At 38.0% G+C, this 103,517-nt stretch overlaps 3 protein-coding genes and 1 non-coding gene across 4 annotated transcripts; 2 read left to right on the top strand and 2 right to left on the bottom strand.

The window, feature by feature from the left end:
* Window positions 1-13,827: 13,827 nt before the first annotated feature.
* ripor3 (RIPOR family member 3) lies at window positions 13,828-66,112 on the top strand. Its single transcript, XM_055221944.1, has 25 exons — window positions 13,828-13,971; window positions 34,469-34,567; window positions 40,068-40,220; window positions 41,056-41,134; window positions 41,222-41,245; window positions 41,334-41,387; window positions 42,099-42,248; window positions 47,802-47,865; window positions 47,966-48,009; window positions 48,812-48,937; window positions 49,566-49,711; window positions 53,237-53,363; window positions 54,006-54,166; window positions 54,713-54,934; window positions 55,960-56,032; window positions 56,416-56,655; window positions 57,953-58,101; window positions 58,480-58,639; window positions 59,399-59,528; window positions 60,399-60,566; window positions 61,415-61,579; window positions 62,283-62,485; window positions 64,057-64,140; window positions 64,443-64,533; window positions 64,619-66,112. Exons 2-25 carry the CDS (start codon window positions 34,470-34,472, stop codon window positions 64,717-64,719), a joined length of 3,012 nt encoding a protein of 1,003 aa, XP_055077919.1. The 5' UTR covers window positions 13,828-13,971; window position 34,469; the 3' UTR covers window positions 64,720-66,112.
* Window positions 66,113-68,826: 2,714 nt separating this feature from the next.
* Window positions 68,827-71,403, bottom strand: blcap (bladder cancer associated protein). The gene has a single exon (XM_055221704.1). It carries the CDS (start codon window positions 71,326-71,328, stop codon window positions 71,065-71,067), a length of 264 nt encoding a protein of 87 aa, XP_055077679.1. The 5' UTR covers window positions 71,329-71,403; the 3' UTR covers window positions 68,827-71,064.
* A 5,772-nt stretch (window positions 71,404-77,175) lies between these two features.
* On the bottom strand, window positions 77,176-101,935 carry podxl2 (podocalyxin-like 2). Its single transcript, XM_055221770.1, has 14 exons — window positions 101,663-101,935; window positions 87,674-88,008; window positions 86,945-87,108; window positions 86,691-86,866; window positions 85,177-85,283; window positions 83,383-83,578; window positions 82,887-83,066; window positions 82,187-82,392; window positions 81,556-81,630; window positions 80,232-80,388; window positions 80,099-80,160; window positions 79,319-79,495; window positions 78,800-79,000; window positions 77,176-77,594 (listed from the first exon to the last, which is right to left on the bottom strand). Exons 1-14 carry the CDS (start codon window positions 101,712-101,714, stop codon window positions 77,535-77,537), a joined length of 2,148 nt encoding a protein of 715 aa, XP_055077745.1. The 5' UTR covers window positions 101,715-101,935; the 3' UTR covers window positions 77,176-77,534.
* trnal-uaa (transfer RNA leucine (anticodon UAA)) lies at window positions 81,067-81,149 on the top strand. Its single transcript has one exon. It is a non-coding gene; the product is annotated as a tRNA-Leu (tRNA).
* Window positions 101,936-103,517: the final 1,582 nt, after the last annotated feature.

A 103,517-nucleotide genomic window follows, 5' to 3' on the forward strand; every position in this document is an offset into this window, starting at 1 on the left:
TCAACTGTATCCACCAAACCACAGCCCAGCTTTTGACACAGAGCAGAGCCAAAGTTCACGTCCAGATCCCAGTTTACAGTCACTTTTCTCCACTGGTTCTGCAGCCTCAGCTCCATGTAACCATAACAGTTGAGACCGTTTAGCCACAACATCACATCATCTGAACAGTGAACACAAACAAAATATACAACAAATAGAAATTATAAAACAAACAGAATTAAACTGTTTACTGAAAACAAACAAATGAAGAATATAAATACATTGTAGAAGTGCCTAACTCAAACATAGAATGAGGTTTGGCAAACTCAGACTTGGGCAAAAATGACACATAATAAAGCAGAAATAAAATGAAAATCATTACTTGGAATCAAATGTTCACTTGTCTTACCCATACATGGCTATATTCCATTAAAACATCTTTACTTTGTGCAGCACAAAGCAGGCTAGAGAAAATCATTATTTCTCACTTTCAAACATTATTCATTGACTCCACACTTGGTGGTGGTAAGCTGCTATTGTAGTCACAACAGCTGCCCTGGAGTAGATTGACAGAAGGCTCCCAATCTATGCCACAGGCCCCTTCAATCATACATCACTCATAACACTCATTCTGGGTAAGGTATGTGAAGTGTGTTGCCTTAGGACACAACAACAGTCTCCATTAGCGACTGCTGCCCCACTTCTTAGTTTCCAAGATATGACAGGTTTTGGGATTGACATGATGTTCTGTCAGCAATGTCTGAGTTCTCGGCTGTCAGGCTTCAACCCATACAGCATGACGCATTGCAAACAGAGGTGCTCCTTGGTCATCTATCATTTAGAACTTTGAGTGTTTTTGCCCACCCAGCAAGATGAATTCTTGCAATTTGTGTGAGTTCACAGACTCTTGAGAATCTGTCTTATTCAGCTCCAGAAGAAGCATTTGCATATGATAGGTCCTGACCAATCACAGGTCAGCATCGTGGCACCAAACTAATCAAAACAAACATTGTGATGCCGACAGAATGTACTTCAGCCATTTTAGTGGAAATACAGACTAGTTTGTCAAAAACATGCAGACGGAAGCACTTTATGTGTATTTAAGTAGTTTAACTTCATCATGACGTATTTGTTTTAACAGTCCTATGTATGTATGTATGTATGTATGTATGTATGTATGTATGTATGTATGTATGTATGTATGTATGTATGTATGTATGTATGTATGTATGTATGTACGTACGTACGTACCCATCCACGTACGTACCCATCCATTCAGGCTATTAGAGCCAGAGCTTCTTTTACACAGCTGCCACTTCCTGAATAGTGTTGTTCCAATACCTTTTGATCTAATCTGATACCAATACTTAGCCTCAGGGTATTTGCAGATCTGATAACAGTCTGATGCCACATAGTGTGAAGAAGTAGACTAAGGCTATTACATTTTGTTACAGTACAAGAGCAAAAAATAACTAGCAAAAGACTCTCTCTAAAGAAGATCTACAAGAATAAAAGAGATTTTGAGGGCTATTAGAGTCAAACACATAATGGTCTTAATGATGAGTTGTGCTGATTTACTTTTTTACTTCACGACTTTCTAAAAAATATTTGACCAGGAAGTTGATAGTCAAAGCAACCCCGAAATATGTGTGACAAAGCATCTGGGGACTGTTTACAATATGTACACAAAGGGTCTACATCAAGGTACAACTAGCTTGATTTGAGTTATGTATAACCTTAAATTGTATTAGACCTTAGACGTCTAGCACAAACGGAAGCTGTGTGTGCAGACAAGGGCTTGTTCCCATTGTTCCTCTCAGATAACAGTGCCAAGTTTTTCCTCCCAGGCTTTCCCCAAGTATTGCAAAGTATCATGGCCATTAAGACGAGATAGCAATCGATGTTTGTGCTGGAACCCTTGGGCAATTTACATAGTTATGTTTAACATGGTCTCGGGCTTGCAAATATTTGAAAAAAGTGAGTAAATTTAAATTTTCTTTGAGCAGTTCAACTGTAGGAAATAAGATATCAATGAAAATGTCCATACAATTACAAAGGCCTTGTCTATACCAGTCGGCAAAGGTGCCATTTCCGAGGGTTGCAAAGATGTTATTTTTTTTGCAACTCCAGCAGGGGATTGGAATGTAGACCCAAATGCCATACAATTTGTGAATGAGAGACTACAAAATCATTTGTGCCTCCATGTGATACTGAAGTAATATCTGCAAAAACAAATGTTCTATGAGAAGAAGGGCCACAGCAATGTTGTTCCATCTCCATCCAGCACGGAAAATACTTTTGAATCCAATATATTTTTAGGTTGCAGGCCCAATAATACAATTGCAATTTAGGCAACCTCATTTAAAATTGGTGTCCACCACCTCCAGACCTGCCATACAATTTTTGTGCACCATTCGCTAATGTCAGTTTGAATAAATCCCACATAACACTTTGTTTTTGGTCGTACCAGATATACTCACCAAAATTCAATTCATGGACACAGATCATATATTCCTTTCATTTTACAAAAGTTGATTTATGGACTCCATGGCCCTATCTGAATTGGTTAAAATGCACCTAGGAATGCGACTTTCCTTCTTACTGATGTGCGTCATCGTCAGCCATGACAAGCACCATCCTAATCTATCAGAATTTATCAATGAAGTTAGGAAGCAGTAAGGAAAGGAGTCATTATGATTTATTTCATAGGTCATTTAGCATAGGAACCTTGGGAGGCATCTGAGGTATCCCATAATTGACTGCGCAGATCAAACCCACAGTTTCCAAATACTAATTTACAAGTATACACTGCAGCAGATTATTCATTAAATTCTTCTGCATTAATAAATGTATCTTTTTCAACCTATTAAGCATAACTACTGTAGAGCCACATCAGCCCGGTTGATATTATGTGTTTAATGCAGCTTTGTGCATATTTGTTTGCTTTTTACAGAAACAAAACTTAAAACCACATGGCTAATTTGCATAACCTCTTCACTGGCAGAACAGAACTCCTTGTGCCGCTGCTGTGGGTCTAAAGGACAGTCTCAGTGGAATATATTTGCTCTTTCTGTGACAGAGGAATGTGCTGCTGATGGTGAGTCTGTTCTGTGCTTCTATCATGTTGGAGGTGGTTCATGTGTAAACTTAGATCATAAATGAGGTTTAGTACATCTCTTTAGTCAGCAGCAGTTATTTCACGCATGTACAGTCATTGAGTTATGTACTGTTGTGATTAAAACATTGAAGATAGAAAGGTTTAAATAATTCTCATAAGACCCATGCAGTGGTGGAAGATGGTGGTCTTGTTGTCATCCTGCTGTTCCCACTGCTGTTTAGGAAGATTCAGATCCACCAAAAGCAGCTCCTTCTCCTTATTCCTCCTTTTTGTTGACCTCATGGCGTAATCCATTTTCTTCCGCTTATCCGGGGCCGGGTTGCGGGGGCAGCAGTCCAAGCAGAGGGTCTTAGACTTCCCAGGCCGGCCGAGAGACATAGTCCCTCCAGAGTTTCCTCGGTCTGGGAGTGGAGGGAGTTCCTTCCATGTGACTGAGCTCCTCACCCTATGTCATTGCAGGGCTTAACCTTGACTTTACCTAACCTGGACCAGGGCTTTAAGGTGCTTTCACACTTGCAACTTTTGGTCCTGACTTTCCTGTTTGGTTTGATCCAAAGTCCAGGTGTTAATGCTCCTGTGGACGGTGTCTGGACCAAATAGCTGATCCTTTGGTCCAGGAAAAAGTTGCAGTTTCAGTCTGGACTAAGGTCTGGTCCTTTGCAGTGTGAACAAAGTACATAAAGTGGTCAAAAATGTGATGTAAGGCGACAGGACACATGAATAACAGTGCATGGCTGCTACATGGAGCAAGAAGAGGAGAGAGACGTGGCTTGAAAGAATGAAAGGACGCGGCTGTGAACAAGTGTTTCTCGTACTGGAGATACGCAGGTAGAACACATGAATACGCATTATATGAACACATGAAGCATGATAAGAAGGCTGGTTTAAGGCTTAAGAGCTGGTTTAGGAAATATAGCCCCTTCTTAAATGATTGAATTAAACATATGTTCTAAACCAGGACATATTATCGGAATATCCCAAGTCTTGGCAAGGCTACACAACACCAACCATCTCCTTTCTAATCCAAACTTCTACTTTTTTATGCAGTGAGTAGATATGTACCTTTTTGAGGGTTCTGTATGATCTGAGCCCAAGTCCCTGAAAACACACACACACACACCTCCACACACATCCCACACACACACACACACCCACACACATACACACACACACACACACATTTTAGATCAGTCTCAGTTATTTTAGACCAGTGATTGTGGTCAGCATGAACATGACCCTGCAGGACAAACCTGGTCATAAGGAATTTTATGTTTTCTTCCCACCACTTTTTTCCCACACTTTTCTAACACACTGTTTTGGAATTTTGACCATATGTGCAAACTGATACTGTATACATGGACAGTATTGACAAAATAGAATACCTTGATTTCGATAACTCAATTTTGCATTTCATTGATGTGTTAAAATGTGCTTTTAAATGTCCTGCACAATGGAATGGAATGACAAATAGGGTTGTTTCGATATGATACTGGTGTCAGGAAAAGCTCTGATATTGCACATTTTTCAGGTATTCACATCATCGAGTACTCAGACCAAATCATCAAAAGGATACCACTCTTGTACCAGGTCAAATACAGACTGTGGAGCCTCTGCAGACAATCAAAACATAGTGATAATGACAGAAAAAGGTATTTGGGTCATTCTCAAAACTGACTTATGACATGTTACCATCATTTTACATTGATGAAGTAGATGGTTGTTGTTGTTTTTTTTAAATAGACATTCATATATGTAGCCAGATCTTTGGACATGTTTTGAAATTAATATTATATTTTAAATTTTTTTGCCTTTTTAAACATTTTAGGTCTAAATTCTCATTACTGCAATGCATCCAGTTACATTTAGGTAAGATGTTTTTATAAAATCTATATTTAAAGTCTAGATTTTATGCAAAAAAGTGGGGTAATATAGTTCTATGCACAGTAGAATGCACAAATAGAAGAGATTTGGTTTCCATTCCATGTCCCTTCACAGGATTCTAATTATGAAATGAGTAATTAACAATAATATATAATAACAGTTAAAACCATAAAAATGCTAATACATAACTAAAGTATAAATATATATTTTTAAGTATAATACAATTGAATAAAATAAAATAGTTTTACCAGAGCACCAGAACAACAGGACAAACACCAGACCTCCAGAATCCATGTGTAGAACAGAAATAAACCAAGACTAAACCAGAACTGAACCAGGTCTAAACTAGGACTGAGCAAGGACTGAACAAGGGCATAGTTATGTGGTTCTCTTATCTGATGTTACTTCCTGTGTGACTTTCAAATATTATCTTTTAAACACTTCTGAAGTGTCAATCAGATTATGAAAACATACATATTTCTACTGCTATGTAGTGATGATGCTTAAAAATACTTAATATTTTGTCCATGAATAGCATTTTTTATTTCATGTTTTTTTGTTATTTTACTGTTTAGTGCATTTGATTGTGTAAATAGATTTGTAGGCCAAACAAAAAGCTCAAATTTTGACTTTTGCAGAGCCACCCAAATATATACAATATTTTCCGCCAAAGCTACCATCTGTAAGTTTATTTGATTTTTTTTTTACCAATAGATGGCAGATGTGAAATATGTTCCCCCTTCCCTCTAATGGCCTTTGTTCAGACCATAGACTGTATATATAAATGGACATAGCTACCCTGCTAGCCGCTGCTTTCCAAAAAGGAAATGAGCATGGGCGCGCTTCCAACTCCGTGGACTCTGGCTCCAATTTACTTTACATTGAAAAATTGTCACCCCTCTCTCTGTAACTGCTGCAGTGAGCCTCCTCATTTTGGTCTTAAAATGTTTGCATGAACCCCCTCTACATGATCCAAGTGTTTTTTTGTTTCGTTTTGGGGTTTTTTTTACGCTAATTTGTTAATAAATCGAGATATGAACATTGATAACGGACAAATCAGACGCCTTCTTTCCCTGAAGTTGCACCCACTAGCGTTAGCAACAGGTTTGATTGACAGCATTGCTAAGTGTCCGCGCCCCGTTAAACCAAGAGTCTGGCTCCGGATTGGCTCTTTTGTTGCTATGATACTTGCTGTTGGAACTCAGCTCCCAATTTACCCCCTGTGTAACTTCTAGCCTCGATGAGCTTCATTTCACTGAAGCCAAACACTATTGGTGACGTCACACTTACTTAGTCCACTTCTTTGTACAGTGGTTCAGACTCACTGCTACTCTCTGGTTTTCTTCTGTCAGGCTGACGCTGGCACACTATCAGACAGCAGTAACGCATTATCTAGTGATGAATACAACAGGGCCTTTGAGAAATTTTCCAAAGAAATACATTCATTCTTGCTTGTTTTGATTTCGTGCTATCATGCCTCATTATTCCATGCATTCTGAGAAAGGTCAGTGTTCTTTCCTCCAGTCACAAACATAAGCATCTCTAGGGTCTGACATCTGCTTTTATTTGTCACTTGTAGTTCCTACTATCATGGTTAAGATGATTGGGTTTAGTTTAGGAACATGCTAGGTTATGGTTAAAGTTAAAGGATTTGGTTTAGGAACATGTTAGGTTATGATTTAAGTTAGGATTTGGGTTAGGATGTGAATGGTTATGGTTAAGGTTAGGATTTGGGTTTGGTTTATAAACATTCTATCTTATGATTTTCTTTCTGTCTGGAGAGCATTGGGGTCTCTTTTTCATGGGCACCCTATTTAAAATACAATACAAGCAGAACAACAAACAGAACATACAAGTATACAAGTCCATATAAAACACTAAAAACAGGTGCAGGTGTGAGTATAAAAGTTTGTTACCAGATTATTAAATTGCAATTGTGTCAGGTTAAGATTAGGTTTAAGAACATGCTCTACGACACCCATTCCTCCTGTCCTAGATCATTAATTACCTCATGGATCATTACCATTTCTAATACTGTGACCAGCAGCATGGGGGCACCACAGGGTACTGTTCTCGTGCCCCTCCTCTTCACCTGTTACATTGCAGACTTTAGGCACAGCATACAGGGCCCTTATGAGAGACTTTGTCACCTGGAGTCACCTGAGCCAACTGCAGCTGAACATCTCCAAGACAAAGAAGACAATCCTGGACTTTAGGAATTTCCACCCATCCCCTCAGCCTGTTACCATCAGCGATGAGGAGACAGATGTGGTGGCCTCCTACAAATATCCATATCCATATATACCATATCTTGGCATGCAGAGCAGACTGTATTTCCTGAGAAGACTAGCTTCATTTAAAATCTGCAAAAAGATGCTCCAGCTGACTCAGTGGTGCTTTCTTCTATCTGGTACTGTGCTGGGGAGGAAACATACGAAAGAGGTACGCTCAGAGACTGGACAAACTAATAAATGCCTCCTCTGTGATGGGGGCTGATCTGTGGTGTCTGTGATGGAGAGGAGGACATTGGTGAAGCTACTCTATGTCCTGAACGACAGCAGTCACCCTCTGCATGAGCTGATGCTGAGGCAGAGGAGCTGCTTCACTGAAACTTTGCTCTCACTCCCCTGCTCAGGAAGTCTTTTTTAACCAGAGCTATTTGACTTTATAAAGCATCCATGTACGGGAGGAGTGATCGGGACAGAAGTAATTTATTTATTGTATTGTATTTGTATTTATCATTGCACTGCCTTATTTATGTTTTCTGTGTATGACTATTTTTAATTTCAATTTTAAAACTGTCTGTTGAAATGTCTGATGTATTGCAGCTGGAAATTCCCTCTATCTGTCTATATGAAGGTTTAGGAGCATAGGTTACGGTGAGGAAACGGGTTAGGTCCAGTCTGTGGCTTAGTATCTGCAGCCAGACGCTCTAGTGCATAGGTGTCAAACTCTGGCCCGCAAGGCAATTTCAAATTAATATTAGAGCTGGCCCACCGGCATTATACGGTGGCAGGGCTGTAACACCGCATTCACCGCTTATATTACAAATCCCATAATGCTCTGCTGTTGTTTTGGCGCATCAGTTAGGACAGAGGCAGACTAACCTCCAAATGGAGCTGATTGAACTCCAGTGTGATGAAACGCTGAAGTCAAAATTTGATGCTGTTGGGGACGCACAGTTTCCACAGTTCATCCCTGACACGATGCCTCAGCTCCGCACCGAAGTTGCTCAATTGCTCTCCATGTTTGGTAGCACTTACCTATGTGAGCAACTTTTCTCCTCAATGAAGATGACGAAAACGTCTCACAGGAGATGTTTAACTGACGAACACCTTTGTTCAATAATGAAGGTTTCTTCAGCTCAAACCCTGAGCCCCGACATTGATGAATTGGCATCCAAGAAAAGATGCCAGGTATCTGGCTTGGGCGCATCAGAGTAGATCAGTGTGTCACAAAATGAGCAGTAAATACATTTTCTATGCACTTTTTCTTGCTACTCCAAGGCCTGAATGGTTTATTTATTCATAGTTGTTATGTTATTTTATTTTGAAATTTATTAGCCTGTGTAAGAAGCTAATTTTCACATTTAACTCAGAAGGCTGCAAACAAAAAGGATTCAATTTTTATTTAAATCTTATTTAATATGCCATTGATATGTTTTATTATTAGGCCCGAGCCTGGGACTACGTCCCGGCGAGGGACTCATTAAAACCGCGTCCGGAGCATGGAAAATGGCAAAAATCAAGTAGTAAACACGCCCCGACATGGCAGTGAGTGGTGTCAAAAATTAAAACTCGCTGAGCTCTAATTGTCACAAAAGACCCCGAGAAAAAATATCGAAACCCGACTCGGTAGCGCCACCTGAAACTTTGATTTTCATGGGGCCAATGGGAGCCCGACTCGGAAAAAAAGTCAACATAAAAATCTGGAACTCACATAAAAAAATAGTACGTGTTGGGACATGACAAAAATGATATTATGGCCCCGCCCTAAAATGTACAGGAAGTCGGCCATATTGGATCAAACCCGGGAACGACAAAAGTGCACACCCTCACATTCAGGACATTTCCTCGCACAGTTTTCATCACAAACACTTCAAATTTGGCCAAATCCCACTAAACCCATGTGTGATTAAAGATGATCAATTACATTTTGATTATGACTTTGGGTGTGGTCAGGGTGAATTTTCAACAAAATTGCAAATTTTGGAATATTTCAAAAAAAAAAATTCTCTTTCACACATTTTTTGTTGGGAAAACACTAATACAGCGTTTATGCACATTTGTGAGCTGAACGCAATGATATGCAAATCAAGGCACTCTCTCACAAAATGACTCTCTAGCGCCCTCTTCAAATTTCATTTTCAAAAATTCGTAGAAGACAATCGATTTGTCGTGGACGTGTGAAAAAATTCACAGGGGCCTTATTTGTGAAGGGGCACAATGTGAGAAAGTCACATGACTGTAGCTGTTATGGTTTAGGAGAAAAATAATGGGTGGAAAATGCGTTTCCATTATTATTATTATTTTGGTGGCCGCTTTGAAGCCATTTTTGACCCCCTGAATGTTAACGAAAAGTAAATTTTATTGGACCCAAAATTCAAGATGGGTGAAAAATTTTGTTTTTTGAAATTCCTACTGAAAAATATTGAAAAATGACTCGGTAGCGCCCCCTAACAACCCCAATTCATTTTTTTGTACAAAGTTTCTCTTAGACAATTGAAATTTGGCACATATATCCTTCTTCACATGCTGATCAAAAAAGCCAATGAGAACATACCTCTATTTGCAACCATGTTACCGTGGCAACATAATAAATGTGATCATTGAAATGAATGGGGTTCAGAGTACTGGACTTTGTTGTAGACTAAATAGATGCTCTACACTCATCAAACTATGGCCTAAAATTCAAGATTGGCAAAAAATGTTGTATTTTGATGTTCAAAAAAAGTTTTAATTATTATTATTATTACTACTATTATTAGTAGTAGTATTATTAGCAACTCGATTTTGCATGCCTGCACTTTAAAGTTATATAAGCCTTGCTTGTTCAATATTCATTGTTAAATCAAAACTTGTTTGGTTCCATATTAAAAGGTTCATTTGTTCAATCTTGGCCCGCGGCTTTGTTCAATTTAAAATTTTGGCCCACTGTGTATTTGAGTTTGACACCCCTGCTCTAGTGCATTTTGGACACTTTGTGATGTTTACTTTCCCAAAGGCAGTTCCATCCATCAGGACCTGGTGCATGTGCTCCGCTGGGGCCCGAAGCCTCCGTGATGGGGTAAACTTGATACTTGCTCTGCGCAATGGGGGGATGGGGCATACATGTTTAAAGAGCAGAAGAAAGGGGAATCAAAACATTGGCAGAGGACCTACAGGGAACTTTAAGGCTACAGTCGTATGGAGAGAAGAGTGTTTTCAAAATCAGAGTGTTCTTAGAGTTTTTGAAGAAGTAGGATTTGGTTAGGATTTGGGTTAGGTTTCGAAAGATGGGGACTTTAATGCTACATTTGTTTGGAGCGAAGAGTGTTTTGAGAATGAGAAAGACTTTTTAGAATTTTTTAAGAAGTAAACACAGCATGGATGCCATCTAAAACCTCTTCAGGCATGCCTTTGAGGAGGGAACAGCATTAGAACATGGTAGAAAGCTCCAAAAAGTCGATTTTGCATAATACACCCTCTTTAAAGTTTGGATTTGCTAGTAGGAACTTCAAGAGCTTGAAGATGTAAAGAGAGTGAGAATCTAAATTTGCTGAGAATGGAGTAAAGGAACAAATAGAATACACTTGGCAGCAACAAAAACATTTAATCAAGTTTTTCTCAGTAATTTTGAACTTTGAACTCTCAATATAGGCATTTTTTGCAATAATTTTATAGAAATGTATTACTTTTCCCTCTGTGGTTAACTCCAAATAGTAGTAGACATTCAAAGAAGTGGTCCAAGAAAAGTATGAGTAAAAATCTATTTTGGTAATTGTAAGTGTAAGTTATTAAAATTTAAATTGAACTATGTAACGTTTTTGGTTGAGGGTTTTGCACCTGCTTGTCTTCATGAAGATGTTATTGCCTTGCCTGGAATGTTCCACAGTAAGGCATCAAACTTGTCTATCTCCATGGAGACAAGTAGGTGATGCTACAGGCCAGATGTGTAGTGAGGCTGTTAGAATGTATGTTTTTAAGGTATGAATAAAAATACAAAGATCATTAAATAAATGCAAAGTCATAGTATATCCATGGAGACAAGTAGATGGCAAAGGCCCCACCTGAAAAAGTTGCATAATGTATCTTTAAATGAATTTGTGAAATGTTTAACTATTCAACTATTGTAAAGTGTCTTTGAGTTACCTATTATAATTATTATTTAAAGGTCATATATTACGCAAAACTGACTCTTGTGAGCTTTAAGCCATGTTGTAATGTTGTTACATCATCAAAAACATACCTGAAGTTGTGTTAATCCTACATTATTAGTCTGTTTGTATCTCTGAAGCTCAAAATACTCTGTTCCACCTTGTGATGTCATGGAGTTTTCTAGTTAACAGCTACTTTTTTTTTTTACCTTTTATTCAGTAGAAATGTGCAACTCCGGGGGTTAAATTATCAAAATGATTTTAGTGAAGGTGTGTGGAGTTTAAAAACACAATTGAGCACTTCTGAAACACCACATGACATCACAAGGTGGAACAGAGTGTTTTCAGTTTAAGAGAGGAACTTAGCCTAAATACACAGGGTTTGTGTGTTAAACATGTGAGAATGAAACAAAACACAACTCCAGGTATGTTTGTGATGAGGAAACAACATTATAACATGGATCAGAAAATAGCACAATATGGGCCCTTTAAATAGGTTTGAGAGGTTGTGGGTGTGGTGATATTTGTTGCAGTGAAAAGAGAGAATTTGTTCAAAGAGTGCATTTTAAACATGTACAAAATGTCTCTCCTTAGCTCAGTGGTGCCTAAGTGATGCGCACATGCTTTCCAAACAGTGGATTTTAATCACTTCAGACCGCAAGTGACAGTCTAACCAGTTTTCTGTGGTTTTGACTTCACCAGGAAAGCCTCATGATAATTCTGATGATATCTCTCATTATAACCAATTAGTACAAACCAGATATGTCGTGTTTGACCATAGAGATATTTGCACTTCTCAGTATATTGGCTATCGACCTTAAATTTCTTGGAGAAGCCGATATTTTGTTTGAGTCAACGAGATGCCAAAAGAATATGCATAACACTTTCTTTGAACACTTTATTATGAAGAAAACACAGCCCAAAATGTGACTTGACAGCTCTCATATCCACTTAGTAAAACCATAGACTGTACAAAGAAGTGGACTAAGGCAGTGTGATGTCATCCATAGTGTTCGGCTCCAGTCAAATGAAGCTCATCGAGACGAGCAGTTTTAGGGGCAAATTTGGAGCTGAGTTCCATATTTGGAACTCCAATCACAAGTATCATAGCAACCAAAGAGCCAATCTGGAGCAAGGCTGTTGAAGGTAATTCCTCTTCCCGTCCCCACCACTAGTTTAGCAGGAAGTGGGAACTTAGCTGTCAATAAAACCTGATGCTAAGGCTAGAGGGAACTACCTTGATTTGTTGGTTATTAGTGTTCATATCTTAATGGATTAATGGACATGAGAAAAAGAGAAATAAAAATACCAGGATCATGTAGAGCGGGTTCATATGGACATTTTAAGACCAAAATGATGAGGGTCACTGCAGCGGTTACAGAGAAAGAGGCGATGTTTTTCAATGTGAATTGGAGCCAGAGTTGATGGAGATGGAAACACATTAGCTATGTCCAAAAACAATCAGAATCGGCATCAATCATGAAAAAACCTGGTGAAACTCTTGAATAGTAGTAGTACTTTTCCAAAATCACTTTGACTTGTAATTCAACGTAAATATAATGACACAAAATTTTCATAATGCAACTTTGAGTAACTTGGTCTCGGGACTCGAACAATGAGGACTGTTTGAAGTATTTTAGTCATAGCATAGAATTTTTTTGTTATACCATAGAATATTCTTGTTTTGTTTTTGTTTCTTTTTAAAAGCAAACCTATTATAAAAAATATACTTTTCAGAGCTTTTAACCATGTTGTAGTTATTTCCCTTTCTCCTAGCCTCCCGAAGTTATATTTGGAGTGATTTGTGCCCCCGATACACACCCACTGCTCTATACTTACTTTGTTCTCCAATTTTATTTTCTTAATTGGTGATACATGTAGGATTCAGCACCGTTGTGTAATCATTTTGGTACAAATGAAAAAAAAAATTGCAACTTGTTAGCGTGATGTGCTGCTATCCATAGGAGGGGTCGACAGCTACATGGCTCTTTGTTGTGATGACGTTTACGGTGACATCAGCTCCCATTGGGCACCGAGTTTTCTAACGTGAAAGTCAGCTGGCTTATTTCTTTTATCAAGTCATTTTAGGTTCAAAATGTACAAATTATGTACAAAATGATCCACAGGTGTCATAGATTAACTATACACACAAGTGCAATGTATCTTCTTCAATGTTTGTCACCACTGTTCTGTTTTTTGTTTTGTTTTTTCTTGCAAATCTTCCATTTTTTACTTACTTATTGTTTTGATTGTCCTAAAAGCATCTTTGGACAAGTGTTTAAAATTAGAATTACAACTCTAACCCTTTAAATTGCGAAAGATGTAGATAAAGTCGAAGCACATGGGGGAGAGTAAAGAGAGGTGGAGAGTTGGTGCAAATTAAAACGTGGGCGGGCACAACTGGAGGAGGCGGAGTCGCTGGACAGCTGGAGGTGGGGTTACTGCACAGCTGAAGGAGCAGGCTGAGTAGAGCTGGATTTGTTATCAAGAAAGAACAGGAGCCACACAGTACAGAGCCAGGGTCCCAGGACAAATACTATGTAGCAGCAGTAGTAGTAGCAGTAGTTATAGTAATTTTAGTTGGTAGTATTGGACAAAGTGGATTGACAGTTGGATTACTGTTTCTTATTCCTGTCAGGTAAGTCTACTGTGTTGTTTAGATATATTTTTGTGATGCTTATAGATATTTGTTTGGTTAATTAACAAGAAATTACTATTTTTGTTCTCTGCTTTGCTTCTGTTTTTGATAATGGTCAAAAATGATAGATTTCTTTTGAAAATACCATCTACTGATTGACTATAAATACAAATTGATGCCAGCAGTGGATATTGTAATTATGGCCCTTTCATTTATTATTAAAGCCACTGTTTGTAACTGTTTAATCAAAAAACTGACCTTCATTTTGGTTGAGTTTTTTGCACTGAAAAATGTATTAAAACATGTGTCCTTACTGTGAATGGGCTTGCATCTCCACAAACCTGACTCTTATTTATTCTGGATGGGGACCTACTCCTGTTTGTTTCCATGGAAATGCTGTTCCTTTGGGTATAATATCACGTAACAATATGGTATTATTAAACTTATTAATCTCCAGAAAGTTACACACAGTATCTCTAAAAATTTATTCAATTTATTTTTGTAAAGCCTAAAATCACAAAAGCAGTTTCCTCATAGGACATAACAGGATCATTTATTTAACCAACAGAAAATTGGAAAATCCAACAGGGAAACAGACTTTGGTTAATAACAAACTAACCAGCCTAGATTAACCAACATCCATACAAAACAAACAAATGGATAACTGTCCTTAGACCCTCCTTCTTGGAAAGAAAAAAAAAAAACCCTCGGTATCAATTAATAATACACACAATATACTTTAACAAACATACACATACACCCTTTTTACTTTACTTTAAACTATACTTTTTTATTTGTATTCACTTTTATTTTTATTATTACTTTTTTTTTTTTTTTTTACAATTTTCAGACCAAAATTGAAATGTTTTACAAATATCATGCCTTCAACACAATGACTGACCTCCTGTAAATTATTACATCAGGATTTAAACCAAAACATGTCAAATATCTCTGCACCGTGTTTTACTTCTGCCATGGGAATGAAAATAGTTGATGTGAAGCAGTGGAGCTGATGGTTGCCATGGAAACTGGTGTAAACATCTGGGTCTTGTGAAGCTGCTGGAGGCGCGTTAGCTCTGTGGACATAGAGTTGCTGTTTCTCTGTCTCCAGGATGGGGCATTGTTTGACATAGGGGGCTGAGTATTGTTTTACAAATGTGGTTTAAAAAGTGCTATTTGGAAATCTGTCCTGGATGGTAACAGGACACATGTCTTTATTGTGAGCTGCCAGAGTAGTTTTATTTTTCCAAGTCAGGTTTCCAGTGTTTTAAAGTATAGTGACCTCTCCTGCTTATGGTTTTAACATAACCACCACAAAAATGTAGTATTAATATTAACATAAACAATACAGGTTTTAATCTGTGCCATTTAATACAAAAGAATTATCACACTGGGTCATGTAGAGGGAAAATATCCATACAGGGATAATAGTTTAAAGGTGCACTATGCAACTTTTCTGATGAAGGGTCCATCATCTACATGTTCCCTTAAAAATGTTATTGCTTTGCCTGGCATATTCTACAGTATGGCATTAAATATTTATACAATCATGGAAACAAGCAAGTAACACTGCCAGGCCAAGTTACAGGTCAGATCAGTGGAAAGGCGACCCTGCTCACAGTGAAATTGCATGTTTTCTGTGGTACTTTTGAGCAATATTAACACCTATAATTGAATAAATGCAACTTATATGTGTTTAATGCCATACTACAGAACATTTAGGGTAAAGCAATATAATCTCCACGAAGACAAACAGGATGGACCCTCTACCAGAAAAGTTGCACAATGCACCTTTAACCTAATATCAGGCTGTTTCTATGTAAAAAGAAGAACTCAAATCTATTAATCTGAGGTAGAAACTGTGATGGAGGTGTCTCAAATCTCAAAGATCCCAATGAAGCATCAGGAGAAGCTGATTCGTACTCAGACACCTGCTGCATATAACAACGCAGTCCAATTTACACTAGGAGCAGACTAGGAGAGGCTTTCAACTGCATGGGGTAAGAAACAGCTAGGAAAATATCAGGCATGTGTTTGGACGTTTGCTCATGCATTTTAGATCAGCAGCGATAATACTAACTGAAATAAACAAATCTGATTGGACAGTTCTGTCTGATTGAACTGAGATGCAGAGGAAGAAGTGGTGACTGTAAATCCTATACATTTTTTGAATAAAGAAATATAATGTACCTTTTATGTTGGTTCTGTTTTTTTCTATTTGTATTTTAAGTTGTGATAGTGAGGTTTGTTTGTTTTTTTAAATGTGGTGAACCAAATATGTATTTCTACCTCGCTAGGCTATAAAGACAATTGTATTCTCATCAGTGTTCGGAGCTGTGGCTGTTATACCTAAACAATGTACTTCTATCTCAAGGGCTCAAAAAATAGTTTAGAAAGCCAAAATAATGTTAAAAAGTACATGTTTGTGGTCAGAAATACCCCAATGGATTAGATATTGTTTACGTTTTCGAATGAATGAGGAAACCGGAGCAGTAATAAGAAGAACATGCAAACTCCATACAAAACGGTCCATGGAGAGTTTGGCTTTGATTTCAGAAAGTAAATTTCCTTGCTCAAGAAGACAATAGCAACGAGAGAGGTGGGAATTGAACTGACAACCATTTGGCTAGTGAGCAAAACCCAACCTCACTACATTGAGTAATCCTGACCGCAACAACTGTGAGAAATTATTTGCAATTAGCTTTATCCACAATCTTCAAATTCTTGAAATAGATACTATTGTGTTGCAACATCTGCAAGCCTTCATCAATTCCATCATATACATGTGGTCAGTGGTGGATGAAGTACTCAATTTTGTTATTTGTTATTTGTAAAGTACAGAAAGAGGTGCAAAAATTACTTAAGTAAAACTATCACACAAAATAACTATTAAAGTACCTGTTTAAAATGTACTTCAAGAGTGAAAATTAAAAGCATTTTACACAGATTTTGATAACCCTTAAAGTGTTAAGTTCTGATATTTATACAAAATTCTGCAGATTTTTGTAATTTTTTATGAATTTTATGCACTTTTGTGTTTGTTCAAAGCCAGTACTTGAACTAATAAAACCTTTAGACAGGACGTTACCATGAATATGCTAAAAATGACCCCTTAAATAAGTCCAAAATAAGTGGAGTAGAAAGTACAGATACCACCTCTCAAATCAAGTGAAGTAAAAGTAAAAAGTTTCCATCATAAAATGTACGATGCTGAACAAGTGCAGTACGTTTAATTTTGTACTCCGTTACTTCCCCCACTGCATTTAGTTTCTCTCCTCTGTCCTGTCTTCTCTTGGATGGAAGTAGGTTTACGTTTGAGATCCAGATGTTTTCCCATGATCCCCTCTGCGCATTCAACTCAAACCGAGGAGCAGCCAGTAAAAACACTTCCGTAACGAACCAGGTCAAACGCGCTGTTCCGAATGTACGTGATCCGCTTCAAATGACCACATTACTGATGAGAGCGGTTATGATGGGAAATGATTGGTTCTATCCTGGGATCAGTGTCTGGGAATAATTACAATTAGCTCAAGTATCATATGTCGACGTTTGAAATACAAATATTGTATTTGGTTTAGACAGTGATTTATGGTAGAAAACCAATTCTTTTCATGTAATAAAGTCAAATCTGTCTTGCCCCAGAACAATAGAAACAGCATGCTCACAACGGATCATATCGAAAGGTCTTGTAGGCTACTTTGTTAAAACTACAACTACTTTGTTAAATACTTGAGACAAACTGAGCATCTTTCCCAAGAACACAACAAAAGTATTTTCCAGAGGGAGCAGGAATTGTCGACTTTAGGAGAATTTCTGGCAATTAGCATCTGTCAGTGTTGACAATATTAGCCTAAAAATGTTGTCTGACAAATCCAGAGTGACATCTCTCAGTATTTTTGATACAGATGGATGTCTGTGTAATCCCTCAGTCGTTCAGGTATAGACGTCTTCACTCCTACAACTTTTCGTCCAATTGACAGATTTGAAGTTTTCTTTTACTATACAGATGGATATCCATCTGGTCGCCATGCCGTCCGCCTCATCTCAAGCCAGAACCAAACATGTTCGTCCAATCAGATTTGTTTATTTCAGTGATGAATGTGAAACAAAGGAGCTCATTGGTCACTGATCATTTTGAATAAACTGACATTTCTCTCACCTCAGATTAACAGAATTTTGTGCTTCGCTCATTGATTCTGCAGAAGTCTGTATTTTTCAGTCCCCTGCGATTTTTTTTCCCCTTTCTTTTTTACTCATAAGCAGCCATATTTATTTTGACAATCCCAGGCAACCAAAAATGCGCTACTGAATTGGAAGCTCAATCACTACAATTTAAGTGTGACTCATCATGATCTTGTTCCAAAACTAAATGTAGCTATAAAACAGTATAAACACATTTCTATGACATTATTTACCAAAGTCCATACATATTCAGTATATTATCTCCCTTGACCTGCCCTGGCCACAACCCCTTTCCATTCATGAGAAACCTAACACTATATAAGTGTAGGCGTGATTTATTTAACAAACGTTGGATTTCAGATGTTTCATTGTTCTGTCTTTTGCTGAAACAATATGTTATATGTGGGAGTCACCGAAGAGATGAGGTCCACCCAGACTGGTTTTGATTTCAGTTGGTTTGGTCAGTCTTAAGATTCAGTTTCATCAACATGTCCAAACAGGTCCAAATGCAGTAAATTATTAAGGATTATATCTGTAGGCCTTTAAACTCTCACTCAGAATACACATGAAAGCGTTGTTGGTAGTAGTGATCAGGTAGGCTCCAATTTATATTTATATTATTTTTTTGATCACGTGACAAATGCGTAATAGTCGATCATAGTGTATTTGATCACAATCTTGCTTTTCACAGTTGTTCAAAAAAGATTATGACATCATATTGCAAAGGATTATGGGATTAACAATGCACGTCAAGATGGATTCTCATGATATTTGTGTGGAATCCGTGTTGGCGTGGTCCCATTGGTGCCACTGGTTGACGGACCAATCACAGAGCAGCATTGAGGTTTGGGCAGAAGCTAAATTGACAGTGTCTCTTTGTCAATAACAAACTTAGAGTTGTGTTTTGTTTTATTCACAGGCTTAAAGAGCCCTTAGAGTTTGGGTGGTGTCGTCACACATCATAGAATTTTAAGTTAGCCTAAGGAGTTGGAGTTTTGTAAGATGCTAAATGCTACGTTTAGAGCTCATGAAAACATATTCTTACACTACTGTGATGACCAGTGTTGACCAGTATTAACCCAGCAGCTTACGGGGTTGTTCCATGGTACTTTTGTATACTTTCTAACACTGTTTTGGCTAGTGCATGTTTTCCACTGCTGCAGCACACGTGAGGCTATTTCTGTTAACATCATTATTCCAGTTTAAACTCACAACTTGTAAAACGTCTTGAGTGTGATAATATTTGTTTAACCCTGAAAATACATTTCCCTGTCACCCCTTCAACCTTTGACTTAAAGATTTACTATACTATACTATTATTCTGTTCACAGCGTCTAGACTGCTCTGTTTGTACACCATAAAGTAAGCAAATGTATCCAGTTAGTTTAACAATGCCATCATCTGGGCACATGTGCTACTTATTTAAAGAAACCATATGTAAGATTTTGATTTTAACATACACATTACCTATCTGTGTCCTAAGATATGAGGTAAACATGTTCACATCAAATATAACTTCCACTGATAATTATAATGCAGGTTTATTTTTAATCACAAAAATATCGGACATGATAGCCAAGTTCATCATCTAATCAAAAAGCAAAATGAGGATCACACGAGTCTCTCATTTGGGTTGACAGTTTCAGCAGATTGAGCCTGATCAACCCTGAAATCCAGCCGTTTTAAACCTAAAAAGACTCTCTCTGATCTGAATGGTCATTACCTAAACCCCAACACCTGCAGCCAATCATGAATCAGTGCTAGTGCAGCCTCAGTGAGTGAATTTCTGTCCATATACTGAGAATGACACAAACTTGAGTGTGTCCTCTATCTGCAGGTTAAGGCACTGGCAGCCGAGGTTCAGTCAAATATGGCCACTCTTGAATGTTTAAAAGAACTGTGTATAGACCTGCTCTCAGTCTTAATGCATCCTGATTCCAATTTAGAGAACATGTTTTTTGGGTTCATTCATCTTTAGTGTATGGTTTTAGGGGTATTGCTCAACAAAGAGCTCTATACAGCTCGTTGCTCGAGTCCCGGGTCTGTGCTGGCAATAAAATAGTTGATTTAAGAGCGACTTTTAGAAAGGGGCATTATTGTGGTTTTCGAGTTCCATATGGTCCTAAAATTAGCTCACACACATGCACATAAAATCCATAGTAATGTCGTCCCATGAGACACGAGAGAGGGGAATGGTCAACACCACCCTACTGTTTTTGGATTTGTTAAAATTCAGGTATTTGCAATCAAATCCTTAAGCAACTCTGCTGTTAGTGTTTGATTATTAAATGCACTGACCAAGTAAAAGGTGCATTCTGTAACATGTCTGGTGGAGTTCCCACTACCTGCTTGTCTCCATGGAGATGTTACTGCTTCGTCTGGAATGTTTCATAGTACGGCATCAAACTTATGTATTGTTGTGGATAGAAGCAGCTGATGCAACCAGGCCAAGTTACAGGTCAGATCTGTGGCCAGGCGAGTTTTCTCACTGCATGCGTGTCTATGGCAAGATGTTCAGCAAGTTCAGTTACCATGGTGACATAAAGCACACATTAGCAGACACTGTCAAAAAGTTCTAACATCGTCTGAAAATACCAGAAAAAAGAATAAAATACAAAATGGATTTAAACAACATTCATGGCCCCATTTTGGTGTTTGATTTTTACAAAAATGGTGAGTGTGACTAATGGCTAATGCTAGCTAGCTTGTAATTTTATGTGCAAGAGGGACTGCTTTAGTAACAGAAATCCGCGTTGTTAAAACAAAGCTCAGATTAAAGTCTAACCTGAGTAACAGATCGTCAGACAGAGCAGTGCCTCCAGTTAGCCTCACCACCAAGGGGATTTTGATGACATCAGCTGCAAAGTATTTATATATCCAACTCTCCTAATTAAGTTAACGAAAATGGACGAATAGCGTGTCACACTTTCATTGCAATTAGTTTGTTTGTTTGGGTTTTTTTTTTGCATTTGTTGCGTGACCTACACTTAAATAGCCAATAGTCTATGTTTATGTTCTAATCAGATATAATGGTTTCTAAAATGTGTATATTTCTTTATAAATTGGGTCTACTTTTGGGGCCAAAACAGCCACATCTTAAGGGTTTTGAGATGGTGTTTATATATTGTGTTATCATTGCCTTGCACATGCTCTGAACCCCAGTGCGAGCCCTCGTGTAGATACAAGATAGCAGACTAATCCTCTCCACTTTTACAACAGCACTGCCCCAGGCTCAGCTCAGGCATGTGTGTACTCTACCAAGGACTTACACTAACAGCTTGTAGATTTAGGATTTGGACTGTTGGATGTTGAAAATAACAAACACATTTTCTGTAAAAAATAAAATTGTAAAAGTAGAACATTCAGTGAGAAAGTGTAACTGTTCAAAAATGTATTATATATTTTTTTGTAGAATTATTTTTAAACATTCAATATTTATTACATTTAACAAACTAAAAAAAAAAACATGTGTACTTCCTTAGAGAACTTAGACTATAGCTGTTGCTCCCTCACATATAGTGGGATCACTGTTAGATTGACAATTTGTAGATATAATTGTCCTTTTGTTTATAATACGAGTAGCAGTGTTGTCTTTGCATTTCTTTTCTGGATTCTCTTCTGCAGTCTATGGCTTTTGCATGTTCTTCCTGTGTTTGGGTGCTCCAGTTTCTCAACTTAAGACATGCACAATCAGCAAAAATCCTTCAGCTAAGTCTTAAGTTCTAACATAACTTCATGGGCAAAAGGCTACTCCTCCAACTAGGCTCTCCTAACAATAGGTCCCCGATCCTACTACCCATTGCCCCTCACAAAAACGGGTCAAATGCAGACAGCAAATTTCTCCACAGCAACAGTCAGTGGCAGATAAAGTACTTCATTTCGTCACTTAAGTAAAAGTACAGATACTGAGATAAAAAGTTACTCAAGTAAAATTAAAAGTATCACATGAAAAGTATCAAAGTACCTGTTTAAATATGTACTTTATGAGTAAAAAGTAAAAGTATTTCACACAAGTGTTAATTTGTTAAAGTGTTAAATGTAGTTATATAGTAGTTTGGTCAACAGAAACAATACAAATCCATTTCTTAATTTTTCTGAATTTTGCGCATTTATTTGTGCTGCTCAAAGCCGAAACTTGAACTTGAAAACTTCAATCTGGATGTTACCGGGAAGATGGTAAAAATAACTCCCTGAAGTGGAAGGTACAAATATCTGCTCTCAAATGTAATGAAGTAAAAGTAAAAAGTATCCACTGTAAAATGTACTTAAATAAAGTACAGATACCAAAAAATTGTACTTAACTACAGCACTTTACTACATTTACTCTGTTACATTCAATTTAACAACAGCAATGCAAGTCTTAAGTGGAAATTATTATGCAAAATCAACTTTTATGAGCTTTTAAACTCACAATGACATCCCTAATCAGCTTCCTCAAAGTTGTGTGAGTAATCCTGTATTGTAGGAGCCATATGGGTGATTGGTTGCTATGGCAATGTCTAAGGGGCGGGGGGTCATGTGGGTAAAGGTGATGTGCCGGTACTTTTGAAGGCACTGGGTTTCCTGCTGTCGAGGAGTGGGAAGGGGAGACGCCGGGTAGCTGTATTTTTCGTTGACCGCTCCGTTTGCTTGTTACCATACTATTTTTATAGGCCTACATTATACCATCGGTGTGCATATGTAACCTGCTTAAGACGCTGTTCATTAAACCACGAGGAAATTCATCATGTGACTCAGTTTGCTTGTTACAAACCGCAGCGCGTCAGACAGAGTTACTGGACCCAATCTCATCTCTAAGTGACAAAGGCTCAGCGTCGCTATATGTATCGTCCTGTATTTCAGTCTCGTTTTCATCACCTCCTATCTCCTCCCACAGCTCTGTAATTAATGTATTTAATAGATTACATGGGACCTATCACTTCTGCATGTTCCTGCTGTCTGTACTTTCACTCAACTGAGATAAAAACTTCTTTCAACTCTCTGCCTCATCTGGAATCGCCTCTTTCACTATTACAGTTCAGTTTCAGTATTATCATCTATCGTCTATATTTACTTCAACGATATATCACACTTAAAAATGTGTTATCATGACAGGACTAGTTCTACTTCACTCCTAAAACTCCATATGTCTTCTTTAACACACGGCGTTACATTAAAATGTCACAGTTTAATGTTTCCAATGACCTTAACAGAAGTCACCACTACTACCTCCAGCAGACAAAAGGCTCTAAGAAATCTGGCTTTGACTTCAAATTCTCAGGTCTCTGCATCCCCCACATATGTCATTTATTTCACTTGGCCTGACCACTATTCCCATTCCCAAACGGAGCAATTTCCCCCCACAAGGACCGCTCTCAGTGACCCACTTTAGTCCAACCAGAGTCAATCACGTGCAAGAAACAACACAGTAAAGCCTACTCGTGCAGGTGTGCAAAAGCTGGATACATACTTATATCTGAGGTACTTTTTTCCAATAATTCAGTGTCCTCTCTTTCCAAGTAATTTGATAGAGAAAGGATTGTAAAATGTACAGAGATTATCAGGATTATTCAGGGATAAGTCCACATGACATTTGGCAGTGAAAACTTAACACAATAAATATATTTAAAATGTCAGACCCCCACAGTTATGGAGAAATGCAGGTTTGAAGCCAGTATTTTTATGTTTAGCTTAAAGTCCAGAGCTCCAGGAGGGTTTTCTTTTTTGAATGTTGCATACTGTGCCATTTTTATGAGTTCTGCTCATTTTCACAAATCAGGTTTCAGGTTTTGTAGACACAGAGATGACCAGGAAACTGCAGAAAGTTGTTTTGGAAATGAGATAAGAATTATATTGGCCTTTGGTGTTTCTTGACTGCGTGAAATACTGTAATCCTCAGGAGTAAGTAGAGTAGACACAAATCATACTCAAGTAAGAGTAACTTCATCATATTGGTTATCGTACTATTAGAAGTGCAAAATAGCAGCCCAAGAAATGACTCGACTAAGAGTAAAAAGTATTTGAGAAAACTTCTACTCAAGTAAGAGAAAATGTTTGAGCAACTGTCTGATCGTATACATTGAATTTATTATTTGATGGCATGTCATCTGCATGATTCCATAGAAATAAAAACTTGATCCCATATTTCTGAACATTCCCCATGGAGACAGACGATGATGATGGTGATGATGATGGAATATTATAGCCAAAGGAACAGCATTTCCATGGAAACAAGCAGGAGGAGGCCCTCATTTAAGCTAAGTAAGAGTCAGGTTTGTGCAAATGCAAGCCCTCTCAGAGATCTATCAAGCTGGGAGGTAGAATTGCTTACCTCTCTGCTACCAGTTCATGCATCATTATAAAAAAGTGAAATTCTGCTGAATTTGTGTAGAGAAAGTGACTGATTGGGTGAAGACACTGACAACATTAACAGCCCTCTCAGTATCACTAGATTTTATACGTGAAGAGGTAAATCTTATATCTAACTACATAAACATGTGTGAGTGCTTCCTTCCTGCTCTGCTCACAACATCACCGTGTCTCCAGGTACACACAAATCTACAACATGTTTGAATAAGGCTCCTACATGGGGCCAAAGCTATATACCTGTATACCACAGTTGTGTACTGCTCAATTATAGTTACTGAAGTGTATTTAGTCAGGAGCTCAGCTGGTAGAGTTTGTCCACTGATCTGAAGGTTGGCAGTTCGAATGCCGTTATTGATAACATTATTAGAGTGGTCAGATCCACTGACCCATAGGTTGGCAGTATAAGACCAGATCTGTCGTTATGTCCTTGGGCAAGACATTTAACCCACCTCGCCCCCAGGCTCTACACTGGTGTATGCACTTTGAGAGCCTTGAAATTGTAAAAGCTCTGTATAAAAATGTGACCATTTACCATTTTCCATTTACTTCTATTGTAGTTTCCCTAAATACTTTTTTATTTGAGTGGCACTTGAGTAATTTCCTGAACCACTCCTGTGTACTTCTAACGGAGTAATATTATTCTGAAGCAATGTTATTCTTACAACAATTTTAGTTACTTCACCTCTGATCTGTTCACTATATGTGGTTTAAATATGTACATTTCAATCAATATGTAAACTCAACATCCAAGTTTAGCCCTGTGTACATATAATGATCATCACTGTCAAACTAATAAATATAGAAACTTTGAAACTACATTCATGTGAACAAGTACAGATATTGAAAAAAATGCAAAAAAGCTAAAAATTCCTTACTAGCATATTAAAAATGTACTACTAACACCCAAGGCTGTATATGTAAATATAGCAAAGACGTAGCTAACTTGCTAGCCATTGCATTCCAAGCAAGAAGTGAGCATGGGTGTGTTTTCAACTCCAATGCAGTTTACATTAGAAACCTCTCTCTCTCTCTCTCTCTCTCTCTCTCTCTCTCTCTCTCTCTCTCTCTCTCTCTCTCTCTCTCTCTCTCTCTCTCTCTCTCTCTCTCTCTCTCTCTCTCTCTCTCTCTCTCTCTCTCTCTCTCTCTCTCTCTCTCTCTCTCTCTCTCTCTCTCTATATATATATATATATATATATATATATATATATATATATATATATATATATATATATATATATATATATATATATATATAAAAAACATATATTCTCTATATTTTGATCTTAAAATGTTTGTATTAACCCACTCAACATGATCCTGGTACAGTTATCTCACTATTGTGTCTGTAAATCAAGATATGTACATTAATAACAGACAAAGCAGGAGCTTTCTTTCCCCAAGGTCGCTCCCGCTAATGCCAGCAACAGGTTTTATTGACAGCGTTGCTAAGCACCTGCTTCCTGCCAAACCAGGAGTGCAGGTGGGAAGAGGTGTTACCTTCTACAGCTTCACTCCAGATTGGCTCTTTAGTTGCTATGTTCCTCACAGTTGGAATTCCAAATATGGAACTTGGCTCCAAATTGGCCCATATAACTATTAGCCTCGATGAGCTTCTTTTGACAGGAGCCATCACATTCACTTAGTCCACTTCTTTACACAGTGTATGGTAACAACACTATATTATACCATGAAGTCGTGTAATATGACTAATACACTTGAAAAAATGTTTTAGGAATGTCAGGAATTTGATGTTGTCCAGACTCAGCTTTCTCGTATAATCCAACGGGACAGCTTATTTGAGGCTCTCATGGTTTTGTTTATTGATGCACATAACCACTTTGGAACCCTGAAAATATTGCATTGTTTGTGCACGTTTTTATCATGAGTCAAATACTTGGCTTGGCTTGAATTTTTGAATTTTTTACAAAAGTTGTGCTTGGACAGATGTTGCGATGTCCTCAAAAGAATATATTTGTGTTGTGTCTTAGAGAGAATGTAAATAAGCCTCAAACTATCCCACATAGTATCTACTTCATTTGACTGATGTTAAGCGGTTCACAAATTTGAGTCGTACAGAGATTTTTATATCAGATGCCCTTCCAGTCTGCATTTATTCTCACTTGGGACTGGCACAAAGCAAAGAGGGTACTTAGAATTTTTATTTTATTATTGGCATTTGAGTGTCTTTTATTGACTTTGTCCGTGATAAGATGTGTTATTTCATTTTTGCATGTGGTTCTCTCTTCTGCTGTGGTCAAAAATGGCTGATTTGAGTTCCTCCCGTTCTGATTTGTGTTTTGTTGCTCGTGTGCACTCCTTCGCCATTTCCTTCTCACATTCTGTCCTATATTCAGTTTGTCTTGTCCTGAACTTCCTCCCTGTTTCCCAGAAGTATTTTGAACTGCAAAACACTTTTTACTTTTGTGTTCTGGATCTATTTTATCTTTTGGGTAGAGGAGCAGTTGGAGTTTTCTGTACGGTTTAATTCAACTTTTGCCCATAATTCGATTTGTGTGTCTTTAATTCACTTTGTAATAGTGTTTTTTGTGTCTTCGCAATTCACTTTGTGCATCTGTAATTTCTTTTATTTTTTTAATTTGATTTGTGCGTGTGTAGTTTCTTCCATGATCTTCCACATGTAAGAACAGATAAGCTAAATATGTCTACACTTAATTGCAGGTAGCTCTGTTTTGTTTAACTAAAAGCTTTGGCCAAATCATGGAATTTCTTCTCCAAATCTTTTTCACAAAATTATAACTCCATATTTAGGCCTGTCATGATAACACCACTTATCGTTCAGTATTTGAAAGCTGGAACAATATATTTTTGCGGTCAATGTTTATCGTGTGGGGGTTATTTTTTGGCAATATGATACGATTTAAGCTGTGAAAGGTTGAATGAACTTGTATGGCTCATTACAGATGCAAACTTAGTACTTTTTCATTTCATTCTGCTGTTTATTTATTGCAACTCATGATATTTTTTAGCAATACATTTTTGAGTTGTTATGTCATTGGTATATAGTTTCAGCAATATATCGAACTTCAAAATTTGTTATTGCGACAGGCTTATCCTTATTATTCACACTTCATCACATGTTGTTTATGTTCTATATGAGTAGAGGTGCTGACATTAGAAACACTTTTAATAATTGCATTCATTTGCTTGGTCCAAAACTGTAAAGGTATGTGATATGTCTACACTAGATAACTGTGATGTTGTATGATGATGTGTCTTGCCCAGAGAAACAATGGCAGCATGTACTCTTCATTCAAAATCCAGTGCTGGGTTTCAAATGTCATCACAATATTCCATAGACCAATACTATTAATTTACATGAATATAGTAGATATGCAGATTTTTTTTGGTTTTTTGTTTTTTATAATACAGTGAGTTCTTGGGTGCAGTCAGTAGTAGAAATGATCACGTTCAACTTTTGTGAATTTACGTTTTGGATATTTCATGGCAAAATGCAATGTAATCGATAAGGAAAATTGCCCCTTGCCCCCCATCAGAGAGTATGGCATCATCACATTTTATAATCTGTTTTGTGTGTGTGTGTGTGTGTGTGTGTGTGCGTGTGGGGTGTGTGTGTGTGTTTTTTTTTCTCAAGTGTTTTTGGAAACTCATATGCAAACACTGCACACAGTAAAGGGAGGACAGTCTGACCTGAGGAAGAGGAAGATGAATACAGAAGGTTCTTTAAAAGTGAGATGGAAAACAAAATACACAAAATGTTTCAGACGAATGTGGTGATGAGACGAAGAAGGCTACGGAGGAAGACTGAGGACGTATTTAAAGTGGAAATATTTTGAAAGAAAGTGCGATGAGAGACACTATGGATCCTTAATTCCATGTGGGAAATAATACAGTTTTATGAGAAAAAATACACATAGGAGTTAATAGTCTTAATTGATACTTTGCAGTGACATCACACTCGGGGGTGCGGTACTATATGTATGTCTATGGTGGAATGTTCAGTGGTTACCATGGTGATACAATGCACATACAGTATTAGCAAATACTGCCGAAAGTTTTAAGATTGTCTGAAATGGATTTAAACAACACATTTTCAAGAGCCTGTGATCAAACTTAAAAACTGTTGGCTAATGCTAGCTAGCTTGACTGTAGTGTCACTTGAGAGACTTGTTTAACAGCACAAATCAGCTAAAGTTTAACTTAAGTAACAGAGCTTCAAACAGGGCAGTGCCTCTAGTTAGCATCACACCCCCGAATGTTGATGACGTCAGCTGCAAAGTATGAATAGTTTGACTTGATAAGTTGAGTATGAGTTCTGAGAATTCTAGTTAATTTGAAGATATTCCAGATCAACTTACATTACATTTTATTTTTATTTCAAACTAATTATCCTCTCCTTATTTTTTTCTAAAAGTTACATTTGTTATAAATGTGGTTATTCCTGTAAAACACAATTAGGAATGATTGACAGATGATGCAAGAGGCTTCTACAAATGGCGAAACGTATTTTACTCCCAAAAAAACCTTTATCCAGTTGACAGAATTAAATCTTCTTTTGTAATTGAGTGTGTAATGCATTTAAAGGTACACTATGAAACCTCTCCATGGAAACAAGCAGGTTTTCTATATGCCTAGTGTATGACGTCATTTCACTCTTTCAGTTGATATATTTTTAAGAGGATGGGTCTTTTGTCATGGATGAGGTCACTGATAAGATGTTCTGGTAATTTCATCCCTCTATCCTCCCCGTTTTTATCTATCTCCTTATGCAATTATAACACAACTATTTTAAATTAATTTGAAATGATGCTAGGGAGTTAGCAAAGACCCCATGTGGACAGAACTGACATCAATCATTTAGTTACGTTATTACTTTTTACTGACTTAAAAATGTGAAAAATAGTTGTAGTTATTTTAAACCGTTTGCAGTGGTCTAACGTTATTCCTCACTTACCTTATGCATTCAGAGCATCCTAATTATTCACAACGGTGAGTTTATAAGTGCTTTTCATTGTAATACTAACAACGACTAGCATGCATACACGCACTTCCTGATTTACAGCACATATCAGACATATTTTGATCTCAAGAGCTAATATATCTGTACTGGGGCAAGGCACATTTTGCTCTTATATGTACATGGGCTCTTTGAGTTTAAAACGGCATTCAAACTAATTTTATGTCATGTGAGAATTGTAGATTTTAAAAAATATTAACCTTGATTTTTCTTATTGTTTAACTCAAATGTATATAAACAAACAGACGCCAACTACACGCAATTGATTCCTGATTTCTGAGCATACAAAACACAAAAACTGAACCCAGATACACGCGTAGATAAGGCTAAACACAATAGCTGCAAGTTTTAAAGTTGGTTAGCTGCTTTAAGGCAATTTAAGCACTGAGATAATGACTTTTATGAAGGCAAATGGACTTTAAAAGCGCAGAGGAGCACTTCCTGGATGAATTAACACCTTATGACATCATTAAGTGGAACCAAGCCTTTTAAGTTCAACCAAAGGACACTTGAAAATTATGTAGGTATGTATTTGATAAGGAAACAACATTGTAACATGATCCAAAGAAGTTAGCTTAGCATAATAATAACTTTACCTTTAAGCTAATTAAGCTAACAGCGCTTGTTTTCAATTAGCTTATTTAAAAGGCATTTGAATAATTAGAATTGCAAAGTTGTAAATACTCCTAATGTTATCTTGTGTTTTCGCCAAGTTTCATCCCTCACATTTGGCCCGAAGTCAGGAGCGAAGTGATTGGCCAGTTTGGGAGAGGTCAGAGGTCAGTGATGACTCATGCCCCCAGGGAGATAAACTATGCAGCTTTGGACAGAGGAGTACTTAGACGGCACAGAGTACATAAGCTCCTAAAATAGTACACTCATGGTTAATGCTCGTAAATCAAGGCACTCGTTCTTTGTTACTGGCCTTCATCCAAACTGCGTGCAAATAAATACAAAAAAATAATAATTCATGTATTTCTTTATGTTGCCTGAGTCTTATCTAGAACTAAACTCTAAATCCACTTTTATTTTTTCACTACTGACCCTAAGTCCAAGTTTGTCCTGTCGTCAGCGACCAATCATACTGTTCCTTATACCTCTAGACTTCGCCCTTCCTCCCCTCGCACTCTTTGCTTTAGTCCTCCAGGTAGCACCCAGTTTAGCAGCTGTGTTTGAAATGTGGTTGTAGGTGGTTGTAGGTGGAGTTTAGGTGTATGGTAGTCTCATTTTAAGGCACAGGGACTTACGCGCTGGTGCAGATTTTCTACAATCTGTTTTACAACTTTGATTAGCTGATGATGTCAGTCGGTGGCTCTTATTGCCTTGTTGTGAATATAAAGTTGTTTACGTGGAGGCAGTGGCACAGTCTGCTGGTATTTGCCTACTGACTGGAATGTGGCCAGTTTAAATCTTACTGCAGAGCACATTTTTGCTTTGTATTCCCTACATTGTTAGAAAGGCTCTTTGACCATATTGCTTGCTTTTGTAAAGTTGCTGGTTGTGACAAGAAGGGCATCCGGTGTAGAAATCTGCCAGATACTCCTGCAGCTGCATTGTTTCAGAATTACAGACTGGATATATATTTCAAATAGGAAATGATCATGGGGGTGCTCCTGACTTCATTGACATCCATGGCTCCAATTCACTTCATATTGAAAAATTGTCACCCCTCTCTCTGTAACTGCTGCAGTATACAGTTCAGAATATGGCATTAAACATATCTATTTTGCATCTATTGAAATAGGCAAAGCATGCAAATCAATAACATCTCCATGGAGACAAAAAGTTAAAGACCCACCACCAGAAAGTACATAGTGCACATTTAATGAAATACCTAAAGATAAACGGCCTGTTTGAGATTTTAATGGCGCAATAGACTTTATCAGAGTACTGTACATGACATATTTGTTATTCCACCACCCACACTTTGAGGCCCCTTACATCCTAAATCACTCCCGGGACCAGGCTCAGTTTTGAAGCCCACATCTCCACAGCTTTCCTCCAGACACTTTCCATAGACGCTTCACTCATGAGCTCCCCAATCTATGACAATCTGCCTCTCTCTTCAGTGTCCACACAGCCCACGTGTTAAACAGGGCCAGGGCCAGTTGACGTTAATGAGGCCAATGAGCAGCTAATTCATTTCTATTGGAATCAGATGTTGGAGGAGGGAAAGGAAAACAAATCTGCTAAAATTGTCAGATAATTTGTTCAAGATAGAATGATATTTAAAGAGGCAGCACCTGATTTTTTCCCACATTTTCAGACCGTGACCAAGAGAGATATGTGTTAAAGTCTCATATTACGCCAAATGGACTCTTGTGACCTTTAAGCCATGTTAGAATGTTGTGATTCTAGTGAAGGTGTATGGAATTTAAAAGCACACTGGGTCACTTCCTGTATTACCACATGACATCACAAGGTGGAACAGAGTGTTTTCTGTTTGAGAGGAGAATTCCTTTATTCAGTTTAATTAAATTGTATTTATACAGCACTTTTAAAACAACTTCAGCTGAACAAAATGCTAGACATAAAAGTCACCAAAGGCAGATACAGATAACACAATACATAGGGAAAGTACAATAAAGCACCAAGCTACCCTGTCTAACTAGTATTAAATACCAGGGAGAAGAGGTGGGTTGTTAGTCTTGGCTAAAAATGTGGTACAGACTGAGAGTGTTTGAAAGGCAGAGGGCGCTATTCCATAGTCTGGGTGGTGCCAGAGAAAAGCCTCTGTCACCTCTGGACTTGAGCCTGGTCAGTTGACCTCAGGGCTCTGGGTGGAAGTAAGTCCCTCAGATAAAGAGGACCCATATAGTGCAGACACTTAAATACACTCAGTAACATTTTGAATTGCATCTGATATGAAATAGGGAGCCAGGCCTGATGTGCTCTCATCTCACTGTCTTTTTTCCATTTCCTCTCAGTGTGTCTACATGTGCGCCTGACCTCACGCGTGTTCTCATTAAGCCAAGGCTGCGCTATGGGCTTTGTACGCTTTAGTCTTAATGGAGCCACTGCATCCAAATCCTGCGTGCAAGTGTCATTGAAACAAGAGAGCAGACCATCTGGTGTGATGTTTTGCCAATTACCTCCATTCATAGTTTCAGATGCATTGACCCCGCCAGAAAACAAAGAGGCAGTCATAGAGTTCATTGTGTGCACTCGGTGTGCGGAGGTCCATGGACTAAACACACTATGAGGCAGCAGAATAGAGGACAACACGGTGAAGTGGTCCAAAAAATGCATTTCACAAATCTCCATCATATTTACATCAAGACCAAAGGACAGCACCATATCCAGGGGGGTCCTTTCTCGTGTGCTGAGCCTGACACCGACTGGGTTAAGTTACAAACTTTAAACTCATGGCAGTGGTTCAAATACATTCCTCACTTTCCATTTAATGCTTGAATTATGAATCTGCTGCGAAAGGTGGGGAGTGAAGTGTTAGAATAGAACAGAGCATCCAAAGGCAATACCACCGATACAGTGCTATACAATGCTAATAAGAAGATGCTTCCTAGTTTCAATTGAATACATAGACAGTTGTCACGTGTTTTTGCAGACGTCACTAAACAACAAGTATATTTAACAAGTATACCAAGTATTTCAACTATGTAAACAAGACATATTATGCAACATTGTTTTTTATCCATATGATCATTTGCCTGAGGTCCAGAATACACACTTTTCTAATACTTTATGAAGATCTGAATTTGGTCACCGGTGAATCTCCCTGAGTTCAGATGGGCGTGTCTGACAGGTGGGTTAGCCAATCGGGGACATGCATGGTCCATCTGTATCAAAACCAATATGGTTGCTTTCGAGGGAAAAAGAAAGGAAAACAATATTACATAATCTGAGGTGAGGGAAATGTATGTATGGGGCATTTTGTTTGTAAATGATAAGGGACCAATACGCTCCTTTGTTTCACATGCATCACTGAAATAAACAAATCTGATTGCACGATCATGTTTGGTTCTGGTTCTAGGTGCAGTGCAGAGAGTGGTGACCAGGCTGACATCCCTCTGTATACAAAAGTAGTAAATATAGAATGATATCATTCTAGACTTGCCAGGGCAATATTATAACTGTTTTTCTGCATTATCTACCTATTCAAAGTTGCATGGGTTTGAGTAATCTTTATTCTCCTAAAATGATTGCTTTTGAGCCATGAGTGTTCTAAATTATAACTAGATTATGTTTCTGATGGGAGTGATGTCATTTTTTTACAGTAATGTGACCATAGTCTACAACAAGATTTTAACTCATGAGAAGAGACAGCTGTGGGAAATTCACAAAACCTTGGCTAACTGCATAATTTACCAGAAACATCTACAACAAACTACAAGAATGTGCCACATGCATTTTTACAAGTCCTTTAATGATGACAATTTGTACTTGAAAGCTGAGAAATACGTTTGCACAGTGTAAACATAGGCTAAAATATCATTGCCCTATATGAACATGTTTTAATGTTTGTGTTGGCAGAGTCTAAATTATTGCATTCTTTCATAACACAAATGCTGTTTGGGGTTAACCATAAGCATCTCTCTATCACTATACAATGGGAGATTTAGATAGACACTAAGCATTTTATGATGAAGACAAAACTGGACAAATACTTCAGAAAATACTACAGAGATGTTGACCACACATACAGTGTTGAGGGCATCCTTTGTTATAGAAAAGGAGGTAACTGAGATTTCTGGAAATTCTAATTTGTTGCATATTTTGTGTAATGTAGACTTAAAATCGTTAGCATTAGCAACCCAAAATATCCACAATAGTAGGAGAAATCTCTCTCTTTAGTTGCTCCGATACTCGTGGTTGGAATTCCAAATATCGACAGTCACACTTACTTAGTCCACTTCACCCACCTTGCATACCGGTATGACCAAAAGCCTTATCACAGTGCATTCATGAAGTCCATTACAAACATTTTACTCTGTTGTTTCCTGTGTGTTTTAGCATGTCGGTGAAGCTGAAGTTCGATTCTCCCTCAGACGGAGGGCTGGTCTCCAGGACACGCTCCTTCACTGGACTGGGATCTCTGACGGGGCGCAGACGGTTAGTAAAGTATTTGTCTGTTTTGCATATTTTGGCCCCATCTGTAGAGCTGAAACGTATTGCCCTCCACCAGTTGATGTGATTTGGTTCTCTGTGAGGGTCCTCTGTGTTTCCATTCGTCAGTCTGATCACATCACTACACAGCTAGACAAATGGCAATGGCAGCTAGAGTTTAGTGTGCAGAAAAGATTTGAACTATATTTTACAGTACACAATATGAAAGTCCAAGTGTAGAGTAGAGTAGTTTAAAGACGAAATAATGCACCATTCTGAATCTTTAAGGCAAAGCAACAACATCTCTATGGAAACTAGCTGGCCTGTCACAATAACAGTTTTGGAAATGCGATATATTGGTGAAGTAAATATAGACAATAAACAATAATACTGAAACCAAGCCATAAAGCAGAATTATCCCTCAAAAAGTATCCTAAATGTGCAATACTGTTAAAAAATATGAAATGCAAGAAATAAATGACTTAAGTTGTTTGTTTGTATCTATAATGAGTCATAGAAGTTTATAATTCAACCTTCTACAGCTCAAACGTTACATAATGCAGTAATCATGAATATTTTAGTTTGATTAAGTCTATAGAGACTCTTTGTGAGAGTGTAACAACCGACCACTATTGTTACTTTTGAGTGGAGAACCAAACTACAAACTTGTATCCTGGACCCACAGAGCAGAGGGAGGTTCAAAACACAAGAGGAATGCACTTCCTGTTGGACACAGAGAGCACATGTTCACACACATAACACACACACACATAACACACACACATATGTTGGGTGTCCATGCTTGTTGAGGACATTACATTGACTTACATTCATTTCCTCGAGACTAACAGGAAACTTAACCATAGTGACTTGCCTTAAAGGAGATGTAATATGCTTTTTCTAGTATTTAGTATTAAACTATACTTTTTTTTCAACGTAAACCACAATATTGTTTCAAAAACTGATTCAATCCCGCTCTCGACTTTAAACATCACTGGTTGAGCAGTCAGATCCAGGGACTCACAAGTTGGCAGTGCAATTCCAGCTCCCACAGATGAATGCTGTCATCGTGTCCTTGGGCAAAACACTTAACCCACCCCAGTGTCTGTGCACACTGATGTATGAATGTGTCTGTGAATGGGTGAGGGGTTCCTTGATGTAAAGTGTTTTGAGAGCCTAGAAGGTGGAAAAGTGTTATATAAAAATGTGACGATTTACCAAATTGGCTTAAAAATTAAACAGCTAATTAGACTTCCTGTTTAAGTGTAGAACTGATAAGCCCCGCCTCTGCATAGATGAATTTCACCGTAACAAACCTGTGACATTTTTTAACCCGTAGTCTGAATTTAACCCCATACGCAGTCTGAATTTTTTGTATAGTTTCAACTAAGTACTACACAATGGGTGGAGATAGGAGGTGGGTGAAAACAGATATTTTCTAAGCACTCAAGACTTGGATATAGGACAATGCAGGGTTACTGAAACATGCAGGAATCTATCAAAATACAACTCTGAGTAAGCTAATGATGAGGGACCAACGGTATAACTTGATACAAAACTCATAAAAGTTGATTTTGCATAATATGTCCCCTTTAACCATTTTTATTTTAGTCCTGGAATTCCCAATTCCTACTAAACTAGAGGTAAAAAGTAGCTGTTAACTTGAAAACTACCACTACATGACATCACAAGGTGCAGCGGACCACCGGCGATGTAGACAGACTAACAATAAAGGGTTACTCAAACATGTGTGAAAGAAACAAAACAACTCCAAATATGTTTTTGATAAGGTAACAGCATTATAACATGTCTTAAAGCTCACAAGAATCAATTTAGTTTAATATAGGACCTTTAAACTATGTTGCTGATCTAATAATAAAGCATAAATGTCATAGAAACCTGATTTTTGTTCCCATAAATAAGGCAGGTCCCCGTGATGTGAGTGTGTACACAGATTTCAGTCCCCATCACATAACAAATACCCACTCACACACATATCCAGTCTGCTTTCGGGGCTGTGGCTTCTGTCAATGAGACCTTGTCATGAAAAGCTGCTCTTTCCCCCACTTCAGAACCTCCCATGACCACACTACAGCACCACCATCTGTCATGATTTGGACGCTAACTTAACTTAAGAACACAGCCAAGATGTCACACCTCCAAAGCGTTTATAAAAGAGCTGTTATTAATCTGAGACGAGTGTGCAGTCTACAGGGAGTACTCTTAACTATAAAGACAATCCACTTCAGATTATTACATTATAGTGAAGTTATGCTCAGGGCGTGCAAGTAATCAAATTTAAAGGTAAGGTACTTAAAATGATACTACAATCACAACTGAACCTTGCCAGCAACTAAACCATAGACTGTATATATAAATGGACATAGCTAACGTGCTAGCCGCCACGTTCCAAATAGGAAGTGAGCATGGGCGCGCTTCCAGCTCCATCGACTCTGGCTTCAATCCACTTTACATTAGAAATCTGTGGCCCCTTTCTCTGTAAATTATGCTGTCAGGCTCATCATTTTGTTCTTAAAAGGTTTGTATTGACCCGCCCTGTGTGATCCTGGTATTTTTATGTCGCTATTGTGTCCATAATTCAAGATATGAACATTAATAAAAGACAAAATCAGCTGCCTTCTTTCCCCAAGGTCACTCCCGCTGGTGTTAGAAACAGGTTTGATTGATGGTGTTGCTAAGTGTCCATTCCCTGCTAAACCAGCGGTACGGGCGGGAAGGGGCGTTACCTTCAACAGCTTCGTTCCAGTTTGGCTCTTTAGTTGCTATGATACTACGGGTGACGTCATACTCACTTAGTCCACTTCTTTATACAGTCTTTGGACTAAACCCAGTGGTGGAAGGTAACCCAAAAACTATTCTAAAAACATGAGCTGCAATAAATAAACAGGAGAATGAGACACTTTAGTAGATGGTCTGTATCTGTAATGAGTCATAGAAGATATTTATTCAAACCTCTACAGCTCATATTTTATCGTAATACAGAGAAATACCAAAAGGTTCTCTGTTAGTACTGAGAAAAAGCCCCCATGATAAATAGTGACCCCCAGAAACTATTGTTCCATCTAAAATATACTGAATGAAGTTGATATACTGTAGTTATTATCATGACAGGCTTATAGGTAAATACATTTTACAGTGGATACTTTTAACTTCTCATTCACTACATTTTGTCTGTACTTACAAGCTACATTTTGAACTGGACTGAAAAGTATAAACTGTGATTTGAGTGGTTATTTTTTTATCATATTCATGGTAACATCCAGTTTTCAAGTTCAAGCTTCAGCTTTGAGCAAATAAAAATAAATACACAAAATTCGTAAGAGAAATTAAGAAGTTTTTTTTTTCAACAGATTTGTTGTTTTTGTTTTGTTTTTGTGTGCAATACTTTTACTTTTTACATTAAATTTTTAAACGAGTACTTTAGATTTAGATTTTTTCATGTGATACTTTTACTTGAGTAACTTTTTAACCTCTGTATCTTTACTTAAGTAACAAAATTGAGTACTTCATCCACAATTGACTAAACCTGCAGATAGAGGACACATACAGGTTTTTCTCGTTCTTAGTATATTGACAGGTCTCAACCTCCAGAATTCACTCACTGAGCTGAAGAGGCTGCACTAGCACTAATTCATGATTGGCTGAAGGTGCTGAGGTTTGATGATTCAGATCAGAGAGAAACATTTTAGGTTCAAACCAACTGGATTTCAGGATTGATTGCTCACATGAGCTTCATTCTGTTTTCTGATTGGATAATTGTCTTGAGAACCAAAACCCCAAATTATAACATAAACAACTCGACTACCATCATGTCCGATATTTTTGTAACTAAGCAGCATTACAATTGGTAGCAGTAAGAATATATATTTGATTGAAACAGAAAAGTTACATAGTGCATCTTTAACTTTTCATTTAATTTATGATCTAAATAATTGTGATTTTGTTTTTTCTGTTGTTTTGACCATGAACATTTTATTAAGTGATAAGCCAAGAACAAGAATTGTGTTTTACGAGCAAAATCCCCATTCTGCTTTCTGATTGGATAATTGTCTTGAGAACCAAAACACCAAATTATAACATAAACAGAGGGGCATCATATCCAGTGTTTAGAAAATAAAAAATAGAAAATCCGTCAAAGTTACATTTGATTTGAACATTCCTGGAGACACAGTTAGGTCATATTCATGGAATTCATAATGTAAATCTTGCATACAGTTCCTCTAAATGAAATCCTTTGCACATTACTCAGTCAGCGTTACCGTCCCCATAGGGAAATGTGTCCTCTGCTTTTGCACCATCCCTCAGACTAAAACTAATATTAGTGGAGTGATAGAACACACTCCATCACCATTGGCCTTTTTACGGTGCTTTCTGCCAAAACAGCTCCAGACAGTGGTATAAATCAGTTATTTGAGTTGGCCGTTGTCCATCACTGCAAGAGGTCTGAATGTAAACATGACCACAGACACATACTAAGTTACATACGCTGGAATGTAAAGTGAAGCTAATCACTAAATCCACTTTTTTGCTATTAAGCTCTATATATGGTGTTTTCTACTTTTCTGTTGCCTTCAGTGGCCTCTGCAGTTTCCAGTAGTTGATGACATCACAAAACACTAACCTGATTACAATTTAGGTGTTTCTGATAATAAACACCTGGCTGCAGGGGCGGAGTTTGAAGTGTGGATACTTTTTTTTGACCAACCACACTGTTCCTTATACCTACAGACCCCACCCCTCCACCTCCCTCAGTTTAGGTTGTTTAGTCTCACTTAATCTGTATTTGAATATTCCAGGTTGATAAAACAGTAAGTGGCAGATGAGACTTAAAGGGTCTTAATTTTTATCTATAATATTGTTTATATTCAAAAATAATACCTGGACTTATATTTTCTTTCCTTCACCTATGTTTAAGTATATTCACTTCTCTTAAAAATTATCTGTTCCACCTTAAGATGTCAGACAGTTTAAGAGGACGTATTATCTAAAGTAGACTTTTATGAGCTCTCGACCGTGTTATAACAGTGTTCAATCATCATTAGTTTAGTCTAAGTTGTATTTCAATTGGTTCATGAATTTTATGAATGGTTGAGAAATCCTATATTTCCCTTCATTCTTAAGTGCTCAGGCAATTCCTCTTTTTTATCTCCTCCTTAACTCCTCCCACAGCATTTTTCTGCCATTGGACATTCTTCAACAATAAAATCACAAATGAAAATCCCCTGGTTGCCATGGTTAAATGCCACGTAGGGTAACAGGAATTCAATAAACCAGTTTCTATTATAAAGCTGTTTTAGTCAATATTGTGGCTTATTGTCGTTTACGATGAACAAAAAAAATCTATGGAGACTGTGCATTGTGAGGTGACATCAAGAGTCTAGAAAAAGGAACATAATATTGATTATGATGTGTTTATTTGTGATGAGGTGGCACATAACTTACACATCAAAGTTAAAAAGAATTTTTGTCTTTTCATTGTCTATAGGAGCTCTTCTGTTCGCTCCCTTCGCTTCAAAGGTGGATCTGGAACTACATCTCCCAGAACGCACTTGTCTCCGAGTCGAGGGGGCGGGGTCATGTGGTCCACACAACCAGAGCAGGTGGACAGGGTTTTCCAGGCACTAAGGAAAGGGCTCAAGTATGTTTATATGAGAAAATACAATTATACATTTGTTTTATCTTTTTACAATCAGTCAGTGTATTTGTACAGCACTTTTCATACATTCACATGCAACAGAACGGCAACCCCCTGTTATTCCTTCATACAGCAATTAGACAGAAAGAAACAAGACATAACGCTCATGAAGGTTGTATTAACAATAAAAATGGAGTGGTAAAATTATAAAATGTGATACAAATGTAATAAAAACCTAAAAAAATAAAATAAATGAAAGCATTTAAGAGATAAAAACTAAACTAAAGAGATAAGTTGAGTTTACTACCTCAGGTCCTCAGGTAGACTGCTCCACAAATGAGGGCTGTAAAAACTTAAAAACTGAATGTCACCTTGCCATGAGTTTTACTTTGGACTCGTGGGACAGTTGGGACAGACCTGAGGGTCCCAGAGGGCTCACAGAAAGCCAGTGCAGAGACTTCAATCCCAGTGTCTCTCTTTCTGGTCCTTGTCAGTGGCCATGCTGCAGAGTAGAAATTTGACATAAAATTTCTTGATGTCAAATACTACTCAGTGATTTTAAGTTCATATTTCACTGGATTCATTCAGGACATCACTACTGAAGCATATAGACATGCTGCTAAATTGAGTTTTTAAAAGGCTCCACTTCCCATCGTTACCAGCAGAGGGCGTCAAAACAACAGCAACAAAGAAAGTGTTGTAAAAGAACATATATTTTCATACCTGTTTTTCATATCCATTGATATAATTCATATAAATAATAGAAAAACAAAGACCTATGCCAAGAAATTCTAATGCCGTGATGTGTTCGCCTTTATTGCTGTTTAAATGTGTTAAGGGAGTATCTGGAAGGGCATCAGGTTGAAATGGACTTCCTGGCAGCTCAACAGAGAGAGACCAAGAGGAACTCCAGACTGGTGAGGATGTGCCACATTCATGTTTCAAACTGAGTATAAGAGTTGTATTTTTATTTTAAATGTTAATTACTTCTTGTTTGTTCTCAGGCCTTTCTCTACGATCTGGAAAAGGTGAATCATTGTTAAGATAATGTTGTTGCAATTAGGAAATGTATCACAAGACCTGTTGACAAAATCTGTATCTTTTATTGATGCACAGGAGATCAGAGCGTTGGAAAGATACATCCGAAGACTAGAGTTTCAAATCAGCAAGGTACTGTTCTCATAATGAAGCAGAAAATGCAATCATCTCTTGTGTTAGTGGAGTGGTTAGCACCTCTAGTTTACAACACGGGGCTTGATCTTGATCCTTTGGCAGACAACATACAGGGCAGTCGGACTGGGGGGGTATTGGATACTGTTTCCCCAGGGCCCAGTGCCTCACAAAGTCTGTAATTTGTGTTTTCCACTAAACAACATGTAGTGCGGGCCCACCAAGATTATTTGTACCCAAAATTTTGTGCTACACCCCTGACTACAAATAATACAAGTTGTACGTCAAATGTGCCCATGTTGATTACGTGAAAAGTGAACATGAGTATTGCTTCATTTCTGCTACTACTACTACTACCCACAGTACTGCCTCTACTACAGATATTATGGCTACTTTCATTATTTCTACTATGGGTAAGTTAAAATGACTTGAATTTAAAGATTTGAAGATTTGATTAATTAAAATATACACCTACAGAACATTTTTTGCACAGACAAAAACAAATATATCTCACTTAAATAATAATCAAAAAGTACTGCTCCACTGGTATAATTTTCTTGACATTTCAGTTCTGCTCAAATCCAAATATTATTATCGACTCAAGTATCTAACATCTTACATAACTTACCGGTACATTACTTTTCTTTACAGCTGCAGTACTTCATAACCCTTTCACTGTGATGTGCTTATTGAAGTATATTTGTTGCTCAGGTGGAGGAGTTGTATGAGACGTACTGCATCCAGTGGAGGCTGTGTCAGGGGGCGGTGAACATGCGCAGGGCCTTCTCCCTCTCCCCCTCCACCCGGGCGTCCCGCGAGAGCCTGCTTGAGCTCAGCCGCAACCACAGGCTCAGTTTACAGGTAACGCGCTACAGGGCTTATACTGTTCTGCCTTTAACACAATCAGGGTGGCATTTCCTCTGAATATGCAAACTTCTGAATATCCTAACTTCTAACTTGTATGTGAGGTGATAACAACTACTTGGATTCATTGTTATCATCAGTGGTGGAAGATAACGATGTACAAGTAGTAAAATACTGTACTTAAGTTGAATTTGTAGATATCTGTACTTTACTTAAGTATTTTTACAGTGGATACTTTTTACTTTTACCTCACTACTTTTGAGAGCAGTATCTATACTTTCTACTCCACTACGTTTTTGAACTGGACTGAAAAGTAAAAAGTGCTTTTCATCTGATTTGAGTAGTTATTTTTACCATGTTCGTGTAACATCCTGACTAAAGTTTTTGAGTTCAAATTTTGGCTTTGAGCAAACAAAAATAAATACACAAAATCTATAAGAAAAATGAAGACGCCGATTCATATTGTTGTATTCTACTGTTGTTACTGTCATATTGTTACTGTTGACCAAAATTTAACAAATTAACAACACTTAAATACTTTTACTTTTTCTCTTAAAGGACTTTTTTTTTTTCATGTGGTATTTTTACTTTTGCTTGAGTAACTTTTTATCTCTGTATCTGTACTTTTACTTAAGTAACAAATTTGAGTACTTCATCCACCACTGGTCATCATATAGTAAATGTGCTGAGAGACGAGGTTTTTATACCATGAATTATCGGTGCTTAATTTGTAAATTAGACATTAAGTGTCGTTGGGACCAGGGTCACACACAAAAAGTGAACATAGACGCTCAGAAATGCCAAAATACAACACAACAGACCATCTAACTCATTTAATGTTTATATGTTTATTCATTCTAACTTTAGCCATAGCAGCTCTGCCACTGAAGCTGATCCGCGTATGCACAGGATGCCCTCCCGCACTGAGCCTGAGCATGCTGCCATAAACGTCGTTACAATAAAGAGACGCACAGCTGTTGAATGGATAGCTGCACATCACACTTGCGAGATTTTTTCCCCATTTGTACCAAAATGTATCACCAATTTTCTTTTTCTTTTGGCTCTACAATGCAAACAAAGTACTAAAGTGTTTCATTCTGCTGTTTATTTATTGCAGCTCATTTGTTAACAATGTTGTACATTCAGAATAGTTTTTGTGGTTTAAATCTGCTCTCGGGTTGTTGTGTCAGTGGCATAAATTAGTTTTAATATTGTTTTTATCGTCTATATTTTCTTCAGCAATATATCGAACTTCAAAATGTGTTATCGTGACAGGCCTACTGATATGTTGTTATTTCAGCCATCCCCTTTTCCAATCCCATCTTTTTCTTGTCCCTTCAGTTTTGAATGTTAAGTAAACTAAGCACAGATTTACCAGATGCCCATTTGGAAAAGTACAATGACATGAATTATCCTACAACTTTGAAGAGAATTGTATATTTCATTTTTATCTGCTGTCAGGACCTCTAAGGACATCTTGATCTTGTTCAAACAAAAGTGGTTTATAGATCGAAGACAGTACTTTAACTGCACTTTGTCTTTTCCATATTGAGTGCAGTTGGTTGAAATATGGTGTTAGTTATAAGTGTAGCATGTGTTAAGCAGGCAGAGGTCAAAATGAACTGAAGTGACCCAGAGCCATAGACACATTACTGAGACATGTGGTGTGAATGATCGGCGCTCCCCTGGGTCCATGTGTTCTACAGCACAATCGCAACACAAGGACAGTCCACATGTGAGTGTCATCTGGGTTTGAACCACACCAGACAGGAAGAGACAACACAAAGAAAGAAAAATGCCTTCTCCAAACTCCAAAGCAACTGCAAAACTAACAAAAGATCAGTTTACATGTTTGTACGGCAAAAAGAAAAAAAAAAAAATGTTAAAAGGAGGTATGTAGAATTGGTAGAAAGTTTTATTAGTATTACTTTGTTTCTAGATACGAGGTAAACATGTTCAAATCAAATATTGCATTTACTGATGACAAATGTTGATTTATTCTTAATTGTAAAAACATTGTGCGTAATAGCTAAGTTGTTCTACTTGGTGTTTTGGTTGTTTTTGATTATCCAATGAGAAAGCAGAATGGGCCTCACATGTGTCTTTCATTTGGGGTGCCAGTTCCTATAACCTAAACCAATGAAAAATAAATGTCTTTTTTTTTTTACTTTTTAAAATTTTTTGTTAAACTTTCAAATGCAATACAACAAAGGCTCAGACACACTACTACAGTCAATGAATACAACACAACACATCTCCCAAATTATCCCAAATAATGAAAAAAGAGTCAGTCCTGGAGGGTATTAGGCATGTCAGGTATTTCCATCGGAACTAGATCCAGAAAGACTTTCTGCCAGCCCTTTACTGTAGGTCCTTGCTCACTAATCCACTGCAATAATATGTACAGCAAAAGTGAGTATGCAGTACAATGTATTTTTGTTGCTTGACATGATGAATTTGCTTGGGAGTCGTAAAAGAAGGAACAAGCCATGTCCAACTAACTCTTAGTATCTTCTGGATTTCGTATATCAAACCAGTACCTTTGCCATTTTGAACAGGACCAAAAACATTCTGTCAAAATTCCAGTTTCTGTTTTACATTTCATACACATGGGAGACAGACAGGCATTCAATTTATGCCTGTGGTTTAGAGAAACGTGCATTCCGGTTTAAAGTTTGGATTATTAGTCAGTGGAGTAAATACTGAAGTAACATTTAATCTTTCTTCAAATCAATGAACTAAACAGCAGGCCTTAACCATTTTCGGTGTGAGAGGATTGCTACAGTTTAATGTTACAAGTATCTCAAGTTATAATGTGATAGTGAGTTTTCCAGCCAAATAGACTCTGCGTCTTGTCTGATCCAGTCATAAATGCATTTGAGATGACAGTATAGTTGATATATAGTAAATTTGTTAAATCCAAGCCCTTTTCACAACCTAGTAATTGCAATGTGCTCATCTTAAGTTTGGATCTACGTTTACTCCAGATAAACGGAAAAACAGACTAAATCTGAATCCTCACTACCTAAACCCCAGCACCTGCAGGTTAAATTCTGTTTGATGATGATTACATGCATGAATTTTCAGTAATTCTGACTAGATTATTTGAACCTAGATTATTTGAATGGAAGATGTTATTGAATTGTTATTGCTTGATCATGTTCCTATTTAAAATTCCCAAATTATTTGCTTGGTAAAGAAATAGCACATACAAATAGCACACTACAAGTTACTTTTTAGACAATAGTAAGAGTCTTAGCTGTCTGTTGGACTTTTTAAGCCGAATAAATAACTTGCAGCTCTCCCGCATGCAGATGTTGATTTGCCTTTAACAGGGTAACAATGGGTAGGCCTGCACAGTATCAATAATAAGTAACATATCAATCTCGCTTATATTCAGTTACTTGTGTTTTTATTGTGTATTGTGTACTCTACACAGATCTGATGGCCTGATTGTGTACCGTACATCTGCTTGTCAACAAAGAGACAGATAAATAAGCCATATTATCATACTCCATGGAGACATCAATGACCCTACACCAGAAAAGTTACACAGTTTATGCAATATAACAACAGAATCTTGATATAGCCTACTTCCAACCAAATCTCTAACCACTTCTACAAATCCAGATCTAAACTGAGGTAGCCATCGGCCATTGGATTATTTATTTTTCCACAGTAGAAACATTTCAGACAATTACAACGTTTCAGATTTGCTTCCTGTCAACACCTACACATGCAAGCTAACACGGCTCAATGCTAATTCACAAATCGCTGCCAAAAGAAATTAGACGTCGAGTGAGAGGTGATCCCAGAGAGGATCAGGTTAGCCTCCTCTGTAACATCTGTCTGCTAGCTAGTGGCTAAGGCTCGTTAGCACACTACACAGCGCTCTTTCACACTGGGCAGGTGTTATGGAGCAGAACATTTACACTTCAGAAACATCTTTCAATAAACGCCACGCTCCGAGAAATAATAACAGAAACCGGGCTCGAGTTGAGGTCATCTGTTTTAGCAGTAGCAGCAGTAGCAGAACTTTTTTAACAAGTGAATGGGTAAAGGTTGAAAATCCACCCAAAGTATTGCATTAAGTTGTTCCAAGTTTTGCTTCATTTCTGCATCACTTTAGATATTTATCGCATCTTTCAATCAAGAGCAGCTTTTTTTTTATAAATACGTACAATTTGAAGTAAGGTGTCCAAAACATTGAAGAATACTGATGCATGATATGGGGCTTTAAATGAACCAATCTCTCCAATTATTGGCTCTACATTGGAAATTGTTTAGCTTAAAATGTACCTATTGCTCAAAATTTACTTTTAACCATGTTTTAGTTGTTTCCCTTCTCATTTACCCTCTCAAAGTTGTATTTAGTGTGATTTCTCCATGTTTGTTTGCGTAATCTTGGTAATCCTTGCTCAGATCAACCCCCATTTTCACCACTACCAATACACGCCCACTTACTTTGTTCTCCATTTTGGTACAAATGAAAAATAAAATAAAATAGGTAGCATAATCTGCAGCTACCCATAGGTACCAACAACTGTGTGGCTTCTTTTTGTGATGAATGTTACGACTAAGCTTGTCTTGGGTCAGGGAAGTAACAAAAATCAAGATGGAAAAATGGTAAAGTAAAGAAATAGTTTGAACAGGGTTGTAAAAGGTAAACTAAACAAAAGGGATCTAAAATATTTAAACAAATGTAAAGGTGCGGGGATTTAAACAAAAAAGCAAGAAAGGTTAAGTTTAACTAAAAAACTAATTTTACAATAACATAAAAAAGGTGCTGAATGTCCTTAAATAGAGGGAGGCAGCTGCAGGTGAGAGAAATATAAATAGATTATAACATAACACATGCAACCACAACATTCCTTTAAATGTAACTGAATCAGAAAAAACAAACAAACAAAAACAATAATCTGCTTCTCTAGTGGAAAATAAAGCACAATTTGAGAGCCAATAAAAAACAAAAAATGTGTCTAAACTTGCAGTATTCTTGCCATGCTAGTTACCGCTCATGTACAAAGCCTGGAGCAGCTCTCTCCCTCAGTAAACATCTCTGGCATTCCTCCCTTTGTTTTGATGACGTGACTTTTAATGACAGACTCCAGTAATCTACAACATGTGTTTTTCCTGTTAAATAAACAACCACAACACGCTCTTCCCCACGTGGGGTAACACCAGGCCTTATCTGCTTTCAAAAGGCTCAAACTTCGACCCCTTCGTGGTTTTGTCCATGATGTTGAAGTTTAGAAAATATGGCAGACAAGCAGAGGGGGGAATGTAACACTATACTTTCACTTAATGGTTAAATAATCATTTCCTGAGTACTGTTTTAAAATATACTAATATATCAACCTGCCTTAGTCTTTGGTATTGGTTTAGACTTGGTATGGGTTCCCTAATTCGGTCTTTTAGCCCTTCATTGACCTTGTTTGTTCTAGATATGTCCTGGTTTAGTCCTGTTTTAAATATACTGCAAAAATGTTGAGATCATTCCTGACCTCTGAGATATTAAATTATCTTGTGGTTGTTGTTTTCTTCTTGCAGGACATGTCATCAATGGAGGGCGAGTTGGAGATCCTTTTGGGAGAACTACAGATCAAAATGAAAGGTGTGTCCTCTCTCCGTGCAGTGTTACGTATCCCACAGTGCTTTGCGGGTTATCACTGGGTTCATAATGTAACTCAGACTGAACATGTGTTTTCACTCAGGTCTGATCGGCTTCGCTCGCCTTTGCCCTGGAGACCAGTACGAGGTGAGAAAAACTACAATGAAGTAGATGGTATTGTCCCTGTAGATACATGAAATATGTACTTTGGATCCTTAAATGCTTCTGGGACAATTTGAGTAGCCAACTATAGAGCAGCACACAGAGACCGTTTTAGATTCAGGATTTTGGACATGAGCTGGAGAATTAGTCTATGGCTTTATTGTCAGGTTTATGAGGGAAAGCGGAGGAGACACAAGGAGAGTATGCACACGTCTAACTCTCACACTGTCTAGGAATCGGGGATATTTGGAAGAGAGTACCATGTGTTTAAGTCCAAAGTACATCTTGAAAACATAAGTGGAAAGCTGTCCAAACTATTTCACAGAGGGACACATATTGAAACATATTTGAAGCTGAAGGTCAATACAGTGAGTCATTCAAATAGGTGTATTTAACATAGGTCTTCACCTCAGTATATGTTATTGAGGTTATAAAGGTGGAAGTACTGCCTATGATCATTTTGGCTCGTTCAGCAGGAGGCTTGAGGACTGACAAAAATTGGTGTGAGGGCCACATTTTGCCTTCTTGTCATAGTTGGATATTCCAGATTTGGTATAGCTGCATCATGTTAAAGTATTTTTATAGCATATTCTTGCTTAATTGCGTAATGAAATAAAAAAAAAAAAATAGCTAATGAAAAGATAAAAAGCATTGGCCCTAGCATTGAGCCTTGAGGAACACCAACATATTCAACACAATATTTCCAATTGTTTACATATTCTCTAATCTGAACACAACTAATTAAAATGTTATGGCAGATTCTTGGATAACCTTAATTTTTGATCAGGTGGTGGTGCGTGTGGGTCGCCAGCGTTGGAGGATTAGAGGCAGGATTGAGTCGGATGATACTCAGACATGGGACCAGGAGGTGATGGCCTTTCTCCCACATATCAACCACAACTTCCACATCAAGGTACTAACTATTCAGATATGTTTGTTTTATTGAGCTGAATGATTGTTCAAAATGTAACGCTATTATTTAAGTAATATCTAAGTGCCTGGCCGCGAATCAAACCATGTCTCTACTGATTTTTATTATGAAATAAACCTACTGGGCTTAAAGCTGAAATTATGTATTGTGAAGAGAAAGTTGATTGAAAAATGTATTGCAACACTAATTTCGTAATTACTTTTAAACTCAAAATTACCACTCAAAATTACGTCTTGAAATGACTTTTTCAAATTATATCTCAACATTACGACTAGAAATTTTGACTCAAAATTATGTCTTTTAAACTTGAGATCAGGCCTTTTAAACTCAAAATTATAACTTTCTGTGGCTTTTATTTTTATATACATTCTATACAAAAGGGCCATGATTGTCAGCAGAAAATACAATTACTTTTTCAATACAAACTCATTCAGTCCTACTATTATATTAGGTTCTCTGTACTATACATTTTTGCGTTTTATTTTTTAATCTGTGATCACCAAAGCAAACCATCTAACGGTCATTTTGACTCCCTAGTGGTTTTGCACTGAATGCCCTTCCCGACACTATATACGATGTACATTTGTTTGTTTCCTCCTCTTTCTTGCAGGTGACAGAAGCCAAAGGACTGGGTTGGCAGTTGGTGGGCAGTGTGACATGTGCCAGTGCAGACTTCTTTGTGTCTAAACCGCGGCTGATGTTGGTGGACATCACTGAGCTGGGGACTATTAAACTACAACTAGAGGTCTCCTGGAAGTAAGTATCGTATTTTTTCCTTCAAATACCTCAAATACTGATGGCCTAGAATCTAAAGAGGCATAAGTGAAGTCCTGGTTTATTGAACTTTAAAGGGGTGCTCTGTACGGTTTTACATGGGTGGTCAAAAACATAATTTCTATATGGAGATGTTATTGTTTTGCTTGGAATCATCCACAAAATGGCATAAAATGTAATAATCTTCATGGAGACAGGGGGTTGGCTCCATCCAAACTGTAACAGAATAAATGCAAAATTGATAAGTTTCATACTATACTATGGTACATTCCAGGCAAAGCAATGATGTGAGTAATTTAGCTCCTGGGACCTATTTTAACCCTCGTTATAGTTATCTCTACGATCCAAATATCAGCCCACAAGTCTATGTCACCCATGCTTGCGCCAGATGGTAATGTGTGATGTGATAGAGCTCTGAAGGGGGAGTGACTTAGTTTGGAGAGCGTCAAAATGAAACTGAACTTATTAAACCTGTTAATGCATTGTTTTGGGCGAATATAGCATTTTCAAAACAATAAAAAGTAACATGGTGATCTAAATATGTTATGTGTTAGCAGTTAATGAAAGTCACTGGTGCTCTTTCAAAAGCAATGTTTCAAGATATTTTTCACAATTTTTCACACGCGTAAAATGTCACATGTGCTATTTTTTATTGGGCTTTCAATATATATTTCTAGTAAAATTCCTGTAATTCCTGTAAAAGTGAAAACGATTGTTATAAAAGTCATGAAAGTACTCCTAAAAGCAATTTCAAATTTTCAAGTGATATGTGTATGAATAATATAACTATAAAAACAGTATAAATCTTTGTAAAAACAGAGCCGTCTTATCTTATCAAGAGCCTGGAGTGTTGCAATAATCAAAATAGCTGTGTGAGAGGAGAGGTGCAGACAAGTGTGAGGAATGGTGCGCCGAACCAGAGATCTGACCCAGAAACAGACGCCCTTTTCTGACCCTGGGCCTGCACAGATGTCCTGCAGTGGAGAGAGAGGAGGACCTATGGAGCAGTGACTTCATGTGAGGGTTATGTGCAGCTGCTGAGTAAATCATATGCACTATTACACTCTCCACTTAAGATATATGGCTTTTGTGGACTTACAGTATTATTTGCATGATTTTTCTTTTTCGTTTAGCAGCCTGGTGGTGGTGGTGATGTAACAGTTTTTAAAGAATACATATGACAATGCTTGTGGCTTTAATTTGCTAACTTAAAATAATGTTTACATTTACAAACTTCACCGTCATTTCCAATAAGGTGTTTAGGTACTGGAGCTCCCTCTGCTGTCAGCAATGGGAGTTAGCATTTAGAAAGTAAACAAATTAAGTCATTTTCCTCCATGAATGCTATGCTAATAGACCTATGGATTTGTTGTGAATGCAGTTTGACCATAGACAGAATCTGGTGGTGGTTTATAGGCTTAAAAAATGCATAAGAAAGGTCCAGAGTTCTATGTATGACGTAACTAAACGGGCAACAGACAGTTTTTGAGTGCTCAGAAAAGATTTCTTGGAATGAACAGATTAAAGAAACAAGTGTGAATGAAGCAAAATACAGGTCTGTTTTTGATGAAGGGACAACAGTATGGTTATCATGGTTAAAAGCTCAAAAAAAAAAAAGTCAATTTTGCATAATATGTGTCGTTTAAACCTTTTATAAATAAATAAATAAATAAATAAATAAATAAATATATATATATATATATATATATATATATATATATATATATATATATATATATATATATATATATATATATATATATATATATATATATATATATATATATATATATATATATTATACTGTTACTTATGGAAAAGATGTCCAGCATCCTGGTCTGGTGAGAAGAGCTTCACTGATGACAGAGAGTTCCCCATGTCAGTGGGCCCAGCCCAAAATATTTTGTTGAAAAACTGACATGTCATTTCTTTTCTTGTTTTGAGTGTACAGTTACCAGAGGCTCTCTGCTGCTGCCCCCTTTTGCTTCTCTTAAACCTGATCCGTGTGTGTCTGTGTGTGTCTGTGTGTGTCTGTGTGAGTGTGTACATTCAGCTGATTGACCCTTTATCATGAATCTCTCCTGGACTTTAGTAGATCCAGGTGACGCACCGCACAAACATGAGACAGAGGGGGCCTGGGACAACCATCTCACGCTACAATTAAGCCAATCTGTCCCCATATGTTTACACTTTCCACAGCCCTGTTTGGACTGCTTTTGATTGGTGTGGGTTTTCAGTGGATAGAGGGCATGTTTTGAGTATACAGTTCTCACTGTCTTACATCAAATCAGACTACACTTTTCCTGTTTAAGGTCAATTAGGATTACCAATATTATTTCTCCTTTAACAATGTTTAAATCCAGGCTCAAAACAGTTCTGTTTAGCTGTGCATACGACTGAAAGGCTTTTTATTTTGCACTTTTCTCCTTTAATGTTAATTTTATGATGATTGTTTTAATTTGTTTTTTTGCATTGTGATTTTAATATCTTTCTTATCCTGTAAAGCACTTTGAATTACTTTGTGAATGAATTGTGTTATACAAATAAACTTGCCTTGTCTTAAATGCCAGAATAATGAGGGGATTTTAGACAATTTTTTTTAGACTTTCTTTAAAGTCAGAAATGTACCTACATTTCATTGTTACCATTCCCTTTAAACTGTATGACTTGGGTCAAACATTTTAGATATCCTTTCACAAGCTTCTTACAATAGTTAGCAGGAATTTTGGACCATTCTTCCTGACAGAACTGGTGTAACTGGGCCAAGTTTGTAGGCTCGCCCATGCCTTTTCAGGTGTTTCCATAAATTTTCAATAGGACTGAGATTAGGGGATGTGATGTCCACTCCAAAGCACTGACTTTGCTTAAGCCACTTTGTAACGAGTTTGGCTGTATGGTTCGGGTCATTGTCCATTTGGAAGACCCATTTGCACCAAAGCTTTAACTTCCTGGCTGATGCCTTGAGATGTTGCTTCAGTATTTCCACATACTGTTCTTTCCTCATGATGCCTCAATTTTGTGAAGTCCGTCCTGCAGCAAAACAACCCCATAACATGATGCTCAGGTTTTCCGTCCAAATGTAACAATGCTCATTATGGCCAAACAGTTCAATTTTAGTCATCAGACCACAGAACATGAAGCACAGCAGTAAGGAAGTAGTGAGTATCAAAGCTAGAACACCTTTTTTGTTTAATTAATTAATTTTAAGTATTTATTTTACATTAAATAATTTTGAAAATTTAATTATTTATTTTTTTATTATATAAATATTACATTTATTTTTCTCCACAACAAGGACATTTTACTGTTGCAATGCCGAATTACAAGAACAGCAGTAGAATATAAAAGTACTGAAAGGAGTAGTTAATGGAGTAGTTAATGGATACAAAACTATTATGTAAAAGAAGTGACTTGCATACAGTGCAATATATAGACAACTATGAACAGCTGGTGAAGTGCATTGGACAGTGAATGATCCCTGACCATGTCTCTGCTTGTCTCTTACAGTCCGTTTGACAGCAGTGAGAAGATGAGGCCTCTGTCCATCAGCCGACAGTCTGTGTCCAGCAGAAAGAGCTCCGTGTACAGCTGGACTGCCCCCAATACTCCCTCATTCACAGAGAAGTACTTCATGGTGAGTTCTGACAACCATGGGAAGTACTGTAGTTTACTAGTGTATTGTAGGTAAATTAAGAAAACATTGTATGTTTGTTATATAATGTGGTCTATAATTTAACAGTCTTTGTGAATTGTTCAATATTGATCATTAACCAAAGTATCACCAACTATCAGAACACTATCCATAAATGTACATAGCCTTACACAGTGTTGTTTTGGTGAATGGCAACAAGCTAAGTGTGTACTGCTGTTCAACATAAGAGAAATTGTTTCTATTTTTTACCAATTTTGTTGGATTTTATTCATTTAAAGGTGCTGTACCTTTTTAAAATGTGAAAAACAGAACTAGTACATTTTAAACGGACTAGTGGTCCAAAGTTATTCCTCACTTACCTCATGCATTCAGAGCATCCTAATTATTCTCTGTGATGAGTTTATAGGCACTTTTCACAACTTTTAGAGGCAAGAACAACTAACATGCAAACAGTGCACTTCCTGATTGTCAAATAGCAAAACTCTTTAGATGCAGACAGTACACAGCAGACTTATTTTGAGCTGCTTATGTAATATATTTGTACTGGGGGTTGAATAAACTGTTGTCTCTCAAGGGAAAATGATTGCCACATCCACTGAAGATGTTGAAAATGTTCTGTTACAGTCTATGGTGCGAGAGCTACAGGACACAGAGGGATCCTTGCCCTCTCTGGTGCCTAAATCCCGCCCCCCTCGAGGAGGCGTGTCCCTGCTCAGTTACCTGTCCCACCAATCACAAGCCTCGATACCGTCCAGCCACAGCCCGCACAGCAGCAGCACTCCCATGTGAGTATAGGAGTGTTATACATTATGAACTAAACATGACTCTGCTAGTGACTGGAGCTTTAAGTGTAAAGATTGAACATATAAGAATAGGTCTGGTAAGGGTTTATAGACTTTAAAAACAAGGAAACAAGGAGGAGCACTTCTAGTTTACCACCTATGACATCACAAGTTGGGAGCAAGCTTTTGAGGTCTGAGGTCCGTGGGAGACTGTTGAAATATCCAAAAATATGTTATTCATCTGCTATATTTGTTGCATTACTTTCTAGAAACAACAAAACATGGTTCCCTGTTTAATTACATTTTGTGGCAATAAAGGAGCACTACATAACTTTTCTAATAGAAGGTTCATCACCTGCTTTTCTCCACGGAGATGTTATTGCTTTGCCTGGAATGTTCCACAGTATGTAAAATCTAACAGCAATCGCAACATGACATCGTTCAGCCCTACAAACGAACAGATGATGAAACCCTCAGAAAAGTTACATAGTGGACCTTTAAAAAGTAATGTTTTTTCATAAATACTTAAAATATTTTGACCCTCCCCAGCCTGACCAGGACGAACAGTTACCCGTCCAGCCCCAGTCCTGGCACCAGTCTGGGGGACAGCCGCTCGCAGCTGTCCTTAGATGGAGGGTCAGTGAGAGAGTCCCCAGAGGAGGGCAGGACGAGGAGGAGGAGCGAAGAAGGGGAGGAAGAGGAGGAGGAGACGACATGGGCCAGGTCTACCACTCCTGACCAGAGTACCACAGGCTCACTGCTGCTAGAAAGGTGAAGGAAGTATGGGTGTCTGTAATCATCGCTGTGCCACATCCAAAAAAGGGAGAAGCAGCTTTTTATTAAATTATAAACGTGTTGTTTTTAGACTGTGCAGGCATAAGGTTAAAGTACCTGATTTTAATTTATCATTGTCAAGATAAATGCTCTATAGTATGATAAAAGCTGCTAAATGTAAAAAAAAAAAAAAAAAAAAAAAAAAGACTAAGACTATAATAATATATATAATCTCTGCATTTTAGATATTTTTCTCGGGTAATAACTAACACAGGTCTCAACTCATAGCAAGAAGTTCCTGGGTTCAATTCTGGGGTGTCGCAAGCTCTTTCTGTGTGGAGTTTACATGTTCTCCCTGTGCCTGCTCTGGTTTCCTCTAGGTGCTCCAGTTTCCTCTACCACTGAAAACATATAATAGGGTCAACAAGGTCAATAAAAAATTAATCCTAGACAGTTGTTTCTATGTCATGGTGCAATATCACAGCAGTAGAAAGGACCTAGGGTGGAGCTAAAAGTTCAAACTAAAACCTAAAAACCTGTTCCCCTTTCATGGTTTGAAATCAGGAACAGGCCCTTGAACAGTGCACCTGCTTGTCTCTTTTTCAAGAATGTTCCACAGTATGGCATTAAACGTATGTGTCTTGCATTTAATCAATTACGGGTGTTTCTGTTGCAAAAAAAAAAAAAAAAAAACTCCCTTGAAAATCCTGCATTCTTACTGTGAGCGAGGTTGCCACAGTGTCTATGTGGACATACAAGTTTAATGCCATGATGTCAAACTTTACAGGTAAAGCAATAACATCTCCATGGAGACAAGCAGATGGTGAACCGACATTGGGAAAGTTACATGGCACACATTTTAAAGTTTATAGCTTTTCCAAATCAGTTGTGATCAGTTCCATTTTAAAATTCCCCATTAGCAGTACTAACGCAATATATTTCTGATGTTCTTCTTACTATTAACTGAACTAATCTATGTCATATTTTTAAACATGGAAAAATAATAAACTTTTTGTGACCAGATGCAGTACTCCAGATATTCTGAGGAAGAGCACAGTGGGGGAAACAGATCGTGCCAGCCCTGTTATTCCTCAGGTTGGTTTAGACTTATTTCAGATTATTATACATATTACAGTGTCTACTTCTACTAATTCTAGCTCTACTAATACCATTACAACAACTATAACTACTGCTGCACTACTACTATTACTACTATTACTACTACTAATGCTGCTGCTACTGAAACTACTATAACTACTACCTTTATATTAACCTTAACCTGCTAATACTCCCACAACTATTTCCCCTACAACAACTACTATTACTATTACCACTGCTACTATTATAACTACTAATACTCCAACCATTACTACGACAACTACAGCCTTAAATAATACTTCTATAACTATTACTATTACCACCACTACTTTTATGAATACTACGACAACTATTACCTACTTTTTTCCCCTTTGTTTCAGGACGTACCAGTCTCCAAGCCCCCCTCTCCCCCTCAGCCCCCTGTTGCCAAAGACCCCTCCCCCACAACCACTACTCCTAACCCGGGTAAACCTGTGAGCGTGGTCCAGCGCAGAGCCCTCTCCCGCAGACTGGGGGCGCTCATCACTCATCTGGAGAAAAGTCTGCAGCACAACGGCACAACAGAGAAAGAGCTGAGGGCGTTGGACCATCACCTGCTGCATCTCGCCACTATACTCAAGGTTTAGTACTTAATGTCAGAGGTGGGGTCTTGCAAGGCGTGACTTGGACTGGAGTCAGACTTGAGTCACTATATTAAGGACTTGAGACTTGAGTTGAGCCCTGTGGTTTGAGACGACTTGATGCTTCTCTACTCAGTTTCTCTATAGACTACTTTCAGTACTTAATTTTACAGGAGCAAACTGGAACATGTCCGTCTCCACTCTCCATATATTTGTTACTAGGAATGTATCAGTAACTGAAATACTGTGAATCGTATCGTTAAATATCTTACAATAATATCGGGGCTGTCATAATAAGTTTGATTTTAAGCTCCCTTGTTTAAATACATAATTTTGTTTCAGCAACATCTAAAAAAACAGAGAGAACTACATTGACCATGATCCTTTGCTCCATTTCAGTGCAGACTACATGATGAAATAACCGTTAAACACTTTTGAATCGTAATGCTTTGGATCATAGCAGTAATGATTTGCACTAAGGTCTTGTCGAGGCATTTAAAAAAGGAAAAGCAGCATATGATTCTGTTGTCTCTCTTATGTCATACTATGTGGTTTGAATGTTATTACGGCATTGTTACCATTACTTTTTTAAACATGCAAAAATACATGTGTATTCAGTACTTTGGTTTACTTAAAATAATTTGAAGCTCAACACAGAGGACTTGGAATTGACTTCGACTTGTGGGCCACTGACTTGACTTGGGCTTGACTTGAGGCCAAAGACTTGAGACTTATTTGAAACTGGCGAAACAACTCAGCCCCACCTCTGCTTATGTCATCAATTACACATTTTTTTTGGATTGAAGATTGTGGCTTACTATGGATCAGACTTGGACGACTGAGGGATTACGCAGCCATTTTTTCGGATTATTATAAATCTCAAATAAAACCGGGATTAGATTTGTGGAGATTTTAAAATGTAAACTAGCAAAGTTACGTTCACTCAAATGTGTTCCAGCTCCACAGTGTGTTAGTTGTATTCACCAATAGTGGTCCAGCAATGGAAGGAGTTGATCCACGGAATTTTGTCTGCTTTTTAAAAATCGTTATAGCAGATGTTAAAATATTCTTGTTTGATAATTCCATAGGTCTAAATATGGAATTTTTAACCCTCAAGTCCATATAAGTAGTACAGCTTGAGATCAAACTAGTGTCAAACTACTTTAGGTTGGGTTTATTCGATTTAACATAGTGTAACATGAAGCTAACTGAAAATCCTCTGAGATGTGACAGCACAATCCTGAGCTCTGTTTTTTAGTGCTTGTATTGATCCAGTGCGTATTGCTGTGTTTTCCAGAATGACCTGTCCCTGCTGAGGAGCTCGTGCTCAGAGGAGACCCTAGCTGTGGAGGAGGTTCTTGGCAGTTTTGACTTTTTGTCCCACGACCTAAACGCAGACGAGGATACGACCTCCTGTTTGGGCAGCATCAGGCTCAAAGACTCAGGGTCAGTCCTTGTACACTTAAATCAATCGTATGGGTGATTATCTGCAGTTCAGCTTACAGTTCTAGTTATTAGCGTCATTGCCATCATTCCTCAGAGCAGTTTTTCCTTCAGATTTGACAAAGTCTCTTGGCCGTTTTCAACTTAAAAACTGAGACCAGGTGACTACGCTGTGGAACTGTCGTCATGAAAGAAACTGCTGCATGAATGAGCTATTTAGTCAACAATGAATTCTGATTTAGTCCTATATTCAAAATGGGGCTTATTCTGGCTGTAATCAACACTCTATTAAGTCATGTTTTAATCCAAATTTGGATCTGTGTTAGTCTTGTTTTAAATCTGGCTTAGGTATAAAGTAATGCTTGTACCTGTTTGCCATAGCATCAGTTCGATTAAGGAGAGCACCCTGAGGAGCTTGGGCATGATCCCCCGGGACACTGCGTCACAGGAGGAGTTGGGAGTCGCCCCGCTGACTTCTGGAAACTGGAGTCTGGACCAGGCCCTGGAAACTCACCTGGACATCTGCTGCAGTCTGCTCCAGGTAACACCAAGGTTTAAACACTGGATTTTTAAGTAAAATTGTATCTAACGAGATTTTTGAAGAATGATCTGGCAATGAAAATGATCAATTTTCTCACTATATTGTCTCTCTTTGTTTGATAAGCTTGAGTCTTAAGATTTAGTACTATTTTTGTGTCAGATGGCATTGATCAGATATATTTATGTTAATTCAATTTAAGTATTTCAAACAAAAAATATAAAAATTTCAATAAATAAAATGTGGTTGATCAATATGTGGTAATATTCTTACTTCTACTATGATTAATATGAGATTGTGTTCAGCAATATTCAAAACTGCAATTATAGTGCTGAAGTAATAAAGTTGTTAATTTTACAAACTGATGGCCTCATGGTGTAACTGCTCCGGTCATTTTTGGCCAAATTGAGTTTTTCTGTCTCTTCAGACGCTGCTGCATCTGTACGTGACAATGGCTCCGTCGTCGAGCAGTCAGAAAGATTTTTACAGTGAAAAACAAAACAAAAAATCAAAAACGTCCCAATCATCTTACTGACTGCAGTTTATTTTTGTATTTTCTCGAAAACCTTGAAAACCTGACATTTAATATTAACACTGCAGGCCTATAGAATACTGTGAATGTGATGTCATCTGAAAGTGAACAATAGGACGCTTTAACACAGGGTGAAAAGTACCAGAGGGTCCCACTAAATCTAAAACATTCCACATGTATATCAGAACAAAGGGACTTCACGTCAAAAGTCTTCCTGTGTACTCTCTCAGGTGTTGCGCGTTACGGACAGCGCCCCCTCCAGGCAGGATCTTTTAGAAGAGGTGTCACTCCAAACCGAGGCACTGGACAAAATCAACTCTCTGCTGCTGCAAAAGAACGACAACATCTCAGCTGAAGACAGTGAGTTTGGAGAAATTGTGCCATACACCTTCACTTGAACAGTTTTTGAGAGATAGATGGACTAATAATACAAAATTATGTGTGAATGAAACAAAACACAACTCCAGGTATGCTTTTGAGGAGGTAACAACGTTTAAAGGTGCACTATGTAACCTTTGAAGTGGAGAGCCTGCCACCTGCTTAGCTTCATAGAAATGTTATTGCTTTACCTGGAATATTGCACAGTATGGCATTAAAGTTATGTACCTCCATGGAGACAACCAGGCACCACCACCAGATCAAGTTACAGGTCAGATCTGTGGAGAATCAAGCCCAATCGCGGTAGGAATATATGTTTTTCATGGAATTTGAGAGCTAAAAAAACACCTGTAATTGAATAAATGATGTAATGCCTAATGACGTCTCCATGGAAACAACCAGAAAAAGTTGTATAGTGCACCTTTAAGTGTAAGTACATGTAGAAAGAATACAAAAATGTAGGCAATGTTTTAATTCATTCACATGTCTTTGATTATTTTATTTAATTTAATAATAGTATTCACATATTTTATTGCAGGGTAAAACTGGTACTGCTGGTTAAGTTGTTGCCCACTAATCAGATGGTTGATGGTTCAAACCTAACCTGACCACATGCTTTTGTTCTGTCCCTGGGTAATACACTTCACACACCTAGTCTGTTACCATAGTTTTCAAGTGATGTAAACCTAGGATTATTGCCATAGTAATAAACAATTCAAATGAAAAACTGGTCAAAAGTCCTGAAAATGGCATCCAAAACAAGAAAGAGTAAATTGAAACTATTATTATTTTATTTTCAATAACTTAATTTTAGTGTGTGCTCATTTTAATAATATCTTTCCTCTCCCCTAGTCCTCCCTAAAGCTCAGAAGACCCGGGACCTGCTGCAGTTCTGGGAGGACTGTGCCGATAATGTCATGTCTGCTCCCTTCTGTTGCCATGCCGACAGCTTCTCCCGATCACTGCGGAAACGCTACACGCACAAGGTGAAGGCCAAGCAGCCCGGACAATCAGAAAGAGGTACTTGTTTCTTTGTTGTTGTCTTTTTTATAGCAAAGGTAAAGGGTTACATCAATCCAGCAAACCGGGATGGCACTGGTTAAAACTTATATTCAGAAAATTTGGCTTATGCAGGATTGTGCTAGACTAAACCATGACTAAACCCGTACTAGATTTGGGATAAATCAGGTGTAAAACAGGTTTAAACTAGGACTAAACCAGGACTAAACCAGGTCTAAACCAGGTCTAAACCAGGTCTAAACCAGGTCTAAACCAGGTCTAAACCAGGTCTAAACTAGGTGTAAACTAGGTCTTAACAAGGCATTAAAATTGTCTAAATTAGGTCTAAACGAGGTCTACACTAGGTCTAAACTAGGTCTAAACTAGGTCTAAACTAGGTCTAAACCAGGTCTAAACCAGGTCTAAAGTAGGTCTAAACTAGGTCTTAACAAGGCATCAAAAAGGTCTAAATTAGGTCTAAGCCAGGTCTAAACGAGGTCTACACTAGGTCCTAAACCAGGGCTAAACCAGGTCTAAACTAGATCTAAATCAGGTCTAAACCAGGTCTAAACTAGGTATAAACCAGGTCTAAACTAAGTCTTGACCAGGTCTCAACAAGGTTTACATCTATAATGAACACGGACTAACTACACACAAAAAAACAAACAAAACATTATTATATTAAGCAAAGTTTTGCTAACAAAAACTTGCATGCTGACAGCTCATAGTTTGCAGATGATAAAAACACTTTATAATTAGATGCAGATTATACACAGCACTCTCATCTAGACCCTAGCCAGAGCTGCTTTTATAATATATCTGTGCTGGGTCAAAACAACTTTATTACATGAAAAAATGTCCTCTCCCAGTCTTTGCTGAGCTGGTGCAGCAGGTCGTGTCGGTGTGCAGAGCCGTCCCCAACCCCTGGACCTGCGCCAGCCCAGAGCGGCTCACTGTGTTCCAGCTGTCCCTCTACATGAAGCGCTGGAGCATCTCTGACCTGGGGGAGCACATCTCACAACTTTCTAAAGAAGGTGGGCATCACTGTATGTAACATCATAACACAGACAGACAGATAGACAGACAAGTACACAGACAAACAGACAGAGTTTAAGAGTTAACTATTTCCTCATCAGTCCTCAACACCTTTAATTCGTTAATTAGTTGATCATTTTATCAACAATACAGGCTCTGAGTGAAATATGGGACAGCTGCTATCCCTATGGGGACAAATAAAAAACAGCTAAACTGCAGATGGTAACCCCAAACATTTAATTATGGGTGTTTTTGTTCCTCATAACTAACTAGAAAACCAAACTATCTTACTGTGAGTATCTGACACATAACGTGGCCGAGTAACACCACCTGCTTGTCTCCATGGAGATAAGTTTAACGCCATACTTTGTAACAGTGGAGACAGTCAGTTGGAATACCCTCCACCTGAAAGAGTTCTCGTAAGTTCTAGGCCTATTTCAGGAAATACCATGGCGAGCTGTCCAATACACCTCACAAACTGCCTTCACTGTAAGCACCAAATTGCTGGTTGTCATGTTGCTAAATGTCATCACTTTTTCTTCACCGATTTGCTTCTAACTATCACACAGAGCTCAATTCAAGACTTCAAAAGGAAAAAGATTTGCACCTTACAGTATAATATTATGAAACCTTACCCATGCCACGATGTCCAAAGGTTTGTAACAGTGGTAAAAGTCTGTGTACGTCTGTATTACGTTGCAGAGTACATCTTGTGGTCTCTGCGCGGGCCTAAGAGGAGGAAAGCTCTGAACAAACTGAAGCAGAGACACTTTTGTGAGCTGCTGCCCCTCAGACAGACCCTCCACACTCTGGGCTCTCTGCAGACTGACCCCCATCATAAAGTGTGTAAAGCTGCGGCGAACTGTCTGAGCAGAGCTGCGAACAACAAGAGCTTCAGGAAAAAGGTACGCACAGGGGAGAAGTCAAGCTGGTAATGTAAGAATACAAAAGGGACTGTTGTGCAGGTGTTTTTTTTCTGAGGGTTGGCACTTGTCAATCAAACATGTATTTAATTATATATATTTTACACATTACTGGGTTTCAGATGACATCACAACTTTCTATAGACGAATAATATTTAATACAGATGCGGGTCAGCAATAGACTGTATAAAAAAGTGGACTTAGCAACGATGTCAATCAAACCCGTTGCTAATGCTAGCCGGAGCGATGATTAATGTTCATGTCTTGAGTTACGGACACAACAGCGGAATAAAAACACCCGGATCATGTAGCGTGGGTTAATATGAACATTTTAAGATCAAAATGACGTGGCTCACCCCAGCATTTACAGAGAGAGAGGCCACAGTTTTTTAATGTAAAGTGAATTGGAGCCAGATCCGATGGAGCCGAAAGCACGCCCATGATCACTCCTTATTTAGAATGGGGCGGCTAGCAGGTTAGCTATATCCATTTATATACAGTCTATAGGGGCAGCTAAAATGAATGTTGTTGAAATGCTGTTTTTTGTTGTAGTAGAAGAAGTTAAGAGTTCTAGTCACTTATAGAAAGCGTCAGATTAAGCATTTGTGGATTTACCTTTTGGATGTTTCATGGCAACGTACAATGTAATCAATAGGAAAAACTGGTCCTTGTCCCGCCTTTCTGAATATGACATCATCAAATTTGAGAATCTGAAAACCCCCAATAGGAGACCTGTTCCATTTGAATAACAATGCGTATGTTTTTATTTCATCACTGTGTTTTTTATTAAACATTTACCTTTACTTGAGAACATACTGAATGTTTGCTCCACCTCCTCTTCGTATCTTTAAATTACAGAACAATCCAAATCTCACATTTTCTGCTTTAAACTCTGAGTATACTCTGAGTATACTCCGAGTATAGCTGCTGCAAATACCCACATGTTGAATCAGATATAGTCAGACTTAACTTTTTAGTTTCCCAGCTCTGTGGAATTACATAGACCCTGTAAATTGTTTTCACACCACTTATACTATGTAACCCTGAGCTTGCCCTTTGACCTTTCCAACATGGCCGACATGTCTTTAAAATGGCACCCATGAATAGGAAAAAGCCATGTGACTGGAACATGTGAATTGGTGCTCTTGGGCAAGACACTTAACGAATTTATCTTGATTTTTTATAACTGTGTGATTGATAACTGTGGATATGTGTCACACTTTATTGCCACACTGAATGGACCGAAAATATTCCAAAAAAACACCAGGAACCATGGCATGTCTTTACACATGACACATGTTCAGTTGAGTGTTTTCACAGCACTTCACTGTGTCACGTTGCCCTTTGACCTTTCCAACATGGCTGATGCAAAAACAAGTGTTGAGTTACAACTTATTATTTGTTAAAACAATAACCTTGAACTCTGACCACCCAACGATATGAACAAATAGTACTTTTCAGTTTTGTCTATCTGAATGTAGCATGTACATCAGAAAGTAGTAGTAATTGTATACGTTATACTAGTGTAATGCTGTTGTCCTTTTTGTTTCTAGGCTGTCGTTTACTTCACAGAGAGTCTGAAGAGCTCTGACGCTCTGGTCCAGCAGTGCTCCTGTCTGGCCCTCAAATGTCTCAGGGTGAGTCTTTATAGAGCACACATACTGAGTTTTATTTTGGCTTCATAATACTAGCCATTCGATTGATCTGTAATCCTCTTTCTTCATCCAGGTGCAAACAATATTTAAAAAAGAGAAGTAGTTAGAGTTTGTTGTGATTTTTTCTCAGCACTCCATCTTGAGAAAGAAGCTAAGCAGGGTTGGGTCTGTTCGCACTGTGCTGCAAAATGATTCAGTGCTGCTCTGCTTTGATAAAATGCGAGTAGTTTATTATCGTAGGCTGAATATTGAGATTATAATCTAATTTCTTGCATGTTTTGCAGGCAACAGAGAGTGTGGACTATATAGCAGAATTATGGCGGTCGTCCAATGAGGATGTGCGCAGCGCTGCCAGAGAAACCATCCTTTCTTTTGGTAAATATACTCATCTTAATGTGCTGTACTTACTTTACTTCTACTTCTGGATATTTACATTGTTATCTTTATGTATTGTCCACAGGTAAGAAGGGCCATGCTGCGTTTCAGAAGATGGATCAGATTGACAGTGAACTGCAGGAGGAGGCCTACAGGAACCTGGAGACGGAGATCACCATTTTGTAGACTCCATGTTGAGGCTGGTGTATGGCCCAGCGTCAAACCTATGCATCCAAGAGCCAATCAGAAAGCTGTTCGTTGCGCCACGTACGTGCACCTCGGCCAAAATGGTCCAACATGTCGTATTTCCGCCATCCGTAAGCCCTGTGATTGGTTCATTCACAAAGACCATACAATTGACTGATTAAAAACATCTTATAGCAGCTCAAGTTTGGCACAGAAATGTCTGCATATGAGCCGAATATGATTGTTTATGATTGATTGTCACAGGATTCCCACAATGCACCTGGGCCCTGATTAGCTCCGCAGAAGCCTCTATGGTTCAGATCTGCATCGGGAACCATAAACCAGCTTTTAGAAAGAAACAGGAAGTGACACGGGAAATATGGAAGGATGGAAACTGCACTGAAGAAGAAATGTGAATGTTAGGGAATTGTTTTTATTTGGAAGATCATTTGATTTTTGTTAGAAAGAGAGGGAGGGACCAATTAAATGGACATTAAAGACATCCAGGAATGAGCCATATTATTATAACCACTTGCCTTTTTCATCACTGAGCTTTCTTTGGTCCACTTTGAAGAATACAGATCATTACACCCAAGAGCTGCACTAATCCACGACTAAACCAGGACTAAACCAGGACTGAATCAGGACTAACCCAGGTCTAAAGCTCCTCTGCAGACCAGCAACACCTCCACAAGAAGTGATAGATTTGGGAATTTGATCTGATTTGGGAATTTGATCTGATCCATCAACATAGGAGTATCATGTCTAAGTTTTATTTTAATATTTTAGCCATTTTACAACATTGTTTTTTTTCATCAAACACCTACCTAGAGTCTGTCGGTAAATGTCGGTAATTGTGCAAATTTTGCCTACCCCCCTCATCAGATCTCAAAATATTCACTTCCACTTTGTGATGTCACGAGGTGGTCAACCAGGAAGTCTTCACGAGATTAATTCTGATCATATTAACGCTCATATTACCTTCACAAAAACTTTACAGCTAGCAGCAAATGTTTAGCCTCATTTCAACTGCTTATCTCCTCAGACAGTGATGAGTTGTTGCGCCCTCTGTTGGCAAGGTGTTGTATATGTTCAGAAATAAATTACCTTTCCTTTTTTCTACATAAGATACTTTGGGTATAAACACAAAATGACAATACTTAATCATCCAAAATTTCAGAAAGTGTAAATATTATAATCATTGACACACACTCATAGACCAGTGCACACACATACTGGGTAAAGTGTCTTGCCCAAGGACACAACAGCAGCGTTAATCTGTGGGAGCTTTAATCACACTGCCAACTTGATCTGACCACTCAAACTGCCAACCTTTGGATCAGTGGACAACACTCAAACTTTAAGCAGTGATTATATGTATTTTTGTATTTTATCTGTGCCTGTGTAATAATGTCAGTGTATTTGTATCACATTAGTCTGTTTACATATTTATTAAGTAATTTGTACAGTTGTATTTTTGTAATTTGTATTCCGTTTATGAATACTTGTCAATAAATGAGTGTTATTTCTATAGTACTTGTTATTATTTTCCACTATAATCACTCTAGTAGTTTTATACAGATATAAAGGGACAATACTAAACTATTTTCTGATCAAAGTTCTAACATTGTAACTTCAACAAAAACATACCTGGAGTTGTGTTTTGTTTCATTCACACATGTTTAACACACAAACCTTACACATTAAGACTGAGTTCTTCTCTCAGACAGAAACACTCTGTTCCACCTTGTGATGTCATGTGGTAAAACAGGAAGTGCTCCACTGTGTTTTTAAACTTCATACACCTTCACTAGAATCATTTGGATGATTTCAGCCCAGGAATTTCCAGTCTGTGTTAAATAAAAGGTAAAAGGTAGCTGTTAAGTTGAAACTAAACTAAAAAAAATCACAGCTTCATGACATCACAAGGTGGAACAGAGCATTTTGAGATTTGGAGATGTAGACAGACTAATAATAAAGTGTTACTCAAACATGTGTGAATGAAACAAAACACAAATCCAGGTGTGTTTTCAAGGAGGTAACAGCGTTCTAACATGGCTTAAATCCTACATTCACTTTTTCAAATATAAATTCATTTCTGTTAAATTATAGTCCTACATGAAGACGTTCAAGGCTAATGAAAGAGCAAATCTATTTTTTCCCCATGGCTGAAACGTCACGTCTTCAACAATATATCTGTGATAATATTCCGTGCTGTTTTTAGCAGTGTAAATGGGAGATGAGTCGTGCACTGACTCATTTCCAGGTCTGGGCCCTGTTGGTGTTGAAATGGATTTTTACCAGTGAATGAAGCCATCTAGTGGTCACAGAGGTAACTGCAGTTTGGTCAACATTGTTTTTCAGGACAGAATTAAACAAATATGGCCTTAAAATCAACATCATACAATTATATTACTAACAAATTCTGTGTATTGTTTGATAAAGCAGATTTTCGAGTAAATTCTCTAAATTAATGATTATGCAGTGATTAAAATTTTCATGCATTTTCAGTTTTATTTTTTATATTTTTCCCCTAAAAACTAGAACTGACAATATGTGACCATAAACTCAACTTTATAAAATTCTACTCCTAACAAATTCTGTGTATTATTTGATATAGCTTTACATTTTGAGTACGCAAAATAAGTTAAACAAGCAAATATGTAGGCTACCACCACTGTAGTTTCATTTGGTAGGCTATTTCTATGTAATGACTCACATAGGCCCACATACACACTTTAAAGAGTATTTTGGTTATATAAAGCTGCATTGTTCCATGTCTGTGCTCACAGAGGACTAAGCAGGTGATGAAAAGCCAGAGCCATAGAGCAGGTGGTTGCTTCTGGGTTGCATCATCCACAAAAACAGGCCACGGCTCTGGTTTGGTTTATATCAATGTAATGCACTGCGGTTCTGCCTCTGCGTGATTCAGTGTATCCACCACTGGAAACATGACAGCCATATTGAAATACTGCGATGTGAGAAGATATATTTATGAAAGTTTCAACTCAATTTCTGTTTTTTGTACATTTTTAAAATACTCCTCAATACTGCAAAAAACACTAGTACCATAATACAACTTGAATAATATTGTACCATGACGGTTTAGATTGTTATCAAAACTATACTAGGGATGCACCAATATAAATACTGCTTGTCTTCATGGAAATGCTTAGCCGGGAATGTTCCACGCTATTGCATTTAAGTTATCTATATTGCATTCATTCAATAAGCTGTTTGTATTCATCAGAAATATCTTGAAAAACATGTATTTTTACTGTGAGTGGGCTCGCCTCTCCACAGATGTGAACCCGCAACTTATCTCCATGGAGGTAGATATATTTAACGGCATACTGCGGAACATTGCATCTTCATGGAGACAAGCAGGTGGCGCACACTACACCAGTAAGAGCAACTTAAATTGTGTTTTAAGGAAAGAAATGTAATTTTCAATCTGCACTGGTGTAGGTGGATATCAGCCAGTACACAAAGGTCATGTTTAAAGCGGTACACATTCCTTTGCTTCTGTTTAGCTGTGTATAATACTCATAGAATTGTATCTGTAGCCTACTCATCTCTTTTAAAGATTTAGTTTTATTTACTCGTTAAGGTGTGGGTATATCCTGTTACATATACCCGAGTAACTTTTTAGCACGTTTCACTACTTTTAAAACACCATGCTTTTACTCTTCACGCTTCAGCAATATATTTGACAGTATAATAGTACTATAATTGGAGTAAAAGTACAATTACTCTTCCCACTGTGAGTAAATATACAAATGACAAAAGCTTTATCTTGACAATATGAAATTATTTGAACGTTTGTGTTTCTTCAGATAAGAATTTTGGAAAGACAAATTTCTTAAAGGTTTTGCTCTTCCAATTACATTCATTCACTTTGGTATTATTGTGAAGTAACAGTTCTCTTAAAAGTACATTTTTTGGCTACTTCACCACATCTTTTTTGTGTTGTGATTTTTTTATTGGACTTATGTTTTCTACAGAGAATTTTGCTTGTAACTCAACTTGTTTTACCATTTCCCGATACTTAAACAAACTTCTATACAGCCATACAAAAACTAAAAACACATGAATCTCTTTGAAGGAAAAAAAACTTTATTTAAATTAAAACCAAAGCAACAGTGCAGCAGTATTGTGTATTGTCTGCTACAGGGGCTAGCTCCACAGCTCACTCACCAGTAAACACCATAAACTGTGTGTGATGACAACAGAATACTTAAGAGATGATAGAAATAACCAACAGCATCGAATACACAGCGCTTAGGCAGCTCACCTCCCATAATGCATCCAACAGCATTCGTATTGCTTTGTGTGGTGAAAATACTGACCACTTTAATTTTGAGGCCTCAACACGGTAAGGAGATATGGACAGTGGTGCTAGTTGACATGAAAATACAGTTTGCAACTTTAAAAAGATGGTAAATGGGAAAAGAAATTTTTAAAAATCTACAAAATGTGCCTATTTACAGTCTATTCCAGCCACTATGGATCTTAACGTTTGTATTTTATCCTGTCCTACTTGGTCTATTATAAGTCCTATGTTATTGCAAAATTGACTCTTATTCATGTTATAATGTTCTTAACTCATCAAAAACACACCTGGAGTTGTGTTTTGTGTCATTCACACATTTGAGTAACCATTTATGTGTCCACATCTCCAAAACTCAAAATGCTCTGTTCCACCTTGTGATGTCATGAAGCTGTAATTTTCAAGTTAACAGCTCCTTTTACCTTTAGTTAAGTAGAGATTGTCAATTCTAGTTCTAAAATTATCCAAATTCAAGTGTAGGTGGAGCACTTCCTGTATGACCATGTGACATCACAAGGTGGAACAGTGTTTTCTGAAAGAAGCCTCAATATGCAGGGATGGTGTGTTAAACATGTGAATGAAACAAAACATCTCAGGGTGTGTTATTGATAAGGAAACTATCTTATAACAGATAAGAAAATAGTGAAACATGGGCCCTTTAAAATGAAAAAGGTTTTTCAAAGTTAAAGATAATCACTCAATTTTTTCAAAAGTCCTTGCAACAAATGGACTACCAGAAAGACGCCATTTTGAATTTGAAAAATACCTAGTCTTCTATTTTGTCAAAATTTCATACCAGAATTAAAAAATGTAAAATATTAGCAATATCTGTGCTACATGCTAGCTAATCACCAATAATAATTTTAACAAAGATATTTTTCTTATACTGCGTTGGGTTTAAAAATGCTAAAATGCAAGTACTGTCCATTGTTTAGGTTTACTCCACCTAAGGCCCATAGTGGCTAAAACATGCATAAAGAATGCAAGAGTGAATTTAAAACGTGAAATTGATCATAGTTGCAAACATTTTTTTTAACGTCAAATAGTGTCAATGGAAATCCTGTATTACACATTGGTCAATAATCAGGCCTTATAGAGTCTCCCCATCAAACCAGCATCTCATGAACACCAAACTATTGCACTACCTCTCACATTCACACGAGTCTACCCCTTGGAACAAAAATTATCAGCAATTTCATTTCAATCAACTGTTAAAATATCTTGCGTGGAAGAAAAAAAAACCTAAAAGGCAACCCATGCACTAGTAGACCACAAATGAACAGTAACAAAACAAGAGGTGAAACTTCCGCCGGGATTAGCAAAATGGAAAAAGGTGAGGAGATTCTTAAGTCAAAGCATCCTGGGTAATGTAGTTTTATGGGGTATTCACAGCATTGGAATTGATTGTCCAGTGTGCTCAGTTTGGGGACTATGAAAAAAAAAAAGACCATATGATTTGGTCAAAAAAAAGTGCTGGATTAGCCATCTGGCAGATAAAACTTTGCTAAAATAATTAACACAAAATCCAACTATAAGCAAGATTTTTTTTGTAATCTGCCAAATAAATCATTTGAGTTAAAATTTGTCAACTAATTAGTTAACCATTGCTTGTTGATGGACTAGTCTCTCTTTGTATAACACTGCCCGGCCGGACATTTTGATACCTCTATGATGTAGATTTTTGGTAGTTTCTTTCTTAAATAGTCTTTTCAACACATTTCATAAGTTTGGGTTCCATTTAGTCGTTTAGGGACTGGCGAACAGGAAATACTGAACAGATTTTGTTTTTTAACTCAAAAAATTTGAAAAGTGAAATGCTGTGTCATGTCTGCACGTGTTCCTCTTAGTTGAAGTCTCTACAGCTTGACCAAAAACCGCATTTTAACGTTTTTTATGCATTTTATTTAGTCTGTTCGTACAGCATGACAGCATCAGTCCCCCATCCCTTTTCTCACACTTTTTTCAGTCCTCCATTTTGGTACCCTACAATCACAGGTACTCCATTCTGGTGGCCTTTAAGTGCCCACTATAGCCGGGTCGTGGGCGGAGTCGGGGAGGGCGGAGTCGGGACAGTGGTACAGGAAGCAGTTGCCCCAGCAGCTGTAGCAGATCAGGAAGAGCGCAGCCAGAAAGACCAGGGCGCAGATTGTGCAGGGCTTCCTCTCCAACAGGAAGCTGAGCAGGTAGAAGCCCATGAACATGGAGTGGTTGAACCAGAGCGCCGGGTTGAGCGGCTTGGGGATAAGCAGTACCGGCAGCAGCCACTGGAGGCAGTACATGGTGGTGCTGTGGGCGAGGGTGCAGCGGAATGAGCGGAAAAGGTCGGGAGGAGGAGGGCTAGGTTAGGTCATCATCCCTGAGGAGACAAAGGTACAAATCGTCTTACATCTTTTAGTTTTACTGGTACTGGCCCCTTCCTCCATCTGAGTGAGTAAAACCTAAGAGACTAAAATACTGGAATAAATCTCAGTTGAGAAAAATATTTTCAAAAAAGAAAAGAGCATTTGGAGTGGGATGAGACAAAATTAGAACAAGGCGAGACATGGAATTGGCTCCAAAAGAATGAGACAAAATGAGATTTTGAATTCATAGTAAAGGTTGGTGTGGTTCAGCTCACATTTTTGGCCTTTCCCATTATTTATTCATTTTATATTTTTGCCATCATTGTAGCGCTGCCTTTTAGAACTACAGCTTCTCTTTATGGTTTGCAAACTTGCACTTGTTTAGTCTACACTCCACTGCATTAAGTGTATGCCCTCAATAACCAAACTAGGCTACCAGGAACATCCTATCAAGATGCAACACATAGGGGTTTTTTTTGTAGAGGAAGAAGGAAACATGAATAAGCAGGTTAAAGGTGTGTCTCTGCTTCATGTGGCAACACAAGCAGTCATGACTCATTGCAGCGTCCTTATACAGGCCTAATATTCTCCAAGGCTCCAGAAGAGACTAATATTTACTCACTGGTACTTTGAGTTGGGCTGCATTATGTGACTTAATAGCATTAGGAATTTTCATTTGACATAGATTTAAACATGTATTGGCCAAATCTTTGTTGTGATTATGGTTCAATTGTACCTTAATGATTAACAATGATTATGCTGTTATTTACTGCTATGCAGTAAGGGTGCAGTATAAAAGAGCTTGTATAATTCTCATACATGGTTCCTAAAATAATTCAAGCTATTACTTATTCTCAGTCTTTTTATTATATTTCATGAATATTCAAAAACATCTCAAATAAAGGTCCTTTATTAGGATATAGGGACATAGTGACACACTCCGAAAATGACCAAAATGTGGTTGAAAAATGTTTGTATCTGATCTTCTTGCAGCCTTTTTAAATATTTAAGAGATATGTAATATTATACAAATTATCATCTTCCACCTTCATTTTCAAAAGAAATAAGTCAAGTTGTTGTTCCTGGTTCTGTGGGCCACTGGTCGTGAGTGAGAGGCAGTGGAACAAAGGCAGAGCAGTTAAAGTGTCAGGAGCAGCTGCTGTTATTGTGGTAAGGCTGCCATGATAGACGAATAAGGTCGAATGGGTTTCTCTGACTATTACTGTGATAAAAGACAACTAATTTTAGTTGAAAGACACATTTTTTGTAACCTCATACAACATATTCCATCTTTCAGCATGAGATGAAGGTTTGTATGTAAAAGTAAAGCTGTTCTCTCAAGTCATTGTTTGAATTGGAATATTTAGGTATTTATTACTAAAGCCTAAAACATCTATGTGTGTCAAAAGTGGGATTATTGGTAAACTGACAGTTGAGAAAAAGCTTGACTGCATTTTTGTAACATCATTTGTTCAATTTCTTTTGTTTATGAGGTGCAAGATCCAAGTTATTTTCTTTATCAGTGAGTGACGCCACTAAAATAGTTTTAGCCTATTCTTAGATACAGCAGAACCAATCACAGTAAAGAAATCAACACATTTATAGTCTGGGCAATATTACTACTGGTCCAGCAATCCCAGCTAGCCACAGTAGTTACATTTTTTCAGGTGTATTTCATTCAAACAAAGGCAGCTACCGCTAGCATGAACCACTTCAATAATTAGGATACTGCACAAAAAGTAATTTAATTTCTAAAACGTAGCAGAATCCTAAATCATGCCACATTACTAAATAGTAAACAAATTATTTGTAGAGCAGTTGATTACCAATCAGAAAAAGACGTTAATGGAAGCTAGTCATTCTCTAATTTGTTCCTACCCGATTTGAATCGTTTTTGGAAGTTTATTTTAGGCTATGTTCTTCTTTGTGAAACACTTCGTGAAATAATGCTAAGCTGATAAAGCATCAATACATTTAAATAAAGGCAAATCATAGGCTACATGTAAACATATCAAGCATGTTTCAGTAAATTTAGTTTATTAACGACAACTACGAATGCGGAGATCCAAATCGGGTACAAATCAGGTAATAACAAAGCTAACTAGCCTAGCATGTCCAGATTAGCGTGGCACAAAACAAAAGATTTGATACAAGGTACAGTACGTCTCGCTCTGTCGATTGAAAGAAAATAGTAATCTAGCATTGTTCTTACATTTCCTTTACATAATGACATTTAAAAACGGAGTGATAAGACAGACCTGCCAGATTGGATGATCGTTCTCCAGAAAAACGCGACACAAACATCAACAGTCTCAGCAGCTAATGTTAGCATTAGCCGAAAGGACCCAGTGTTGACGTCGATGCGGTTTGGCCCAGTAATTTTGCCTGAAAAAAATAATGTTGGGAACTGGAATGAGAGTAGCCAAAACTGTACTAAAGTAAGAGTAGCGCTACTAAATAATATTACTCAAGTAAAAGTACAAAGTAGTAGTCCAAGAAATCACTTGAGTAAGAATAAAAAAAGAATTTAAAAAATGTAATAAACAAAACCTTACGTACAAAATCTGGTATTTTCAAAGGATGGACCACAAAAAATAAATAAATAAATAAAAATAATAATAATAATTAATTAATTAATAAATCATGTTTAAAGTAGTGCAAGAAACACAAATGTTTAAATTATTAAATATTGTCAACGTAAAATAATTTTAGACTTATTATTACTCAAGTGGGAGTAAAAGTCTGGAAACTACAATTCTGTGAATCTATTTTAGTCTGCAATATCATATCATTTTGGTCTTTGTTAAACCCATTGACTCATAGGCTTGGCTATATTAAAATGCTCTATTCTGTTATGAATGTAAGTTGATACATTTTTACTCCAAACTGACAATTTTACTCAGAATTTTACATTTAAGTAATACCAGAACACAAGCAACAAAGTATTTTTCTCCAAACTTTATTTCCTTACATTTTAACACAGACAAGACATAAAAATGTAGTAAATAAAAACAATAAACTTAAAAAAGATGAAAGATCAAAAACATAATTGATTCTGCTAGCAATGAATGCAAAAACTGTACATATGCTTGGACCTATTGCAAGCTTGTTACTGAGGCTGGTCGAGGATTTACTATTGTTAGAATATGTATTATTTTATTATATTAGTCAGAATTGGGTGAAATAGACATAAGAGACCCAAGCCATGCAGTGAGAAATTCTTTGTTCCTCTAAAACTCTGTCAAGAAGGTCATCCCAGCTGTCGAAAACGAAGAGTGAAGCACAAGTTAGGACAAGGTTCTCACAAGAAAGGGCATCTGATAGAAAATAGATTTACAAGGGAGATAAACAGTGTACAGTAGTGTGTACTAGCACACCATAACCACCAGGTGTCACTAGATATATTTCCAACATCTCAAAGTTTGTATGGTACTCCATTTCTGATGCCTCAACTCTTGATTCCTCAGCTTGTAAATACTTTCCATGGGCAGAAGACCAACAGGACACACCTTTTATTGCTAGATTTTTGCCCATTATTTACTGTTTTTGTGTTCATTTAGGCAGCCAGAATTATGACGGACTGATTTATGCAATGGACTTGAATGCTATCATTATTTACCTATTTATTTTGTCACTTTTTCCGATGGGATGCCCCCTGCTTGTCTCCATGGCGATTTTATTGCATGGAATGTTAAATGTATGGCATTAAACGTATCTATCTTGCCGTTATTCAAGTACAATTCAATTAACCAATCAAATAACTGTATTTAATCGCCTTGGGTCAATTTAATCTCTTGAGTAATCTTGATGTAAAATTTGACAGGTTTTTATTACTGCCAAAAAATTGTATTACTAAAAACACACATTTCTTACAGTGAGCTACTTGGTATTTCTATGTAGAGAGCAGATTTTTGGTTGTGTATGCATCGTTATGATGAAAGCAAATTTCCATATCATTGTTGGACAAAAATATTTCAATTTTATAGCAGAATTTAGGCTACAGCTATGGAATGGAGGACAATTTAAGGAGGCTAATCATCAGAAATGGAACACACACTTTTTATGGCAAACTTGTTGAATTTTAACCACTAGGGAGCTGTGATGGAAAGATCTAAACATAATTTTATGGTTAGAAAAAATACAAAACATACATAAAATGAAATGAATATAAATGAATACAAACATGTCTAAATCGCAAGTATCACCATCACAGAGGCATGCCCTATTTGTATACCATTTGAGTGTTGCTTTGAAAAAGTCACAGTTTCAACACTAGAACATTGACGTCTCGAGACTCGACTTGGACCCTGGTATATTTCACTGAAGAAGCTAAATGTTATCATGCTAGCTAGCTTATTTTAGCCTATCTCTAAATGTCGCCCACGTGTCATAGCCTCCAGAATTAGCCGTTAGCACGTTAGCATACAGCAGCCATTCCAACATTGAAAACAGTAGCAGGCTAACAGCACAAAAGTATATAATTAGAGCGATATTACATTTATCGACAACCATTCCTATAAGCAAAATAGATCATTTTCGTCACTGTATGTAGTACATTTAACATGATGCAGCATATTTTCAATGATAGTCCATGTTTTGAAGTAATAATAAATAAAGTGCCTTAACTTTTTTCCCGTTTCAAGTGACTACAGGCTGTTTTGTCATTCACAGAGGCGGTTTAAGAGAAGTCAGGGCTATCGAGAGGGTCAAACAGAGTGACAAAAGTAAAGGGTTGATCAGATCGTGTTGTAAGCGCTTGTATTGTGATGCGTTTGGCACTTGGCCGATCATTAATGTGTCTTTGAGGATGCTATTTCTCCATTCACCTTGAAGTAATCAGTCAATCTTTAGGTCACCCAGCAGTCTCCTAAACAGACAAAACAAAATACTATTGTCTCATTATTGTCACTATTTAATGCTAGATAGAGTTAGTAAGTTTTAACCTTTGTATAACTTAAACATAAACTAGCCCGCATAATTTGTTTAGTAATCCCATTTGTGGAGGTTAACATGTTTATAAGGTTAGGGTTAATCAAATTTATAAGCAATTGAAAGTAACTAGGAAGTAATGGCAGAGGTCGGCAGATTGTTGAAAAACAGCCAAAAATTGTCCAATGTTGTTTTGAAAATATGCTAAATTTGAATATCGAGTATGTTGTTACTTTATATGGAAAAAGAGGTGATAAAAATGTAAATGAAAATAAAAACTTGTGTTGTAAACTTCCAAATAAGAAAAGTATAAAGTTATACATTTAAATATTTAAATATATGTTTTAGCACATTTCTGTTGTACTGACATAATATCGTCAGACTATAGTTACTGGGATAGTTCCACCCAAGAATATTATAATATATTGTCCGCTCCCAAACCTCCATCATTTCATGCACCTATCTGTTAGCGCCATGTGACAATAGCCTTGCTGCTAACTTGTGATTTGAAAATGCTACTGATTTTTGCTAGGAGTTGAACTCAAATCCAAGTGTTTAAATGGAAAGTGAAAGAGGACAACTCATTTTGACTATATGCCAACCTAACATGTGAAAGTGAAATAGTCATGGCATATAGCCTATAATTATGCTAGGCTAGCTAAGAATGTTGTTCAGGATAACCTACCATGAATAGCAAGCTTGTCTGAATTTTACTAATCATTACTATAGCTAGAGAGTCACTAGTTAATATGCTACTGGCTCAGCAGTGGATAAACGGAGGGCATTTGGCGTAAACCTTATGCTAAATCAAAACAGAATTCGCTGTAAAGGGCATGTTAAGCCTACAAATGAATAAATAAAAACATTGCAAGTGCTCAAGTGAATTAGCCCAGTATATTGTATACAGACACATTGCAGCCATATATTTTTTTTCTAAGGCACACTAAACTATAAGTGTTGTATTCTTCATGCGGACATTTATGGTAACCCGTTGTACACTGTTTGATCCTTAAAATAGCCATGGCTTCCCCCTTCTCTGATTGGTCAAGACAAATGCCATTCAGGCATTTAAACATTCAAGTTCTCCCAGTTACTTCTTACTTTCTTTTTTCACTACAAAATAAATGATTCACGTTTTCGTATTGGCACCTCTTCTAGTATCTTTTCTCCCTTCGTCTCAGTACATTTCTTGGTCTTATACGATGTGTTTAGTTTCAGAGATGTGTGTCCTGCTCCTCCTCTTCCTCCTCGGTCGCTGCCTGATTCACAAACACCTGAGAATGAAAAGAATGCAAACTTTAAAAATTACTTTTTTCTTTTCAAAATTCCCCTGCAACTAGTTGCATGTTGCATGTTACATTTGATTTTATTTAGTGTCATGATACTAAAATTTCAAACTCTCTGGATCTGTGTAGAGCGGGAGCTCTGATAGTACTGGACAAATGAAGTGAAATGGGGTTGGTGGCAAAAACGCAGATGAAAATGTGAGGTAACCCGACATTGCAGCATTAGAACTGCAGACAGGGTAAGAAGTCACAAACTTTATGTGAAGCTGTTTTTGTAGCTACAGATCCAAATCAAACCAAACAGTAGAATATCGTCAGGATAGGCTGATATAGGGAGTGGGCGAGGGGTGGGCTTCAGGGGGAACAAGAGCGTGGCAAGGCATCCAGACGGTGCATGAATGAACATCCCAATGCAAAGTCTTTTATTTGCATTCCGTATTTTTATTTCCGACCGTTGGTGCTAGCGCTACATATTCGTGGTGTTTTTGTGTTTCTAAAAGTTAGCAAATGAAAGAGAAATGAGGAGAGATGAGCTCTTCTGATGAGTGCTTGTGTTAACTGCTAACCACAAAGACTGATCGCAGATGTGGCTCACTCTGCAACCAAGATTCCAAAATATCAGACAGCCTTCATATCAGTCGCAGATCATCTTTGGTTGTAAAACGGTTCTAAATTTAATCTTTTCCCTGGTCTCTCTCTGCGACCTACAACCCACGATTTTTAGCTACGACTCAAGAGTATACATTTTTTGTCGCTGATGGCCAAAATGCAATGGACACCTGGGTTGATTTTTTCAAAGTAAATTTGAAATATTCTAATATTTTATAGAGCTTGGGATGGAACATCACAAAACTACTGGCACTCAAAGATACAAGCTCACTCAAATGGTGGTACACGAGCTTCTTCAGGAAGTACTTGGACAGCTCTTCTGTTTGTGGGTTTGCCTAATTATCCATTGGATAATTTCTTGTTTAGAACTACACTGGAAATGATGTAGTTCTAGCAATGGAGGTTCCTAGTCATAATCCATGAAAGAAAGGAATCAGTACATCAAATCAGACATGTCTATAATGTATAGGAACAGATAGTGAATAATTGTAGGTGACATGTGTGCAGTGGTCAGAGCTATTGGAAAGAAGACCTAGAAGATGTGGTCTAACTTCCTCTTTCACATCTCCGATTGGTGCACATACCTGCCAGCGCCGTCCTTCCTCTGCCCCCTCTCCTCGCTCGGCCCCGCCTCCTCCTGCCGTAGTCCCGCCCCCTGAGCCCTGCTGTAGTCCGTTAGCGCTGGGTTTCTTCTCCTGCATTTCACCCTGGTTGTCGTTGGTCACATCCAGAGTGGGGTTATCGTGGCAAGCATTCTCGACAAAGTGAAGTTCCTCAGCTCTGAACTGTGGACAAAAGTCACAATAATCAATATGATATAAATAACAGGGATGAAAGCTACTCCCACAACCAGGATGGCTGAGTGGTTAAGGTGTTGGACCTAAGATCCAGTGGGCAGCTATGCTTGTGTGTTCATGCCCCACTCCTGGTAATTTCATTGAATAAGTTATACAAAGATGCAACTGTACGTAGATTACAGATACATTTCCCAAGTGGATCTGAGCTGTGATGCCTAAAACCTATAATGTGATGGGCAGTGTTGCATAGGGACCTAATACTCTACATGGGCATGTTTTTGTGTTGCCTGTGCAGTGCTCCCTTACAGTGGTCTTGGCAGGCAGGCGTCGCTGCCAACAGATGTAGATGAAGCCAGATGTGATTATGATGGTGCACACAGAGCCAATGATCACCAGAACCACAAAAAGTTTGCCGTAATCGCTCCGAGTCTGGCTGGGACGGGCCTGACAGCTGGAGGCAGAGCTGTAGTTCTGGATACCCACCTAGAGGAGATACAAACATACAACATACAACTGTCATATGCCTGGATTCCAATATGGCCCCTAAGAAAAAAATAACTGGCCACCCTTGTGTTAGGCTGTACCAAAAATCTTCCACAGCCTGAAGCAGCCTCCATTCATTGTCTGCTATTTCAGAAGGTCATCAGCACCACAGCTATCACTGACCCATGCTGCTTTTGAGGAGATTCCTGAGCTAAAAGGAGGAGGAGACTCAAAAACAAAATAACTTGTATTTCTGTTCAAATCTTGTTTACATCCGTCGACATCACCTTGTTTGTTTTGGTTCATTGTCTTCCAACCAACCACAATGCTGCAACTGGACAGTCATCCAGTCAACTTGTGACTCACTAATATTCACCATTCGTCTTGCTGTGCAAGGTACGGGGTACCCAAAATTTTTTTGTAAATAATTTATATTTTTCGCCATATATTGTAAAGGCAGTACTTTGTGACAATATATCGCTTTGAGATGACAGCAGATTGGGTGCATGTAGGTCCACCATTCCTTCACTTTGCCATAAAAAAAAAAAAAACAATTTGGCGAAATTGTTGTTGTTAATGTATAAATACATATATAATAAGTACCTTGTCTAAGCTTTTCCTGATCTCTCCCAACATGTCCAGCACATCTTTGGTGGCTATCACTCCTGAAACAGTTGAATAACAACATTAGACAGATCATAGAAGACAAGTAGAAGTGTAGCATTAATGTTTGTACCCTGCTCTGAAGCCACGTTCATGAGCAGCTGGCGTTGCTGGTGCACGGGCTTGCTCAGGTAGAGTACCCATGATCCTTCAGGGCTATTCATCCTGCGAGCAAACACTCTCTCCAGGATCCTCAACAGACGCACTCCTTTTTCTGCACGAAACTCCTCCTGTGGACCACATCACAGTGACAAATGATGATTTAAGGAGGGTAAAATGTGTCACTGTCAGCTCTTCTGTTTCCTCTGCTGCCTCACATTTTGTTGTGGTTTGTATAAGGATTTTCCTTTTCTCTTATACCGCATGGTCTTACTCATGCCAACATCTTGAATTCAATACCAATATTAAAATAACAAAAATACTCCATATATCATTAATTTTCATGTCATTCCTACTGTTTACGACGTGTGTGTGTGTGTGTGTGTGTGTGTGATTAGGTGGGGTGACTCCATTTTTTTATATAGTAAATGTATTGGGACCTGATGGCAATTTTGCAATTATAGTAACTGTATGGCAATAGCAGAAAAAAAACCCTACAGGAACAAGAACAAGGATGGCCGACTGGTTAAGGTGTTGGACTTAAGAGCCAATGGGTAGGGCAGTAGTCCTCGAAGGTTTGAAGCCCACTCTGGGAAAGTTAAATAAAAAGTACATTCTTGATAAACCCTGAGTTTGTCCTAAACAAATACAAGACATGGGAAATAGATAAATTGCTCTCATACACTTGAAAGTATTGCAGTTTATATAAAGATAATTTATAATGTAATAATTATCTGTCTTCAACACATTTTACAAATTTGCTATATAATTTGGATATGCCATGACCATGTCTCCTATGTACATGTGTGACCAGGATGGCCGAGAGGTTAAGGCGTTGGACTTAAGATCCAATGGACAGTAGTCCTCGTGGGTTCGAACCCCACTCCTGGTAGTGTTCTACTTTAGGTTGAGATCTTTGGTAGGCAGTGAGTCAAAACCTTACCTGCTCCAGTCATTTACAAAATTTAATCAATACAATGTCTGAAGAAAGCCTTGAATCTTTAAATCTTTAATGTGTATACAGTTCAATATTGTTACTTACTGACCACAGAATTTAAAAAAGCATCATCTCTATATTCATCTACTTATTAGAATTAACAACTAGAATTAGATTGATAATTATTACAAAATTGTATGCAAAATGAAAACAAAGAACTATTTTTGAACATTTTTGTACATTTTTGCTGCATCATGCTAGGCTTAAGAGTCTGATTTGACGCTAGACACTATCCACCCATATTTCCTTAATTTGGCTTGTATTATGTAGGTTTTGATTTTGAACTTATCCATTCACTTACACAGTTGAGGTTCTTGGTCATATTGAGGACCACATAGCCTCGTCCAGCCAGCTCTGTCCAGTCAATGCACACGACCTAAGAGGAAAAAATAAACCATGTTACCCAAATTGGTGGCACAGTAACTCATTTCTTAGCCTTGTAACCACAATGTTGGTGGTTTGAATTTTGCACTATCCACCTTGTATCGCTTTGTTTTGGTGCAAAATAAAACAGTATAGTAGCTTTACATTTCATCAGTAAGTTTTGACATATTAAAGTAACACTATGTAACTTTCTGATGTTGGCAGGTCTTCTGCATGATTCCATGGAAATAGAAAGTTAAAACAATTATCGATATTCTTCTATCTCCACAGAGATAGATGCGTTTTATGCCATACTGTGGAATATTACACCCAAAGGAACAAAATTTCCATAGAAACAAGAAGGCTCTCCTTAAGGCCAGATTTCTAGAGAAGCAAGCCAGTAAGGACTTTTCAGTACATTAAAAAAAACAAAAAAAAACTGAAAAGCTGAATAATTGTTAGCAAAAAAATACACAACGTGGCTTTAATGTTGATGCTCATTGCTGTTATGTTGATTAATGTACATTGTCTAAATAAAAATGAAGAAATTATATTGTGTTCAAAATTACCTGTTGCTCTGGTCCAATTTCTCCAAAATCTCTGTTAGAAACCACGACCTCGGTGACTCCGCCTCTTGCAAGCTCTGAACTCTGGCCTGGAGGGGGTGATGTGTTTTCCAGCCAATCCCAGGACGGTTCGGTGAAGCCGACAGTTGGTGTGGGCTCGATGGTTAGCGGGATAATGGCTCGGACTTTCTCATTAGCTTGACTGTCTCCTGAGAACCAAAAAACTGGAATTCAAATTTTAATAAATTATAATTTTGGGGTATGGTAAAAGCTTTGTGTAAGTGCTGGGAATCTTCTTCCTGGCAAATCCAAAATGACATCAAAAATACACAGTCTGGTCCCCGAGCTCTCCACAGCACCTCGAGCTAGAACCAAATATGATGCAATAGTGCAATCAGATTTGTTTATTTCAGTGACGTGAAGGGGGTCATTGGTCACCCATCATTTTGAATAAAATCATATTTTACAGAAGCAGAATTCTATAGAATGCTGTAGAAACCAAGCATTAAAATAACTTTGGCAGATGACTGTAACCAGGATGACCGAATGGTGAAGGCATTGGACTTAAGATCCAGTGGACTTTAGCCCTTGTGGGTTTGAACCCCATTCCTGGTAGAGTTTATGTGGAAATGTCTTGTCATGCTGAGCTTTAGGCCAACTCAGCTTCTTTCCATGTCATAGTTCTAGTTTATCTCTCCCTCACCTTTAAACTGGCCTGGCCCCTCTCTCTCCTCGTGTTGCACACTAGGTGGAAGTGGCCCTCTGCTCGGGGCAGGGGCCAGTCCTGGGGGAGTGGGGTCCAGTGTGGACACTCCTGTGAGGGGCAGTCCTGTGTCCTCCTGGAGCTCCTTCTCATGCTCTGTCTCTGCCTCATCCTCAACATCTGCAGCAATGAGCAGGAGATAAAGAGAAGAAGTGAATAAAGTTACGTTATGTAACTGTTCCACAGTATGGCATTAAACTCCTCTCTTAGGAAGTTACAGGTCAGAGCTCTAGAGGGAGAGACCCCGCTCACAGTGAGAATGCATGTTTTTCAAGGTATTTTTGACCAATAAAATCATCTGTGATTACACACATTTGAGATATATAAGTGTAATGCCATATTGTGGAACATTCCAGACACACATCCCTGTGGAGATAAGCAGGTAGCTGGCCCTCCACATGAAGTAATGTCAACACCAGTATATAACCTGCATCACCTTTGCCGTAGGGGACCAGCAGGCCGAAGTCTGTCCCTGTGTCTGTCTCTGGAGCAGGTGTCCCTGTGCTCTGGTCTACAGGTGGAGGGGACGAGCTGGAGAGGACATTAGCCGCTGCAGAGGAGGAGTGCAGACTTCCATATCCACTGGACTGGCTGTCCTCTGTCTCCCACCCTACTTTATCCAACTGTGACACCTGACATGTATAAAAGTCAGATTCAAAAACACTACATGGGATGGAATACTACCTTTGCCTGTCATAATAACAATATATTGCTCCTGAAAATAACACAATAAACCATACACTATTGACAGCTGCAATAAACAAATAGCAGAATTAAACTATAATAAGCCACATAAGTTATTCAGTCACTTATTGAAAAATATTTTAGTCAATATCGCATATATGTCATATATCACTATATGTATCACTACAATTAAATACCACTTATACTGGCATATGGTTTAATATATGAACAAAACAACTCATGACTAATCAGCATTGGGAAGTAACTGAATACATGTACCACGAATATGTATTCTGAATGTTAATTTTGAGTAACCATTCTGGTACAGTTACTCTTCCATTTGATGGTATTCAGAATACAGTTCCTTTTCTAAAGTCAAAGGACTACATTATGGTATTTGATCATGTAATTTAGACTTCAAACTGCACATAATCAATGAGGGAAAAAAAAGACAACTCTGCTCTTCCGGTGAGTGCATGTGTGATTTTTCCATTTCCAATTAGTAATAGGAAATTCTTTAAAAACTGTGAAACAAATATAAAGCAGTTTTTAATACTATGTTCCATCTTTACACTATAATTGAAATGTTACTCAATGTAAAAGTATTCTATACATTCAGAAAACAGTATGTAGTAGTTTATGTACATACAGCTAAGAGATGTACACTACTTCGTTCAGCCACTAAAGCAACACTGTAAAACTAGAAGGAAGGAAGGAAGGGAAGTGAACTAAGAAAAAAAGTAAGTAAGTAAATAGTAATAGTAAAGACTGTATATATGTAGAGAGTTTCTCTTTCATCCTCAAGCTTCAATATACTTCAGATGTTCAATTTACAACTATGGTTTTATCTATATATTTCACCGCAGCACATTTGTATAGGGCTGACATATGCCAAATCCCTAGACATTTGTAACATAATTAAGCTGTTAGGTGCTAATCAAATCAAATGGGTTGCCAGGTTAGTAGGTAAGCGCAGGGCTACACCTGGCTAAGTCTTATCCACTTAAGTCCGCCTGCAGCTGCTCTACTCACAGTTCAAACAACACCCCCAATGCTTTGACAGACAGATTGTGTTACTATTTTTCTATGCTAAATGCAAAATCAAAAGTTGAAGTTTATGACAATTTCTAAAAGATTCATCTTAATAATTAAACATTTAGTAAGATAGCCTAAAATTTGCCTTTAAACTTATTATTATAGTGTTGATTCTGATGTCCATAAATCTAGGAATAATGTTGGACTACTACAAACCAAACTAGTTCTGTTTTTCACATTTTTAAGACAGTGAAAATCAAATGCAGCGCCTTTAAAGAAGCAATATGCAACTGTTCATGTAGAGATTATTTCTTTGTTTTAGAATATTTTACAGAAGATAAACTTTTTTATTTTCGTGGATACAAGCACACAAGCTATAAAGTGAGTACAGCAATATTTTAAAAGATATTTTCACAAAGGAGTATTTCCACATTTGGTACAGCAGACAAACAAAAGTGCTGACAGTTTATTTAATATCTGTTGTCCGTTTAAACTCTGTGTTTTTCCTCACCTCTAGAACAGGGGAGGCACGGTGCTCCTGAAGCCCAGAGTCGTGCTCCTGGTCCAAGTTGGAGATGCTTGGCTCATGCTGGACGTCCTGGAGGGAGGAGCTGTAGCCTGAAACACAAAGAGAACTGTCAGAAACATGTGCCTCATTGAGCCAGTCACTGATGGATATACAGGAGGTTTTGACACAAGGCTTTGGGTAGAAAATGAAGATAAACTAAATAGAAATAATGCAAAAACTGACAGCATGTAAAACAAGATGTTAGGTGAATGCCATTCCCAAATTTGAGTCATTTACCAAATTTACATAAATCACAAAAGATGCCGTTTTTAAAAATTACTTTACTCACCAGAAACGGTTAAAATATTCAAATGAAGGGGGTATTAATACAAAAACATATTCAGATCACCATGTTACCTTTTATTGTTTTGAAAATATTACAATAGCAGAACACATCAAATTAACATGTTTTATAAGTTTCATTTTCGTTTTTGATGCTCCAAGTCCCCCCTCCCTTTGCTCTCTACACTAAGTCACTCGCCTTTCAGAGTGCTATCATAACGCAATCAGCATGCAGCCCACTAATGAAGCTACTGCACATCGCATCAGATTTGTCAATTTGTGGTGTATTGTTTTGTATCATGCATTTGCATATTTATGGAAAATTGCTGTGTGGGAGCATGGGTGATGTGGGCTTGTGGGTTGAGCATTGGACAGAATCTCACAGCTAACCGTAAGGAGGGTTTGAATAGTACCTGGGAGATCACAAAATGACTCAAACATGTATGAATGACAACTAAAACCTCTTCAGGCATGTTTCTGAGGGGGAACAATGTTATAACATGGTGGAAAGTTACAAAAATTTGGTTTTGCATAATCCCCTCTCTCTACATTAAATAGTTTACAAATAACAGTCAGTTAACCTTGATGTTTCTCAGCACTGATCCTTTAGCTCAGGTTTATACGTGTTTAAATGTGTTGTATTCATGTTTAAAGAGTAAAAGAAGTAGGAGGCAAATTAGATGTAGTATGTCTTTGTATGTATTGTGGTAAGTGACCAATTTTTTATTTTTATACATATTCTTTTGGGGAATCACTGTGCTTTGTCTGTTTAAGTGGTGCAGAGAATAAATGTTCACCCATCAACCATAAATTGCATCTGCAAAAGATTGGTACAGGGCCCACCAAATTAACCTACCAATAATGTACATTGAGCAGGAGTGGGGCTTGACACAACAACCACAACAACTACTGTTCATTGGATCTTAAGCCGATCATAACCTCTCAGCCATCCTGCTTACTCGCTGTTCATATAAAATGTATATAATAGTGAAATGGTCAAATTGTTCTTGTGTCTTCAGGTACAGCAATCCACAACATCTCGTCTATGTATACAGAAAATTAAGTATATGAATGACAACAGCCTTGCACCTCACACAACTGTAAGGCATTATTATTATGAAAAATGAAATGTGGTGGATTTGGAGTTGATTACTTAAAATCCAATGTATACAAACCAATAAGACTATCCAGGTCTGGTGATGTATGGTTGACCTCCAGATCATCCAAAAAGTGGACCTCATGTTCCTCTGCCCTCTCCTCTGCTGCTCTGGTCTTTTCATCCTTTGCTGCCTCTCTATCCCACTCCTCTCCCCCTCTCCTCTCTCTCTCCTCTCCTCCCTCTTCTCCTCCTCTCCTCTCTCTCTCCTCTCCCCCTCTTTCCTCTCTCTCCTCTCCTCCCTCCTCTCCCCCTCTCCTCTCCTCTCCCCACTCATCTCCTGTCCTGTCCTCTGTGTCTGTTCCGTAGAATCCTGAAGCCTCTAGGGAGGTGTCGCCGGCTCCTGGCCCAGCAGTGAGCTCTGACTCTGGGTCAGCAGGATCAGATGGTCCCTGGTAGTCTTCTGGATCTTGCGGCACAGCGAGATGGACCATTCTCTGTTAAAAAGACAAAGAGATGTAAAGTATTTACACTCAAAGAAAGTCAGATACATTAGTAAGCAGGGATGCACGAATGAAACCAAACTCAACTTCAGAGAGTGAAATGTGAATATATGAGTTTGTAAGAGTGTAAGAGTTTGATATTGAATTCTTTTGATAAATTCAGTGTATTTATTGCTTTTTCTACAACTAATCCCACAGCTTTTTAGTGAAATTTGAACAGTTTTTAAAGCCCTTCTGGGGACTGTTTTGGGAAGTAGCCTTGGCTATAAACACTGTGACCCCAATAGCTGTGTTCATTTTTATATACAGTCTATGGTTCAAAATGAGACTACAATTTAAAAGAGAGATCAGGTCACTACAAGGTACATTTCTTACAACAAAGCAAATCTTATAAGTGGTGGGGGTTACACACTCCACAGTTAAAACGCTCTATATTAGCAAGTTATGTGAGCACCATTATGCTAAGATCTTCACCTTAGCCTCCCCTTGGCCTTCCTACCAAAAATGTGTTGCGCTGCCTCTGCTCATAATAAAGATGATATAATGCATGCACCCTCACCTCCATTTCATCTTTCACACCCAGGTTATCATCTAAGATTCTGTGATGTGGCGCGTTCTGATGGGTCCCTTTTTCCTCTGTATGGTTACTTGTCTCAGGTTTAACCCCAGTTCTTGTGGTCTCGTGTATTTCGGGCCAGCCCATGTCATGGACCAAATGAGGCTGGGCTCTGACTAACTCCTGAGCCACCTGCCGCCGGGCTCGGACTAACTCCTGGACGAAGTAGGGATAGGTCTGGTCTTGGTCCTGGTCCAGGCCTGATCCGGCAAAGCTGAGGGGGATGATCCGTGGAGAGGAGTCCAGTCTGAAGGCATCGCTGCTGCTGCACACAAGAGCTGAGGACACAAAGATGGGTTTTGTTTATTTAATGTTTGATACTAATGCTTTAGTCTTACATAACACTTTAAACAGTTAAAGTATATAGTTTAAAGTATTATGGCATGGCAACAACCAATCAAAGTGCCTGGTTTCTCATTCCCTATTTAGACTTTGACTTAGACTTGGACAAGTTTTCTGTATTCACCCAAATACAAATGCAAATACATAGAACAACACAGAAAGCAATGCAAAATATGTATAGGTATTCACACACTACATTAAAATTTTGACAAAACTGGGCTAAACCAGCACTAAACCAGGACCAAAACAGGACCTATCCAAATCTACATCAGGACAAATAGAACCAAGAGTGAACGTAATGAACTCAATGCCTGATCTTGGGCTCAAGCCAGGGTTGGGCTGGTTAATGGGAGTGTGAGACCACAGGAGATACCAGATGTTCTAGTGCCGGTGTCCAAACTTACTGTCACAATGAAGCAGGGGACTACAGACTGGTGACCAATCAAGTGACTTATCCAAAAGATTGAATTTAACCAAAAGATTGAATTTAACACTTGACTGAGCCATCGCACTTTCTTCAAGCTTAGAACATAAATGTTATCTGTTTCATAATATCATGTTTATCAAAGAAATGATGGTGGTATAATCTTTTTTTTTTTATTTTGAGTAAAAAAGTTCTGTTTAAAGGTCCTGACTCTTGTGAGCTTCAAGTCATGTTAGAATGTTGTTATGTGCAGGATTTGTGCTTTTAAAGTGTGCGAATGAAACAAAATAGAACTTTGGGTATATTTTTGATAAAGAAACAACATTATAGCATAGATCAGAAAAGAGCATAATAAGATCATTTGTGCCAACTCAGCAGGAAGCCTGAGGGCCAAAAGAAGAACTTAAACAAGATGTAAACTAGGACTAAGAACCAAAGACCCAACAGGTGCCCAACTAAAATAAATCAGAACTGTATAAACATTTCTAGAGCATTTTGTGTATCTCTTCCATATGACAGAGAGCACAAATTCCAGACCACTAATCTCGTTATACTGTGCAAAAACTGAATGGAAATTACTGAAAGTTGAAAGCCAAAGCCTTTCTCTACAAATATACTGCAGACATTTCAAGTCTGTCCTAATAAAAAGCCAGCCATAATAAAAACCACGGCGCATTACGACCTCAGAAACAAAGAGAATTTTCAGATCAAATCCCTTTAACTCCATCCCTAATGTGATCTAGCATCGTTTGAGTTTTATTACAGAGAGACTAGACAGACTGCAGATAACAGCCGTCTGCATTAAACATTACACAGATTAGATCCAGTGTCGTATCTGCACTACCGCCCTTCAAATGGACCCACAGAGCTTCTATCATCTAAAGTTTATTCAGACAGTTATGTGTGCAGCGAATCTCAACTCTTTCATTCATCATATTAAGGTGTAATTCAAGCCAAAACAAACGGCTTCTTCCTGCAGACTGGGACTCTCCTCAATACTAGAGATGGCAATAACTGTATTTTATGAAATAGTATTGTTAAAATTCTTAAATGTGTTTTGTTGCAGCAGTTATTAAAAAACTTTTTCAATATTTTGCTGTTGGAATATGGCAGTAATGACAACACTAAAGGCTTGTCGTGGCAACCCTTGTCAAAGCCTGATCTTGTCTCATCTCCGAAGCTAAGCATACTTCGATGGGAGACTGCTGGGGCTTCAGTAGCAAAAACTGTTGTTATGTCCCTAAGCAAGACAGTTTGCCTAGTATGAAGGTGGTGTGTGTGTGTGAGTGTTGGTGGTTGGAGGGGTCGATGATGCAGATCTAGATCTACAGTTCTGTTAACATCTTCATGAATATCTTGATAATATCGTATAGAGGGATTTTCCACAAATGTTTGACCTTAGTAGTATTTTTTTGGGATTGGCTCCACAACCTTGCCATATATATCTTTCAACTGACAACAATCGTGTGGCAACATTTTCTGAAGTTAAATGTATTGTGAAATTTTTTTTTTTTTTTTTGTTTATTTATGCTGACAGGGAAGATGTTAAACTTGCCAGTTTTTGTTATATGTATATAGGCCCAGTAAGAGATATTAACCTTATACCAGATCACCACATCTGCAATTTGATAACACCAAATTCTACCATAGAATTCTGACCTTATTATTTTAAATTCTTTATTTTCAGACAGTGCTATACAATACGGGGTTAATTATTCAACCAAATACAGAAGTCATCCATTTTTGTCACAAAAGTTATACACAAAGAGAACTTTATACAAGGAAGAGAAAAAACAGATGAATCAGTGCACCTTACCTCGACATGTACAATAAATTAAAAAGAAAATTAAGTACAAACACAGAAACAAAAATGAGGGGACAGCTACTTTACAGCAATAAGAGCTAACTGGGCCAGATCTGCACAAAATCCGTCCATAAAGGCTTTATATATTTAACCCAGTTAGACCATAATTTAATAAAAGCCAGTTTCCAACTTGTTCACTGTAAATTAGCAAAATGTGTAGTCATTTAGTTACTGTGCTAAAGTGAACCAATCCTAATGACTGGTTCTGGGTCGCCGGGTAGAGTTGATTCCCAGGATGCCGCGGTGTTGTCTGGATCACAGATGGGCCGTGGTAACCTAAAGCTGTTTGAGCAGATTACTGTATGATGCCCACATGTCTCCTGCGCTGTCTCAAGTGTTAGGGCCGTGACGCCAACAGTCTGCCCAGGGCGTGATGCACATTCACTAAGCTATTTATGCACTCTCTCACCACAGTAGCACAACCATCAGTCGCCTCAGCCTCTCATCTAGTCCTCTTCAGCACCACAAGTGTCAATAGGCTACAAGGATTTTTTAGTTTTGATTTTTGCAATTACACACCTCCTGTGGAGTTGATTCATCCAGGCATGTCCTACTTGTGGAAGGCCAAGAATATGACCATTATGCTGGCTTGAGGGTGCTTTGAACACCATTGAGCGAATGTGTGTGGTGAGAATCTGACTACTTAGAATGAGGGCATCATGATACCAATATTTTAATTGTGATGTTTACTCAAAGTACTAATAAAAACACTAATAATATAATTTTGATATCACAATGATATGAGAATAATAAAATTTAATGTTAGCACAAATACAAAAGTAGTTTCTTTAATTGAGCATGCGGTCTTATACTAGCTCTGATATAGATCAAGACTATTCTAAAACTATGGAAACCTGTTTAAATTAGTATCTAGTTTTAATACTAGTTTTAGAATACAGAATTGATTGGTATCTGTATTTACCTATTAATTAAGTAAACTAAACTTCACTTTATTTACCCCAAATGCTCACAGAGCAATAAAGCGACAACAAAACATTGCCTTGATACTGCAGGTCACTAGAAGCCTCTGGAGGGTGAGAGTACTAAAAACAGAGGTGAGACCAAGTCCTTGTTTTGAAAGTCTCAAGTAGCCTCAAGTCTTTGGCCTCAAGTCAAAGGCAGACAAGTCCAAGTCAAGTCCCAAGTCCTATGAGCTTGAAGTCCTTTCAAGTCTTCTTTAAATTGTCCTACTTCAGTTCAAGTCACTGGCCTTCAAGATTTGATTTTCCTGTTCGTTTTGGTGTGGCAACACTCATGCCTCACAGCAAGAAGGTTTGGTTCGATCCCCGGGTCGCCCAGGCCTATCTGTGTGGAGTTTTGCATGTTTCTCCCCGTGTCTGGATGGGTTTCCTCCGGGTACTACGGTTTCCCCCATCAACCAAAACATGAACGCCCTTCGAGACAACTGTTGTTGTGATTTTGGGCATTACAAAAATAAAATCAATTTAATTGAATTGATGTAGTCAGGTGTTGGATCTGCATGGACAAAAGCTATTGTGAATGTGTGCTTGCCAGGCACCAGTGGTAAGGTGTTTGCTGCTGTCCATTTGGGTTCCAAGCTGGCCACCAAACACTTAAACACCTGGTTATGTCACCATGTGTATTGACCCTGCGACAAGCTTGTCTTGCAACCAACCAAGACATGCTTTAGGCTGGCTGGAGAAGGACACTGCACATGAGGGATCCTCTACCTCTTAGGGAGGCCACACCACTTTTTAGCATAAAAGCTACCCATCCGCTCCAACTTTTCAACCTTGTAGAGTGGTACATTTTAGAATGCCAAAGGCCACAATAAACGCGGGAGAAGACCAAACTGCAGACATCAGTGTTTGAATTCCTACAGGAAGTAAGGCCTTATGAATTGGTTTTCAGATCATTGTGGGTGTCTTCTCTTACTTAGTTCACTTGCATAGAATCCTTCAGTGAAGCATCGTACCGTCGTCCAAGGCTCTTGACCGACCTCTCTACCACTGTTGGTACTGGTTCCTCATCAATGTAGAAGCGGTGCTTGTGAGTGTCCAAATATAATACATTACCTGCTATCTTACAAAGGTGCAAAACATTCTGTTTCTCATGACTCCAAGGTGTAGTAGTTGACCTTTATTATTACCTAATGAAACTGAGATGTAGCAGCTGCACTTGGTAATTTTGGTCATGACCATATGTCCTCTCTGTACTCTCCTACAGTGCAGGACTCCTATTAAGGGAGGACAACTCCACTTTAGACTCTGCCAATTTTTAGAATCTGCTTTGAATTTTGCCATACTCTATCTTTAAAACAACTGTATTTCTGTGACCATACAGACCATACAGAAGGGCATACAGAATGACTCCCATGCCTCTGCGCCTGTTCTTCATGCAACAGAGCAAAAATCGACATGCCCCTTCAGTTTTTCTGATTGACACACTGCTGGACTTGTAGGGCTTGATCTTCATCTGGGCCCATTTGATGTTGTCTGGCAGCTGGCCCAGGAGTCGCTTGGTGCATGCCTTGGTGGTTGTTAGAGTGGTTAGGTCATCCATATACACCCTGATTAGAGGGAACCTAAGTCCCTCTGATGTTCTCTCCCTTCCAACCACCCAATCTGAAGCACGAATAATGACCTCCATAGCCATTGTGAAAGCAAAGGGAAAGATGGTGCATTGATCTGTCTTGAGGCAGGGTTGTATATCCTGGAAGTAGGATTGGACCAGAATGATCTCATTGTGATGAATGTCTAATGTGCCTCCAGATCTTCCTTTGCTGTTAAAAGATTGCCAGTTTTTTCCATTTGTGAACAGACCTTTCAAGAATCTGAAAGAGTCACTAGTCCACACCTCTAAAAATATACATATAAATATATTAGGAATCATTTATGTGCATATTTAAGGACTGGTGAAACGAGTTGATGGTAAGTAAGTCATTAAGTCATTAATGGTTTTTGGTATTATCACAGACCGTATAAAGAAGTGGACTAAGGGAGTGTGACGTCACCCATAGTGTTCGGCTCCAGTCAAATGAAGCTCATCGAGGCGAGCAGTTATAGGGGTGAAATTGAAGCAAGTTCTATATTTGGAATGCCGACTGTGAGTATCATAGCAACAACAGAGCCAATCCGGAGCAAGGCTGTTGAAGGTAACGTCCGCACCGCAATCAATCAAACCTACTTTGTCTGTTATTAATTTTCATATCTTGAATCCTGGACACAATAGTGAAATAAAAATACCAGGGTCATGTAGAGCGGATCAGTATGGACATTTTAAGACAAAAATGATGAGCCTGACAGCAGCGGGTACAGCGAGAGGGGCCACAGTTTTCCAATGTAAAGTGAATTGGAACCAGAGTCGAAGGAGTAGGAAGTGCACCCATGCTCACTTCATACTTGGAATGCAGCAGCTTGGAGGTTAGCTATGTCCATTTATATATACAGTCTATGGTTATTACTGAAAAATAAATATATAATAATTTTCTAAAACGCAAGTGTACAAAGAACAAGTCCATACCTAATATAGGACCAAAGAGGATGTTTTATTGTGCATTTCTTGTACTCGTGGATGCACCAGAGACGTAACAGCAGACACATACCGTGCCCTATGTCTGAAAGTGCAGTATTTTCATTTCAAGAGCAAACAAATGGGAAAACATGACCTTGATAAACCAGACCTATTGAGGTACAGAATGAAAGCTTGCACAATACAGGAAGAGATAGCTTGTGAACACTCCAGGAGCAATAGATCTTTCTTCTAAAGTAATAATATAAAGAAACAATAATCTTTTACATAAGCTACTTAAATTCCACAGTATGTAACATTTTAGCCAAAAAATAAAGCATGTTTTATTTTTTCAGTTGTGTTTATTGTAGGGTTGTCAAAAGTATTGGAAATCAGATACTAATCAATACTAAAATTAGTATCAAAACTAGTAAAGTCTCATTCACAGGACAGAAACGAACCTTTCCTGAACAGCTTTAGAATGATCTTGAGCTGAATCATAACAAGTATAAGACCACATAGAGTGGTACAAGTATAAGACTACATAGAGTAGTATACGCCCATGGACCACTATGGAAGCTACCCGGACAACTGAGGAATTTCACAGATATAAGGCCATGTGGTAATATAAAAGAAAGTACTACGATTAAATATTGAAAGTGATATACTATTGTATATATAAAAATGTTTGTAATAATTGTGGTACTGGAATCTGTACTGAGTACCAAGTCCATTCCTCAGTATTGAACTGAAGTCGTGGCAATACTAGTTATATTGTTAGAAAAAATATTTTAAAATGCGTCCTTACTGTGAGTTGGCTTGCATCTCCACAAACCTGACTCGTATTTAGCCTACACCTAGTTTCAATTGAAATGTTCCTCCTTTGACTATAATCTTCCACAATATAACATAAAACCGGATCTATCTCCATGAAGAATGTACCAAAGTATGGTTTTAACTTTCTGTTTGCATGGGATCAAGCAGTTGACATGCTACCTCCAGAACGTTACATGGTGTAGCTTTAAATGTTAACATTTTTTCCCAGAACATTCCCTTAGAGGCTACTGTAATTGCTTTGTGCCTTTAGTGTGAAGACAGTACACACTTAGTAGAAATCGACTGATATAGGGCTTTTCATGGACGATGCCAATACCAATTGTTTAAAATCCACTGGAAGCAATGGGCGATAAGATCTGCTGATGTTTTGTGCCGTTATGTAAGGCCGATCTTGATTATTTTTCCCAAATTCTGTAGTTTAAATTTACTACAAACTCACCCACAGCCATTTTAAGTGAGCAGTGTAGTCATGTTTTGTTTTGCATCTTCAAATACAGCTTCAGGCAGCAGGTGGGCCAAAACTAAATATTGGCTTATGCTGGAAATTTAATGATTCTACTTTCTTTGACTTTTTCTTACTTCATCTTTATTATGTCAAAACATAATTGTTTTTACCGCCCAAACAGTGACTCCTTACAATAAATGAGTTTGACTTTACGCTGCCCTTTAAAAGTGCTTTAAAGTGTAGCCTATAAAACAAGCCTCTGCGGATGAACAGATGAGAGAGCAGCGTCAAGGAGAGATACGAGGAAAGGATGTAGGAGACGAGATTAGGAGCCTATACCACAGAGAGGAAATGTGCTGTGGTCAGTCCAATGCCACCCATCAATACAAATAAGTGTATGGATCAGACTTTACAAAGAAAGTTTAGCCTTAGTGGATTGCAGGCCTGTTTAAACAAGATTAAAGGGACAGACAGTACCTGACTGACTTCAATTTCTTCCAGTTAAGGTAAATGTTTTTTTGTCTCAACACTAAGGCTGCAATTTTTGGAGTACCATGATTTCCTCCACAAACAACCAAATATTCTGTTGTATTCTGAATAAAACCGCTGACCCTGTAGTTAAGATCTAGAACATATTTCAGTCTTTTTGTCTATTCTCTTCCATGGGTTTAAAATGTGAACTTTGAACAGAATCGTATTAATAACCCAACTGCAATATCCGTCAGAAAAATCATAATTAGATTTTTTTTTTCTAAATCGTTCAGTTCTACTCCACACAGTATTGTAAAAGCAGATATTTGTGGGAAAAAAATTAAATGACATTGCATATGCATTTTAAAACACATTTTGTTGACTGAGAAACCTAAAGTAGCAACTGCCATGCAAAGCGAAATGTATCCAATCAGAGATATTGGATGAAAACCATAAGGAAACAACTGCCTATGACTATCCAACGCTCTTCACTTATGGTTCAGATTTAGGTACAGGCCCTTTAAAGCCAGTTTGGATTGGGCAAAGTGTAGTTCTGGTTTATAACTGGTTTATTCTGATATAGTTCTGATTTAATAGTGGTTCAGACTTAGTTTAGACCTGGTTTAGTCCTAGACAAAACATAGAAACAACACTTGTGTATTGTTTCATTGGTAAACCTTTGAGTAATCCTCATACATATTTAGTCTCTTCTTTTTGAGTTTATATGGTGGTGACATAAGCAATAAACCTTCACTGTGTTTTTTAAAGTCCACTTGCCCTCATCAAACACATTCATTCTAATCAAGTCCGAATACATGTGGCGAAACAACGTTGACATTGGCTAGCAGCTAAAGCTAAAGCTAGAAGAAATCCATAGCAATTTTAAGCCATTGTTTAAATTTTTTAGACATATTTAATGCACAGTGTAAGCCAATAGCCTTCTGAGAGAACGCAAAAGTGTGATTGTAGCTACTGCCTTGCTGTGTAATTCACGAAAAATTAGCTGAGCACAGATCCATGGTGTCACTAACGCTAATGTGCTGCAACCTGCATTTTTTCAGTCCACTAAGCTAACTCATAGAAAAGGGGAGATGATTTCAAAGAAGACATGTTACCTCAAATATTTTAATATTATCAATTATCGTTATAAACACCCATTATTGTTCTAAAATTACTTTATAATAGATATGGTTGTGTTGATGTCCTGTTCAAAGTTGCAGAACTGGGAAGCTCCGCCTCTTCTTAGTGGCATTTCACTGTAGCAAGGAGCATATTTTCATTGACGTTTTTATGGTTGAAAAAATGCATTATGAGTCTGATTGTGTTATATATCACATGCAACAAACAGACAATTATCAATTATTAATATTCTAGTCATTTCATTATTTGACAAGTCATAGTGTATTTGATTAGTCATTGGAGACATTCATGTATTTGATCTTATTATCAGTAAACTATAGGCTGAAGAATATTCTCTCTGTACAAAGGCAAGCTTCTTTTTACCATTCAAACTGATTCTTTTTATCATTTAAAACTCATTGCGTTTAGGAGGTCTGAATCGTGCTGCAGATTACAATGTGCTGACCTCATCTTGTCTGATCCATGACTCATCCATTCACAATTATAGACACCATTTTAGTGAACGACAATTTAGAACAGAAAGGGCATCTGACTACACAAACTTATTCTTCAGGAGAATGTAATTGGATGATTAGACTATATTTTATGGTCTTCTTGTTAACACTATATAAATGAATTACTATTAGGGCTGAACGATTTGAAAAAAAATATCTAATTGCAATTTCTGGTAAGCATTGTGATTAGATTTGTGGTTTATATTTTAATAATAGGATTCAATTCAAAGATCGCATTTTAATCACATCTGATAAAAAGATTCAAATATGAACTGACAAACTAATGCAAAAATCACATTTCAGAACATGTTTGTACAGATCTAAATCACAGGGTCAGCAGTTTTTATGCAAAGAATGACTGGATATTTTGTAGAAAATGATAGTACTTCAAAAATTGTGATCTTTGTGATTTGCTAATTGCATTCACTCAAAAAACATGTCTGCTGCCTTTATACATCTGTTCAACCCACTGGGGTCTCTGTGTAAAATCTGATGTCCCTGCATTAGCACCCCTTAAATCTGCTTACACAGGCGGGACCCTCCCCCAAATCCCCCTCTGGATGGGACAGAGCGAGGAGGGGGCTGACAAGCTCTTTACCATAGAAGGCTAGTTGTCTCATAGGGTCAGACTTTAGTTCATAAGAATGTTACAATTACAGAGAGAACTAAACCAGGGCTAAACCAGGACTAAAAAAAGATCTTACCTATCCAATCCAAGTTCATTTGTATAGCACATTTTATAAACAAGATAGTTCCTGAAGTGCTGCACATAATAGCAATATAAAACAAACTAAGACTAAATGAGTGCTAAACCAAGACTAGGACTAACCAGGATTAAACCAGATGTAAATTAGAACTAAACCAGATCTGAACTAGGACTAAACCATAGCTAAATTAGGTCTAATCCAGGAATAAACCAGAGCTAAACCAGGACTAAACCAGGGATAAATCAGGAATAAATTAAACCTATAGGGCTAAACCAGGGCTAAACTAAACCAGGGCTAAGGGCTACACCAGGGCTAAACCAGGAGTAAAACAGGACAAAACTAAACCAGGAATAAGGACTAAAGCAGAGCCAAACCAGGACTAAACCAAGGCAACACCAGATTATACAATCCAAGTTCATTTGTGCAGCACATTTTATGAACAAAATAGTTTCCAAAGTGCTGCACATAACAGCTAAAACAAAACCAGTGCTAAACCAACCCTAAACAATGATTGAACCAGGATTAAACCAGAGCTAAATTAAGTCTAATCCAGGACTAAACCAGAGCTAAACCAGGACTAAATCATAAAACCAGGTCCTAAACCAGGGTAAACAATAGCTAAACTAGGACTAAACCAGGGATAAATCAGGAATAAACTACTTATATAGGCCTAAACCAGGACTAAACTAAACCAGGACTAAGGGCTAAACCAGGATTAAACCAGAGCCAAACAAAGACTAAAGCATGAGACCAGGTCTAAACCAGGACTAAACTTAACCAGGACTAAGGGCTAAATCAGGACTAAACCAGAGCCATATCAGTACTAAAGCATAAAACCAGGTCTAAACCAGGGCTGAACTAAACCAGGTCTTAGGGCTAAACCAGGATGAAAACCAGATCTAAACCAGGGCTAAACAATAGCTAAACCAGGATTAAACCAGGGATAAATCAAACTACGAATACACTACAAATAAAATACGTCTATAGGACTAACCAGGGCTAAACTAAACCAGGATAAAGGGCTAAACCAGGGCTAAACCAGGACTAAGATAGAGCTAAAGTAGGGCTAAACCAGGACTAAACCAGGGCTAAACCAGGGCTAAACCAGGACTAAACCAGGGCTAAACCAGGGCTAAACCAGGGCTAAACCAGGGCTAAACCAGGGCCAAAACATGCCCTGAACAACAAGCCAAAGCCAAACTAAAACATGTGTATCATGTCCAGACAAAATGAGTAACACTGAAAAACATAAGCACACTTTTCTACAGGAGCCTGATTGGTTTTCATGACTTGCAATAGTCAAATCTTCCAGCACGGCACTCCTGTTATTAATGAGGGCTAGGTCAAATACAGACCCTAGACACATAACCTGGTGATGAGAATAACTAACTGCATGCATCGTAGGGCTGTAACCAACTAAAGAAATTCCAGCTGCAAATGAGATAAATACTTGAATACAAAATTTGATCACAAAAAAGAAATTCTTGTTGGACTAAAGACATGTTCTGCTGATCAAATCGTCAACCAAAAAGGGGGCGTGGCAAAATATCTGTCCTCTGACCCAAACTGCACTCACAAGAATCCACCTGCACAAGAGTTCATGCAAAATCAACTGTTTATGCAGCAAAAGAACAAAGAATGTATGTATATGGTATTTGTATAAGGATTTATAGATTAAACTTGTGAATCATGAGTTTAATCTGCCTTTTTACATATAGACGCCACAAATATACCAAAACTCACTCACTCATTTCTTCTTTCTGCTGTTGTCACTGCATGTCACTCATATACTCTTATTACAAATCTATTACTTAGAAATATATGTCCTTAAACTCAGTCATGCTTACTATTGGTGTATTATAAACTGGCTTAATAATGTCTGTGTAATCCCTCAGTCGTCCAGGCCGAAGTTAAATCTGTCAACTGGAAAAAACGTGGTAGGAGTGAAGACGTTTGGCTGCTCATCCAAGCTGCTTCTTCAGTTCTGGTCCGATGGCTGGTGGACACTGCCTTATACTTTTAAATCTTCAATAGCTCCTATAATTCTTAAGTTATACCCACCAAATTTTAGCAGTAGGTAAAACTGAACCTTCCGAGATGTTTGGCAATATAATTGTTCACTTACACTTGCACTTGAACTAGGGGAAGTAAAAATGACCTAATTTAAAAAAATATATGTTTTTTAAGAGTCCATCATTTTCGGTTTCACACTGAATAGCTCTATCCAACACACTTTGCATAACATTTGAAAGTATTTCCGGGCTTATGGCTCTTATTTGATCCTTGGTATTACATTTTAAGTCGTTTATTGTTTGAGGTTTATTCACAAACACCTTTTCTTTAAGATCGCCCCACAAGAAGAAATCGGGACTAGTCAGATCTCGGGAGATCACATACTACACCCTGTCTTTGAAAACGACTTATTATTCCTTTAATGGCACTTAAGCGTGGGGCATTTCTGGTATTAAAATGACGATGGTAACACCGCTGGGTTTCTGAATTTGACCCATGTGACTCAAAGCACCACTGTACAACGAGGGTTCATTCCTCGGTGCTGTATTTGCTCATAATAATGTCAGAAGGGTAGGTCTAAATGTTTTGAAAAAATAAAATAAAAATATTTAGTAACAAAAGAGTTAGGATTTTTTTTTCAACTGTCAGTAACCTTTGTATTTATCTGAAGGGAGGAGCTAACTACAATGAAACTATAAACAGCTATTGTCTCCAGTTTCAGCCTTAATATCTGAACAGAACTGAAGAAGCAGCTTGGATGAGCAGCGAAATGTCTTCGCTCCTACAACGATTTGTCCAGTTGACAGATTTAACTTCAGCTGCTTAATAATGTCATTTTGGTATTCAAATCAGTCCCCACATAAGCCTATGTTGGCCCATATATTCACAAGTCTCATAATGCAAACCTTATTTTTGTCCAAAAATAATGTTCATTTTCTCTATTCTATTAAACCAACTTAAAAGTGCACTATGTAACTTTTCAACACCCCATGAGCTTGTCACTATGGAGAGTTTATTGTTTTCCCTGGAATGTTCTACAATACGACGGTAAAGTTATCTTGGATGTATTCATTTACAGCTGTTTTTCTTAGGCACAAAAATATCTTTCATTTTGGTGGAGTCACCTGCTTGTCTCCACAGATGAAGTTACGCTTAAGACAATACTGTGGAACATTCTAGGCAAAGCAATAACATCTCCATGGAGAGAAGCAGCTGACAGCAGGCAGGCACTACACCAGAAAAGTTACATAGTGTACCTTTAAACCCCAGAATACTTACACATTTTGTACATTTTTCTTCACAATCCATCTTTTCCACATGATAATAACAGAAAATGGACAGATTACTACCCCAGCTTCAACTATAATCAAGATTTTTCCCTAGAACAGTTTTGATTATTGATTAATTAAGCTATAAAAGGACCAAACATTTTTTTCTATCTTTTAACAGCACACTTGAGTCATGGTGGCGTAGTAATGAGAAACTCCACCGCAGTACCTTAATATGCTGATTTAAGTACGTTGCCTCCCACTCAACCTCCCATAGTTTACCATCTACTGTAACCCCATTTAAAATCACATGTGTTTTTTTTTTCATCACACATTTTCCAAACCAAAAACCCGCGCAAAAACGGTCACTTGGTAAAACGTGCGTGGCATTTTCTTAAGTTAACGCTAATTTGTGCATACGTTTGATTAAATTACGCGCAAATTTCCCCGACTTACCCAGTAGAATAAGGCGATGCAGGCCCTTCATGTCTGCTGCAGTGCACAACATCCCTCCAAATGGACACTCCGTACCACCGGGGCTTTTTGGAAGGCTGGATGCCGCTGTTGAGAGCTCTCTGGCCGGGTAGTGGAGGTTCGCGGAGTCGGTGTGCGGTAGTCAGGGCGCAACGGAGGAGAGCATGGTGGGAGTGGTGCGCGGAGAGACGGACAGACGGACGGACAGACGGGCGGAGGGGCAGGTGGTGTGGGCAGGGTGAGTAGCAGACGGAGTAGCGGTCACGGTGGAGGTAGAGAGCTGGTGCACCGCGGTGGAGAGCGAGGAGAGGAGCCGGAGTGTAGTGGCACTGCCCGGCCGCGAGGGGGAGCTGTTTAGGCGGTTAACGGTCGACAAAACGGTTAAAAATGAACAAAATAATATAACGTTAAATAATTCAATCTTTTATATAAATGAAATAAAATAAATAAATAAATAATGCCAAAATAAATTAAATTAATAAATAAAATTAATAAATAATACATAAATACAAAAATAAATGTAATAAATTAAATACATGAATAAAATAAAATAAATAAACTTCATGCCGTTTCAGACAGTACTTCTCGTTCAAAATGGCCTTTTATAGAGTAATTGCTATTTAAGATGTCGTATGCATACATTTATTTTATTAGCCTATTATTATTTATTAGGCTAATATTTATTCATGCACATGCAATTTTAATATTTATGAACCGTCTAGGCAAGGCAAGTTTATTTGTACTGCACAATTCATACACAAACTAATTCAAAGTGCTCTACAAAATAAGAAGGACATTAAAATCACACAAATCAAAACATAAATAATCACAAATAATCATCATAAAATTAACATTAAAAGAGAAGAGCGCAGAATAAAACCCTTTCAGACATCTGCACATCTAAACAGAACTGTTTTGAGCCTGGATTTAAACATTGTCAAAGTACAGGCCTGTGTATAGTGTGTACAGCCTACAACTGTAAAAGTACATTTCTACCTCCTTGAAAATAGAAAGCTGAAAGCGTATTTTGGAACATTCTCCATGGAGATAAAGTCTTATTCATATTGTGGAATATTGTAGTCAAAGGAACATCATTTCCATGGAGACAAGCAGGAAGAGGCAGGCCACAGGCAGCAGGTCTGAGAGGTAGGAGGGAGCCAGGTTGTGGAGGGGTTTGATGGTGATGAGAAAGACTTTGAACTGACTGCACTGAGGGATGGGGAGCCAGGGGAGGTTCTGGAGGACAGGGGTGATGTGTTCACGGGACCAGATTATTTGGTTGACACGCTGTTTGAATATGAAATCTGTGTCAAAGAGAAAACCAAGGTTGCAAATGATGTGAAGTGTGGTGAAAGTTTAATTGGAGGCTTTTGGGTGGATTTTTGTCAGTTTAATGTGAGAAGCTTTTCCTGATTTCAGATAGGCAGGAGGCGAGTGTGGAGTGAGTGGTGGAGATGATGGCTTTGGTGGAAATTCACAGTTGTATGTCATCGGCGTAGTAGTGGAAATGTAGACCATATTGACGGATGACGTTGTCGAAAGTGATGAGGTAGAGGATGAACAGAAGAGGATCGAACCCCTTGCTACAGGGGAGCAGTGGAGGAGGAGCAGTTGTTGACAGTTTGTAAAGTAAGATTGGAGCCGGGACAGAGCAAAGCCAGAAATGCTGAGGGAGGTCTTGAGGCGGGAGAGGAGGATGGAGTGACTGATGGTGTTGAATGCTGCTGTGAGATCCAGGAGAATGTCATTTGAGACTTTAAGTAATGCTATTTCTGTGCTGTGTTGCTGATAGAAGCCGGATTGGAAGGGTTCAAACAGACATTTGGAGCAGAGGTGG

Source organism: Periophthalmus magnuspinnatus, chromosome 5 (assembly GCF_009829125.3).
Source record: "Periophthalmus magnuspinnatus isolate fPerMag1 chromosome 5, fPerMag1.2.pri, whole genome shotgun sequence".
NCBI lineage: Eukaryota > Metazoa > Chordata > Actinopteri > Gobiiformes > Gobiidae > Periophthalmus > Periophthalmus magnuspinnatus.

Excerpts from the sequence above, each read along its gene's own strand:
- blcap (XM_055221704.1), bottom strand. The coding sequence starts at position 71,328 with ATGTACTGCCTCCAGTGGCTGCTGCCGGTACTGCTTATCCCCAAGCCG.
- ripor3 (XM_055221944.1), top strand. The coding sequence starts at position 34,470 with ATGTCGGTGAAGCTGAAGTTCGATTCTCCCTCAGACGGAGGGCTGGTC. Across the intron at positions 47,866-47,965 it reads ACTACAGATCAAAATGAAAG|GTCTGATCGGCTTCGCTCGC; the intron begins GTGTGTCCTCTC and ends GTTTTCACTCAG. Across the intron at positions 64,141-64,442 it reads TGGCCCTCAAATGTCTCAGG|GCAACAGAGAGTGTGGACTA; the intron begins GTGAGTCTTTAT and ends CATGTTTTGCAG.
- podxl2 (XM_055221770.1), bottom strand. The coding sequence starts at position 101,714 with ATGTTGTGCACTGCAGCAGACATGAAGGGCCTGCATCGCCTTATTCTA. Across the intron at positions 86,867-86,944 it reads GAGGACAGGACAGGAGATGA|AGGAGGAGAAGAGGGAGGAG; the intron begins GTGGGGAGAGGA and ends GAGAGAGAGGAG. Across the intron at positions 82,393-82,886 it reads GGGGCCAGGCCAGTTTAAAG|GAGACAGTCAAGCTAATGAG; the intron begins GTGAGGGAGAGA and ends TTTGGTTCTCAG.